The sequence below is a fragment of the Heterocephalus glaber genome, unplaced genomic scaffold (genome assembly GCF_053883595.1).
Source record: "Heterocephalus glaber isolate CG9 unplaced genomic scaffold, H.glaber_assembly_v1.0 deba00000122, whole genome shotgun sequence".
Taxonomy (NCBI): Eukaryota; Metazoa; Chordata; class Mammalia; order Rodentia; family Bathyergidae; genus Heterocephalus; species Heterocephalus glaber.
The window spans coordinates 8,963,830-9,102,265 of record NW_028258138.1 but is presented as its reverse complement, the minus strand read 5'-3'; the positions used below and the strand labels follow the sequence as shown (position 1 = coordinate 9,102,265).

Genomic DNA, 138,436 nt, shown 5'->3' with positions numbered 1-138,436 from the left:
TTCAATGATATTGAAAGGGAAGCAGGGCCGGGGATTTAGCTCAGTGGTTTCGCTGCCTGCTGTGCAAGCGCAAGGACCCGAGTTCAATCCCCGGTACAAAAAAAAAAGGAAAAAACAAAAACAAAAAACCAAATAAATTGCCAAGAAAGGGAAGCAATTCTCCCAAAATCATACCTGGAAGAAAGAATTACCCTGATACCAAAACCAGAGAAAGTCCCAACCAAAAAAGAGAACTATAGGTCAATGCCCGAATGAACATAGATGCAAAAATCCTCAGTAAGATACTGGCAAAGAGAATGCAGCAAATCATCAAGCAGACTATACACCATGACCAAGTAGAATTCATCCCAGAAATACAGAGATGGTTCAATATACACGTATCAATAAATGTAATACATAATATTAACAGAGCCAATGACAAAAACCATATAATCTTCTCAATAGACGCAGAAAAATCATTTGACAAAGTCCAACACCCATTCATGATAAAATCCCTACAGCGAATTGGAACAGATGGTTTTATCTCAATCTAATAGAAGCCATCTATGACAAACCAACAGGCAACATCATAATAAATGGACAAAAACTGAAAGCTTTCACTCTAAAATCAGAAACAAAACAAGTATGTCCACTATCACTACTCCTATTCAATATAGTTCTGGAAATAATTAGCTATTAGACAAGAGAAAGAAATAAAAAGGATAAGGATAAAAAGGGAAGAAGTTAAGCTATCATTATTTGTGGATGACATGATACTCTACATAGAAGACCCCAAAAGCTCCACCAAAAGACTTCTAGATTCAATAACCAAATTCAATAGCATAACTGGATTAAAAGTTAACACTCAAAAATCAATAGCATTCTGTACACAAACAACAAACTCACTGAGAGAGAAATTAGGGAAACAACACTTTTCACAAAACATCCAAAAAGATGAAACACCTAGGAAGGATGTAACAAAGGAAGTAAAAGACCTTTACATTGAAAATTACAGTACTCTGAAAAAGAAGATTGAAGAGGATATTAGAAAATGGAAAGATATCCCTTGTTCTTGGGTACGAAGAACCAATATAGTGAAAATAACCACATTTCCAAAATTGTTATACAGATTTAATGCAATTCTGATCAAAATACCAATAGCATATCTCACAGAATTAGAAAAAAATACCTAAAATTCATTTGGAACCAGAAGAGCCCTAGAATAGGAAAAACAATTCTGGGCAATGAAGGCAAGGCAGAGGGCATCACAATCCCTAATTTGAAATTATACTAGCTACTGTGATATACAGCACAGTACTGACACAAAAACAGACTCAAGGATCTATGGAACAGATTAGAAGATGCAGAAACCACTCCAAACATGCTCAGCCACTTTATCTTTGACAAAGGAGCCAAACACCTTCACTAGAAGAAAGTTAACCTCTTTAATAAATGGTGCTGGAAAAATTGGCTTTACATATACTGAAGAATAAAACGAGACCCATATCTTTCATTGTGCACTGAACTACAATACAAATGGATCAAAGATCTAAATATTAAAACAGAAACATTAAATCTGCTGGAAGATAGAATAGAACTCTTGAAGATATTGGTGTAGGCAAAGACTTTATGAACAAAATCCGATCACATAAGAAATATCACAAAGAATCAACAACTGGATATCATCTTACAAAAAAGCTTTTGCATAGCAAAAAATAAAACAAAACAAAAAAATCACCAACAGAGTGAAGAGATAACCCACAGTTTGCCAGCTGTTCCTCAGACAAAGGAGTAGTATCTAGAACATATAGAGACCTCAAAAAAATCAGAGCCCCCAAATTTAAAGACCCAATCCAAAAATGGGCATTTGAAATGAATAGACACTTCTCAGATGAAGAAGTGTCATAAATTTTTCATAAATATATGAAAGTTTTTAATAAATATATGAAAAAATGTTTAATATCACTGGTAATTCAAGAGATGCAAATCAAAACAACTCTGAGACTCCATTCTACTCCAGAAAGAATGTCTATTGTCAAGAAATCAACCAATAGCAAATGCTGCTGGGGCTATGAGGAAAAAGGAACCCTCCACTGTTGGTGGGAGTGTAGATAAGTGCCACCAGTGTGGAAATCAGTGTGGAGACTCCTCAAAAAACTAAAGCTAGAAGTTTTATTAGACCCAGCTATTCCTCTTCTTGGTATTTTCCTGAAAGAATTATAGTTTGTTCATAAAAGCAGTTCTTGTAAAGGTGCAGCCAATAGGCTACAGTTGCTAAAGAGATTGGCACTATTAAAAAGAAACTAAGTGTTTTGCACTGGAACAACTAGGAGGCATCTTGGAGATTGGCAAGGCCACAGCCATGATAGGTTCAGAGATATAGAAATGCAAATTTGTTTCATACTCTCCAGGGGAGTCTGTTGAGAAAAGAGCCCCAGGGCACCCTACTCTGCCAAGACTTCCTAATCCATCAAGATATTTTGAGGTTACTATAGTTATGGTTCAAGCAGGTCCAGGTACAGCTTGTGTTGGCAATAGGCCTAGGCATCATCCATTTGATGCTATGTTTTCAGAATGTATAATGCAAGAATTATGGTGTCATGAAGGCTTCTGCTGAGATTTCAAAGGAAAGCCTGGGAGGGGGAGGCCATGCATGCAGCTTCTGATGGCAATGTGTGGCTTTGTGAGAGTGAAGCCAAAGTGAGTGAACAACACCCATCAAAAGAAGCTGCATGCAGTGAGCAGAGCCAGCCAGAGTGTTCATGTGGGCTGCAACCAGCAAGGCAGTAGGGGTGGAGCTGCCCAAGCTCTTGGAGCCCACATCCCATTACAGTATGCCCAGTATGCTGCACATGGAAACTTAGGACTTAATGTTTTACCTGCAGGATTCAGTCTTATTTTGGTCTGAGCCCTCCTTAATGTTTGACTCTTTCTTCTTTTGGCAATAGGAAAATTTACCTTCTGCCTGTCCTCTCATTGTAGTTTCGAAGTGTGTAACTTCCTTTTTGATTTTCAAAGGGGCCCACAGGTGAGTTTGCCTTGAGACTCGGAGGAGACTGTGGGCTTGGGCTTTTGAGCAATGCTGGAACAGTTAAGATTTTGGAGATTTGGGGGATAAACTGAATGCATTTTGCATTGTGAGGTGGACATGAACCTTGTGAGGTTAGGGACAGAAAGGTGTAGTTTGGAAAAGTATCCTCCAAAAGGCTCAAGTGTTAAAGGAAGGGTCCCAGTCCATGCGGGTATTCTAAGGCTGTAGATTTAAGAGGTGGTGTGCAGAGTGAAGCGTTCAGGTTATCAGGGATATGTCTTCATAGGGAATAGTGAGACCCGCCCCCCTTCACTGTCTTTCACTTCCCAGCCATGAGGTCAACATTTCTTTTCTGTCCACATGCTCCTGCTGTATGTGTTGCATCTCCTCAGACCCAAAAACAACAGTCAAGTAACCATGGACTGCAACCTCCAAAATGATGAGCCAAAAGAAACCTTTCTGCTTATAAACCGATTATCTGAGGTACTTGTTATAGCAACAGAAAACTGACCCATACATCTGACAATCTCCTAATTGGTCTCCCCTCTTTGTTCCTCTCCTATCCATCCTCTACGTGGCTATCAGAGAACCTTTCAAAATCCAAAATCTTCCTATTCCTCTCCCCTACAAAGTTGCAAAGGCTTTCCTTTGCTCAAAGGTTCTAGTTCAGAATCCCTGTTAACATATAAAAGATCCCTCCACATTCTGCCTCCCAAAGGCAGTTTTTGACTTTGGCTACATTTCAGAATCTTGGGGAACATTAAATACTGCCCAGTAGTTATGGTTTAATTAGTCTGGGCTGTGTCCCAGCTATCTGAATTTTTATTTCATTTCCCAGGACCTGGTGACGCCTTCTTGAACTATTTGTATAGTCCTGTGCCTCTACCAGAGAGCCAGCTGTTTTCTAATCTCAGATCTAAGGAGATATGTAGGAACTTGCCTTGAAGCTTGAATTTGTTTTTCCCCTTCCATTCCCCATAGCTGGGAATCAGTCTTCTGTATTTAAGGGTCAAACACAAAACCTCGTGTGCTTCAAGGTTGGGTTCCAGTGCAGCATATAGCAGGTTTCAGGGGAAAGATGGGTAGGGATGAGGTTAAGGATCTGTGGGGCTCTGTATCTGGGTCATTGTCTGTGAAGGGAATATGCCATGCCAACATATGCCTCTTTGGCGCATGGATTATTTTGCCCTGAAGACCATTGAGAATAAATAGATGCTAGAAAAGCTCTCAACACAGAGAATAAAGATTTCCTCTTTGAAAGGATTATAGAACCATTTCTTTCTCCCAGGAAGAAAAGAAGTCTTAACTTATCAATGGAGAGGGCACACACTTGAATGTGCATAACAAATGTTATTGAAAATTCTTGTTTACCATAGTTTTACTGGTCACCTTCCTATAACTTGCTTCTCCTACCTAGAAGCCCTGAGCCCCTTTTCTTGTGTTTTTAACTTAAGATGGTAATATTTAAACTCAAGTTCTAGCCACCCTGTTGGGTTATTGGTCTCTGTTCTCAGGTGTATGTGGGTAATACACATAATAATAGACTTGTTTTTCTTTCATGAATCTATCTTTGTCCAGTCTAATTTACACAGCCCTAGTTGAAAACCTTCAGATGAAAATAGACGGGGATTTTTTTCTCCCTCTACACTTGTGAAAGCTCATGAAACAGGGGCTCCAGGACTGAAGGAGCTCAGGAAATGGAGGACTGAGTGGGTAGAACAGGGAGGCCAGTGCACCAGGACCGCAGGAGCTCTTCAGCACTGGGCTGGAGAATCACTCTCCACAGTGCCTCCCTTAATGGATCCTCCACTACTCCTTTATTGCCCCGGCAATATAAGGGATAATAAAAAAAATTCTGAAATGTCCTAAACTTAATTACAAAGGCCAGAGGATGGAAGGAAGAAAAAGAGAAGGAAAGTTAGTAGCTACAGGAGAAACTAATACAAGTCTGTTTCATATTCCTGGATGTATGTTGAAACCTTGAATTAAACCCCATCAGAGCCAACCACATAGACAACTATGTCCTACTTATGTATAATCTTTCGGGATTGCTAACCTCAAACAATCCAGAAGCAACAGTTCCTTCTCTTATAGACTGCCCTCCTGTCCTAAGCAATTTATACTTTCCTTCCCCATGTTTTTGTTCTAAAAATACTCTTAGCTCTAGGGCTAGTGGACATTTTACCGAATGCTATCTAGTTTTGCTGCTTGTCCCAAGACCTGGTCCTTTTCTGGCTAGCTCCTGTAATGGCTGAATAAATGCCCATCTCAAGAGTTTTAATTTAACAGAGTACATAAAAATATAAGAAATAAGGTTTTTATCTGGTGTCAAAAGGAAAGGAGATCATTCTCTTTTCCTCTTCTTAGTGTTGTTAAAAATAAAACTGAATTGAGCAAGGAATGTTTCCAAATAACGCAGCCCCCAGAACCAGAATTGATTCAGAGTGGCCCTAGGGCTTTGGGGTGGCTGGATAACATTAATAGTCAGAAAAAAGAAAGTGGCATACAGAAAGCAGAAGAGATATACAATGACAGCTGGATTGGTTAAAGCTTGGCTTTGCCTTACTGAAACTGGTTTAAATAGCTGGCTGCCTATATTGGCTGAGACTCAGCCACTTGCAAGGGTAGGTTACAGTCAGTTTACATATCAAGGTAGGTTACAGTTCATTCTGTATTATGGCTTGTATTTAGATGTCCCCTCATAGACACATGTGGTTTTAGGCGGGGCTTTGGGGAGGTGGTGGGATCATGGATGTGTGATGCTGGTTTAGGGTGTGTGATAACTAAACTGGCTTAACATAGTTCTGGGTATGGATGATGCAAGTGCCACCCTGGTGTGGGTGGCACCAATCAATAGGCTTGCAGCCTGGATGGAACATAAAGAGACAGAAAGAAGGCAGGCTGCTGCTTCCTGCCTCCTACCTGCTCTGCCATGGACTGTTTCTCCTCTGTGATGACCTTCTGCCATGCCACTCTGTCCTAAAGCCAGTTTGCTATGGACTGAGACCTCTACAAACCATTAACCAAAATAAACTTTTCTTCCTTTAACTTGTAGCTGTTGGGTATTTTGTCTCAGCAACAAGAAAATAACTAAGACATTATGTATGAAGACATTTTTAGGACAAACAAAATATAGACAAAAGGAGCTTTAGCTCAAACTTAATGCAATTTAACAGTCTTTTAAAATCCTTTCTCTCTTCGCAAAGTATGTAAATTAAAAATTTATGTAAGTCCTTACTTACCACTTTCACTTCCCAGAATGTCCTTCTTGAAGGCCTCAGAGACTTCTCTTTGGAATGTGAACCTCAAGATGGATGGTTCCTTCTATCCTCGTCTCTTTGGGAGGTAGCTTAGGAGTCTGGCACCAAGTTGTAGCTTCCTACTGAAAGTAAAAACAAGTTTTATTTTTCCTTTAGATAAAGGTAGTTAGCATGCACACCATAGACTGTATCTGCATGGCTATAGAAAAAGGTGATTTTTTTTTGTTTTTTGGAATCTCTTTTGTAGACTGTTTTTGATACACATCACAATCTATTGTTTATATAATAATAACATTTTTTTCTTCCAGGTTATTTGGTGGGGCTGGGTAGGCTCAGCCCATGTGTCAGGAATGCCTTCATTATTTCTCAGCAACTCAGTTACAAAGTATTGTGGCCATGCTCTGGAGAGGGAAATAGGAGTTTTGGTATGGAGATTATCCATCAATAAGTTATCGGCTCTTTGGAAATTGTTAGTGACCATCACGTCTCAACTGTGCTACCTAAACTGCAATGCATTGTGTATCCTGATTCCATCATTCACTGGGCTGAGTTTAAGAATATTCAGCCTCTGCTTGGTTTCCAACATGCTCAGGTTAACCGCGATGAAGCCAACTTCTATCTCATGTTACTACTTGGCATGTATACCCAAAACATCAAGTCCCCCTGGAACAGATTTAAAGCAAAATGGAAGACCATGAAAGAAATTCATTGAAATATATTGGATTCATATTTGGCCACATTTATATGGCATGATTGATTGGGAAATAATGCCTTCAATTCCTTTTTATTATGTATCAGAACAGTTTCCTGATTACTAAATGGTGTCTTGATTAGCATGATTCTACCTTTTACTACACACAAATATCTAGGGACAACTTCTTCAGCTGAATACATCTGAGATACAAATTGTTTGGTTGATTCCTCCCTGCCAATCCCCACCCACTTTCCTTTGTTTTTGAACAGGTTTCCTGGAATGGTAGCTTTTATTTTTAATTGTTTCTCCAATAGCAGTAAGGACTAGTACACTCTAGGAACACCCCAACCCTCAGTCAGGATCTAGCCAGCAAGCCCCAAGGCTAAGTAGGGAGTCACTAGGCACCTATGAGGAGAGAGGGCCTAATCTCTAGGGATGGACTGGATCCTACTGGTGTATTCAGCCCTGGAACAAAGAGGCATGGAGACTTATTACAAATGGGTACTTGTCTGAAATATTTTAAACTTCTATGCAACACAGGCTGCCTCCCCAGCACAGAAGGTCCAATGGTCTCTATTGAGGCCCTTCTGCCTATCAAAAAAACACTGAATTGCCTGATGAGAATAATGGAGAGGAGTAGAGAGCTCCTTCATTGGGACCAAGAGAGGCTATTTTAGTACTACTAGAGCAGCACATACAAAGAGAACAGAGATTGAATCAACTGTAGACGCATAGATTGAACCAACTGTACATCAAAATAATCAGAAAAACATGCATTTAAATTAAACTTGCACAGACACTTTTCTTCTCATTATTCTCTAAACAGTACGACAGCTATTTACCTAACGTTTACATTATATTGGGTATTGTAAGTAATCTAGAGATGACTTAAAGTACATGGAGGATGTGAGTAGGTTATATATAAATACTATATCATTTTATATAAGGGACGTGAGAGCCCATAGAGTTTGGTATCCTTGAAGGTCCCTAAAACAATCCTGCATGGACATTGAGGGACAGCTATGTACTTTCTTGAACTATCCAACAGCATTCACATAGTAGTCTCAAAATGATAATAATAACTTTACTGCTAACAACAAACCCAATAAGCGCAAAGTTTATTTGTAATACTTTTTGCTCACAAGAGCACCCTACCATATAGCTCAAGTACATGTTCAACCATTTCTTGAAATAATTTTTTGTCATGTAATTGTGTTACAATTTGATATACAGTCATGTTAATTTATTTGGGTAGACAATTTTGGGCAGGATTTCTCTCATCTTTTTAATTTTTTTTGTACAAATGTAAAATACTTGAGTGAGCTTGTGTTAGAACATTAATCTTATTGAGAGTATCTGCTGCCCAGGCTGAAGTGATTCAGTCATTATTCTAGTCCTGCTTTAGTCCTTTGTAATTTGTGGTAATTATGCTTTTCTTTTTAATACAGAAAATGTATAAAAATAAAAATATGAAAAGGTAAAAGTTTTTTGTCAGTATAACAAAACAAAAGTCAAAAAAAAGTTTTTGAGCTGGAATCTCACATATTACTCAGGCTGGCCTCATACTTTTGGGCCCAAGTGATCACCTGCCTTAGCCTCCTGAGTAGCTAGGATTACAGGTCACACCCCGTGCCCAATTTCAAAACTATTTTTGAAAGTAAACTGAGAGAATTTTTGATTCTTGCTCTATTCTATTTCATTCTCCTATCCACCATGATATTTATTCATTTTTATTGATTTCTGACTTACTTTTATGGTGTTGCTTTAAAATAAATATGCAAATATATATTTACATAAACACAGGTTACATCCTTATTTATCATTTTTCATACAAATATCACTATCTATACTGTGTCTTTTTTTTTCTACTGACAATATGTTTCACTATCACTCCCTATCAGTTAATGGGAATATTCTCTTTTAATGGCTGCACAGCACTTTGTTATTTGTTATGTGGATATACTTTAATCCATTCAACCAGAGGACCTAATAAACCCCCATCTCTTGATATGTGGGCTGGCACCTCAACTGCCTTCTAACTAATGCTTTGAGGCAGAGGAGAACAGCACTCAAGACTCATCCGTTATTGGCCCAAAGCTGCAGGACTTGCTCTGGCTGCCAGGCCTGTCTCTTGCTTCAGCAAGAGTGGGATTGAGCATGTGTACAATGCCAGGTATGAAGCTGCATGGATGTGCAAGTTGGACCATCCAATAAACATAAAAGAGCAAACCACTAGAAGGATCCCAAATCTCATGGAAGAGCAACCAGGAACTTTACTAATGTATATGTTATAGCAGAGGATTGGACCAGGTAAGTCAAGGTTATCACTGTAATAAGTTACAGGAAATAAGTACATATGGTAATAAGTAATAAGGAAAACTGATAGAAAAAGGACCTCAATATTCTTAAACACAGAGGCAGAAGATGAGAACAGCCTCCAAGCAGAGCTTGAAGTATGCTATTCAACCCTCCACTAGGAATGGAGAAGGGGTTTCAAGCATGGAAGCGGGAAGAGGGACTCATTGCTTTGTGAATACACTTCCATCCCCACCTCAACTATTGCTCTTTTCTAAGAGATAGATACTCAATTGCCTAAAAAGCCGATGCGGTCCTGAGGTTGCAGGCCCCAAGGGCCAGCATGGAGATTTTATAGTTTCCAAGTCCATAGGTTGCGGTTGGTGAATATATGGGAGTATTATGAACCAGCAGAACCTGGGTATGTAAGGGTTGGTAGACAGAAGAAAGCTCTGTCAGTGGGCTCTGTGCCAGTACCCAGGAACAAGCCCAGACATTGAACCCATCACTGAACCATAATCTCATCTGTAATGGGCCCCACTCTGCCGTTGGATTGACACGACTTCTGCAAATTGAAGAAGCATCTGCCAGGGTGCAGTCAAGGAGCACCTCAGGTAGACTCTGGGCTCCAGAAATAATGCTCTGTAATAATCCTGAGTGTCTGTAAATCCCAAGGAACTACTAGATCTCAAACTGGGTTAATTTGATGTTAACACCAACCAAGGGATATGGACTTGGAAGTTCCATACCTCAGTAGAGTAGGAATATGAATGCCAGGAAATTGAGGACACAGGAGAGATAAACTCCATTTCTACTTTCTTTTGATGTTATGTTGACTATCTGTAAACTGTTTTTATTTTTTTATTTTTTTTGCTTCTTTGATCTATGTGGCAGAAATCTTCCTCTCTGTCAAGAATCACCTTGTTAATGGAGGCTTTCTTCAGCCCTCTCAGGAAGAACGACCCAATCCTTCATGTTGGTTTCTCTGGCATTCAATCCTGGCTGGATTTTAAAGACTTTGATTAAACTATATCCTGGACATTTAGCACTCTGTTGCATACCTGGCCCAGAATCCACAACTGTCCAGAGAACAAATGAATGAGTGAATAAATTAAATAGTTGAAGAAACTGGTCTTGAAGACAATTTGCCCATTTGTCAAGATCACTTATGTTGTTAGTTTCTCATCTCTTGGCATCTACCAGGAATAAAGACCAAAGCCCAGAAAAATGGCTTTTTCATCTCAGGATATGTCTTGTTTTTTATACGGATTTGGATTTACCTTGGAGTTCTTATTGCCATTCCTAGCAATTCCTTCTTGGGTCTTCCTGGATGGAACTTCCCTTGTGCTATGATTGGGACTCTTCATCCCAAACCCTCTGCATTTGCTCCTCTGAGTCCACCTGACTTGACCCAATGAGTTGACCTATGGGTCTTTCCTTCAGTCAACAAGAGTGCATTGAGGGCCGGCTGTCCATTGTTTTCCACTGACATGTGTGAAATGCAAAGAGATACTCAGGGCACTGACGTGAGCTTGGAGTTCAGCCAAGGGTAGTGAAGACACTTGATGGGAGGTCACAACATTCCTTATTAAGCCACAACAGTTTCCATTAAGAATCATGGCTGTAGAACTTTTGAACTTTCCGCATAAATCTCACTGTGGAAAGGGGAGCTCTTTTGTATTGTGAAACAGAAGAGCTTGGCCCTGGGTGTGTATTTGGGTGGTATAGGTGGTAAAAGGTAAGGAGAAAGAAGGAGGGTAAGACGATAGAATGTTCTGCAAGATGAGGTTCTTCCTCTCAAGCCAAAGCAAATGGCCAAGAAACACGAGAAAATACTTGACATCACTAGTCACCAGGGATGGAAATACAAACCACTCACTAGGATGCCCAGAAGAAAACAGTCATATCACAGCAAGCGTTAGTGAGGACACACAGAAATAGGAATCCTCATGCACTCCTGATGAGAATGTAAAATGGTGCAGCTACTTTGGAAAACATTCTGGCAATTCTTCAAATGATTAAATGTAGAGCTACCATAGAGCTCAGCAATGCTGCTTTTAGGTAAACACTCTGACAGAAATGAAAATATATGTTCATATATACTAGTATACAAATGTTCATAGCAACATTATCATAATAGCCAAAGTGTGGAAACAACCCCATGTCCATTAACTGGTGAGTGGACAAACAAAATGTGGTATATGCACACGATAGAATATTATTCAGTCATGAAAGGGAACAACGTATTAACTCAGGATACAGTATGGGTGATCCTCATTATGCTAATTGAAAGAAGCCAATTACAAAAATCCTTCTTAAATATCCAGTTCATATGAAAGTCCACAACAAGAAAATCTATAGAAACAGAAAAGTAGATTAGAGGTAGCTTAAAGCTAAATAGGTAGAATGAAGTAGGAGCTAGGAGTAGGGGAGGTGATGGCTAATCTGGGTAATAGTGTTCAGAATTTCTTTTTGCGATGATAAAAATGTTCTAAAACTGGCTGTGGTAGTGGTTACATACATCTGAATGTACAGTACAAAAAACTGAACTGTAAACATCAGGGGGAATTGAACATATGTGAATTGAAAAACAAAGAGCTTCTTTCTACCCTTTGTATTTCTTAGAGAAATATGTGACAGAGTAACACTTGGCTTGGGACATCCTTGAAGTTATGGAACAGGATTTGATACCATCTCACCCAGGTCTTAGGACGTGTCCTGAGGGGTCCACAACAGGCTTGTCCATCTGTGAACCTCACCTGAATATGGTGAAATAAAGTAGCTACAAGTGCCTTTGCTCATTACTGTCATTCAAGAGAGGTCAGATTGGATCCTGGAAAAGGGCTAGGTTTGGGGTGTCTTCTACAGTCACCTCCACCGCCTAGGACACGCAGAGTTTAACTCCAAGTTGCAGGAACTTTCTAAGTATGTGGAAATGCTTGAATGACACAGCAAGACAAAGGCCTCTTTCAAAAGCCTTTTCTAATAGAACACTGTTTAGAAATTATTTCCAAATATAGATTCTTTGTCAGGCGACTTGTAGAAGTGCTTATATATTAAACGCTCTACATTAGGGCATTCCTTTGTTCCCTGGTCCCTACCAGATGTTCCTCCAGAACGAACTGCTATTGTGCATTCAGAAATATGTGGCATGGTGGCTCCATACTGTAGTTCAGTAACTCAAGAATGTCCCCTCTGGGGATAGCTCTTCAAACTGGGCCCAACAGATGCTAATGGGACAACCTCCCCAAATTTTCTGGATTCCTAGACTTACCATCACTTTGAAATGTCTCCTCACAGCTCAGTGACTTTGGGTTTGAACTTAACCTCAGTGCTTGTCCATTGGAAAGGGCACAAGGTGAACAGAGTCAGGGGAACAGAGGATGAGAACCCGCCTATCTTGTACCACCTCCTGAAAGTCAGACTCAAGTTTCCATGTTTGGACTCATTGTTTCCCCTAAGACAACAACCCCCGGGAAATATTTAAGGGCATCCCCCACTTTCCTTAGGTTCACCACCCACACAGACCTGGCCCTGCTCAGTGATCTTTAGGGAGCTCTGTCTGTGTCTATGAAGAGTTTAAGGGAAGAGAATTGAGGAGAAGCAATTCATCCAACCATTCTTCATTGAGCGACTCTTTCATTCCAAGCATTCTGCTAGGTGCTGAGAAGTCAGAGACAAACAGGTCAAACGCATTGCTAAATAGGTTGGAGAGATGGGCAGGGAAGCCCTCTGCAGTGTACTTCAGAGCGTCAGGAATACAAAGGCTTTACAGGAGCCCAGAGAAGGGACATGCAGAAGGGACTAGCGGGTATCAGGCAAGGCTTCTCAAAGGACAGGAAGCTTCAGAAGGGTTTCAAGAATGACTAGAAGCTGAGAATCAGAGGAAGGGATCCCAGGTGAGACCCAGAAGTGGAGGGAGCATGGCACTTTCAGGGAAGTACAGATGCCCCATGTGTCTGCGGTCTACGCGGGAGGGAGGTGAGAAAGAATTCGAATGGTAGGTGGTGCACATGAGGAGAGTGAGTTTGGCCTTGGAAGATGATCAGTTATACGTTTGAAGACTTGACTGGAAAAGTCAAATCTACTGGACTTGACTGTTATTGGAGTGTAGCGAAAGGATACCAGAGGCTTTGCTTATAATCAAGAGAGAAATAGTTAGGGGCTGAGTTGATAAGGCAGCTCTAGGGATGGAGCACAGTGGGTGACCTAAAGATAGCAGAGAAGGGGATTAGGACTTGAGAAGTATTTGATGTAGGGGACAGAGAGACAGGACACCTTCATTCCCTAATCTCAAGTCACTGAGTACACAGGAATAACCATCACCAAGTCCAGGAAATACAGACAGTACTGTGGTTTGAATGTGTCTCCCAAAGTCAGTGAGTTGAACATTTATCACCAAAGCAACCGAGTTGAGAGGTGGGACCATTAACAGGTAACAGAGCACGAGGCCTCTGCCCTCATGAATGGAATAAGGTTATCACCTGCAATGAGTGATCCAGAATACGGTGGATGTTTAAATTTTTTAAAATTATAGTAAAAGACACATGGCCATCAATCCCTCTCAAAATATTCCCCTTCACTTTGAACACACTTATTCCATCATTCTTGCTACTTTCTGAGGCAGCTCTGGAAGTTCTCCATAAATGTCTTTATGAGGTTTGATCAAAAATATTCGGCTGCTGCCTGGTGGTGTCCCAATGAAAGGATCAATGTGTGAAAATATTACAGTGTTTTCTTATGGATCTTATTCACCAGATCTGGCTCTGTGTGACTCCTGGCTCTTCCCTGAAGTCAAAGTGATCACGAAAGGTAAACATTTTGCATTGATTTGGAGCATTGAGGTGGCTGTGACAGCACAACAGAAGACATGAAAGAGGACTTCCACACCTGCTTCATAAAGTGGCAAGAACAATGGGATGGTGTGTTCAAAGCAAGGGGGAATCTGAAGGGATTAATGGCAGTGTGTCTTTTACTGTAACATATTTTTAAAAAATTATACATTCACCTTATTTTCCAATCATGCCTCATAAGAGTTTGTTATAAAAGTGACTTTGACACTCTGTTGCCATTTGATACCTTTAGCTGTGTTATGGGGCAGCAAGAATCCCCTTGCTAGATGTGGTGTGGGCTCCTTAACTTTGGACTATCCAACCTCCAGGGCTTCCCAGCTTCCAGAACTATAACAAATACATCTCTGTTCTTTATAAATTCCTCAATAAAGTCATAGGTATTCAGTTATAGCAACACAAAACAAATTAAGCCAGAGAGAGAAATGATGTGCTGGGTTCAGGATATGAAGCTAATGAGGGCCTGGGTCCAGCAAGCATGTCAGGAGTTCCTGAAAGAAGCAACACACTTCTCTAATGGTGACAGAAATAGCCACACATCTGCAATGCCTCAGATGCCCTTCTGGGGAATTAAACAAGAGCTGAGGCATGGGCATTCCGGTATCTCCCTGAGAGGACCTAAGTCAAGGAGGAAAGAAGATGACACTTTGAGCAGGTCCCATACAGCTGACCCAAATGGCTTTGCCTGGAAACTTCACTGCATCCTATGCAGTGTGAGAAGTGAGACGTGAGAGGCCCCAGGGACTTAGCCACTGTGGCATGTGTCTGCCTGCCCTGGCTTTTGAAACAAACACTGTGCATAATGACAATACTACCTGGATTGCAACCAGTTTTCTTTCAAGACACACAAAGAGCTTAGCCCATTATCTCAGGCTCTGGTTTGCTGAGCTGGTTAACTCATGTTCTTGGCGTTTCTGGAAAAATATCTGTGAGATCATTCTCTCTTGAAAGCCTGGAGGATAATCAAGCATTATGACAGATGAGTTTTCTAAAAATTAGAAAATATGCAGAAAGTGTGGAAGGAGTCGCTGGAAATCTTTATAAATAGATCCATAGAAGAAAACATAAAGGACAAAAAATGCAGTACAATAAATGACATAGCGAGATTCTATCTCTAAATAAATAAATAGGGGTGGCATATCACTCAGTGGATTGGAAACATCTTTGTTTCCCTTTTTTATTGCTATGCAAGTATATGTGAGGGGTGATCCACATGCTTAAATAAAAGGTTTATTACATAAAAGATACACTGCCATTGATTCATCTCAAACTACTTCTTCGCCCGTTGAATACACTTATTCTACCATTCTTGCCTCTTTCTGAAGCAGTTCTGGAAGTCCTCTTGCATGAGTGTCTTTACAAGTTGTGATAAAATTATGAGGACTGCTGCTGTCGAGTCCATCCAATGAAAAAGAAGGGTCATAAAAACATTGCAATGTGTCCTCGTCTACTTTATTCACCCAATCTGGCATTATATAACTTCTGACTCTTCCCCAAAGTCAATATGACTACCAAAGGTAAACATTTTGAGTTGATTCAAGACATGGAGGCAGCCACAACAACACAACTAAAGACACAAAAGAGGATTTGCAGAACTGCTTCAGAAAGTGGCAAGAACAATGGGCTAAGTATATTCAAAGTGAGGGGGAGTACTTTGAGGGGTATTAATGACAATGCATCTTTTAAATCTTTTTTTTTCCTAATTTTTATTTTTTGATACCAGGGATCGAACTTGGGACCTTGTGCTTTTGAGGCAGGTGGAGGAACCACTGAGCTAAATGCCCAGCCTCATTGGTTCTTTTATTATCAAGTCACTCCCAAACTTGGTAGCTTAAAACACTCACCAGCAACAGCTCTGCTGTCAGACTAAAGCAGGTTGAAATTTTATGTCAACCATTTTCCTGGGGGTGAGATGTTGGGAAAATTACTCTGTGTCTTGGTTTCTACAAATGTATAATGGGGGAAAGAATACGTGTCTGACACGGTTGTTGTGCAGATTAAATGAGACATGAAGGTACATGAAAGGTGTAACCAAGAGCCTGGCACAGTCAGGGAAGCTGGAGGTTGGTTTTGTAGATGCCCATGCATGAGGCACAAATCCCTGCATACAGAAGACCCCAGAAAGAACCTCCAGAAGAGAGGTCTTTGTAGTTTATCTGAGTTTTAAAGATACCTTGTGGAGCTCATAAAGCATATTCCAAAATATGGCTGCTGGTTACATTTGACACAATCCAGTGGCTATGAATGAAGTTCATGAAAGCACAAAAATTTCTCACTTCTCACTGAGAGGTGAGGGACATCCTTCACAGAAGCAGCACAAGGAATCATCTGTGATATGCAGGGGAAGAAAGTTGGTCAGTTGAACTTTCATTCTCAGTGCTTCTTCACATTGTGGGCCGCTAGCCCTCTTGTCTCCCATTTCTCATAGGGACCGAACAGAAAAAGAGGTGGGCAGAGGATTAGGACTTGGCTCAGAAGGAGTTCAGGTGGCCCCTTGGGAGCTGTATCCCTAGGGTTTGGAAAATGTTCCAGAGTCAAGCAATGTTACCTCCACTTGCAAGCTAATGAGCTTTGATTTATTTCTCCAGTTAAGATCTCTTTGGAGCTTCAGTAGACCATGTCTGTCTGTTTCGTCCAAGAGGCGTCTCCAATGAGCATGCCCCAAGCTATGATGGACAGCTCCAAGGGCTCAGTGACCCCTGATAGCTCGTATTTGCGCCTTTGTGTATAGCAGGTACATAGTGCCTCCCCTCGAGTGTGGACTGGCCCTGCAACCTGCTATGAATGGTGAGAACCTGTGATGGAACAAGTGATGGAGGTCGGTTCCACAATCTGGTAACAAAAAACTGACTTGCATCCACTAGTCTCTCTCTGCTTCTCCTCATGGAAAGGGCTATTTGCAAGGATGTGAGGATGCCCAGCTAAAAGGGAGATCCTGCCCGTCTTGGGACTTGCAATGACTGTGGCCCTGCTCACCACTCTCTATGCCACATTGTGAAGGAGCAAAGGCCAGTATCTTGGTAGCAGTCTCATGAGAGACCCCTAGGTAAACTCCAAAATTCCTGACTCCAATAAACACTGAGATAAGAAATGTAATTAGCCACTAAATTTTAGGGTAATTTGTTATTCAGCATCAGATAACTAATATGACAGCATTAAGAGGTGGAGCCTTCAAGAGATGACTAGGCCATGAAGATTCCCTACCTGAACCAGGTGAAGGGGTCTAGAGATCCCCCAAAGCCTCATGTGGTCATAGGTGTGTAAATCTAGAGTGTGTGGTGCTGGGATTGAGGGCATGTGATTACTAAACCACTACACTCCAGTGATTGGATTGGCACCGCCCTAATCCCTATAGTCTGAATAAGATAAAAGTAGCAGAAAGACACTGTTAAAGTCCCTTGTTGCTTTTGCTACCATGTGGGTCTTGAACTGTTTCTCCATTGTGATGCCCCTCTGCCACAAGGTCCTTTGTTGTTTCTGATATCTTCTGCTGTCGTGAACTGTTGTCCCTCTACCACCTTGTCTTGGAGCCAGCTGATTACGGACTGAAACCTCTACACATTGTAAGCCCAATAAACCCCTTCTCCTCTAACTTTGGGTGTTGGGTATTTTGTCTCAGCCATGAGAGAAGAGTATCTAAGACATACCCGCTCCTGGATGTTGGACTTCCCAGCTTCCAGAACTGTAACAAAATAAATTTCTTTTCTTTCTTTTTTTTGGTACCAGGGATTGAGCTTGGGTCCTTTCGCTTGCGCAGCAGGCAGCGAAACCACTGAGCTAAATCCCCAGCCCAATTTCTCTTCTTTATAAATGACTCACTTCTGGTATTTTGACATAGTAGCAAAAAAAAAAAAATGGACAAAGGTCTTTAGGAAGTGATTAAGTCATGAAGGCTTCACCCTCATGAAGGACATTAGTCCTCTTATAAAAGGGCTTGGGGGAGCCAGCTAGGCCTTTTTTGCCTTTCTATCTCTTCTGTCATGGGACATATATTTGTCAGCTTTGCATTACTGGGACAAAATAACAAAAGAGGAAAGATTTATTCTTGCTCACAGTTTCAGAGGCTTCAGTCCATAGTCACCTGGCTCCAAGAGAGCAACATCATGGAGAAGGGTGTGGTGGAGCAAAGCTGCTCATCTTTTCCTGCAGAGAGAGCAGGAAGACAGTCAGAGGGAGGAAGGTGCTGGGGATAGGGTTAGACCCTCCAAAGCCAGGCCCCACCTTCCAACAGCTCATTCAGTGATGCACTCATCAACTGATTTAACTCATGATGAAGTTAGTGCCCTCATGATCCAACTGGCTTTCAAGAGCCCCACCTCGGAACACGTGAGCCCTTTGACATTTGAGATCCAAACTAAAACAGGAGGACACAGCATTTGTCCCCTCTGCCATGGAGGATGTCACAGAAAGGCCCGGCTTAGACATGAAACACATAGGCACCTTGACCTTGGACTTTAAAGCCTCCAAACACTGTCACCTACCTCACAAGTGCAAGGTCTTGAGTTTGATCCCTGGTACCAAAAAAAAAAAGCCTCAAACACTGTGAGAAAATAAGGTTCTGTTTTTATAAATTATCCAGGATCAGGTATTACAGTGGCAGGAATGGACTAAGGCACCTAACAGCCTATCTATCACTCTATTCCCGAGTGCCTCTCCCATGTGGCCCTGCGTGGGGTCTAAAGTTCTTCTTCCTCAGGCTGAGAATATGTGTGACTATAAACCACTGCTCATTTCATCAGAGTTGGGTGTTGGGTGTTCAGCCATCCCCAGATGTGCACAGTGGGAATCCCTTCCTCCCCAACAGTGCAAATGGTGATTAAAAGAGGTGACAGAGCAAGGGGTTGGCGTGGTGCAAGGAGGAAGCCATGAGCCAAGGAAGGCAGTGTCCTCTAGATGCTGAAAAAGGGAAGGAAACAGATTCTCCTTGGAGCAAGGCCACGGCCTTACCCATCCCTTGATTTTAGACCTCCCACCTCTGGAACTGTAAGAGAATACGTTTGTGATGTTTCAAGGCACCACATTTCTGGTAATTTGTTACAGCAGCAGTGGGAAACAAATACATCTTATTTATCGTCCTCATAGAGCTTACCACTACCTGAAATGATGTAATTTACTTTTGCGTTTACTGCCTAATTCCTCTCCCTAAACTGTGTGAGAGGTGGTGCTGAGTTGGCTGTTCACATCATCTTATCTCCAGCTGTGCTGAAGTGCCTGGCACAGCCCAGTGCTCGGGGGCACTTTTTGAATAGGTAGCACATGAGACATTGCAATGTTACAATAGTTGACGTGTGATACCATCTTCCACTTTGACAAGTTCAAATAGTCATGGGAAGACTGATTTTAAAAATCATAATACTCAGTTTTGCATATTTTACAACAATGCTTTGTACTAAGAATATCCTGCCCATTTTTATTGGTATGTGTTTGCAATATATGATATTTACATTTTTTTGATAAATTATATATATATATATACGTAAATTAAATCTTTTTTGTCTTGATCATTTTTAATTCCCTGTCTTCCCTATCTTCTTCCTCTCCCTTTCCTTGATTCCCTTCTTCTACTCCAACAAGTGCTTTTATTTTACTCCCTAATTAACTTATAATCGAATTTCTCATATAAGAGAAAGAATGCGATACTTAACTTTCTGTCTTATTTATTTTGCTTAATACTGTGGTCTCAAGATCCATCAGTTTTCCTACAAACGACTTCCATTCACTCTCCTTTATGGCAAAATACAATACCACTGTGCATATATACCCAAACTTTATTTTCATATTTTACAACAACAATTTATACCAAGAATATCCTACTCTTTAAAAAAAATCACCTCATTTCATAGCTGTACCTTTTGCAAAGTAGCTTAGGAGGGAACTTACTGAAATATATTCATACACGCATTCATTAAAAGTTAGACAAGAAATCAGTGTTTATGCCTGAGACATAAAGCACGGGGACATTTGAGGAGAGACAGGGTCATTAGTGCTGCAGTCTCAAGGCTCACAGGGGCCACACAGTTACCTCACAAGTGTGGGCCTTGGGTTGGCCTCGTGTCCTCTGACTATGCCCTAGCTGAGAGGCCATGCCTCCCTTTGAGGCCATCCTTCTGTGTTAGCTTTCTGTCGCTGCGTAACTCATTACCATGGAGAGACTTAAAACAACAAAACTTTATCATTTCACAGTTTCTCCAGGTCAAAAGTTCAGGTATGGATTGGCTGGTTCCTTTCCTCGGGGTCTCATCAGATGGAAATCAAGGTGGCAGCCAGAGCTGCGATCTCATCTGAGGTTTGAGGTCCTTTTCAAAACCCAGTCGTCGTTAGCAGAATTCACTTCCTCATGGTGGTAGGACCAAGGGGCCCCTTTTTCTTGCTGGCTGCTGGCTGGACCATTCTTAGCTCCTAGAGGCTGCCCCCAGGCCCTTGGCATGGCTCCTCCACTGCCCTTGTGGTGCCTTGCTTCTTGTGGCCTGCAGGTGGCACCTGCTGCTGTTTCTGGTCACCTTTAAGGCTGTGCCTGATCAGGCCAGGCCCACTTAGGAAAATCTTCCTTCCAAATCTCAATTAGATCTGAAAATCCAGTTTGCCATATGAAGACATGTAATCCCAGGAGCACTATCCCATCATAGTTGGAGATCCTTTCCACTCTGAAAGGAGAAGGGTACACAGGGCCTATCTGCCTGGGTGTGGGAGGTAGGAGTCTTGGGAATTCTCTTAGCATTCTGCCCTCCGCAAGCCAGCAGCTCAAACTCACAGTATCATTCCTGCCACTCCTGTCCCCTCCAACCTGGGAGCCCAACATGGGGCAGGACTCTTGCTGAGCCCAGGGAATCCTCTGGTGAGGAAGAAACTAGTTCTCAGGCCAGGGATATGCACCCGCTGAGTCCCTTCATCATCTCCCACGCTCTGCCTGCCTGCTTTGTCGCCTCTGACCCTCACCTCCCACTCTCCCCTCCTTTGTCCCCTCCAGCCTCATGGCCTCTTCACTGTCCCAAACAGGCCACATGCCTGCCTCCAGCCTTTCTTTGTTTCCCTTTTCCTGAAATGCTTTCTTCCCAGATACCCAAGGTACTCCGGATCTCTTCCTCCTTTCTTTCAGACCTGAAAGAACGCTCCTTCTCTGTATGGCCTCCCCAGCCACCTCATGCTCCAAGTAAGTTCAGCCTGCACTTGGGACACTTCTCCTTCCCAGTCCTTGCTTCCTCATCTCTCCATCTCAGTAGAACAGCTCACTACAGGCAGGTGGGGGCACTGCTGCTCTGGGTTGGTGCCTGAGGCTCACCCTGTCTCAGCCCATGATCAGCTTCCTGGATACCAGTGTTCTTGGGGCTGGTAGGAACAGGCAATGCAAGGAGAGGGCCATGCTCTGCCTAAGGTGTCCTGTCCCTTGGTGGTGTGCCTTGTGTGACCAGTAATCATGATATGTTAACGCATATGCAGTAAGAAACATCTAACAGATTAGTAAAGCACAATTCTGGGTGGCTGTGTCTATGGACGATTGACAAGTCGCTAGCAAACTGAGGGGGGAAGACCCACCCCCGGAAGTGGGTGGCATCAACCAATAGACTTGTAGCCTGGATGGAATTTAAAAAAAGGGAAAGAAAGATGTGTCCCAGGTTTGTGAAGAGCTCCAGTCCTCGCCATCACCTTTGGAAATGGGTCTCCCGTTTCCTCAGCCTTCCAACGGTGACTCGCGGCAGTTGAGCTTCTAGTTTACAGTGAGCTTCCAGGTCTTTGGCTTGTGCTGCGTCCTTGATCCCTCTCATGCTGTGGCTTCCGTGTTCTCGGGCTGAGCAGCTACTGGATTCTCCAGCTCTCCAGCACACAGATGGCCGCTGTGCACTCCCCTGATGCTGATGCTGCAGACGGCCATTGTGGATTCTTGGGCCTCTGATCCTTGGGAAGTCATTGGAGACCTTCCTGCTTCTATCCTGTAAGCCTACCTAATTTATTAGGTTGCACCATTATACATATATTTTCTATTGATTCCATTAATTGGAATGCAAATTTTCAAAATAATCTCTAATAAGCTGGATTTCAGTGGTGTCTGTTGTGATTTTGTCTCTTTCATCACTTATTTTATTAATTTTGACCTGTCTCTTTCTAATGGTAAATTTGAGTAAGGGTTTCTCAAGCTTCTTTATCTTTTCAAAGAGCCAGTTCTTTGAGTCATTCAGATTTATTTTGGTTTTTAGTTTGAATTTCATTTCTTTTCACTCTGATCTTTATTATTTCTTTTCTTCTTCTGGTTTTTGTATTGTTTTGACTTGTTCTAGGACTGTGTTATGAATCATTATTTATTTGCGATTCAAGCTGACCTGGGCTGAGCCTAGAGAAAACCATGTCCGTCGGTTTTGTCCTTGCCACATTCCTGAATGGAGAGGCTTCCTGACCACAGAGGACAACCCTTCACCACGGATCTGCCTGTGTGGCCTTGTGTGGCTCCATGCTCAGCTCATCCCAGGCGTTGCTTCAGGGCACTCGTGTACTCTGCTGCAGCCATCTAAGCCTTAGTCCGAGGAGTGGGGGACCCCAGGATCTGAGGTTCTAAGACTTGTGGATCACGTTTGCCTCTGTCTCCCTGAGAACCGCCACCCGGGGAGCATCCCAGCAGTGTGTCTCAGTCAAGAACCTAAAGCTTTGTTCTCTGGAAGAAAGACTGAAGTCCAGAAAGTAGCCTGAACTTTTGGTAATTCATGATTTCCATCATTGGCTAAGCCCCACCCCTGCCCAGCCCGCAGCCTAAGTGGTATGACCAGCCTGGGCTACAGGCATCATCTCGTGGCCTGGGCAACATCTCTCTATGGTGCAATTCCCTTCCCGAGAAGATGGTCAGTAGTTTCTAGTGTTCATAACCCAAAGCCAAGACTTACAAATCACCATCCATGCTTCCTTCAGTATTTTATATGCGTATGTATATGTTCTCATAGCAAAGTATCTGGTTCTAGACATAATAGAAAATTAGTCATATGTTAAGCCTTAAGGAAGTAAATATGATCCAACTGATTTTTAAATTTAATAAATCCTTTGGATAGGGGTATGGCTCACTGATAGAGTGCTTGCCTAGCACGTGCAAGGCCTGGGATTAGATTCCCGGCACTGAAAAAAACATTGCAATAGATCTATCAGCATCTCCTCAAAAATATTATTTAGAGTGTTCACATTCTAATTTGAGATATTGCTTTGTCCTGCTGTATAATACTATGCTTTAGGAATGCTACCAAAACATTGTGCATTTGACCCGGTTTTAAAAAGATAAGAGAGTTAAGTTCTTTGCCCAACTTTTGCTCATTATCCAAGATTTTAAAATTTCCCCTATCTTGATTTTAGAATCAAACTGACTTTATGGGACATACTTGAATATAACAAAGTGCATGCTTTTTATGCAGAGATCTTGATGAACGGACACATGTATACAGCTGTATTATTACTACTGCATTGTTGCTGCTACTGCTATGGCATTGATCTGTCAAGGCACAGAAGACTTCCATCCCTAGGGAAAGTTGTCTCTTTCCCCTTCTCAGTCATTCACCCTCTAGTCACTCACCCTCTTCGGAGAAGAAGACTTTAGATTTTTTTTCTCTTTTCTCACTGACTACTCTTTATCCCAACATAATCATCTTTCTTTCTCCCTCTGTCATTTCTTGTAGCTCCAGCAGCCTGACAATTTGTTGTGTTAAAGCACTGAGCTGTTTATTTTGGATCTAGTGACTATAGGTGGGAACATGCCTCATTACATATCTCTTTCTCAGCATTAGCTTAGTCTTCTGCTCCCCCAAATTCCCATCCATGCACCCACTCACCCACCTTTTCATCCATCCATCCATCCATCCATCCATCCATCCAGGATATTGAGATTCCACTGAGAGCTATCAGCTGGATACCAGAAATCCTGCCTCATCTGATTTATGTTGTAACAGGAAACACAATTTAAAATTATGCCGAAAAGATGATACATATTACAAGAGGAAAGATAGGGCATGATGGGAGACTCAGCAGGAGTAGCTAGCAATGATTCTCAGGAGGAAGAGAGATTCATAATGGAGATCTGCAGGGCAAATATTGAGTCAGTTAATTATTTCAGTAATATTTACTGAACACTGTAGGCTGGACACAGTAATAACTGCTAGTGATTCAGAGGTGGGCAAGGCAGACCTGGATCTGTTCTCGTGGGCAACAGATCATGGTGTAGTTAGCTGGGCTGGGTTGGGGCAGTGGCTAGTTATCCAGGCAGAGGGAACAGGAGTACTGCTGTACAAGGGAAAGAAAGTGTAGTAAGAAACACTGACAGTTCCTTGTGGCCTGAGCATGAAAGCTGGCCAGAGGAGGTCCAAAGGCTATCAAAGAGAGAACTATGAAGCTGCGTGTGGTGGGACATATCTATGATCAGTCCTGGCACTCTGGGAGGCTGAGGTAGGAGGGTTGCAAGTTTGAGCCCAGCCTGGGCACTTTAGTGACTTAGCGAGACTTGTCTCGAAATAAAAAATACAAAAGGGCTAGGGAGGTAACTCAGTGTGAAGGCTCTGGGTTTAAGCCCAAGAAATGCCCCAAATAAGGGAGTGGGGGCTAGGAATAGTGACTCCAGCACCCCTGGGCACTCACGCTCTGTGTAGAATGGTAATCAAAGCCCAGTCAGGGTCTTAAAAGAGAAAGAAAGGCTAGGTGTGGGCAGCACCACATTAATCGCTTGCAAATACTGTCTGGGCCTTCCATAAATTTAGCCATGACTAAAAGTACCTTTCACAATCTCAGCAGGGAAGGGCCACTAAAGACAAGCAGGTATGTGATAAGAAAATCTATCTACCTAACTGCCATGTAACTTTTCAATGAGTCACAGAGTGAGCCATTTTGAATGTCTATTAAACATTGCCAAAAGTGGTGACGTACTTGAAAAAACACCCTTGTTGTCCTACTTTAAAGTCAGGAATCCAGAGAAGTGAGGAAGGAAGAATATTTGTTACTCACAGTTGACCTTATTCTAGAGTAATTTTAAGTAAGTTATTTAAGCCATTTCCATCAGAATGGATGACCAGATGGATGTTACTGAGCACACGCTCGTTATATAGAGACAAACATTCTAGAGTTCTGCCAACACCATGCAATATGACATATTCAGGCTGCCCACTCATTTTCACTCCTAATATCCCTACACAACGCATTTAATCTGCTCCAATTTAGCACTTGATAAAATCTATTTACTTTGTAGTGAGTTCTGTACACTTCACCTGAAATCAAAGCTCGGCAAATCCAAGTCCCTGTGGGTACTAATTCACATACCATTCTGAAAATAAAAAATCCTAAGTGCTTGCTGACTGCAAATCAATGTTTATAGCCCAAGGATTAATAGCTGCACGAATTGTCAGGCTCCTCTCATTGGTCCCCACCCTTCACTTGGATTTAGCATATATTGCTATTTGCCATAAGATTTGTAATACGTTCTGCCAAAACATACTTAGGAAATACACCCAATTAATAACAAAGAGTATGTTCTGCGCGATTCTGCCTGTTTTGTGTTTGTCATTTTGCATTTTACCGAACTCCTCTCAGACAAAGGAATTTGTGAGTCTAGGGCATGTTCTAAATTGGGGCTCTTCAGCAGCCTGGTAACCAATAACCTAGTGCACTATGGTGCTGATTTCAGAATTGCCAATTGCACCTACTGGAGAAGCACTCAAAAGGATTGTCCATGGTAAGGCTGTTGGTGGACTTGTGATTACTGCTTTAGGGTCTGTCAGTGCTAGGGTTTGGATTGTGAATGTCACCAACTGCTGGCACTATTGAAAGAGGGTGAGAACCAGGATGTGGGGCCTAGGTGGTAGAGGTAGGTCACTAGGGGAGTGCCACTGGAGTGCATATTTGGTCTCTAGTCCTGTGTCTGCCTCTTGTCTACCATGAGTGAGCTGCTTTGCTTTACTACCTTCTTCCATCACCGCTTTCTGCCTTGCTACAGGCCTGAAGCCATGGGGCTGGTTGACCATGAACCAAAACCTCAGAAACCATAAGCCAAAATAAACCTTTCCTCCCTTATGTTGATTGTTTCAGGCATTCTGTTATAATGATGGAAATCTGATTTGCAGTCACTTTCATTGGCAGTGTAACCACCAATCCCTCCACTTGCAGTTACATAAGGGGACCACTGAAAGTCTGAGTTGACAACACATTTCTTCCAGGCTTGTTTATGAACTAGAATCCTATACCAGAACCCTGCTCTGTCTACTCAACAGCTGGCTCCTAGTCAATCAAAATGAGATAAATGACAGCCCCAACCTGTATTTCCATTTGCAAGAATTTCCTTCCTATTCCTAGTTGTTTTGTTAGTGAATCTGCTCAATTATCAGACTTTACCAGCTGGAAAAAGACGTGGATTTTATAACATGCTAAAACTTGATCTTAGCTTTAAAACATGCAAATGCGTTTGAGAAAATGACAGAATGGTGTGCCTCATAAAAGAGAAAAAAGCAGCATTTGAATTTTCACGGAGAAACTCCTTATGTAAATCTTCATCAAGATTAACATCATTTAAAAAATTTTGTCAAATACATACTGGTTTATTGAGGCCCTTGTGCACTGGCCAGGAAGCCTACCACTTCACGAAGCAAGAGTTCCAGAAAAAAGGCTGTTGAAATTTCAAACAGAAGACTTACAGACAGATCTTCTGAACATAACTGGCCTTTATAATTTAGCATCTTCCGTGGGCAGCCTTCTTAACAAAATAAAACTCTTCAAATTAACGATCAAAACTATTATTAGGGGCTGGGGTATAGAGCACTTGCTTAGCACGTGGGAAGCTCTGCTTCTGATCCCCAGCCCTGCAAAGAAAAAAATATTATTGTGTGATGGAGATACTGGTGAACAAGGCTTTCATCACAGTGTCATCTACTTGTGTGAGGAATTTTGATTTCAGTTGCACTGGAACTTTCCCTTTTCCCGAGTGATGTGTTGCTAGTGTGGTACAGTAAATGGTTTGTGAGTTAGAGCACAGAAGTAGGGTGCCGAAGTTCAAACAGCCCAAAGAATGTGTCCTCCTGAGGCTGCAGAACTCAAAGGGTTCACAGATGAGTCCTAGAAATAAGATGACAAACACGTAACTTTTCCGTAAAGAGCATATTGTGCCGATTTATTATAGAATGCAGTTAAAAAAAATATTTTGAGGTTAGCCTCTTCAGTTTAAAAGCACTTAACTAGAAACACTTGAACAGCTAGGCAACGGTCTCTCCCTCCCACCAAGTACTGTAAACAGGTTTTGAGAACATTCGATTGATTTCTTTTTATGAACAATCAAAGAATTTAATGCAAATTATCTGCTTCCCAAAGAAAACTATCTTCCAGATTTCCAAAGCATGCATTGTTACTTGGCATTAGGTATTTCAAAATGACAAACTTTGTAATGGTATCGTAAGGCCAAAATATAATACCTATTTACCAGACGTACACATTACAACTAGAAAAAATTACAAATGTTCACCTAGTGTAACAATTCCATCAGGAATTAATGGGGAAAGGCACTGCATCCCTCTCGTCAACCCACAGCTACTACTCATTTTACATGCTTTGAATTCAGTCTGTTAAACATGTGAACAGCATTTTCTACAACATACAATTCACAGGTAGGTTAATACATCTTACACTATTTTTCCACCGCTGTATTTTTTCACCCGAGTGTATAACAGGTATGAATATATGCTACCAGGTTTATTTACACGTTTACCTTGATGTTGCCATGGGGTGAAAAACCAACTATTTCAACCAACGGTTCCCCAAAAAAGGCTTCTGGCTATGACTCATGTATAGAAACCACTACATAAAAGAGACAATGAAAACCGATGTCTGACCCCAAACATCTAAACTAAAATCTCTCACCCGCTACAAGTTGGCAGTGAAACTGCTATTCTCTGAACTGTGTAAGCTAAACTCTACAAAGGAATTGCAGATCAACTTCTTCAGTGAAGCACAAAGCACATGTTGCACTGGTAGGAGGCCCAGTGCATGAGTCCCAGATGGAATCCACTCGAGCACTGCTGCAAAGAGCCTGCCATCTGTGAAGGTGATTCTGTTTTCCAAAGCTTCCTAGTTTCCCAAAAGATGAGAAACTGCAACAGCGTAACTTCATACACGAACAGAGGTTAGTCGTGCAGATCAGTAATATACATGCACAGACGTTAGGACATGAGGGAAGAGATGAAGCACTACAATTTCCACATGGCACTGTGGTTGTCATCACAACCTTTCTGCTCTAGACACTCGGTGGCTTTGCATGGTGCCTCTTCCTGGGGCGGGTGACCCTGTGCATTGGTTAGAAACAGAGAGCAAGCCCTGGATCCCCAGATCAACCTGTCCTTGGCAAAAACAGAACCTATCAGAAAAGAACAAGTACAAAACACTATTGTTATCGGTTTTCTCAAGACGTCCCCAGATGTCCTTGTGCGATCACCACGAACTCAGTGATTGGCCCAAGACATTCCTGGGTGCCACAGACATGGACTGAGGTGCAGCATTAGAACAAGGGGACAGAGCCTCGATTCTCTTCTGAGCAACATGAACTGGAATTTCTGCAGCAGCAGTCACGGCTGCCACCTCCAAAGCTGTGACCGGCCACTTCCACAGTAAAACACTCCTCCCCGTGAGTATGATTCTAAACTGCTTCTTCCTCCGCCTGCCGGCTCAGCTGAGGTGGATAGGTGTGTACTCCGGCCTTCTCGTCTGGATGATTTTTGGTTTGGGCCTCCTCATTCTTTCCATCTCCTCCTCTTCCTCGTTCTCCTGATCGCTCTCACACACGTGGACCACCACACTGGGCGTGGTGTCAGTTGCCGCATGCAACTCGTACTTCTCTCCTAGAGGAAGGGAATAACTTCAGGGTAACTCGGACAAGTCACTGGAGGGCCAGAGGCAAAGTATAAATGGAATGACCTCTGGGAGTCTGTTCGGCCACCTCCTGCCTCCATTCAGTGGGGTGGAGAGACACAGCCAGACATATTTTGCAGCTGTATTTTTTTGGTGGCTTATTAAGAAAAAAGTATTAGCCTGGAATATGGCTCTGCTTTGGGTGAGTGAGTTCAGACATATGAAAGGAGTAAAAGGAATGCATATTTTTGGTGAGAACGTCTTCTGTCCAGCAGGCAGCCTACACTAACTACCCAGAGGACTCCTCTTCTCGGAGTTTCTCCCAGTGTGGTCTGAGGAGCATCAGTCCAGGAAATGACACTGGAAGCCCGGGAGACTCCCAGTGTACACCAGGGACCTGCGGACACGCGGAGGCCCCGTGTGTGGATGCAGTGTGGCTGCACTCAACCCAGTGTTCCCTTGACTTTTCTGATCGCACCACCCTCTGTCCTGTAACCACCGACTCTGAGCCAGGAGCACTGTGCTGTGCCAGCCTAAGTCTGACCAGGCTCAGCAAGTTCAGACCACTCTGGTCGGGCAATGGTTAGGGGAAGCTTGTGTAAGTGAGAAATGGGGCCATGGATGGTGGAGCTGGGGCACCCCCGAAGGACCTCGCCTGGCTGCAGGGGTCCTTTCCTTGGATATGCTAGGAGGCAGAATGCAGAGTGGGATGTGCGCTGCCCACTCATTTAGGACTCAGGGCTCAAGGGCAGGGCGTTTCTCTTCCTTATGCACCTGAGCTCTTCCTCTGGGTAACAGGGACAATAAAGACATCAGCCTCATGGAGCTAACCGTGGATGAGTGGCTCCACCCAGAACACTTAGCCCCTAGCTCCCGAGTCACAGGTCTAACAAGGTTACCTAGGAAGGCCTGGGGCATAAAAGGAAGGCCTGGGGAGGTAGCTCATTGCAAAGCACTTGCCCACATGTGTGACCTCCTAGGTTTGATTCCTAGGCACTGCAAAAAGGAAAAAAAAAAAAAAGAAAAAAGGAGGCTGATGGCTACAGGTGGGGTCTGAGGACTACAGAGATGCTAGGGACTTGCACGGGGTAGGAGGGTGGACTCAGCTGGCTCCACTCCAGGGTGGGTAGGGCTGAGCTGTCCTTCAAGGCTCTGTGGATTGAAGTTCTCTGAGGTTCCATGTGAGTGAGGAGGCAAATCACCAGCTTCCATGTGCTTCTCAAGGTGGCTGGTTTCCATGAATAAGGGACAGCCAGGGGCAGCCCCTGAACGTGGAGCATGGTATTTTCACTCACAGAGAATGTGGCTACCCTGCCTCTACCCCACCAGGGAGACTGGAAAGTTGTTCCAACTGCATCTTAAAAGGTGAAGTAGGCTGGGCTCTACACTAGGGAGTGAGAGGTCAGACAGGTCACTGAAACCGCTGAGAATGTTGGGCGTTCTCTCTCTCTCTTTCTGTTTTCAGTAGTAAGATTTGAACCCAGGGCTTTTGCACTGAGCTACACCACCAGTCCTTTTTTATTTTGAAAGAGTCTCACTAAGTTGCTAAGTTGCCCAGGCTGGGCTCAAACTTGAGATCCTCCTGCTTCAGCCTCCCAGAGTGCTGAGATTACAGGTGTGTGCCACCATGCCTGGCTAAACACTGCTCTCTTTACACAACCTTAAGTGTCTGCCAGTCAGCCTAAATCCAGAAAGTTTGGGGATTAGGACTATATTTGCAAAATCTCTGCAATCCTGCAAAGTACACTGAAGTATAAAGTATGATTCAAGTTCAATGCTAAGTAAATCCCAAATAAATTGATTTTATGGCATCTATTTTCTAGACGGGCTTCTCCACAGCCTTCTGTAAAGGAGTGGCAGATTCTAGAGTGTGAAGACTTTTAAATCACAGCCCTTCTTGTCTCTGGAACAGGCTGGCAGCTCTCCCCAGTGGAGAGAAAGCCCCTTTACTCCCATCTCTAACAGAGCAGAGACTCGAACCCTCAGCTTTGCTGCTGCACATTGCTGTGGAGCACCACACACTTCCTCCCACTGGCCATTTTTGACCTTGACCTGAAAAGCAGTAAGTAACATGATTCTTACCTTATTCCTGAGGGGCTATTTCCATTTGGGCAATGTTTTCAGAAATGTAATCTTTCCAGCATGAAACTGCTGATGGTTTATGAAAATTAACCCTGAGACCCAAGGGAACATCAGATTGCTGGTCAAGGAGAAAGGAGGAGCTGACGGTCTCAGCATTTATTAAGTTGGCTCCATGGTGGGGTCAGAAGGGTGCTCATACCTTTCACCCCAAGATCCTCCCTCCCATCTACTCCCTCTACCCAACTGTGGCATATAAGTCAGGAACCATGGCTATTTTATTGTTTTCAAAAACCATGCACGGAGCACTGGCTGTGGGCCAGACACTGTGCCACTCGCAAATGCCTAAGAATCATTTTATGGACAAGGAACGTAAGCCCTTTCCTCACTATGGTCTGTGATTCTGTTTCCCTTACCTGTTAAAAAGGCCATATAACAATCAGATCAAAGGGCAAAATTACCCTGAAAAAAATGAAATTTCTAAAAGGAGGATCTGTTTTTCTTTTGCAAAGTCATATTCTCATCTCTACCTGGAACAGCAGGACCTGTGCCTCAGGGTGAGCGGACAGATCCAGGGGACATCTGTGGGAGGAACCGAGAGCACAGGGCCCATAGCAGCTGTGACTCTTACACACGGCCCCAAGGAACACACACTCGTGCACAGGTGGCAGTGAGGTGGAAGAATGCAGGTGGAGGCAGTTCACAAGACACTCGCACTGGACCATGGGGGAGCTGGGGAGGGCAATGGAGACGCCTTGCTCTGCACAGGTCAGCACCATGTCTCGCCTTAACCACACTCTCCCCAGGTGTCCCTGCCTCTGCCCACCTGAGGTTGCTGCTTACCTGGCCCCAGCTTGGAGATAGCATATAAAAGATCATAATTTATGACTGGAGTAGCATCTTCCACTTGTTTCCAACCAACCGGCGGGGAGGCGGGAGGAGAAATCAGAAACTGCTTGTCTGGATTGGGTGGAGCCAGGTGTGAGCTTCCTATGTGTAAGGTCTGAGGAGAGAGAGCAACACTGGTCACTGTGTTGTGAGGGCAGAACTGCAGCAAGGCCACAGCCCCTTAGGACATTCTGGAAGGCAGGGCTGCAGGAGCAGAGTGGCCAGGCAGAGCAGGTGATTGCTGGGGTGATTGCTAAATCGTCCGGCAGGAGGTGAATGGACTCTGGTTATGGTGCAGATATGGTGAGGACTTGTGGGGACAGAAACTGTCACTAATTATGGGTGAGCTATTCAGGCAGGAACTGAATGGAGCTTTCAGTGGAGATGGAAAAAATACAGCCACTGTTGTCCAGGTCAGAACAGATCTCAGAGTCAATTTCAACCGGCTTCTCATGCCCCAAAGGCAGAGTGCAGGGCCAAGGGCTACGTGACCACTCTGTCGGAAATGAAACTTTTTCAGGGGGCTGAGGCAGGGACAGGGAGCCAGGCTCCTACCCAGCAGCACCCCTATGCTTCCCTCCCTCCTTCCAGGGCTCCCAGAAGAACCCAAATATCAAGAAGGACCAAAAAGCCACCTTCCCAGAGATTAAAATAATATAATAATAGTAATAATAATAATGAGAAGGAACAATAACCGATGATCTGAGTTTGGTCTTAGAAACTGCACTAGTGATTAGAGGGCTGCCCAGGCAGATCTGACAGCAAAAGCTTGCCAGATTAAGTTTTATTTATGCTTTAAAAGGTTTCCCCCCACATTTTTACAGTGGATGTGAGGGCTGCAGAACGTAGTTTGACAATCAGAAAGTCATGGAGCTCCTAAGTTATTACTTTCCTAAGAGATCACTCAGTGCAGAAAAGAGCGCACTCCTAGAGGAAGCCAAGGTACCCAGGGTCAAAGTCCTGTCTGGGGCCTTCCCAACTGGCACAGAGGTAGATGGCAGGGCACCTGGGTCAAGTCAGGAGAGCTTCCTCCTACTATCAGGAAGCTTCTGGACAGGGTCCCTCCCATCCTGGTTGGTGGGGAGGCCAGAGCCTGCCAGGGACTGGCATCGCCTGGGAAGTGGGATCTCTCCTCTCCTGCTCACGGGCAGACACGGACATGGGAGATGTCAATGCCAAATGGGAGCTGCCTTGGCTCCCAGGGATCAATGCCCTGAAGTCCCTGGGAGGGAGGAAAGTGGGAGGGTGGAGGGCAGGAAGAAGAGCAAACCCACGCAGTCTCTCCTCTGTACATCATGGATGCTGTCTCTGGACCCCAGCTCACAGGAAGCTTGCTGACCATCTGCCACCTGTCTGCTTAACCTGTGTTTTCTCCATCAGCCCGGCCTGGCAGCCCGGGTGGATCTGCAGCACATTCGCAGACTCCTGGTTCTCCACAGCATGAGGGCGCTCCTGAGAGGCTGAGAACCTATGCAAGCTGGGAAGTGCCCTGGTCTGCTTGGCTGAACCTGTGAGCAAAGTCATGAAAAGCTGCCGCCCGAACCCTAGAGTTCCTGAGCTGCCGTGTGCACAGCAGTGTGGCTGGCCAGCTCCCTGGGTGTACAGGAGGGGCCTGCTTTCTCCAGCTCTACTCAACCCCAGGAGGTTGGGGGCTGTTTCTGTGGTTCTTCTCAAATTCACCTTGATGTCTTCTTAACATAGGGGAGAACTTGCATATTGAGAATATGAACTTTGCCTTTCGCAAGATGAATTCTTTGGGGTCATCAGTACAACATAATCAATGGATAAGCTGCTTTAAAGGAGGATGGGAGAGAACAGGAAAGAGCACGCATAGTGAAGACCCCAACTCACCTGAGCAAAATATAACTTCATTTCCTTCCCTAGAAACTCAGTCTTATGCAGCTGCAGTCTGGCATCTGCTGCAGACAAGGGGTTGCTGAAGTTTATTCGGACACGTTTGAAGCTCTTAAAATACTGAAAGGTGATATCCTTGTCGTATGTCCTAAAGAGGGATTCAAATTTGGCCTGAAAAACAACAATGAAAGTAAAAAGTTAAATTTTACTGCACGTGACCCTTGAGTGTAGGACTTTATTACATCTCTTATTGAAGAAGTGAGTTAGTGATCATTTCAAGAACTCCTAATTTCCTTCTTAGAGAAGAAAAGCCTGTCTCTTCAGAAAAGGCGCTCCCATCCACGGCCTGATTGCTATGCCAGGGATCAAATCTATGCTAAGGTTGTGCTCTACCGCTGAGCTACACCCTGCCCAACACACTGCCCTTTTGAGGCCTGATACAGATGATTTTAAAGGAGGTAAGAAGATAAGATTACTAAATTCATCTCATCAGCAGAACAATGAACACTACTTAAACCTTCTTAGGATAAAGTTCCTTCTAAAGTGGAATGAGTATTTTCCAAGGAGGTACAGTTTGGTAATTCATCATCCCTGGTTTGTACAGTCTTTCCTAATCTGGCCAGATCTAACTCTGCCCCTCAGCGCAGAGCCACATTGTCTATGTTAAGTATTTCCTTAGGGTTTAAAAACACTGTAGCTAATTTGGAAAAAGAAATGCTTTCTTTTAAATTGAAGAACAATGAATTTAAGAATCTTGCAGTTCTTAAAAGGAAGTAGTTTAAGAAAATTCCCACGATTGTTTATCTTAGTCAGTTACTCTTTAACTCTCTAAAATAATACTGGTTTAAAAATTAATGTACTGCAAATGAATCATTTCTGCATGCTGGCTTTCGTACAGGTACATGCCTCACTCCAGTGTTACATAACTGAGTGAGAACCAGGGAACATCCTCAACTCTTAGAACAAAAATCTCAAATTCTGGGACATCAGCCTTCTGGGAAGTGCTCTGGGGAGGGTCCCCCAACTTCCCAGCTTGGGAGTGCCTTGGGGGTGGGGCAGGAGACTCCCCCTGAAATGCCTCAGGGTACCAACCAGAGGGAGGAGGTAGTGCTAAAAGGCAAGACTAGCAGATAGCAGGGGCTTTTAGATGCCATACTTTTCTCCAGGCTAAATTCACAGGGCTGCTTGTGGCAGGCCCTATGAGAGGCAGAAGTGGGGGGTGGGTGGCAGCAGAAAGCTTGGATCCTCAGCAGCAGTGCCTTCTAGCAGGTGCAGGCAGCTGGTGCAGGGCAGGGTATGGAGCTCCTGGATTCCCTTGGAAACCTGGGGAGAACCAGTGACGGAGGAACCCTCCCTGCTAGAAGAGCAGAAGTGCAGGACGGCCTGGTGGCTCTGTGCCTCTCCCGGATGGGGCTACAGGTAGGAAAGCAGTATCCTCTAGCTCATTGGTGGGGAACATAAGGCACATGTGCCACAGCAGGCCATCTGTATCATTGGAAGCTCTGAAAGGTTCACCATCACTGCTCTAGCTACTAGGCAAGTGGTTAGGGGGAGTGGAAGCAACTCATGGCCTGCTCTCCGAAAGTTCCTTGGCCTTTCCTCAGCTTAGCAATGTTCCTGTGACTTTCCAGGAGGGTTCTGTAGAGGCACATATGGAAAGGCGCCACGCAGCTGCCTGACAGCAGATTCTACCAAGCTGCCTACTCCATTCGGTCCTCCCACCTCTCCTGGCACGGGCAAGGTTCTGGCATAAGGTGTCTCGGTGAATCTGGAATTTCGCATGACCTCATCAATAGGCATTGAGACCAACTGTGTAGTTTTGAAGTTATGATTCAAAATTTGGGAGAGATGACTTTGATGAATATTTTTAGAATACAAGTCAGGGGACATAACAACAGAGAACTCAGTATCTCTTAAGTCTGGATTACTACATCATTCTCTTATAAAATAATCTTATTTGTTCTAATACCCGAATGTAGTCATTATAGTTGTTCCACGGCATCTCTACTTACTTAAAAATAAATTAATGATTTAACTCACATAAGGTTCACATAGGCACACTGATTTTGTAGTATGTTCATGCATAGAGTGTGATCTATAGTCTAGTTCAGAAATCATGGTCCCAACTCACAAACTTCATACACAATTATGAAGCTATTACTTGGTTAAAAAAAAATCTTCACTCAAACCCTATGTCTTTGGATACAAAGCACAGAACATAAATTCATCCCCCAAACAGAACATACATAATACTCATTCACACACAATATTATTAAAGATCAGTTAGGTAGCTGGGTAGCTACTGATGAAAAATATCTTACACTTCAAACAAATGAGGAAAAAAAAACCAAAAATAGTGATTAAAATTACTAATCATGCTAATTACTTCATTGAGGGCTTCTGCCCAGAAGCCGCATCTCACACTTGAATTATTTATCCAGTTTTATTATTTGCAATGGCTGCATTTTTTTCTAGCCAGAGAAATCTCCAAGCTGCAGGTGGGCTCTTATAATTACTACACACACAATAAATTTACAGTATTTCTTTTCTAAGATGAAGTTACATTCAACCGTAGCTGTAAAAGTTTACATCCACTGTCAGAAGACGCCTTCCTCCAAAAAGACGACTTCCAACATACACAGAACGAGAAACACAAAACCCCCAGATCTGCCTTACTAGTCAAGTGGTCCCGGAACCTGAATGTTTTCAAATATTGAGATCTTTAAAAATTCCTCCACAGTTAATTTCTCAGGCAACAGCTTTTGATATTCAAAGCTCCAAATACTCTGGATTTATTTCAAAACCTCTAACCCCACAAGACAGCCACACCCACCCACATGTATTTCAGTTAATAGTCCCCACTCCGAGTAATGCTTTGAAAACTCTCGAAAGCCACATTATGGGAGAAGCCTTACCCTGGTTTCACTTTCGCTGAAGATGTCACTGTTGGCCACACAGGCAATCAGGGAGCTAAAGCTGTAGTTAAAGTTTCTAAAATGCATCCTGCTTTCTTATAGGGAAAGCTCTAGGGACCCACGCCGCCTTCAAGCCCCAAGCGAAGTCTCTTTCTTTCCAAGGGACTGTGAGTCCCTTCTGGAGTCTGCCCTTATAAAGCACCAAGGGCCGGCCCCCTGGGAAAAAAAGCACAGCTTCCAGAGCATCCTGTTTGGACAGCAAATTCCTGAGTCAAATCCTGCATGCTCACAGGCAGACAGGGACAAAGTGTAAGTTTCTACTGGAAAGAGGTGGCGTCAACACCTTAGTCATTTTCCCTATGCTAATTAACTCTGCTTGGGGAGGATGGAAAAAACAGCTGAGGTTTGCTTTGCAGCTGCTTTATCCACCCCTCTTGCAGCATAGTTTCCACTGGTAGTAATTCCATTCAGCCACTCAGACAACATACTCCCGGGCTGAATGGGACGACCCTTCTCGAGATGGAAAATGTTACAGAAGAAAAAGGAGGAAGGTCTCAGGCGGCAGTAAACAGCAATTAGCCTCCAGGCAAGTTTCAAGGCTTGGGGAGATCTTGGAAGCTCAAGTCTTGGTGAGTGGCTCTGGACCCCTGTAATTTCCTGAAAGCCTAAATCAGTGTTTCATTTGGGGGCATTAAGAAAAGCATTTTGAAATCTGTCTTGGTCAATGTGCTGTTTTTAAAGAAAAAAGTGGGATTCATTTTGAAATACATTATTTTTCCCCCTCAATTTGAAGTACTGGACAAATGTCCCAATTCTTATTGGAATCCAGAGAGGGATGGTAGGGAAAGATCCTAAAACAATGGTAGGATTTTCATTTGAAAACTAGGGATATGCAACACTTGGGTCATTTTCTAATGGTTACTAAATTCAGGCACAGCCACAAAATTTTAGAAAGCTGGGAATGAAGCTCAGTGGTAGTGTTTGCCTGGCATGCAGTAAATCCTAGGTTCCATTCCCAGTACCCCCAAACAAAAACATTTTAGAGAATCTAGCCTCAGAAATCAGGAAAAGAAACACTAAGAGATCTTGCTTAGAGACTCACAGACTAAATATTTATTATTATTTTTAACAGGAAAGGAAGAATGGAGAGAGTGTACGCTATAATCGAAAAGCCAGTTCAGCAAGCTTCCTGCCCCAAGACGCCTGGTCTGAGCACACAGAGATGCAAGATGGACTCCAGCTCTTTCAAAGGTCCAGGCAATAACATTTCAGCACTTTACCAGCTTCCATCCTATGCAGCTTGGTCCTAGGTCCTTCCACTCCCCCCAGTTTAGAAGTACTCAGGTTATTGAAGTATTTCTAGGGAATGCTTCTCTGGGTCACACAGGGACAGCTCATAAGCTTCCAAAACCAAACAGAGCCCTCTCATTCACATTAAAAAAACCAAACTTCAAAGCATCATTAAAGTTAGCGAATAATTAAAAAGAATATATTCAAGAGGAAAAAACAAAGCAGTGTTTTTATCCCTCCAAAAAAGAAAAGAAAAAGAGAGAGAGAAAAGGAAGGCAAAGTCTTCTTGGGTGAGTGAGTGTTGCTTAATTTCAATGCTCTGGGCCTTGCTGCCAACTGGAGGGTTATGTAAGAAACCAGTTACGGTGTCTGCTTCACCAAATTAGGCAGAACTCCCAAGCTGAAAAGAGTCCGGAATGCTGTGAGCAACAGGTACACATCAAATGCCTGGGAATGGTGGTATGGTAGTGCTTCGCGGTGGTGGGGCAGAGCCTGCAGCGCGTCCTGTCCCCCCCCCCAGAAGTCCCCTCCCTCTGCACCCCTCTCGGCTGGTTCCTTCTGTCTTTCCCTGGAGTCCACCGTGGCAGAGAGCATTCAAGAGTGATCATGAGAGCAAGAGGAGGCTAACTTCATAGTCTTCTTTTTCTTCTCCATTTAAAAATCATCACACAAAGCTCCGGTTCAGTTTCATAGTTTCATAGGCAAATCTGGAACATTCTGTCCATCTGCGACAACACTGAGGGTCAGTGGAATTTACAATTTTATTATACCAAAGAAAGTAGCAAGGTAGTTAAAGACTGTTGAACTGTCTTCACTCATAGAAAGGCAGGTCTTCCGCGAGGCTGCTCCCAAAGCCTAAAAAATGTGTAATTCCAAGGTCCCATGCAAAAGTAATTCTGTACCACAGGGAGCAGATCAGCACCATTTGACTCTAATTTAGCCAATGGGCTCTTCCACATTTACATCAGGAACAAAACAATGGGTGCCATTTTCTAGGGAGGCTGCAATGGATGCTGGGTGGTAAAAAACATCACTGGGTCACAAAATGTGCCAGAGATCAAGACCAGGAGGGAGGAGCTCTAGGATCTGCCACCTGAGAGGGTTTCCTTGGCTGGGACAAGGGGGGTGAGGGGCAGATTCAAGCTCTCAGTGTGCCGCGCTGAGCAGGCGGGCTCCTTAGTGGTGCTTCAACACCCGTGACCGGCAACGGGGAGAACACTGGATTTCCTGAGGCACCTGTCCCTGTACGTGGAGGTGACACTGTTTTGCGCTGATCTCATTCTTCCTCAACTCCTAGTTCTTGTTAAGAGATGTCTCGCCTTTCTCTGTCTATTACACACTCGCTTGGATTTCCAAATGTCCCATGCAAAAGAATTTACTTTGTAAACAGTGTCTTTTCCCCACTGAGAACAAAAATGGATCCAAAGCAAGTATTAAAGAAGTGAACTTTCCTACTTGTATATTCCTTGTGGTTTGGGAGACAAGTACATTCTTGATTCTGTTTCTAGTCGAATGGGAATGATTTGGAGAAAGAAGTGCCCATAGCAAAGTCTCATTGACACTCTTGAAAAACACACTAAAATTGTACTCAAGACAGTAAAACTGAAACCAGAAGCTAAAAAAGAAAAAAAAGTGAAATGCTGTCAACTCCACACTTTGGGGGTTTTACATTTCTTCCATCTACACCATAAAAATCACAAATGAATCTCTTTAACCTGCATTTTTCTCCTCTGACTCCAAGCAGTTAAGGGTATATTTGCATTAAGAAGTTGCTATTTTCGGTGAGGAAAAATTGAGGTTTCTGATGAATTCCATCATTCCCATTATAGCATTCCCAAAGCATAATCGGGATGACCTCAGCATGTCCATCAGAAACCCCAAGGAGCTGACGACCACGCCAGGAATGTGCTGTGAAACTTGTGACCAAACCAACTGACCAGAGAAAGTGAGTTCGGACTTGGATACACAAAGCAGGCTGGAACAAATAATGAAGCCATCAGCAAAAGCTCTTTCGTGAGGGAAAATGGAAAATGACACACTAAAGAGGTGTCAGCATATTTCTCTTGAAGGCTAATGAAACTTAGCATTTTATTCAAGCTCTGAGCTTCTGAGATAAGAGAACCCTTTTTTGAAGTGTTGTTATTTAATATTTGCAGCCTTCTTCTTCACAATGTAGTCTTGTTCCTCAAATGGAAAATACATGGGGTCCTTTTACTCATCTTTATCATTTCCCAGTCTAAGAAGCGTTGTTAGTTAACTGAAGCGAGAACTCATGTCTTCAACTTCTAAAACTCCTATTCATCCTTCAAAGCCCACCACAAAGGTCACTCTTCCTCTAACTCTGATGACCCCCAGAATCACATCATAGTCTGCTTGGCATCATCGATGGATTCCTACCTGGTAATCTCACAACCATAGTGAATGCTTTTTGAGGACAACTCTGCTCATCCTGCAGCTCCTTGGAGATGCAGACAAATGCTCGGGGAAGTCAAAGACACTGACATTCACAGAAGTTCACAGGGAGGGCTATGGGCCACAGGATTCACCAGGAAATCAAAGGGCGGTGTGGCCATCCGTGCTACACAGGTGGTGGCAGAGCACTGGTGAAGGCACTTGCCTTGTGGTCAGTGTGGTGCCCAAGTGCCAGGCACAATCTCTGAGGTGCGGGGGTCTGCAGGACGCCCGTGACCTGGATGGCGCCTGCCCACTGGAGACTGGGGTGCCCCATGGGAACGCTTCCAGGGCACTGCTGCTCTTCTTCCAGGCCTTCTGCAGCTGTGTTCAGCACATGCCTTCAGATGAGGGAAGAACATGCTCATCTTGATGGATGCTCACCTTGTCTTCGCCTAAGTGCCTATTTTTATGGTGCAGATGCCCGGGGTAAAGCAGAATGTGCACAGCATTTAGAGAGAAAATGCATGGTTGGCAGAGGCTCTCAAAAATGTTTTACCACTGAGGTTCATGCTCAAAAACATTTGGAGGCCATTTGTCTAGGTGGCAGAGATTTAACTCCCCATTTTCAGTAGGCTCCTTCACGATACAAGTTAAGAAACAGGAGAAACAATTTTCTTCTTGGTTCTTCAGAGGGATTTCTATTTTTGGCCACTTTAAGAGTAATCAGGGAATGGGCTCAGGGGTTTATCACCCTTAGTGTTGCTTAATTATTGATCAGATTTGCTAGGCCATAGGGAAAGGCCAGGGCTTCAAAGAAAACACAAAGCAGAAAAGATAAACTCTCCTTTCTGATGGGGTTTAGGGGTTCTAACGAGAATGCCCCAGAGCAAAAAGGGAGATGCTGGTTCTCCAATCATAGAGGATGACAACTAAGAATTCTAAATCTGAAATTAAAAAGACCACTTTTAAGTGTAATAAGCAAAATCTTCTGTGGGGACCAGAAGCAGTGACATTAATTATAACCTTCAAGCTGGCACATTTCTGATACTCTGAAAAACATACAGAAGCCTAAAATATCACTTGATTCTTTTCACGAATTAGTACAAGAAGGCAGGGATGTAATTTGCTTTTTGAGGATAACCCAGAATTCATAGGAATGGATTACTTATGCCAGTGCCAAAAATGATAATTAAAGGCAAAAAGGCTAAAACATTAACATATAGTTTAGCAGAATGGCAATCAGGGTCAAAGTTTAGGACATAATGAAAAATTGTAATCATCATCATCAAAAAACCCCCCAAAAAACAAACCAAACATCCTGCCAGGTGTGGCGGTGCATTCCTGTATAATCTCAGCACTTGGGAGGCTGAGGCAGGAGGATTTCAAGTTTGAGGCCAGCCTGGGCTTCATACTGAGCTGAAGGCCAGCCCGCAGTACAGGGTAAGACCCTGTCTCAAAGACAAGAAAATCACCAATCTCAAGGAGGGAAGAAGAATGTGTAGAAAAATATATTCCCAAAGACAGAAGTCACAGCATATCTCATCTTGTTTGTTAAATTCTCTGTGCTTTGGAACCCTATTAGCTCTTGTTTCCTTATTACCTCAATCTTTCCTTAGTACATAAAGTTTAACCACCCTCTGGAACTTCTTGGAAAGGCCCTGGTTGCAATGTTTAAAATGAAGAAATAGCCGCAGGCAAATCAAAACTACACTTAATCACTTGGAGACCAGCAGTTGAGGATTAAGGGAGGTAACATTTATTTAGAGATCACTGGGGCCCGAAGCACCCTAATTAATCATTCCTTCTTCTCTCTGGTCTGTTTCTTTCCAGACCCACCTTGCTTTGATTACTGACTCTGACTGATGCTGTTCTCAGCCAGTGGCACAATACTGCAGTGACAGAGTCCTGCGCAAGAGCTGAGGCCCAGGACTGGGCTGGCAATGGCCTACCAAGCCCGGCACCTCATGTCACTAGCGCCTGGTTATCTGTATCTAGTTCTACGTGGCTTTCACAAGTCCCTCTACCTCCGAGGCCGGGGCTCATTCTGGTAGCTTCTCCCGAGCAGCCTGGCACAGGGCTGGGGATGCACCAGCACTGTACCAATACCAGCTGGCAGGCAACTGTCTAAACTTCAGCAGATCAAAAGGTGAGAAGTTCATGGAAGAAAGGAAAGAGAACAGGCAGGAAGGATCAAAATCTGTACATCTTCAACAGCAGACAGAAAACACAGGTCTCAACAACTTTTCTAAGCAGATTTTATATCCACACCCTGATTTAAAACTCAGGAGTCAGCTTAGAAATAGGTTTTTCTCTTTTCTTTTCCCTCAAGTGCGGGGAGAAATGTGTTATGTGCTTTTACCTACTGTTTCCATTACCAGCCACACACCCTATTTCCACATCTGAGTAGGAGAGGCACCACCAGGGCCTGGCATGGCATTCCTTATGCACTCACACTCCCTTAGCTGGCTCTTTAGCAGTGGGACAGTCGTGTGAGGAAGTCTCTGTGCGAGTAACACAGTGCTTCAAAATGTCCTTAGGAGACAACACATTAAGGACACACCAGCACCTGGACATTCACGCGCCCTGCCAAGCCGCTCACCAGGAAAATCTGGGTGTTCATATTAAGGGCCCGAGATGGCTTTCATCTTCACCAGACTGTTGAGACAGAGAAGCTGACCTCTTTCCACCAGTCCTAGGCTGGCTGGGTAGTCTACTCCTTGTGAACTCATAGAAAAGTTTTCAATATTTAAAAATTGCAAGCTTTCATACAGAAATTGAATTTCTGATTTTATTTTTATTTTTTTGGCGACATGCCCCCAGCCCTGTGTGCCTTTAGCTAAGCAGACTCCCTGGGGGGAAACCAGTGCTCTACAATGCCAGTCCTCTCCTGGCTTCTTGGGATTTTACACCTGCTCCTCCATTGCTGATTGACTGTAAAGGCATTTGAATTTTCAGCATCTGGCTTAACTGAGCAATTCACCAAAATAAATCAGGTACCTGCTACAGCCAGGCACTATCTGAGGTACTAAGGGTACTGGCAGCTAGCACACAGTTCTACCTCAAATAATCTATACCGAATTATCCATTCAGAAAGTGTGACCTCTCTCCCACATAGCAATTCTTTGTACATACATGTATATGTATGTATGTATTATATATATATTTACAAACATATAAATGTGTATTTCAAAATTTATTTATGGGTACTACACATCCCCTGGAGTGACTCCCTGGGCATCCATGGAATGCTCTTTCACTCTGGAAATTATACTGTAAATGCCAGAGATGGTGAGTGGTGGTTGTAGGGATGACCTTGACTCTGCTCATGTACAGATACTACCGTTGGTTTTTTCAGCAACTCTTAGTGAGGAATGACTGGGCCATTCCAGGAAGGCAGTCAGGATGGCTGAGAATCAGGCCTCTCAGACATTTACAAATCTCTACAGAATTAGCTCATGATGCATGGAGGTAGAAAAGTTTTGTTACAACCAGCATTAGAAGACCCAGGAAGATGTTCTGGATGTATGTGCAAGGTGAGGGTATCAAGATCATTTTTTAAAAGGCTAGGTTTAGAAGATAGCAGTTTAAGCCTTGTAAAAATCTAGGACCAGTTTGGTCAGTCGTCTTCTGTTGAAAATAACAGACAGGAAATTAGAGGGTTAAAAAGCTCTCTCCATTAGTCTGAGCTACTCTGGGCTCCTTGACTCGGAGAAAAGTCACGGTGGTGCTACTGCCCTTGGTATACAGCCAGCAACTGAATCAACCAAAGCAACCTGCCAGCCTTTGCTGATTCCAGGCTCGGAAACCGGAAATCTGGAGCAGGGATTTACCCAGGAATGGGGAGGGGAGGGAGACAGCAGGCTTGGGCAGAGGGACAGTGAGCTATGGTTGGTCCTGATGGAGGCCTTGCTGACCCTGTGGGCATTCTGAGGAGTGGGACAATTGTCACTGGAGCAGGAGGGATGGACTTGACAGTCCCCCACCCCATACCAGTAGTGGGACAGGAGCTACGCTGAGAAGAGGGAAGAACTTGGCAGGGGGGCTTACTTCAGCTGAGGAATCCTCAAAGGGGCTGGTGGCTGTAGGCAGTTAGAGGACAAATCTTTATTCCTGAAGGAGCGTGGGGCCTGTCACAGTGTCCACTGGACCAACCAACCAACTGAGCAAGTTTACCAACCAAGAAGACACGAGTTTAAGGAATTAGAAGTCTCCAAAGACTTATACCCAATGTTAGTCATCTAAAATCACTCACAAATTTGATAAATTTTAAGCAATGCACATACTGCTGTTTCAGTTCTGAATCATTAGCTCACCTATCCATGTAAAGAACTTTAAAATACAGGTAAAATAAGTAGTATACTCTACATTCTAAGTGTGCATTATAAACCATGACATCTAAAAACGCTATGTATTGAACCAACAATTTCACTTCTAGGGATTTATTCTAAAGAAATTCCCATGGCCATGGGCAAAGATTTAGATGCAATATGCCCCTGCATGGTTGTCTACACAACTGAAATACCCAACTGTGACCGTATAATAAATAAGCTAAATCCATTCAATGGTCTACAGAGCCACTCACAGTAAAGAGGTGAAAACAATTTCATGAGCCCCCCCCCCCGCAAAAAGGAGAGAGATGTTCAAGATTTGCTTTTAAGAGGAAAAGGCAGGTTACAAAGCAATACTGTGACTACTTTGGTGAAAAGAATATAAAAGTACAGAAAGAAAGACTGCAATATTTTCCTTCTTGCTTACTTGGATTTACTAGAATTTCTACAGTAAAGATTGATCACTTTTGTAACGAAAAGGCTTTGCTTTCCCTCCCTCCCCCCAGTTAGCATTGTATTTCAATGGCCAAGGTAAACGTGGTTAACACACAGTATGCAAGGTTAAAGGTTAGTCAGAAGGAAAATCCACCTTTTTTTTTTTAACAGTGGCTTAGTGTCATGGCCTTAATTTGTTTGCACTGTATTTAATTGGTACTATGGCCTTTGTACTGTGTCTGATATGCACAGTTTCTAAACCTGGTGTTTTTAACCCATTAATATTGTGGAGTGCCAGCTGTTGAAGAAATTCTACTGCTTGCCAAAGTACTTTTAAAAAAAAGGGATTTCACCCGAAAATATTTTTTCTGCTTTTCTTTGATAATTTCTCCTGCTGACCATCTTTATGTAGTAAAATCAATTAATCACTTGTGTTGGCTGAGCGTAGGACAGTGACAGCTGTGTGTGTACGAGCCAAGAGTCACTTATTCTATCCTGGGATGCACCACAGGTGGCTGGGCTGTGCTCTGTGCACCAGTGAGTGGAACTCACAGAGCACAGAGCCCATTCTGCAGACTCTGGAGGGTGGGTGGCCAACATAGAAGAGCCAGTGTTCTTTGGAAACCTGCCCTTTGGGCACTGCGAGTCACCTCCGGCCAGCCCGCACACCTTCTCTGCGTGAAACTACCCAATTCTCTCATCACTGCCACGTCCCTACATCTACTCCTTTCTCATCTGCATGACTTTCCATACTTCTTGCTGTTACAGAATCATATCCTGGCCCTTTTCCTTTCTTCCTGTATGGCCCTTTCCTTGGAATTTCCCTTCTAATAAGACTAGAATGTTAGCCAATAAACTTTTCCCCATTACAGCGTTAATGATGACAGCTGTTTAAGGTATAAAGCTTTCCAAGAGAATTTATATTTAATCAGCAAATTCTGGAGATCAAAGTCTCAACCCCAAAGGAATGCACTGCTAAGGGGAAATTCCAGGCAGCAAGTCAGTTACAGGGGAAAATTCCCCAGGCAGGTGCGCTCTTCTGGGGCCGGGTGCTGCCTATGCAGGTGAAAGAAGGTGTATTTTTCAAGCACCTACACTCAACAGCCTTCAAATTCTAGATGGAAATCATGAATTTATTCATTCACTCAACCACCATTTATTTAAGGATCTGCCGTGCACCAATTTGGATCCATGGCTGGGTCAAATTACCTCTATTACACATTCTTGTAATACAAGGAACCTCTAGTTCTTAGCATTTACTGCACTTTAATTGGTTTCCTCCACTAAACTAAGGGGAGACCAAGCCACAGACCGTGGAACACTTGAAACCTTTCATAAACATTTGTGAATATGTGTGCAGCAAAGTACCTGACTCTTCACTGGAGACAGAGAGAGGAGCAATCTATGGCCATTTCTTCAAAAGGCTCAGAGTCAGAGAAGTCAAGAAACACTAAGCCATTACCAGGGTCTCAGTGTAGCATACAATATTCTATGAAGGGCTCTGAAAGGCCTAAGACACAATTCTTGTCCCTCTGGGGCCTGACACTGCAGCTGGGGAGACGGGGGTGGGGGGGTGGGGGGGTGGGGGGTGGTTGCAGCTCACACGATAAGACAGAAACGACTTCTCCTTGTGTTGCAGATGCTCAGAGCCTAGGATATTGGGGTGAAGGGTGGTGACTACTGAGGCTAGTCCTGTAGGTAATGATCTTATCTCCATATCCAACTGGTCCAGATGGGAAAAATCCTGTGGATAAAAGACTGAAGACTAGAGTTAGATTTTAAATGGATAGGAAAGGATATATTCTTTGATTTTCTCATTCCTACTTGAAAAAAGTATTAGGAAAGTTCACATTTCATGCAGAATCAAATAACAAACTGCTATTATTAAAGGGCATATCTGCTTAATTCATTTCGAACAAATTCCTTTGATTGATTACCTGCATTTGTGGATGATGTCAGCTAAGTAGTATCAGCTATTAACTTACGGTCTGGATTTCTCAGGAAATCCTTTATTTTTAAAATAGGAACAATACATGTGATACACGTGGCTACATTTTGCTGAGTAAGAGCATCAAAATAAATAAATATATTAGACAAAACTGTCTATGAGATCATTCACCCAAACCTGGGTTTGGAGAACAATGTACGCAAAATAGGCGTGGGGAGTACACTCTGTGTGGTGCGCTGCGGTGGGACCTTGCAGGCAACTGTGACAGACGATTCCGATTCCGGCCGACTGAGTTTTCCAAAGACAGCTGCAACACCATCTCCCATCCCATTTGCTGCTGCAGAACCTCACCATTCTCCCATCAAGAGGTAGAACGTAGCTCCCTGTTCTTGATCACGGAGGGCCTTGTGAGTGCCTCAACTGATACCGCGCGGTGCGAAGGGCACCTGGTGCCTTCCCAATGAGGTCATAAAGTCATGCACAGCTGGGCATGATGGAGCACCTTAGCCCAATGCGCTGGAAGACAGGCAGGAGGACCACAGTCTGAGTCCTGCCTGGGGGCAACTTAGTGACTTAGAAAGATCCTGTCTCAAAAAATAAAGGCCAGGAATGTAGCTCAGCACAAAGGCACTGGGTTCAATGCCCAGTACCACCACCGCTGCCACCAAAACAAAACAAAGCCATGCACAACTACTTTGTTCTCTCAAGACACTTCTCCATGGACAGGCGAATGCTCCATTTCCTAGCTATGTGCTTCAGGTTCTTCACCTGTCCAGACAATCACGGTACCTCCCTCAGCAGCGGCTGCAGCGCCATCTCGCACCTGGACAGGGAACCCAGTGAAAGTGTTCGCTGCTATGATCCGCATAATGTGGGCTTCAGACTGTGAGGAAAGCTGAATAACGGCCCCTCAAACATGACCATGCGCAAATCGCCACTACATGTGATATGCGACTGTAGGTCACAAAAGGAACCTCAGAGGTACCATTAGGCTGAAGAGTTTGAGATTGGGAGATGACAGATTGTCAGGGTGGATCACAGGGGTCGGTGTGATCACAGGGGTCCTAATAGGAGGCAGGAAGGAGGCTCTGTGTCATAGACAGTATGGCAGAAGCAGAGGTTGGAGGATGTGGGGCCAGGGGCCAAGGAAGGTGGCTGCCTCTGGAGCTAGGGAGAGCCAAGGAAAGGGACACTTGCCAGAAGGAATGGCAGCCAGCAGGACACTGTGCCTTTAGCCCGCAGAGACTAACTTCAGACTTTTGACCTTCAGAATTGTAAGACAATAAGCCCATGTTGTTTCCAGCCACTAAAATTGTTTTGGTAATCTGTTATATCAGCAATGGGAAACTCACACAGACTTTAACCTTCAGAAAGGTGGCTTTACAGGGCACTGAGCAAACATAATGTTCAGAAGAAGACTGATTTTATAACCAATGAACTGATGTCTCTTTGCTTTTCCTCTTGACTTAGCTTGGGAGGAGGTGGGCATGGCATTTTCTTTTTAATTTTAGCACGTGGCGTGTCCAAATCCTGGGCTCAGGTGTCGGCTGGACTTGCACGTGAACAATGGCTGCGGCCTATACTTGCTTGAAGATCTTCAGTCAACCAGGGTGATGATCACAATGGTATTCACAGCCAGAACCTGTTCTGACTGGCTTGAGAGCCATTCTGATTGGCCAGTGCCCAGGAGGTAGAATTGCTATATATTCTGAATATTACCTCTACCCAGAACACTCCTCTGCAAAGTAGGAACAATCTAAGTCAAAGGTTGTAGAACTGTGGTTCCCAGGGCAGCAGCATCTGTGCCACCAGAGAAATGCAAATTCTTGCCCATGTACTGTGGTAGGCAGAATCCCAAAGTGGCCACAAAGATCTTGGCACCTGGTCTACATGTCCTGTACCACCCTGGGACGGGACGCTGCCTAGGATGGATTCTATTCCCATGATTAGATGACGCTGCACAGTACTCACGCAGGGAGAGCCTTTCAAAGGGACCAGGCTCTTTTTGAAATTAGAGACGTGATGTCAAACATTTTCCACTGCCCGCTTTGAAGATAAAGAGGCTAAATGGCACAGAACTCTAGTGCCTCGAGGAGCAAGAATGGTCCTAGCAAGCAAACAGGGATCTGAATGTGCTTTGAAGTGCAGTCTCCTCCAGACAGCAATGCAGCCTGGCTGAGGACCTGGCTCCAGCCTCGTAACACCTGAGCCTAGGACCCCGTCTTGCATGCCTGGACTTCTGACCCACAGACCGGTTGGAAATGGTGTTGATGCAAGCCACTAATTTGTTCCAATGTGTTGCACAGCAACAGAAAACTAATGCACGTATTTACAGAATCAGAAATTCTTTAACAAGCCCTCCAGGTGGCTGTGATGCATGTGCAAGCATGGGCACTACCACCGCGCCCACCTAGCACAGTGCTGGGAGCGGGAGCTGCCTAGACTATGCCGTGTTCATAAGATGTCTTTGGGATCGTCAGGCTCCTCTGATACATTCTTAAAAGTTTTGAAAAGCACAAGAGAGAAAGATCTTCCAGATTTTCCTTTTCAGATATTAAGACTGGACTGATCACTAGACATCCTATAAACACGGGACCAGCTCTTCTCTTGGACTTTCTCAAAGTGGCTGTGGGGACACAGCAGGTCTGCCTTAGGCTTCCGTGTGCTCCCACGGGAAAGTCCAGCTCTTGGGCCTTGAGCTGCTCCAGCTACCTCACAGCTCAAGTCCTGACTCTCCTGCATCCAGCTCAGCTCCACTGTCCTGGCTCACTATCTTCAGGGCCTGGGACTTTACATGAGCTATTTCCTTTGCCTGGTGTCTCTCCCACATCTTCTCCGGGCTCAATCCTACTTTTACAATGTAAATATCACTTATCAGGCAGAATACGCCTTAATGCTTGATGTGGGCACTAAGTCCTCCATTAGTGTTTTTCTTCCTTGCTGGTAGAGATGGCAATTTTGGTGGCTCCAGGGTTTATCTTTTGAAAATGAACTTCCATGTTTTCACATCCAGACTCATTCTGAGCACCCAGGAGATGGCTCGGGACTATCTGTTGCCTGAATGGACAAACTAATAATGACTGAGCTATCTATCAAATTCCAGAATATAGACCTAAAAAGAGGTGGTTAGGACAAAATAAATTGGTGTCATACCATTGAATTCACTTAAAAATAGCTAAGATGATAAATTTTGTTACATGGATCTCACCACAATTTTAAAAATTGGAGCTGGGGATTTAGCTCAGTGGTTCTGCTCCCTGCCCCACAAGCACAAGGACCAGAGTTTGATCTCCAGTACCAAAAAAAAACCAACAAAAAACCAGGTCATTTCATTATAAAAAAAAAAATTGGAGAAAAAAAGCTCAATCTTTTGAAATGACTGGGGGAAAACCTGATTTTTGGATTGAAGTTACTCAGCAGACTTTTCATCAAGCATTTTTCCAAGCCTTGTCCTTGGCCTGTTGAGTCTCAAGAGAGAGAATAAATGAGACACAGAGCTGCTCTCGGAAGTACCACGGCAGGTCCTTGCAGGAGGGATGCACACTTAGGGGGTTAAAAGTGTCTGTGGGCAGAGGAGGGGAGTGGGCTCCTAGAACCTGAATGATGTAACCTTCCAGATCTGTCCTTGGGAAGGGACAGGGAGTAGTTAGGCTAGATCCATGGAGACGTTTTAATGTGTTGTGGGCCTGCAGGACTCACGTTATCATGTATTAGCAACATTCTCCTCCTCAGTTGCCGGAACCACCTTCCCTGACCCCTTGCCTACAACTGGGGTGCAGGCTGGATGGGATGCTTCTCCATGCACGGCATTGCCTCAGGCAAACTAGACCAGAAGCCAGTCACAGAAGAGGGCTCAGTCCTCCCCACCCTGTTACCGATGGTTTCTTTCTCGCCCTGGGGCAATGACAGCACTACACTGTAGGCAGTGTGGTCAGCAGCTGTGTTGCCCACACTCTTGGCCCCATGGAGAACAGTCTGAATGCCAGCCTGACATTTGCTACAGAAAGATTCTTCCATGGACACGTGAGTGCTGCCCCCATGGAAAACTGACTGGAACAGGAACTAGAAGGTCATTTTGGAAATGAGGAAGTATATTGCGGGCTCCTTGTGGTTTCTGATGAAAGCAGCCTGGTGGAATATGGGTGAAAGGAGGCAGTGCGCATGCTCGGTGTGAGCGGGGGAGCCAGCCAAACATGGGGGTCCTCACAATTTTCAGTGTTTTTCAACAGAAGGACGTGTGGGACACGGCAGTTTCTCCTTGTGTGCCCTGTGCCGTGCCTTCTAGACTGCTCTTCCTGCTGGTTCTTTCTCCCTCTCCTGCCAAATGCCAGCTGGTCTCCCCCATTCACTGCAGCAGCTCGAATGTCTCCAGGGATTTTGAATTTCCCTGAAGGAGACATTGGGAGAATAATAACTCTGGGATCTAAAATTAAGCAGGTTGTTCTAACATCCTAAGAATAGCCCAGCACACCAAATGCACTCATTTAATTTCTTGTTCAACAGGAAAGCATGACCTCTTTCAATACAGAGCTCCTTTGTAACCTGTCATTTCAAACAGATCCAGAGGAGATACTGACAGTGTCAGCATCTCAAAAGTTGAAACATACATGCAGTCGTATTGAAAGATCCAGTCAATCTCACAGGAAAAGAATTTAGAGAATCGAAATGTTTTTTTGTCCGCCTGAAGGACACTAAAAAAAGAGATTTATTCAAATAAAATGGACATAAACATTTCGGTCACTTAGAAAATGGCTAGAAACTACATCAAGCAAAATTTTATTTTTATTTATTTATTTATTATTTTTTAATTTTTGGTACTGGGGATTGAACTCGGGTCCACGTGCTTTCGAGGCAGGCGGCGGAACCACTGAGCTAAATCCCCAGCCTATTTCTTTTTTAATTTTAAAAAATTCACCTAATCACAATGTCTCACCTCCCAACATTTCTTGTGCGCGAGCCAAAAACTTGCTAACTTCTGGCTGTAAGAGGAAATAACATTAAAATGTTGGCATTATCATAATGCTTACCAGTTTCTTCTTTATCATTAGGGTATTTTGGAAAATGCAGAAGCAATTTTCTTTATTCAAAACTAAAAAGCTATAACTAATAATCATTAACTGATATAATCATATTATTTGAAAAATTCCAATAATGCTGCTAATGTATATGGTCACAGGTATCCACCTCCTATTTATTTTAGAAGCTGATATGAAGACTGTAATGCAAATGTGGACAAGAAAGAACAATCATTGTACCTCAGAAGCAAGATTGTCTCTGAAGTTCGAAAATAAACACTGCATTCTCCCACACGATTAAGCAAATAATTACAACTCTCCCACTCAGAAAATGGAAGTCATAAGCCATAAATAACAGCCAGCATACCAGGAACTCCAGAATAAGAGGAAGCAAGTTTAGAATAGCAATGGGTTTTTCCCTGAGATGTATATTTTACAAGAAATGTTCGATTCCACTTCAAATGTGGAAAGATAGCATGTTTTTTCCCACTCAAAAGGGAAATAGGAAAGGTCTAAGGCGCTTGACCCATTATTATTATGCCCTATCTGGAAAAAAAAAAATAAAGTGGAGAAAATGATGAGTCACAAGTGCATGACTAATTAAAAATGACTAGATGACAAGAACATACTTGCAGGAATAAATACGGCCCCAGACCCTACTCCGCAAAGTCCACACGGTTAAAGGTCCCCAGTGATTTTGTAAGCGGTGTTTTCTTTGGAACACAAAAGGCCACAAAGTCCCATCAGGATGCAGCCACTGCCGTCCCAGAACTGAGCCTCTGAGGCATCCGGAGTGACCCTCCCACGTGCCCAAGAGATCAGGGCACGGCCACTGGAGCCACGCAAAGGTCTTTCTTGGGGGCAGGTCTGCACTTCGGCCTACTGCTCGTTCCGTACCATGTGCTCCCTACTCTTTCCACACCCTTACCTGCTTCCTGCTCCATAAGCGAATACACCCTAGTAGGTCATGATAGGAAAAGGCAAAAACTGTCACACAGAAGCCAGGTGAATGTGGTAAATTTGGTATCTTTCCCACTGCAATGGACTGAATTGTCCCCCTGAAATTCTTACGCTGAAGCCCTAACCCCAAGGATGGTAATGAGGTGGGGCTTTGGGGAGGGGATCAGAGTTAGATGAAATCGTGAGGACCGGGTCTTTGTGATGGCACTGGTGCCCTTATAAGGAGACAGATCCCCACCCCCTCCCTTTTTGCCATGTGAGCACACAGCAAGAGGGTGCTGGTCTGCAACCCAGGACGAGGAGAAGCCTTATGGGGAACCAACAGGCTGAACTATGGACTCCAACTTCCAGACTCAGAGCTGTGAGAAATACATGTTAGCTCTTTAAGCCACCCGGCCCGTGGTACTCTGTCAGAGCAGCCTGAGCTGACTGAGACACCCATGATCACTCAGCTTTGGGATAGGACTTTGAACAAAGTCTGTGGAATCTAAACCCATGTTCTTAACAACTATATGATACTACTTTCTGAGAAGCTCTCAAAGCTATATGAAATTTGCTTTGCATGGACACATACATGCTGGATGACTAAAAAGTTATGGAATTAACATATAAATAATCAAATCAGTTCTAATAAAATAGAGCATCTCTGATTTCCTAATGTCCTCTTCAACTGGGAAAGCTGGAACAGTGGAGTTTTACAAAGGGTAAATGTGATAAAAATGATGGTGGTACATGCTTAGGAGTTAAATTCTCTACAGTATTAACATTGTTTAAATATAAGTATAGCTCTATTTAAAACAGTTTTATTGAGAAACTATGTATATACTGTTACAGTCTTTAAAAAACTTTGTCTTTATATTTATATAAATTGATATATTGCTTAATATCATACTTATTTTAATGGGAAACCTTATTCATGAAAATTTAAAAACCTGTTTTAATTTAATGTTTAGTGCAAAATATACTGGTAAAAGAATGCTAAATTCCTAACATCATGTAGATAAAATTATTCTTCTAAGTTTACATGGTAAATTCAAGCAAAAGTCTATACTAGTGTATGAAGCAATTACAATGTCATGCATGCTTTTCCTCCTTGTTTCGTTTGTCAATTTGCTTCTTATTTTATGCAGGTTTGATAATTTTTCCAGGTGCTGAACTGGCTTGTTCTGGTCAAACATCAGGGAAGAAACATGGGCTCAGGATCCTAGTGAGCTTTCGATTGCTGGGTGCTGGGCTATGAACAAAGAATTATACTGAAGCTCCTCTCTCTTTGCCTTCTGTTACTCACGCTCTTCATAGTCTCCATTCTATCTGATGAAAGAAAGACGGTCTTTGACCTGTGACTAAGGTGCTGTACCCACACATGTTTGGCTTGGGTGCTGGTATGATCTGATCTGACTCATGCCCTCAGTGGCCCTCAGAGGCACTGGGTGAAAGAAGAGAGTCAGACAGCAGTAGCCACATTATGGTAGTTTCTGTTAAAGAATGTGAACTCTGCCATGCAGGCATTTTCTAAAATTTAATCTGTGACTTTTTAATACATATTTTTATTTCTTTTACAACAATGTTCATTTTCCACCCTGGTGGTTTAGGTGATATCCTAACTGATCTGTAGTTTGAAAATGCATTTACCAGATAATTCGGGGTGGCTGCTCAAGATCAGTATTTGTGGTGAGTACCTAAGTCCCCAAACGGACAAATTATGGTGGGAAACTTAGAAAATCGATACTGTCTCACAGCAGGGTGGTGCTCTGACCTTCTAGTCCAGGTTCAAATGAGACTGCACCATACTGTCTCGTTTCTAACACATATGAAGCAAAACAGGGTTTAATTCCACTGGTGGGCCTCACGGCAGCTGTCCCTGATGGGATGCAAAGGTGGAGGAGGACAATGATGGTGACCAGGAGGAGGCTCCCCAGTGGCTGGTGTTCTTCTGAAATACTTGTAAGGGAGGCAAGTGGCAAGTGATTCACCAGTGTTATCAATTTATCCATTTATTCACTGAATACCTACCATGGGCCAAATACTGACTAAGTCAGCTGCTGGGGCCCAGAGACAACTATGCCATGGTTCCCTGAGGAGCTGATGGTCCCATAGGGCCACTCACCACCCACATTGACCCCAGGAGCTACTGGGCTCAGACACAAATGTGAGGCGAGGCCCCCGTGGCCTTCCACCCCAGGTATTCCTACTGGCGGTAGAACATGTGAGAACGAAGGCTCACAGCCCAGGCTCTAACTAACAAAGGTCCTCCCTAGTCTCTGGATGTATTTTTCAAAATGACTTCTCCAGTACACACCTTCTCCTACGGTCTAAAATATCACTTAGAAAATGTTATTGTTACAGTTCTTATTTTCACAGCAAAATTTCCGATCTGCCATCTGCCTGCTAAGATAAAGACAGAACCACCCTCAAAAAAAAAAAAAAAAAATGCATGATCATGTTAGACCTGAGTCCGACAAATACTTCTGCAAATTCAAAGTTGTTTTTACAAACCTTATTACGTGCTAAACTACAATCACCCTGTAAAATTCATACGGTGAAGCTCCAACCTCAGTACCTCAGAGGGCGACTGAATTTCAAGGTAGGCCCTTTAAAGGCACGACTAGGGCAAAACGTGGCCTTTCGAGTGGGTGCATCTGCCTGGTGTCACTGTAATAAAAGGAGATCTGGACCCACAAAGGGATACCAGAAAGAGTATGTGAAGGTACAGTAAGAAGCTGTCGCAAGCCAGGGAGAGAGGCCTCAGAAGAAACCAATGCTGCCCACATCTTGATCCTGAAACTTCAGCTCTAGAACAGGAGAAAATGAGTGTGTGTTGCACAACACCTAGTCCGTGCCATGTATCATGGCTGCCTTAATAAACTAATGCAGCCTCCAAATTAAGAGGCACATAACAACACAAAATGTGCCCCTCTTGAGCTACCACCCTTCTCCATATACAAGGGCTGTGCAGAAACCCAAGATTCTATCTACAATCCTAACATTTTCCAGGAAAAGTCTCTGGAAGAAACAATTAGACAGGAATGTAATGATGGCTCCAGTCCACCCCTACTCGAGCCCACCAGCTACCTTCAGCTATGTTTACTGGGGTTCACAAAGCTTTATCAGAGATCTGATGAAATTCATATCCTCCTATAATTGAATACCAGGCCATAAAAAGCTCCAATGTATATAAAACCACAAAACTCAATGATGCTGATAAAGTAAGACAAGCAATTTTGTGACAGTAATTAAATGTGTCTTTTCAAATGCTACATTCTTGGCAATCGTCTAGAATGGGCCTCTTTTTTTCCAAACTGAAGATCCAAGGAAAATGGTAGAAAGGGTTTCAAAAGCACCCATCACACCAAGAAAAAACACCCCAAATAGACACATGCCAATAGTAACTATTTTTACTCTTATGTCCTCAACACAGTTCCTTTTCAAATGATATGTATGAAGGCCTTCTGGCTAGCTTTAACTGAAAAAGTCACAGCAATGTACCCTTGCAGAAAATATCTATAATCGTTTCTTCCTTGGAAAAAATAATGACAAACCCTGAATCATGTTTCCTAGGATTTTAAAATAATGATGCTGATTTGCTGGCTTATTTGAAAATTCCATGGTAATAAAATAAGCAATTGAAGATTTAACCTATTTCCATGGGGCAATCAAGAGAAACAGGAGGAGCAGAGAACAGCCCTGCCACTTTGGCTGAGTAATTTCTATAGCTAGTCCAACACCCATGTTCTGACACCTGGTGATTCTGAAATCAACAGCTCGGAGCCATTAGGCTGGTGAACACTCTCTCGATTCTTCCTTTAATTCAGAGTGTAAAGGAGCTTAGATCTCTTGAAACTTTCCTCTTTCAACTCCTACTATCTTGCTCCTTGCCACTAAAGGTGAGACCCCTTCTCGTCCCTCTGAACTTGGATCCTTCAGTGCACGCTGGAGGAGGAAGGTAAGTGGGTGAGCATTGTCCAATAGACTTAAGAGCAGGACTTGTGGGTCTCATGAGAAGGCTTAGATGACCCATAGTCCTAGAAGTCTTCCTCACCAAGGAGGGGTCCAGTCAACAGAGAAAGGAATCACCATGTCTTTGCTAGGCTTTGGTGGAGTTTGGGTCAGACAGCTGCAAGCTCAGAAGCAGTTCGGTATAGAAGGTGAAAGCCCTTCTCATCTTCCCGGCTGAGGACTCACACTATGTTCCTACCAGGATTCCTCTCTATCCTGGACAGGTGGGAGTCCAGCTGGGGAGAGTGGCAATGTGACATAAGGAAATTCAAGGTCTTCGACACAAAAGAGATTTGTATTGATACTAGGCCATGATATCCTTTAGGGTCTGGCTACTTGCTAGCTCTCCAGATTCAGTTCACAGTCTATAGTTATTGAATCAGCAAGGTACTGCCTATGAGCTATCTAGAAATGCACACTCTTGGGTCCTACCTGAAAGCTACTGAAGTAGTACCTGCATTTTACAAGATCCTGAGGATCTCCTATGCATAATGAAATTTGAAAGGCATTGGGCTGGGGTCGAGGTGGAGGAACATGTAATTATTACCATCTGATTGCGAAGCGACACTATGTGGTGGAAACATGAACCTATCCCTGGTTAACTCCTGGACCAATCATTCTCCACCAGAAGCTTGCCAGATTCCCACAAATGCCACACTTGGTTTGCAGGATATTTTTCAGAGAAAATGTTTACCAGGTTGCCAAGGGCATCAGAATCAGTGGGGATTTCATGGATGTTCAACAGGAATGTAACTACGAGCGCATGGGCTTCGTTCTTAATTATTATATTAGATGTGCTGGTTAAAACAAAGAAATCACACCACACATACCAAGTTATAATCATTTAAGGTATTATGTAGCTATCCATCATAAAAGACAGGAAAGAGGGTGACCTGATCATATGTAAACTGACTTAAGTTACCAATAAAGTAATCAACTTATTTCCCTTCATGAGCAATTTTAGTGGTTGACTATATTCCCAGTATTTTCCTCTAGAGATGAGTTTTATGAACTTCAAATGACTCAAACTTTTAATTCACCCCATTTCCATAAGTGTTTCTCTTTAACAGGATGAGAAGACTGGAACACAACTGCCTTATCCTGAATTCTGGACTACCTTGCTAAAACATGCATGGTATAGAGAGAAGCAATGTTCTTCCAGACAGCAAATGGCACAGCTTTATAAGAGGGCAGAGGTATGAGAAAATTAGAAACCAAAAAAACAGACAGATGCCACTTCTCTTCCCATCGAAGACGACTCCTCAAACCTGACCTAGTGGCCTCAATGGGCTTTCAGCTAAATGACCCTGTCCCCAGTGCAGTAAGAACTAAGAACTGATGACAGGGATGACCAACTACTGAAAAGGCGTGGGTAGTTTTTACTCCATTGGCACCTGTTAATTTTATCCAAAAAAAAGAAAAGACTCCAGGTGTCTGGAGCATGATGGCACATGATTTACAGTACATAAAATCATGGAAAGTCACACCACTTCCTGATACTCAACAGCTCAAGCTGGCCACTGAAACATTTCTTCTGACTAATTCATTCCATGCTGTAGTTTTCCACGGCTGACTCATAACCGTATCCTACTTTTCTCATTTCCTGAAATGATTCTGATGAAGGTTATTCCACATAAAAAGTGGAGTGGAATGATATGTAAAACCCAGAAATCTAGGTAAAATCTTCACACTAAATCCCAAATAAGTGTTTGATTACAAATTCCTAAGATGAATCAATGTTCCTGGGTTCTTCAGGGGATCATAAATTCCAGTAGATGGGCCTGTAGCATAGCGCTAGGCTTATGACTAGAACTACCGGATTCAGTTTGGGGCCGGGGATTTAGCTCAGTGGTTCTGGCGCCTGCCTCGCAAGCGCAAGGTCCCGAGTTCAATCCCTGGTACCAAAAAAAAAAAACAAAACCAAAAAAACCCCAGAACTACCGAATTCAATTCCAGAATCAGATGTACTTGAAATGAAACAAGCAAAAAGCAAGGATCTTTTTAGAATAAAGAGGCCTGAAGTTGGCAAGAAGCGTGATTAAGATGCAAAGGGGGTACGAGGCAGCTGGGCACTCGTGCTCTGTAAGACAACACGGCAATATGCTTTCTTTAAAGGGATATTTTAATATTGAGTCACTGATTTTTTTATATTGTTACCAAAAGAAACATGAATTACTTTAAGTTTTCTAGATTTGTTAATCCTTTAGAAAAGATAAATCCTTTAAAATTACTTATGATTAAAACAAACAGCCCCCAAACCTCTTGGACCTGGCCATGGTACACACCTGTAATTCCAGCTGCAAGAGTCTGAGAGGATCCAGGCAACTTAGGTCTTGTCTCAAAATAAAATTTAAAAGGGGCTGTAGCTCAATGGTAAAGCCCTTGCCTCGTATATCCAAGGCCCTGCGTTAACTCTCCAGTACTGCAAAAAAGACAAAACTAGCAAAAATCCCCCAAATGACTCAACAACTTTTAGAAATAGGGCAAAATTTTGTAGTCAGAGCTATGGAAAGACAATAAATGAGCTAACTCTTTTCCAACTCTCATAACCCATCTTCTGTGAGACTTCCCTTTTTATTTTTCTGTTATCCTGCGAAGTTATGTATTCCTACACAAAAAATGTCAAAAACATTTTGAATTATACAATCATTTTCACCTAAAAATGAATATTGATAAATATCTATTAATGAATATTTTAAAGAAATCTTTCAAGTTGAGTTGAAGGTGAGGTCTTGGGTGTTGAAACACTGATGCATTGATCCACTATGGGGTCAGAGACGGTTGCTAAAGGCAACCAGGTAGAAGGCTTATGGGGAGTTTTATAAGCTGGATCAAGCTAACCATACCTGAACCCAAGCACAGCTCCCTCTTAATATCCTAAAAGGAGAGGCAACCAGTCATTATGTGCCTCTTGATGAGCAGCAATAGTCAGAATCAGACATCTCACGTGAAGCAGTCTTGTCTAAATAAAAACAAAACAAACAAGAAACTATCATCTTAGCCAAGCTTCCAACCCACGGCTTTACAATAAATAGAATAAAGGAGTGTGCTGAATGGTGCTAACACGATGCCACTGCTGTTTCCAAATACTGGGGCACTCTATTGGACAAATGAAAGGGTTTTTTTCAACTAAAATGATTAAGGATGGAGGACCCAGACATTCAGAAGAGACAGATCAGCCAAATGCAATGGGTGCATCTTATTTAGATTCTAATTCGAGTGTGTTAATTATATATAAAAAAATTATTCATGAGCCCACTGGGGAAATTTGAGCACAATGAATATGCAAAGAAAGTACTTTTTACTTACACTTTTTAAAGAAAGGAGTCCTTATTTCTTACAGATGCATTCAAATGAAATAATATTGTGCCTGAGGCATGTTTAAAATTACCCCATGATATGAAGGTAGGAAGAGGAGGACCCACATGTTGCTAACTGTTGAGGGTGGGTCATGAGCTGAGCATATAGGATTTGTCTCCAAAGTAAAAAACTACTTTAAAAAGTTAAAAAAGAGTAAAGACTTGATAAGGGATTTAAAATAAGGTCAGCACTACTCATACTAATTCTACACAGATGTGGAATAAGATGGCTTTCATACCAAAATATATAATTCACACAAATTGAAAATATGAAATTTGATTTTTGGCAATTTTTCAAGAGAGCAGAGACTCTGATTAAAAACCCTCATACTCTGACACAAAAAAGTATACATCAGAACTCTCTTGGGAAGAGTTTCTTTGCACAGTCACTGTAATACAGTTGGTGGTTAAAATACTGAGATTATTTTTGGAGTTATTGTACTTCCATCAGTTGAGGAAATACTTAGCACAATTTTCAAAAGGCTAGGGAAAGATGACTGCACCTTGCAGAGGAAGCCCAAGTATTAGGGAATCTATTGTTTCTTCTGATGTTATAGTTCCTTACTATCTCATCTAAGGCAAGTCAATCATACCTAATGCTGAAAGGTCTAAGGGCCATGCAGAGAAAAGACCGCTTACTACATTGTTGATGAAAATATCTGGATTCATTAATGGTACTTGAAAAGCCATGAAGATCACACCAAAGCCATTGGTTAAGGTGATATCCATTGCACCAGATATGGCCCTCAGGCTTGCTTGGCTCATTCCAGCCACCCATTTCAGAAACACTAACTCATAAGTCCCATAGCAATCTAGTAAGGTATGGAGATGGCAGCCTGAATGTGTTTAGCCCATCTATGAGAGGCTGCTGCAGATCATGTGACTGCTCAAGTCAGCGGCTGAGTCAAGGGGAAGGCCAGATAGCGAGCCCAACCCAGTGATTCCCAGTCCCAGAAGGCAGCTTTAGCATTCACCATGCACCTTTTGCCAAGCCTGGGGAAGATGCTAAACTGAATGATGTATTCGGGTACGTATTAGCAAGGATCATGTGGTGGCTTTTTACATTTTGAGATAATTTTTAAAAATAGTAAACATGAGAACAACTTTCACATTTCACATACTTGAGAGATGAGAAAGCTGGTGTCCATTTTTCAAGATGACATTGGTAGGCTTAGCAGCAACTAATGAGAATGATGATGAAGATGATGGAAAAAATCAGCTACTATAAACTGACAGCTTCCCGTCTATCGTCAGATAAGTACCCCACCTACATTCTCTAATTTAATTCTCAAACCGCTCTGAGACAGGGACTACATCTTTTTACAGATCATGACTAAGGCTACACGTGGTACTTAATTCTCTTGGATGTTTAACTTGGAATCAGAATTTGAACCAAAGCAACAATGAAATTGTACCCAACCTAACATAAATTCTTAAAATGGTGAAGAATGATCCATCAGCCCTGTGACAAACTCTGTTGACAAGTTCAAGCCATCAGGGAGGTGCCTGTCGTCCTGTGTATTACAGATGGAAAAAGTATAATGTTTTTAATGCTGCTGACAACTCACAAGACATTTGGCTACACTGTAGAAAATTCTAGAAAACTGCTGGACAGAAGCCTGTTTCAAACTCCCATTACAGAGCCACTCAGCACATGGGGGCTGGAGCCCTGTGCCAATTAACTAACAAACATGCAAGAAAAGAAAAGGATGGAAGGGTCTGCCAGGCCAGCAACCTTCTCCAGGAAGGCACGCCGCAGGCTCAAGTCCTGTGGGCCTTTTACCCCATGCCAACTCCACCTATAGCAAAGCACAGTGACTGAGACTCAGGAAGACAGACCAGCTGGATTAGTCACAGAAAGGCATTGCTAGTTACCAGGAAAGGAAACAACAAAGAAAAAAACTTTCATCTCTTCTTAAGAAGTCAGTGTTGGGCTGTCCATTTCACACACTGATCCCAAAGTGGTCAAACATTAAATTTTAGGCAACCCAAAGATTATACACCCTTCCGCTCTATGAAAAATCTACCTCTACAAAATGGCTTCATGTAGTTCCTAAGGATCTTGAAGAGTATAGGAATTTATTTTTGTTCCTGAAAGAATCATGGCATCTTTTAAAGGACCCTGGTCTGAGTCTGATAATGCCTGGTTTCTAGCCCTAACAAGTGTGTGGTGCCCTAGGCAGGTCATCCTCCCTCTCTGGATCCCTCTCTGAGGTGTGCCAAAATCAATGCTGAAGGCTTCTTCAGCTCCCATGCTTTCAGTCCAAAGGGATGCACCTGAATAAAAACAATTGCGTATAATTCAGCTAGTATAACTGAAACAAGGAAAACAAGGTGCTAATGGAGTGCTATAAAAATGTTTCACCTGGATACTAAAAATAAGCTTCCAAGTAATCATAATACTAAAAAAAAATAATAAATTGCTGTCATCCTGGCTGTATGAAATTCCCATCAGGGTCACTGGAAATTGTGAGAATGTACAGATGGATAAATGTAGTCTGCTTATTCCAGGAATAGGTGGAAAATTCAGAACATGGCCAGGATAAGGGGAAAAAAATAGAAGAGATCTTGCCTGAGAATTATGTAGTGCCAGGAAGTTACATACAAACTGTTGGATTCCCAGCACAGGACTCCTGTCAGGAGAGCTCTCATCAAACCCGGTTTACTCTGGATAATGGCTTATATGCCCAAGAGCAGGTTTAGACGAAGGTGACCTCATGTGCGGCTCTGTGACAAAACCTATCCGATAGGTGCCCGCCAAACCATTTCTTTAACTTCATGGGCAACGAAGAAGATAAAAGAACTCATTTGTAAGGTACACAAATACCTAGCTGGGAATGGTTTAATAAGCTTTTAAATGCCATGGTCTGAAATATTCTCTTGCTCCAAGTGGATTAAGTCAGTTAAAATATTTGGCACTGGGTCCCACAGAATGTCCTGACATTCTTTGGAAAGTAGCTCACATTTTCCATTTTATTATCCAGGCTCTGCCTGATAATTCCAAGTTACATTCAACCTACACTTTGCAATACACAGGGTTTTTTTCACAGGTATTAACGCATTAGATTTATCTAAATCCTTGAGAGAAGATGGGAGGTTATTCCTGCCCTTACCTTGTACCTTTGTGGAACCCAGGCTGAGTGAGTTTAGACTGCTCACCCAAGGTCATGTAGCTCATCACCCACAACATCAGCATCCACACTCATGCTCTCTCTCTTTCCTAAGGACGGTGTGCTCAAACATTTCTTCCTGAAAATCTTTAAGCTAGTCTTGAAAAAGGTACAGTTACAGTTCAGGTACACTGGCAGGCCCTCAGATTCCCGAGCAAAGTCAGTAAACATCACTTAAAGAGAACAGTGAAATCGGACGTGGTGGCAGGCTGCTGTAATCCCAGCCTTGGGGAGACTGAGGCAGGAGGGTCACATATTCAAGCCCAATCTGAGTGTCTTAGTGATTTAGTGAGACCCTGTCTCAAAAGGAGAGAGGGGCAGGGCAGGGTCTGGATTAAGAAAGGGCTCAGACCATTAAATAAAACTTGTTTCCCCAGTGTTTAATTCAAGAATCAGGGTCTAGCATTTTTGAGTACCCTAACACAAATGCATGTCTAGGTTAGACTGAAGGTGTTGCTGATCCCAGGCACATACTGACACAAATGCAGCAACCCATGAAAGCATCATTAAGGAAGAACCTACACTACTTTATAGCCCGGAACTGTTCCACACAAAGAGACTATCATAGTCCATTATTTGTGGCTATAACAAAATACCTGCGACTAGGTAACTTCCAAGAAGGAAGTTTATTTAGCTCATGATTCTGGAGGCTGCCTCATACTACTTCAGCTCAAGGTGGAAAGTGGAAGGTCAACTGGGCATGTCCAGAAGGGACAAACCCCAACGTGTGGCCCTGTTTAACAACCTGCTGGACAGGTAACTAATCCAGTCCCTCAAGAATTGACCTGGGCCTGAGAAAAAAGCATTAATCCTGCCTAATGACCTAATCATCTTTTAGAGTTCCCACCTCTTTTCAACACTATTGCATGAGGAACAGAGCTTTAACATGACTTCTTTTTTTTGGTACCAGGGATTCAACTCGGGACCTTGAGCTTGCGAGGCAGGTGCCAGAACCACCGAGCTAAATCCCCGGCCCTAGCATGACTTTGGATGGGACGGACCACGGCAGATGCCAACTTAGACTTCCATGAAGAATTTGATTCCTTGGTCAGTTCTTCATCTTTTTACACTTAGAACAAAGAGGTGATAGAGCGTAAGTCAAGAAGAAAAAGAACAGAAGCACCCAACGGATGCCCATGCTGATATTCACCTCCAACTTGGTGACTTGTGCGAGACACCCACTTCCCGGAAAACATCTTTACAAAAGGAGGTTTGTTGCAAAGCCCCACGGAGGAAAACAGGGTTTATAATGGAAACTTCTGCAATTCTTTAATACTCTTGATACTTAATAATGTAGAATGTACCCGAAGAAAATTTGGTTGAAGTGACAACAAAAAGAAAATAATGTGTTCAAAATCGGAAATATCGACATGATTTCACAAAGGCATGAGAAGAAGAACACATCTGTTGAGGAAACTCTGAGTGCCTGGGGGAAGCCAAAGGGGGGATCAGTGATCAAATAAAGGCACAAGAAAGAGCAATGTCCAGTAAAGCTGCCCGACTCTACTACTTACAAACTAATTTTGTGTTGAAATCACAACCAGTGTAAACAGAGGATAAAAGTTCCCAATCTGTGCAATTTTCCCCAGCACCAGGGAACTTATTTTCTGACAAATGGTTGCTTTAAAACTTTTATTTTTAGTACAAAGAAAAATGATCTAACTGTATTTGTAAGCCATGGTGAGAGTATTTTGATGTCAAAAATGATGATGGGTCTGTGTAACCTATGGATGCTAAATTCTATTCTAATGCTCTCTACAAACACTTGAGATAGGTATGTCTTCCTACAAGAGTTAAAAATACTGTAGCTAGTTTGAATACTTACAAGTAGAGTTTTAAGAAGGACTATCACTTTCTGCAAACTGTCTTATCTCTTTCTAAGTTATTTTATGTAAAAGTTCCCTCAATAACCTGTTCATGAAGAAAAAGAGACGCACATCTCTAATCTTAGCACTCTGGGAGTAAGGAAGAGCGATGGCAAGTTCGAGTCCAGCCTGGGCAACTGAACAGATTTATAGGACACTATGTCGAAATAACAAAAGTGCTGAGGATGTAACACAGTGAGAAGGCCCTGGGTTCAATCCTCAGTGTGGGGGGGGCGGGGGGGAAATATGAATCCATGAACAGTGACAGCTCCAATAAAACCTGAGTTTCAACCCAAAAATATTGGGTTATATATAATATCTCTCAGTGTTGGTACCACAATTAGTGTAAAACATTCACAATGACTAGTGCTAATATAACAAATGCATGTGGTAAGATATTCTTACTCCGCTTAATCCAAGACTCTACTGAAGGTAAATCCATACCAACCTGCTACCAGCATGCCCCAGGTATCTTAGTAAGCTGGCTATTTTTGTGACTGTTCATTTCTACTTTTGTTTGATACAAAGGAAGGAGAATCTTCGATAAACCTTTTATCTTAACTTCTACTCACCTCAACATCAGGCTGGGTGTCATCAGCATCTTTGCCCCCAGATATTCATTACATGTCTACTATTTTCACCGTAAAAGAGTGTCAATGTTGGAAAATGAAGGTATTGCCTTTGGAGAACTAACTTGTAAAGCAGCAAGCCAATTCCTTTCATTAGCTACTATAAACCGGACATTCTAGTATAAAACTGAACAGGGGGCCAATACCGACACAATATTTTTAAGTTAAAATTCAAGATTTATGGATGTTGACACTGAAAAGTGGCAACCTTTCTGGAAAATCATTTGGTAATGTGCAACAATATTTATAAAGAGTCTAGAGTCTTGGAGTTTCTAATTCCATTCAGTGAAATTAATTCCTCTATTTGGAAAGACAAAATGTATGAAGATGTTTAAGTCAGTGAGCTGTAAGAGCAAAGTATCTGGGAACAGGAAGGCAAAAGGGGAGCTTGTTTTCCACAAGTGCGAACAGCTTCTGTTCACTGAGCTCTGAGTGCTGGTTCATCAGTGCCAAGGCAGGGAAGCAGCAAAGGGCTTCCAGAACCTTCTAGAGCCTCATGGAGCTTACCATGGCTGAAGCACATAAGGGGAGTGGGAAGATCACAGAGCAACAAATGAATTAAGTAGGGAAGCCCAGAGATACGGAGGGCCCAGTTCAGGCAGTGAAGAGAAGCAGACAGCATCCTGTAAGGATTGTGAGTGCTGGAGGGGAATGAGACTAGTCTATGACCTAGAAGGACACTCTGGGGACTCCACAGACCTTGACTTGAAAAGGGGACAGAGGACTGGGGAGAACATGGCAGCAACTGGGACCCACAGCCCAGCTCACAGGGTGACTGGGGGTGGGCCAGCGAATAAACGCAGAACATAAATACAGTCACTGCCCTGTAAAGGACGGCGTCTTCACCAGAAAAGACTCAAGCAAATTCAAAGTAATATAGGTTGCATATGATGTTGATTGATTTTTTTCTAAAAAGCTTATTAAAATCTCATATTTCTCAATATGCATATCCATATTGAAAATTCCTGGGCTTGACCTCTACTTGTCATTTAAGACAGTGCTGGCTGTGAGCAGAGGCTGAACTGCCACTGGGGAAGAACAGGAATGAAGAACAGGCCTCTGGGAAACTTAAAAGCAATATGTCACAAGAAGTGCATGCCTATTGGGGCTAATAATACAAGTTAAGGCTGATGGCATTATACTTTGTATGTCTTTTTGCTCCTCTTCATTCTTCTAGTAATTCATTTTTATTATATAATTATGTTTATCAGTTGACTAGAAACTAGGAACTGAAACCGAAAACAGGTCTTCCTTACAGATGGACGGGGTAGTGCGGATGGAAGACATCACAGGCCAGTTGGGCTCTCAGGGATGAGGTGGTCCCCGAGAGCTGCTTGTCCCAGCTCCAGTTCCTGCTCCTGCTCAGCAGCAGCAGTGCCTGCAGCCCGTGTTTCACCTCAAATGGGTCCTTGGCCTCATTGCCACACTGGTCAGCATAGAGAGAGCTCCGAGGCTGGGCGACAGGTGTGCTGTAATCATGACGGGGCCACAGCATCTCCTATGAGCTCTTGGGACAGGCTGTATCACAAAATAGAACCGTTTGTTGCACAGATTAGCAAATACTGCCTACACAGGAAAGGGTGCCCCTCAATAGCCCTAAGCCTCTTCTTCATCAATAGCTCTGTTTTGTCATTTTAGAAAGGCAGTATTAGATGAATTCTATGACCTTCCCATTCCCATTCTCTATAAAACTTACAACTTATAATTAAATATTAATCACAAAGAGATGACAAGTCTTTTGATGTATAGTGCTTTACAGTGTTTCTTCAACAATGGCTATGTATATAGACATTTGAGCTCCATAAGGGCAGATCTGGTTTCTCCCCATAGGTGCACATACGTGTGCATGTGTATAAGCTCATACAGCACCAAATGGGCTGATGAGTGAGTGCTCATGTCTAACAGGCATAGACAGTATCATCTCCCCCTGCACAGTGACTCCTGTATAGCATAAGCTGGCCACGACACTTGCGCAGAACATGCCTCACCTCCTGCAGAATCTGCTCTCTCTCTGGAATGTGCTAAGAAGACACCATGAGGAAATTGGGATGTTTTTGGCTATGGGAAGGGGACTATTTTAGAGCCATGTGAAGATGAAATGAAGGCTGGGGATGCAGCTCAGTGGTAGAGTGCTTGCCTAGTATGCACAAGGCCCTGAGTTCAATCCCCAGTACTGCCCTCAAAATAAATAAAGGTGAAATGGACTGCCTTCAGTTTTCATGGAGGAAAAGGCTTCTTTTTCCTGGTGTACACAGGCTGGGCAACCACATGGTGCAGGGCAGGCAAGGCCACCCAACACCAGTACTCCTGAGCAAGGGAGTGACTTCAGAAGTCCTTGTTTCAACCCAGTCTCCAATCTCTCTGCTTTTTTCCCGTTCCTTTTCTTCTCTTTGCTTAGGGCATTTGCTACACACACACACACACACACACACACACACACACACACACACACACACAAAGAATGATCACCAGCTCCCTCGATGTGGAACCACCATCAGCCAGCAAATCTGACTGAGGTAGCACAAGGGACCAGTGACAAAGTCCACCTACCGGGGGGAGGGGGAGGCCAGATCACACTAAGCAACCTTACTGAGGCAGTATTTGACTGGATGGCTTTAAGCTAAAAATCTGATGGATGGTGTTGCTTTGCCTTCTGCTCACTTCTACTCGCCAAATTCTATGTGCTTCTGCAATTTAAAACTCTGTAGGCACAAAGTCTTTCAAAGAGAAGTCCAGACACTTTCCATTCAAAATACACTGTGAAGGCTTATAAGGTTGAGAATACAAGCTTTAAGGGGCATCCTCTAGTAGAAAAAGATAGCTGTAGCTATTCAGAATAATCTCAAACCGACTTTGAAACTCAGAACTTAAACCTAGTCAACAGAGAAATGTTAGTGATATCTTTAGATATAATGAAATAGTAACAAAAGGCAAGAAATGGTGTGTATGGGGGATGGGAACACATGAACCTCAATTTTGCTATTTACATTCCAGAGTTCACTCTGCTTACGTGGACAGAATATAATCAGAGGGAAATAGATATTTTCCGGTGTCAATCTCACAGTCAGGAACAAATTTCCTTTGATGCATAGAAACTGCATAGAAAGGGCTTAGCTCTGAGGGTGCAGAGGATGTTGGCAGATCTGGATGGCAATTCACTTAAAGCAGCTTTCACTGGGATGTGGTCTCCCACGAAGGCCCTAAGCTCCAGCTTTGACAGCACACCTGCTGTGTCCCCTCAGAAGGAAGTTAGACAGGCACACTTGAAAGCTGACCCTGGCTCCAGCACCTGAGCCACCTCATTAGCCCCCTGTAATCAGAATGCAGCCTTGAAATCTGCCTTTCTTTGTGCTCACTTTAGAAAGGTGAGCTAAAGGCATTCTATACTCCATGCAATTCCTCCGCCACCCCACATCCCACACATCCGGCAAAAGGCTTTGCTATATACTGGTAATTAGATGAGCTGTTAGAACTTGACCTCAATTGTGTTTGAGCTTTTCAGTTGCCTTTGAGCATTCCTTTTCTAATACTGCAATGAAGTGAAGTTGTGACTGAATGGAGACAGCGTGTTTGGGGTGAGGGACAGCAGTGCAGACCTGAGCCAGTGTGCTGACGCCCGACACTTTCAGGGAACTACTGGGCTCCTTTAGAGGGGTCCCCTTAGGTCAATGGGAGGTAGCATGTGCTCAGGGAGCTCCCTGCAGAAAGGAGCCTCTTTCTCCCAGTAACTGCGCTCACAGGTACAGGGCAGAACTGACAGCACTGGGTGTGCCCCGCTGCCTCTCCAGTACACCGGAGAGGAGAGGGCCCTGAGTCACTCCAAGTCTGATTTTCTGTCATCCCTATTTCTTCAGGGGTCCACCTTTTGCTTGGATCTTTCCCATACTGATTCTCCAGGTAACTCCAGACAGCATTTACGGGTGGCACACATGAGTGTGGGCCTGAGACCCGGGCTGCCATGCTGCTGTGGGGAAACGCTCTCCAAGCACCGCACGGCGGACTCGTAGGGAGGCTCTGGGATGAAACTTACTTTGAAGTTGGGAGAGCTGCTGTGAGAGGCAACTGGCATAAATTCTGCCAGACTGGGCCTCAAGTAAAAGGCATTTCCTTTATGTTATTTTAAAATCAATACAGTAACAATAATAAATCCAAGGCCACCTCCATTCTGCAGCAACTCTTGACGTGCTACACTGGAGGCTGGAAACCTACTTTTGACCATGATGCCGTGGGAGGGAATGAAGATCAGGGCTCAGTGAGGCAGCAGGGGCTGCAGTCTGAGGACAGACAACAAGAGGTAGGACTGGAAAGCACTGTGCCTGGCTCGGTGAACTATATTCCACCGATAAACACACGGAACGCACCGGCAATACATTCCTGCTGCAAGGCTTGAAGCTCTTGCCACCTGATGACACACCTCTGTCTTTTGAGGATGATGGACTTTTAATTTATTTTTTGAAAGAACACTTGAAACCAAAATAGGCGACATAAAAGGCTTGATGAACCCAATAGTACTATTTTAAGCTAAAAACAATGTGACCATAGCCCACATCTCCTTTTCCCTTATAGTACTTGGTGAACTTGCTCCAAATACAGTTTAAAAAGAGCTGCAAATTGGTATCAGTACAGGGCTAGGATATGAGTTTGTTTACAGCGACACACACGATGCTGTATAAGATACCTTTTTAACAAAATGGTCTTTTCCAAATCACTGACTAAAGCAACTTGCAAACTTTAACAAAGATTCACCAAAATGAATCATAATGATAAAGAAAAAGGAAAATCTCTTCTCACAGGGAAGTTGCTTTATAAATAAATGAAACGTGTTTAAATATGCCAAAACATTATTTGGTTTTCTGAAATAATTGTGAAAATCAAAAATAAATCACTTAAAATTGATTAAATATAGTCTATAAAATTAAACTTATATCTACTTCTTAAAAATAAGTATTATGCTAAAACATGAATGTACTTTTATTTTTAAAATTGAATTTCTCTAATATTGCCAGTCAATTCATTTTAAATTAGAACTATGCAGAGAATATAAATAAAACATTTTAATGACTTTAAAATGAATTAAGGCAATTTACTTAATTTGGTAAATTGCAACAAATTGCTTTTACTACCTAAGATCTAATTTAATCATCGCTAACATAATTGGTGACCAAGAAAAGGTAGAAATTGATCATTTTATGCAAGAAAAGTCCTTTTCATCACTAGAGAAACACAGTACAGTTGTCCCTTGGCATCCAGAGGGGACTGGTTCCAGGATCCTCCCGAATACCGACACCTACAGAGAGGCTCAAATGCCTTTATAAAATGGTGGAGTATTTGTATATAACCTAGGCATACCCTCCTTCTCTAGATTACTTAGAACACTTAATATAATGAAAATGCTGTGCAGATCATATTGTTTAGGGAATCATGACGAGGAAAAAAATCTGTACATGTTCAGAGTTTGTGTTTACTATTTCTGATCCACAGTTGGTTGACTCTTTAGATGTAGAAGCCATAGATATGGGAGTCCGACTATGACCAGGTGTTCTGAGGCATGTGAAGGCACCTAGCACAGTGTGCTGGAACACCTGAGGGACAAATGAAACACCCATGGGATAAGAACACCACCAGCCAACTCTGCCATGACTTAGAGACTTCACAGGAGCCCAAAGTAATAAGGTCTCGGAGGGAAAACCTTGAGATTGTTCCTCCTGCCTCAGTGAGAACATCAGAGATCTGGATGCATCCACATGCCTCTGGCGTTCAGGGACCACTGCTTCTCGAGTAGCAGGAAGATCATAGTTAAACACGGGGCCAAGCAGAGTGCCAACCCCATGTGCCTTCTTCCTGGCTAAAGGCCCTCAACTATAAGATAAGGGAAAGCCTCAGGGAGTAGAGAAGGCACAGGAGGTACAAGGAGCTCATATGGGGATACAGGGCTGACCCTCACTTCCCAGTGGGGAGGCTTTACTTTTATACATTGCAGTTCAATGAAATAATTCTTTTTTTAAAAGATAATTCATTCAGATTAACAACAACAACAATGAATGAAACCATCTCACAGTTAACAAGCTGACAATCTCTAAACTCTCTTCCAGCTCCAAAATTCTAAAGTCCAGAGAGGTGGGTGAAATAAGTTTATCAGGACTCTGCTCCTAGGTATCAGCAAATTATCAGTTAGAAATTGTGTGAAAGGCAAAAATCACTCACTTGGGTGAGGCTCTGATTTTACAATATAGATGCAAGAATGCTATTTGAAAACCAGAGTGATGTAAATGGAAAGAGTTTTCATAGAGAACCATAAACTTTGGAACCCAAAGTTTTCGACTTCCTTTTTCTCTTTCTTCTTCTTTGGATAAATTGCATGGGAAAGGCATTTGGGTGGAGGTGGGTAGGAGAGCCAGAGAGAACATGAAGTCACAAACTTGGAAAAGGTCAAGATCATTCAGCTGTCTCGTGTCAACTATTGCTGGTAGAAACAGTGTGCTTTGATGGAATCCCTTGTCAATGTCCTGTCAAATCTTCCTCCTGATCATAAGCTCTTATTATTGAACATTAGGAAGCCAGCTATGTGGTCCCACTGCCAACTCATCCTACGTAACTTCAGATGGGTCTTCAAGATTCCAGGTCATATTTCCCTTCAGCATTTGTCTTCCCCATATGTTTCATACCTTTGTGTGAAGCTAAGTCTTCAGTCTATGTATACAACCTCAACTTTATGACTATCAAGGCCAAGTAACAAGCTCACTGCTGTCCTCTGAACTACAGCATTCTTCTGCATCTCAACTGGAGCTTGGCTCCTTTCTAGTATGTCAGTGAGGAACATCGCTCCCCCTTCCCAAAGGAAATAACTTCTTTCGTCCTCACAAGCCTGCTTCCTCCTGCTCCTCCAATGTCTTCCTTCATTTTATTATCACTCCTACTTGAAATCTGTTTTATAGCTATTACAATATACATCCCTTTTCTACCTAGTAAAAAATGTTCAAAATTATCTATGACATAAAAACATACAGAAAGAAAATACAAGATCAGAGATGGAAAACACCCATCTAGGAGGCCCACCATCACCAGGAGGACCAGTAAAATAGAAATAGATGAAAAAGAAGGGCCTAAGAAATGCTAAAGGAAAACGCCTCAGGGCTAAAGGAGCTAAGATTTTAGGTAGAAAGGGAGACTACCAGGAATAAAGACCCGAACCATGTGAGCACATCTAGAAAGTATTTTAGGAACATCAAAGATGAAGATTCTTTTTATTCTAGAGACTGAATTCAGAGTGCTGAGCTATATCCCTGACCCCTGCTTATATTTTATTTTGAGACAGGGTCTCACTAAGTTGCCCAGACGAGCCTCAAACTTGCAATCCTTCCCCCTCAGCCCCCTAAGTAGTTGGGATTACATATGTGCACCATCACACCTGGTTTAAAGAGAAATGTTTTAAGAGGAAAAAAAAAAAGCAAAGCACAAAACATCAATCATCTCAAAGGGAATGCAGTCAGAGAAATTAGCCTTCCATCACCTCACCCAAAGTGGATACCAGAAGACAATGAGCCTTCCTTGAACACTGCTGAGAAAACATCATTCGCTGGAGAACTCCACACACAGATAAACTATCAATTAACTATATGGGGGAAGAAATACATTCTAAGATACTTCCAGGAAACCAGACAGCTTACTCTACACTTTCCTCTTTAGGTGTAGGTTCATAAGAGGGTAGTTCAGCCATGTAAAGACACAAATCACAAAAGAGGAAGACATGGAGTCTGGATGCACAGGATCCCTCTCAGGGACATAGAAAGGTGAGGTCCAGGGAGGGTACAGGTCAGCCTCAGATCTCGAGAAGAGCCAGACAAGAAGACAACATGAAAAACAGAATGTTTTCCATAACCAAAAAGATGCAAAAACTCAAGACTATGGTACAGCACACCATATACACAAAAAGACAGATAACAGAAACCCTTAAGTAAAAACGCTATTCAAGAAAGAACCAATCTTTAAAGCACAGTATGGCATGACTTCAAGGAGTTGTCTGAGAGTAGAAGAGGGGCATCCCATTGTCTTCCAGTGGTTCCCAGTCCAATGCTGGGCCTGCTCGAAAGAAAGGAAGGTGACCCTAACCAGGTGCTCCGCCCAGCAGTGAAGAGCATGTGTTTAGCTAAAATCGCATAAACCCTACTCACTGGTTGTCAGGCTTGAGGGTCAACTTAGGATAAAACATGGCCACCAGTTAGAGCACAGAATGGAAATGTTAATGTCTAGGTGTGAAAGTTAAGACAAGTAGAAGTGGAACTGGAGGAGCAGAAGGGAATCAAGAAGAAATGAGAAGAGAAGGAAGAATCCTAAAATCTGAGAGTTATCTGTTAAGATCAGTCCATTCATATGCAATGAGGTTTTGAACAGCAGCCTTGAATTACTCTTTACCAAACTGGGTCCTGGGGTTTCTCAGAGCCTGTGGTCAGAATTAGCCTCTCTTGGCTACAACCACCTGGCCCTTCTCTATCACTGGCCCCAGGCTGGCCCCAAACGGCCTGGCTCTGTTCTCAACCTGCACAGCTGTGTTGTGTTCCGAGGGACGACGAGCACAGTTCTTTACCTTCTCTACGTCTGCAGCTGCTATGCTCAGTTTGCACAGAGCAGCACCCTGGTACTTGCCCAGCACTGGGGCTGAGGTGCCTGGCTCCTGAGGTGAGTCCACTTGAAAGAGGTCACCCCTGCAGCCCGAGGAATCAATGCCTGGGCTGAGAGAGAGAGACAAGTATCGCCGTGTCCCCCAAAAGCCTCATGCAGCCGTAGGCGGGGCCCTTGGAAAGTGTCTGGATTATGGGGCTTAGAGCTATCCTGATGCCAGCAGGTGGGGTCTGACCAGAAGAGGTGGTCACTGAGGACGCAGCCTGGAAGGGTTTGTCTCCCTCTCCAGCTCCTCCCTTGAGCACTGTCTGGTGTCAAACTGTCCTGTGATGAGCAGCTCTGCCCCTCCACGCCCCTCTGGCACCCCATCTTGCCATGGAGCCAGCCGTCCACAGACTGAAAACTCTACAAACTTGGAGCCAAAACAAACCTCTCCTCCTTGAAGCTGTGGGTGTCGGGTATTATGACTCAGTGATGAGAAAATGACTAAGACAGGTATAGAAAGTGAAACTGTTTTTCAAGGGCCTTTGATGTGGAAAAATGGACAATTAGGACTCTCTAAGCAAAACTTCACAAGTAGGCAGGGAACATACAAAGAAATCTTCTAACTGACCCACAAAAAAACAGATGGGACAGCAGTGCACTGAGGGCCACTGTGTAACCCCACAGCACGTCATTTTATCTTCAGGGCAACTCCGAGATGGGCCAGCATAGGACATAATGTTAACCAGTGACAGACTGGAGGAGGCCCACCCAGGCCTGGCTAGCCCCGGGGTCGGGCTTCTTTCCATCACACTGAACCAGTCCTTAGCTCTCGCTCCCGCTCCCCTGGAGGGAGGGACCTAGAGAGTGAACTTATACAGGATTCAAGTTCTACAGGATTCTCCTGAACTGCCTCGCCCTAGATGGGATGGCAGAAGACATAAAACAGTATAAAGGGGCACAGGAAAGACAGAGTCAAGTTCAAGCACCTGACAGAACAGTTGGCTTTAATGATCACTAAGGTACTGCACAGTGGTGAGAGTCTGAGCCACAAATAACTGTCCCCCTACACCAGGACAGGCCGGCACTGTCTTAGTCATGTAAGTGCAGGAACTAAGTGCCGCACCTCTGCAGGCTCACATCTATAACATCCATCCTGGAGCCATGCCCTCTACTTGAGCCATTCTTTCCAGCAATCAGAGTTGGGGCCCTCTAAGAGAGGGCTCTGGACAGCTTCCAGGAAAGGCTGCGACAAGGAAAAATGAGCCCCTGGGTACCATCCAATTCTGACTCCAGTGAGCTGCAGAGTAGGTGGCAGTTACAGATTCCAGGCTTGATGGCACTGTCCTTTAAGTCAGTCTGTCAGTGTCCTGTGTGAGCCGAAACTCTAAAAGGACACAAGGAAGAATGTTGGGTTTTATTAAAAACAAAACCCATTATCAGCCAGCAGAGACTGTCTTTGGAATAAACATATTACAATAGATTGATGTACTAGCATGGGAGATGTCGACACATTTTTGGTAAAGATATGAATGTTTTACACATTCCAGGGGATCTAGCAATTGCTCAGCAAGAAATCTACTGCACTCAAATGAATGTTATAATACACACGAACTGGTAGGAGAAGGCCCAAAGATACTTAGTGGATTATGTCCTCTTTGGTGCATTTACATAACTTGGTTTAAATGACTTGCTAGCTCGTTCATTCACTCATCAAATACTTATTGCTAAGTATCACATGGTGTCTGTGCTAGAGCCACAATTCTGAGGTCAGAGGCCAGCTGGGAAGAGAGTCCAGGTCTACAAGAAAAGGCCATCTGGAGGCCAACAGGGGTCAGCTCAGTGTGGAAGTGGGTGAAGCATATTGGGTGGAGGTTCTAGCAGTTTCTATCACTCTGCACCCTGTGCTCTGGGAACCTTAAGGAGTTCACCATGGGGGCAGAACAGAGACAGGGCAGAGCCAAATGAAAGGCCTTATTTGCAGAGCACGGATTTCAAACTTTACCTTATGTACAATGAGCAATGCTGACGAGCTTTTAAAAGCAGGGTAGTGAGATGATCCCATCAGTTTTTGGAAAGATCACTTGGGTAGCAGACTGGAAGGCTGTTGGAGGTTCACTGGAGGGAACAGGAGAGCCAGTGGGGGCTGCTGTGGCCATCCAAGCAGGAAGTGTTGTAAGAGACAGGATTAAGGCAGTTAAGTGTAAAAGCGGAAACAGATTGAAAATGTGGTCAGCTGTGAAATCTATAAAACTTCTCCGCTGAATAAATGAGGGCAAAAGAGGTACCCTTAGTATCTCTCCTGATTCTGGAACAAACAGCGAAGTGGATGGGAGAGGGCAGAGGAGGTGCAGCAAGTAGAAGGACCTAGACAAGGGCTCAGTTTTGGACACACAGCCTGAAATACCTGCAGATGTCTGCTAGGAAGTGGATGGCGAGGTCTGGAGCCCCACAGGAGGTAAGTATGTGTTCTCAACCCACAGGACCAGGACAAGGAAACCGAGTCCGAGTCCAGAGGACAACCAGCATGAAAGCAATCATTCAAAACTGTGAAAGAGTAAGACGTGTGTTATGGAAATGTAAAATTTGTTTCTTTCTAGACTCTTGTGTCACCCTGACTGCTTACATGTCATGGTCTTCCCCCAACCCCAGCAACACACCATAAATATACTATTTGAATAAGCAAATGAGGAAATCATAGTGGATTCCATGTTAATGAATATTGAGGACAGGCACAATCTGGGAAATAAATTCTCACCTATCTGACTGGGATCTCACTTAGAATGTCAGAACGAGAACCTTCAGGAAGAGGAAGAATGGAACAAAGACACCAGAACTATCCTGCAGGACATTTATCTGTCCACAGGTTAGCTTTGGTCCCTTAATGCAAGCAGCAATCAGCCAGATACCTGAGAAATGTCAGACAGACCAGAAGACATATTCTCATCATCTCTCTCCTGAGCCTGCTGGTCTACGCTCATGATTTCTGGGCACATGGCTGACACAGGGCAGATCAGAGTGGAGCGAACAGTGCTCATGCGGGGTCAAGGTCTGCTATCTGCTCTGGTCCTGGTGGCCCCACTCTGAGCAGTAGAGAGATGGGCCTGTGCAGAGAGAAGGCAAGGCTTTATGAAGAACCCCGTAAAGAACACTTCCCAGGGTTTGGGAAAGAACCCTCCTGCATCCCCTGGGTCATCCTGAGAAGATAAGATGTCCATTCAGGCCAGAGCAACTGCCCAGGAGCCCCATGCATGTTACCAAGTGCTATTAGAAGTGGCTTTAGTGGCGGGAACACTGTGCCTTACAGATATCTGTTCCTCCCGGCCACCTTGTTGGGCTATATTCATACTGCCACATGGCTGGGGCAGAACTGGATTTCCTATCCCAGTTCCAACAGTGACAAGTTGGGTGACCCCAGGCAACATCACGTAGCCTTTGGGCCCTGGTTCCTCACCCAAAAAACAACAAACACAACAAACAAGTCAATAGAAAAATAAGGATTTACTTAGTGTTTCTCAAGTGTGGGTCCCTTAAGATTTTAGGCTGGCTGGCTAGGATCTACATGGGGAGTTTGTTAAAAATATAATGTTAGACATACAGATTCCAGATCTTTGACCTGGGTTAGGACCAGGGCATCTGACTTTGGAAGGACTTTTTTCATGATTCTGATAAGCACTGGAGCAAATGATTACTAGTCTTTTCCAAACTTTACAATGTATAGATTTTATGTGTGTTTTTAACAAGTATTTAACAAATGTTTATGAGCAATTCAACAACTGTGCCCTGGGTAACAAGCTGTTACCCACACATGACTTTCACTTGCTGATGAATAACTCTTACTTTGCAGAACACAAAATAAAGTGAATAAGTCTCAGGGCCTAAACAGACCCCCATTTCCCACCAACGATTTTTTTTAAAGCTGAAAGAGCATCAACTACAACCCTGAGCTCAGAGGAGGAGACAGGATGGCAGATCTGGGGCCATGAGCTCTGCTACCACCTGAGTTGCTGGTTTGAAATTATGACCCCGAGCAGAAGAATTTTTGTTTCTTCTCTCAGATTGCCTTTCCATTCTGTAAACCAGAAATAACCACCACCAACCTGTCTCCCACAGCTGCTGAGAATTCCTATGGAGTTTGCTATCAATCTGCCTATCTCTGGCCAACACCTGGTGTCAGAGGGGTGAGCGTCACACTCTATCACTAGCAGACCCAAAGGTCTATACTGCAATTACTGTAACAGCTCAGAATAAAAGAGAACTCAACCAAGGACTTGTAAGGAGAAAGGAGGCATCCTAGGGACTTTGCTCTCAAGGCGAGTAGAGCTTGAGAGAGGCATCTTATCTGTCCTCAAGAGTGCTGGAAGCAGAGGCGGGTCTGCATAGCCTGGTCAGCAGTTGTGACTTCCTGTAGCTGGACCTGCTGGCATGCAGGACTGACAGCAAGCAGGGTCAGTGAGAATGGAAAGAATGACAATGTGTCCTTCCACCTTCTTGAGGCCCCACTGATATGGAAACTGGCTGGAGCAGGCAGCAGTGGAAAGTATGAATCCATTCTTGACCTGAGTTGAGTGACTGAAGAATAATCAGATCAGGGCTCATGCTAAAATATCACTGCAGCTCACCTGACCAGCTATGATCCAGTCACGTCCCGCCTTCAGGCTTCAGCAACACTATGCTGCAACCTGGGGCAGCTGGAGACAGTGCTTGCAAAGGCAGGCACAGGAGAGGTTCTTTGGAACTGAGGCTGGGAGGAGATAGGGTGTGGCAACTGCCTTCCTGAATACCTACCAAAGTCCACTGTAGCTAGTGAACTGTGCTCTTCCCACAGCTCCTTACCTTAGTACACAGCTCAGTGCAATCTTAAGAGGTGTGGCATCTTTCTCTAGGGAGGAGGGAATCCGGATAGTCCCGGAGGATCAGATGCCTGGGTTGAGTTGGCACAAAGCAGGGAAAGCTCAGGCCCCGGGAGCCTAACACCCGGGGACCTGCTCTGGCCGTGCCTCACGTATACACCTGTGCATATTCATTCTGGAAATCCAGAAAAGCTCAGGAAGGCAGCTGTCACAGGGACATTCACGAACATGAACAGGGATGGGTAAAAAGGAGGGAGATGAGGGTTTTAGGTTACAACTTTGAAAGTATTCTTTGGAGAACCACTAGGAGAAGAATTCAAGAAAAGAAAAGTTCTTTACAAGCATTGAGAGGTAAGTCAGCGGTACCAAGTCCATCTACCGGTTGACCTAGCGTTGTCCCCGAGACAGCTTGGTCTCCATAGGAAGAACCACTCACAAGGCCTGACAAAGCCACTGGAAATATTTGAGCTGCCCTAGGAACTGCTCCTTCTTGTATAGTCTTAGAATTGAAGGCGCCTGTTCTAACATCCCAACCAAGTCCAGATACTGCTCCTAGGGTCCACATGGCTTCTGCTCAGATTGCCCCAGGATTGGGTGGAACAGAGTAGACTGAAAATCAAGGTTTATGTGAAAACAAAATAAAACAACTCCATCTCTCCCAGCACTAAAAAAATGACTTGATATTTCTCCCTAAACTTGTTTTTAATTTAAGAAAGTAATATGCATATTCCCTTTCTTCACTCCTTTAAATTGAAGATGAAGGATAAGAGGGAAGATGAGGATAAGGAGGAGACGACAATGGAAGAGGAAATTCCTAGCTCCCAAGCTCCCAACTCTCCTCTTTCCATTTGCCAAGCTGGTCAGAGAAGTCAAGCAAACCTCAAAGAAAGAGAGCTGTCATCTCCAGAGGTCAATGCTATTACATATGAGAAAAAAAATCACTAAAAATCCAAAGTCTCTATTGCTTATAGGCCTTAGAAATATTAGACACAATCAGGATGCCTTGCATTTAATACAGCAGTAATGAAAAAGATCTAGAAAAAAACAAAGATCAGAAAGTGGCCTTAGTGTGAACAGGAAGTAGGGTGAGAGGGGATTGCCAGTAGGCTCTGTGGACTCCTGCAAAACAAGGGTCTTTTTGGTTTAGGTCAAAAAATCAGAGACCAGCCTGGTCAGTGACCTCCAAGCTCTGAAGCTGTCAGCAAAACACCAATGGGCTGCTCCCTTTTGACCTGCTTTCTCAACACATTCTCCCGGGCAAGGTTCATCCTGTGTGTGAGGGAGGCAGGGAATGACGCAGATTTCTCCCTTGGATGTCTGTGCGCCAGGTGAGAGGTCTGTGCCCCTTAGTAAAAGGAGGTATGCCCAAAGTAGCCTATGATGCCACTGACTCACTTGAGCCACAGGTCATTTATCCATCCAATATGAATCCATGAAGCAGGTGTTATTCTAGGTGCAGGCTAATTTCTACTTAGTGGTAAACAAGAACACTACCTTCACAAAGCTGATGTTGCAGCAACAAAAAGATGATAAGTAATTATATTATCTGCTGTCAAGAAGTGACTTGTGCTGTAGACGGCTAAGAGAAGAGACAGTAAGGGTGGAGGACGGTGTGCTGGCTCAGCAGGGGGCTTGGGAAGACCTCTCTGAGAAAGTGGCAGAGACCAAGATGAAGTGAAGCCACGCCCAAGGGAAAGACCACATTCGGCACACTGGAGCAACAGCAAGAAGTCAGAATGGCTCCCGTCATCCCAGCAGCAGAGGTGAGGAGGAGTAGAGAGAAGTGGAGGAGCCAGTTCACAGAGGACCTATGGGTCCAGGGAGGCCTTTGGAGCGCTCCCTGAATGTGTGGGAAAGTGAGAGAAGCTCGAGGGAAAGCAGCCTTACTTCATTCCCGTTTTGAAAGCACCACTCTCTGCTGTACGGAGTTCTAGGGTGGCAGAAGGTTGACAATTAGAAGGTGACGGTGGTGACTCGAGCAGTGGAGGATACTGGCTTAGGTGGGGGTGAGGAGCAGGTGAACTTGGAACTCTTCAGAAGAAACAACTGGAACCTCATGGTTGGCTGTGTGGAAACTGCCGCCATCTTTAAGGGTGCCAAAGGGAGAACTACTTGCCTCTTGTTTCAGAAATAATAACACTTGCTAGAAGATTCTTGACCCTAGAGAGCTCAGATCACAGTGACAATGCTATGGACTGAGCTGCTTTCATGTTTTCTTCCTCCCTCAGATGCACACGTTGAAGCCCTACTGGCCAGAGATGGGACTGAGACTACATTTGCAAAACGGGCTTGTATGGTGGTGATTAAGTTACAATGAGGTCAGCAGAGTGGGTCCTAATTCAATGAGACCGGTGTCACCATGAAAAAAATCGGGGCACACCAAGAGATGCCAGACATGTGCATGGAAAGAGGGGAGAGCATGAGAAAACAGGGAGGAGGCAGCTGTCCCCAAGCCAAAGAAAGAGGCCTCAGGGAAGCCAAGCCTGCTGATACTTTGATCTCAGACTTCCAGTCTCCAGAACTGGGAGACAATGAATTTCTGTCGTTTAAGCCTCCCAGGCTCTGGGATTTTGTTACGGCAGACTGAACAGATCAATGCAAACAGCCTCTTTTCCTCTGAATCTCTGTAGGTTGCTAAATTTAACCATAACTTACAAAGACTCCATGACCAGAATAGCCATCACAGAGTCCTGAGGGCTGAAAAAGTTCACCATTCCTTCTCGCTTCACACATACACACGTACTCCCCTACTCCTGCATGAGTAAGGTTCACGGTGCATAATGATTATAATAATAAAATCTAAGTTTCTATTTGTACTCCCAGCTACCTTGGGACAACTTCCTGGTGGCCTCCTGCTGAAGGGTATGGTGGCTGCTGCCCTTCTCCGGATCCCTGAGAACCAGGGTGGTCAAAGACAGCTTGGAAAGGCTCCCACCTGTGGCCCCTCACTATGCAACAATACGTCTAAACCTTTTGCCCATATTCTACAGGCAGAAAAATCTCACACCTTATTTCAAGTAATCTCTATTAATGACGCCTCCGTGGCCCTCAGAAGATGTTAAAAATCCAAAGGGAAATCAGAAACTCAAGTTATGCTAGAAGCATCAAAAAAGGTCTCATTTAGAATGAATTCACCAAACAACTCCAAAGCAAAACGAAGACAAAAAATAACCCTTCTAACACCAGAGTATTTCTCTTTCTGGTTTCTACCAAAAGTAAGAAAACAGGTATTATCATGGCTTAAAAAAGAACTGTGCCGGGTAAAAATAAAACTTTATAATTACAGTTTGTTCGTGTGAATAACTCCTAAACACATCCTTTTGCAAAGGCTTCTCCTACCGACTCACTCCTCTGCCACTGCTGACTACGGTGGAAAATTGCATTCCACTGTGAAATATAATCCCGTCAATATTAAGACCTATTAAGGTTTTCATCAAATTGCTAGGTGAGATGGTGTAATTATGGACAGCCAGGGGGAAAATTACAAACGATGTGGAGGATGTCAGTCCGAAGGAGGTAAATCCTGAAAGACCATCGGTTCCTCTTGTGTTGGGTCGCGCGCTTACACACCAAAAGAATCTCAGAGAACAGGCGTCTCTGGGCCAGTACGCAGCGTGTACCTGCCTGCCCAGTGACAGTCTTTGTGAACACAATCCTGCACGCCCCCCGTGCTTCCCCAAGTCTGGCTTTCACCAGAGGATTCACAGGAGTGGCCTGAATCCAAATAACAAACTGAAATGCATACCAAACACTAGCTTTGTTTTAACTGTGGCCCCAAACAAGAATTATTCAAGAGTCACTTTCTGATGTGCATCCAGGAAATACCACCTTTGTATGCTGAAAGGGCAACGTGTGGTCTTCTATGTGGTACTCTATACAAAGTGTGCACTTCATTATGAAAAGTTATTCAATGTTTAAAACAAATTCTCTCTTTTTCTAGGAAAATGAGTAACAGAATTTTTCAAAAGTTTGATACTTTCTCATGGTTATCCAGGTTTCAACTTCCCTCTTTTAACTTACTTTGATTATTTATAATATCAACAGCCCTAAGAGGTCTGTGGGAACCTTACTGATACACAAAAAAGATTTACAGGCATTCCCAGAATAATGCATTAGCTACAGAAGTGGCACACACTAAGATATTATTCCAATTTTAATTTGTATTAGACCTTAGTGAAGAATGCATACTGTAATCTCAGAATAACCACTAAAAGAAGAGTAATATTTAACAGCCAAGTTAGTAGAGGAGCACAATGAAATAATTTTTTAAAATACTTACTTCAAAAGAAGGCAAGAAAGGAAATAAAGGAATGCAGAACAAAGTAGAACAAATAGAAAAAGTTAGATGACGCAAAGCAGTACACAGGGAAAGACACCTTACCTAAACACAAACCAGAAGAGGGCCAGGACAGCTTTGGGCACATCCTGCACACATGCTTCAGGACAACAGAGGGCGCTATAGTTTCGATCTTGGATCCCCCAAAGACCCACGTGTTAGACACGCTCCTCAGGGAGGTGCTATCAGCTGGTGAAACCTTTGGCTCCTTCCTCTTCCTCACTACTGCTTTCTGGTTTTGCTCTCCATGGGCTCCCCAGTCCTCCCATGCAGCACCCCAAACACGGGCTCCACCTCTACAGCCACGGAGCAAAATAAACCTTTTCTCTTTTTAATTACTTCAGGTATTTTGTTGTACAGTCCAAAGCCTGACTAATAGAAGAGCATTTAATAAGAAAAAGGGTTGATTCACCAGAGAGATACAACAATTCTAAATTTGTACGTAGCTAGTAATATACCCTTAAATATATATAAAGCAGAAGGTGGCAGAATAGAAAGGAAAGATAAGCAAATCCAAACCATGGTGGAACATTTTAATAAGCTTCTCTCAGTAACTGAGAAAATTCAGTAAAGCCAAAGATAGTATGAACAATATGAATAACACATTTTTCCCAATTTAGTGTGTGTTAAGTGACTACCCTTCACAATTGCAGAGTGCACGTTTTTTTCAAGTGTACATGAAACACATCTCAAAACTGACTTACCATTGAGCCATAACGTCGAAGAACTGAGATAGAGTGGGTTTTGATCACAGTGGAATTATGCTAGGAGTCAATAACATAAAAGATAACTAGAAAGTCTCCAAGTAAAGAAACAGATTTATATTTGTAAACTAAGCAAAACATTTCTAAATAATCCATACATCAAAAAATACAACAGAAATCAGAAAATATCTTGAAGTGAAAGACAATGCAGACATGACATATCAAACATTGCAGAAAATGCCATTTATCTAATGTGAGCTGTAAATCTGAGCTGATTTCATTATATCTTTTTCCATAGATAACATGCATCCTACTGCTCTGGTTTTTCCAAAGGTCCCTGACTAATATAACAAACAAAAACAGGGATAAATTTTATAAACATAATATTGAACAAAAGAAACCAGATCCACATAATTTAAAAACACGTTCCCATTTATATAGAGTTTCAAACAAGCAAAACCAACCTAAGGCCATGGAGGTGAGAACAACCAGTTCCCTGGTGAGGCAGTGGGTGAGTGGGGAGTAGCATCTGGGCAGGGACATGAAGGGTGCTTCCAGGTGTGCTGATATCAATCTCTTTCTTGATCTGACCTTGGTGTGTTCATTTTGTAAAATGTCATATGGTTGTGATATGTGTACTTTTATGTATGTATGAATATTATACTTCGGTTTAGAAAGTATAACTTTTTATTGATCACATCTCCACCCATTAGGATGACTACTATCAGGAAGAGAGGAAAGAAAGAAGAAAGGGGCTAAAAAAGGAAAGGGGGAAATGACCGGACAGGACAGAACAAGTATTGGAAGAAATGTAAAATGGTACAACCACTGCGGAAACCAGTATGACGGTTACCCCCCACCAAAAAAGAATTATCCTATGATCTTGTAATTCTATCTATGGGTACATAGTAAAACAACCAAAGGCAAGGTCCTGAAAAGGTATTTGCATAGCCATGTTTACAGCAGAATTCATAATAGCCCAGATGGCAACAATCCTACTGTCCATCAGTGAAAAAACCAGATAAACAAAATTGGAATATTCATACAATGGATTATTATTCAGCCCTACAAAGGAGCATAATGTTGACCCATGCTACAACATACACGAGCCTTGAGGATATTATGCAAAGTGAAACAAACTGGTCATACAGACAGATACTTTGGTCTCCAGAATAGTCAAACTCGGAGAGATAGAAAAGAGAATTCTGGTAGTTATCAGGGGCTTGGGAGAAAGGGAAAAAAGTTAATGTTTAATGGGTACAGAATTATGGTTGAGAAAGCTTTGCAGACAGAGCTTAATGGATAGCTTTGTGCTGTAATATGAAGGCTTTCAAAACTTTTGTTAGGGCCGGGGATTTAGCTCAGTGGTTCCACTGCCTGCCTTGCAAGCACAAGGACCCGAGTTCAATCCCCAGTACTAAAAAAAAAAAAAAAAAAAAAAAAAAAACCCAAAACTTTTGTTACTATTATCACAGGATTGAAGATAGGCAAATGATGCTAATTGTTCCAGAAAAAAAAGATAAGATCATCAAAGAGTGAGGGAAGATGTAGCCCTGTTCAGAAGACGTGATGTTTCGGTGCCATTATGACCGGGGCACGGGGTGGCCAGAGTGAGCATTCCTTCTGGAAGTATGGGCGAGGGTACTCTGGGATGAGACTGGCATTTGAATCAGAGAGCAGACTGCCTGCCCTGCCCGCTGCAGGTGGGCACCATGCAGTCTGTGGAGGGCCTGCACAGACAAGGGGCTGAGGAAGCGGGGTTTGCTCCTCTTTTCCTGCCTCACTGCTGAGCTTAGAATCTCATCTTCTCCTGCCCTTGCACCTGCTTTCTGGGTCTCCAGTACGCAGACAGCAGACTGTGGGACTTGTCAGCCTCTGGAAGTGCACAAGCCAAGTCCTCAGAACAAAGCTCTGGAAATAGCTTTTGCCACATTTTATCTGTCCCACTGGATTGCTTTCCTGGAGACTCTCAACACAGAAACCTGCAAACACTTTTCCTACTTACCCAATTGCCCTGTGTACTGCCTTCTGTTCACACTGGCTGCCTGTGGGAACCCACTGTGCTCTTGCTGCCAGATGCCGTGGTGCCAACCACTTCCTGTGCTGGAACATCAGTGGGCTCTCTGCATCCTGCAGACTGGAGGCTAAATATCATGTGCTAGAGACAATTTCCTGGCCCGTGAGGTGCCTCCCATCACGGTTACCACAGCAGCCTATTTGCTTTATCTGTAACAGTACTCACCATGTATAACCAATAGATTTTTAAATACTCTCTCTCCCATGAAAATGGCCAATCCGTGAAGGTAAAGACATGGCTTTGTTTCCCCCTGCATCTAGGAACACTGACAGGATGATTCAACAAATATTTGTTGAATGAATATGGAAATGTATCATGAAAAATATCTCACAGTGCTTTCTGATTCCGAAGGGATTAAGAACTAGACACCTAGTTAAGATTTAAAAGTAGATACCTGCAGGAAAAAAAACAATGCTCTGAATTCCCTTTCTAAGTTGCGTCTCCTAGGTGTCTTCTCCACATTATCCTGGCACACACGTTTTATGTTAACCCAACTCTGCCCACCAAGCACCTGGCCAGCACCAGCACCCTAGTGCACCTGTCGCAGCACTGACAGTTCCCAAGCGTAGGGCCTCCAAGCAAAGGTTTCAGGTGGACCACAAGACATGTTTATGCGGCCAACCCTCAGAATCTGTGGGGACTGCTTCCAGGGTCCCAGGGTACCAGAATCCTGGGATGCTCAAGTCCTTTATAGAAAACAGGATAGTATCTGCATGGAACCCTGAACACCCTTATCTCTATATGTCTCCCATATACTTTTTAATTTCTCTCTAGATTACTTACAATATCTGATACAACGCCAGTGCTATGTACACAGGTGTTTTACTGTACTGTGCAGGAAATGATGATAAGAAAAAGTCTGCGCATGTTCATTACAGATGTAACTTGTTTTCCAGAACAATGTCAATCTGTGGTTAGTTGGCTTCAAGGATGTGGAACTGGCAAATGCAGAGGGCCAACTGTACCTGGAAGCTGGGAATCTCACGGACACATAAAACTGTTGTAGTTGACACAAAAACAGACAATTACAGGTGGATATTGGAGTAATCAGGATGATTCATTTCTGGGCACAGTAATATTCTAATTCTGCATCCAGGAGGTCATGATACTGGTTTGTCTGCTGAATAAAACCCCATGTGACCTGTACACTGTGAGGCCTATGTGGTGTCAGGAGCAGCCTGCTAGGACCCTGCTGCTTTAGACCTGCATCCAGCCTGCACCTCCAGAACACTGACCACCCACGCCCACCATGTACTTAGGCACCTTCTGTGTGCTGGGCCATTCTGGAGCTAGGGTGCAGCTGCAACAAACTGAAACAAAACCCCTGCCTGTGTGCAATGCCCATTCTGGCCAGAAGAGGTGGATGATAGAAAATAAAACAAAAATGGCACCGAGAAAAAATAAAGTAGGGCAGGGACAGACGGTGCAGGGGAGGAGGGTGCAGCTGAAACCAGAAGGCTGGCGGTGGTGGGGTTCCCTGCAAAGGTGACATTGAAGCCAAGTCCTAGAGGAGGTGAGGCAGTGAGCCATGGCTTTCTAGGTGGGAACTATTCCACAAGGAAGGAAGAGCAAGCAAAGGCCTAGGGTGGGAGCACAATGTGCGGAAGGAACAATGGAGGGACTGGTGAGGAACTGGGAGCTACTATAGGGGCATGGAGAAGCATGGGCAGAGGGGCCTAAATGAACTACAGCTGAGCTTAAGTACCACTGTTTTAAGAGCAAACAGAGCTTACGTCTTTTAAACTGTCACCAAATCCTAACTCTTATTAATCATTCCGTCTAGAAATGGACGGTGAGAGCCTCACACGGAGGGTCCTGAGGTCACGGTGCTGACACTCAAATGGCCATTATTTTACACAAGCCCTCTGAATTTAGACCTGATCTGTTGTCACTCATCCTTCAGCCCCATCAGATTCCAACCTATGCGGCTCCAGCAAGCTGCGACATGACCGGGACTCAGACTGCAGAAAGTGTCACTGAAATGTTAACCAACTCGACTGTGGTCATGACTTCACAACATGTACGGATATCAAAGCACACAGTTATACCTTAATACAGCTAGGGCAGAGAATGTCATTAAGTATAATAAAGAGCATTTCTTCTTCCTGGTACCTGCCAGAATTCCAGATCTGTTTATCAAACCTTGTGGAATGAAAGGAAAATGATGAGCCAGAAAACTACCCAAATTAACCCAAATGCTCAAATTTCCATTCTGGAGAGTTTTTTAGGGGCCAAGGGAGGGTCCCCAGCCTCCCCAGGGAATCTGGGCATCAGGATGATGCCTCTGCCTGTGTTGGCACATGGCTGCCCTCCCGGGCTAAGATCCCTTCCCATCACTAGTTCCTCCCATCATTCGTTCCTACCCAACAGCACACCTACACTCCTTTGGCCCAGTCCTCTGATTGACTGGGCTAAAAAAAGGTTTGATAAAACCCAGGATCAGCACTGGGCTGCTGTTCTTCTGGATATAAACGCTGGTCAGGTGACTAAGCCGAGCAGGGCAAAGTCTCACTTTCGCAGAACTGGGACTATCTGATGCCAAGCTGCTGCTGAAATGAAACAATCTGTACCTCTCCACAAACCCGACCTCCGTTTTTCCCCCAGCCTGTAAGACAAGACTCACGTATCAACAACAAACCCACACTGGTTTGTCCTGCCTTTAAATGGCAATGAACCCAATCACCTGTCCCTTGAGTTTTCCAATTCCAAGAAAAACCCTTTTTTGGCTGCAGCTGCCTTGTCCCTGGCCAGACTTTCCTTTGTAACATCTGTGTTGTCTACTGATTAATTCAGAGACGTCAAGCCACAACTACAGGACCTCAATGGCCGGACTTAACTGGAGTGCCTAGGGGATGTGGCAAATGACAGCTCTGCTGGCTCCTTTCAGCAGGCAGGAAGGGGTGACAAGGGCACTGGGTACTGGGGACCCTTGAGGGCCTCAGCTCAAGGAGTGCTGGGGAAGTCACTATGCGTCAATGATGGCCAGCATTGGAAATGAACCTGTACCTGCCTTTTTCACTCTGAAACGAGCTCAGTCTTGCCTCACCTGAATTTTCATAAAATGTGATGCCTGGTTTATATGGTAGGCTGTCAGGTGGTGTTCCCAGTCTTGCTACTCATGAAGAGCTCACAATGAGATGGTCTCCTACGGGGAGCCCACGCAGAGGGAGGCATAATAGTGAAACATCAACATTTTAGGGTCCAAAAAATGCTCAAATATTGGCGATTTCATGTGTTTCACCATGATACTAACTGGCCCTCACCCAAATGCCACACATTGACAGGGCACCTGTAACTACGAGGACAAACAGGACTTGTCACAGTACCAAGTATATCCTGGCCAGACCCTCCCAATACTGTTCCAATGACCAAGGGTTTGAGTCTTCATAAACAAGAGATGGTTGTTCCAGGGGCTGAGGTCTGACCCTGAGTCACAACCTTCCTTTCAAGGAAGATGCATCTACTACCTTCCCATCTACTAGGCAGGCAGCAGAGGGGCACAGGGCAGCCTGGGCCAGAAATAATCAGCCTGCTCCCCAGGGGAAGGGATGGCCACTGAGATGAGAACCAACCTCTGTACATGACAAGGTGTACTGACAGTGCCATCACTCAGCCATCTGCAGCATACAGAAAGGACACGTGCTGTCTCCAGAGGAGGGAATAGAAAATGGACACTACGCAGGAAATCAAAGAGACCCCGTCTGTCCTCAGGAACCACTGCTCAGTCTAGAGGAGTGTTTTGCCTCCCAGGGCAACCACTGTCCCAGACAGACCTAGAACCCTTTAATAAACAGCGAAAAATTGGCTACTTTTCACTCATTTTTTAGTTTTGGGGCTGAAGGGGTGAGAGATGATGAAATTACATTCTTTTCTTCTCACCCAGCATCATGGGTAAGTGACTTTTTGCAGAGCTGCTGCAAAACAGAAAGGGGGCAAAGATCCTCCCTACTGATGGATGGTATCAGAGAAACATCTTTTCTGACCAAGTTAGAAAGAGGACCTCATAAAACAAACAGTCCGACAGCGGAACGGGGGCGGGGGTGTGGACCACCAACCCATGGAAGGAAACAGAGCCCGCACATGAGCACATGCGAGAAGAGGACAATTGTGTGGTAGAGACACAAGTGAAAAAAATGAGTATTCCAAGGTGGAAGAGCTGCATTTGATGGATGCAATGTGTGGGTAATGACAGAAAGGGAGCCAGGTGCACAGCCAAGGACAGTGTTTGGAGTCAGGTCCACGGGTGCTGCAGGTTCTGGCCTGCATGCAGATGAACCCTCCAAGCCTTGGTGTCCTCCCTATTCAATCGGAGTCATAGCAGGTACACACCTCACACGGACCCTGGGGGTCAAACTAAACAAGGGATCAGGGTGGGCAAGCAGCAAGGGGTAGTGGTTAAGAACAGGGATTCTGGAATGAGATGGAAGGGGTTCACATCCTGCGCCTCCTTCTACTCGGTTGTGCAAAAACCGAGGAAGGGACTTCACTTCCAGAGACCTCAGCTACTCCATCCATGAAGTAGGCACAAGCCTGGAAGTCACCTGCTGTAGTGACCAGCACCTGGTAGGTGTTGAATAAATTCACTGTAGCCATTTATTTCCCTTCTGGGGGTGTTTTGGGAGGCAGGAAATGGGGGCTGTCAGAGAAGAAAGAGAAATTGCTTAAATTTTATGCTCTGAGAAAGTACTTCAAGGCTTTTCCCTGACCATGAAAACAAAATAGAGCAACACCTGCAGAAAGAATAGAACCCTGATGCTTTAGGGTCTGCATCCAACTGTGTGCGACCTTTCAGCAAATCACTGTCTCCGCACACAGCCCATCTGTTCACCACCAGCCTCGGCGTGTGCAGAGTGAGTCCCAGACCCCAGCCCTGCAGGTGGCTGCTGTTACCTAAGCCACTGTGGCAGGCCAATGTGGGTGCTACGAAAGGCAGACATGGGGTATGCTCAGGCTCCCAGGAGCAGAGCCCCTGTTCCACCCGAGGAGCTCCCTCCCGTCTTCACTGGCAGAGATCGAAATATGCACACGTCTTCGCTGGCTGCACACACCAGGCCCCAGGAGAAAAGCTGGAGCTTGGTGGCTGACTTCTAGATTCGGTTGTCATGACTGGCTTGGGGGTCCTCTCGATCTCTCTGGGCACACGGAGTGGCCTCCAGCCCCTTCCTAGCACCAGTGTCTTACCCTTCCGTGATACGGACATGGTGCTTTCCAGCTATGGAGTTGCCAGCCACCTGTGGCTATTTCAGTTTAAGTGAACAATTCAGTTCCTCAGCAGCACTAGGTATACTTGAAGTGCTCAATAGTGTGTAGCAATTTAAATTAAAATTTAGTACAATTCCTAGTTCCCCAGTCACATCTGCCAAATTTCAAATGCTCAGAGGCCATGCACTGCCTGTGGTTACTGCATCGGCCTGTGTAGACATGGCACACTTCCATCTAGCATCAGAGGATTCCAGTGGGCAGTCTTGAGCCTGCACATGGGGTTCACAGAACTTTCTGGAAGCCACTTCTCTAAAGAACCAGGTGCCAGGCTAGAGCCCACACAAAAGTAAGGAAAGAAAGTCACATTTGTTGGTTGTGCAGAGCCAGGTCCATAATGGGAGTATTCACCAAGACTAGACGCCTGAGGGTGAGTGAACCACCATATGCCACACCAAGGTGGCAGCCAATGGTGCAACACCAGCACATTTCCTCCGACAAGGATGTCCACCACTGTCTCTATAACTTAATGTTGAAGTATCATTTAGACATGAACAAGACATGTACAAGTATTATAAAGAAGATGGCACAGTCACCACTATTGACAGGTGGGATGATTATATGCCAAGAAAAGGCCAAAAAATCAACTACTGGTTCAGGGCGCCTGATTCAAAAATTCAAAATCTGAAGTGCTTTAAAATCCCTAACTTTTTGAATGCCACCGTGACCCCTAAAGTGGGAAATTTCACACCTGACCTCACCTGATTGGCTGCAGTCAAAACACAGGTGTGCTAAAAATATTTTATAAAATTACCCAGAGGCTATGTGTATAATAAGGTATATATGAGACAGAAATTAATTTCATGTTTAGACTTGGTCCCATTCCTGAGAAATCTCATTATGTATATGCAAATGCTTCAAAATATGAAAGAAAAATCCAAAATCCAAAAGTATTAGTCTCAAGCATTTTGAATAAGGGTCACTCATACTATATTAGAAACAGCAAGAGGCTTTAGTGTGAATGGTTGGTCATAAAGTTAATACACAGAAACAATTTCCTTTATATGAAAGCAAAATAAGTGTAACAGAAAAATATTTCATTTTAATATATTTATTAAGCGTACATAAACACTTTGAAGGATCTAACATATAAAAACAAACTATATTAAGAAAATGTCAAACCTGTACTAATAGCATAAAAGAGAGCTTAAATAAATAGAACAACCTTATAGAAACATAAGTCAATTATCTTCAAGTAATTCTATAAACCCAAAGCAGCATCACTCAAAATATCATAATGGCTGTTTAATTTTTGTTTTCATTCTTTGTAGGAGACAGGAGTATAGTTTGAAAGTGACAGAATAATTCTAAAGTTTACAAAAATGAGCAAATGACATTGGCCAGGAAAATAAATACTGAAAAAGAAAATAAGAATGGGAGAGGATTAGCCCTACTAATTGTTTAAAAAGGCTAAATATAAATCTACAGTCATGAAAACAGTAAGAAGCTGGTTCAGAATGAACAAAAAAACCATGAAGACGAGAGTACTAACACAAGTATATTTAAATAGCATTTAGGTAGCACTTCAAATCTGAAAGAAAAGACTGCTTGGTAGACAACACTGGAACAACTCACAGATAACATACAAACAACAAAACCAAACATTTAACTCTTTATTCCAAAATATACTGTGAATTAAAAGCATACATCAAAAATAAAAATGTAAAAGTACTAGAAGAAAATCTACTCCGATATGTCTTAGCCTATATAGACAAACCCAGAAGATGGGAGGCAAAATTTCTGTACTTGAACCACAAATCAAAAAAGTATCAATTTCTGTGAAGTAAAAGCACCACAAACTAGAGAAAATACTATAATATTTGTGATAAAATACTAATTTCCTTAACACACACACACACACACACAAAACTGTTGCAAATTTGTAAGTATAGGCCAACCAAAAACTTACCCAAAAGGTAGTAAATGACACAAGCAATGAATTTAGAGAAAAAAGCAAATGACCAATAAACATAATAAGATGGTCAACCCTGTTCCTAATTAAGGAAAGACAAATTAAAGCAAGGAAATAATATTTTCTATCAAATATCCTGGCAATGATACAAAATGATTTATAACCTGCACCAATGGCAACAATATAAGGAAATGCAATGCTGGTGGTTAATATAAATCAACATACACATTTTGGAGAGCAAACTGACAGTATCTATCAAAATGTAAAATAATCACACCCTCTGATTCAGACAGTCCACTACTAGAAATGCATCTCATAAACATATCTGCATAAATAAGCACAGATATATGTAGACGAATGCTATTTGCAACCTGGCAAATCAGTGTAAATGTCCATCAATAGGAAGGCTGGTTTAACTAGGTTTTGTTCTTATAGTGAAATATCAGGCAGTTATCAAAAGAAATGCATTGAGTCCATTAGAAAGATGTCCACAATAAAAGTAGTAAAATAGTAATATAGAACTTAACATAACACTATGTAATATTATAAATACAAACATGCTGCAAATTCAAGTGCATTTATCTCTACATATATAATATACACTTACATGTGTTTGAAAGGATACATGTAAAAAACTTCAGGGGCCACTTCTAAGGAGCAGGTTAAAGTAAGATGATGGGGCTTTTAATAAATGATTGGAATCTTATTTTTTATGATCAATTACTAATTGATAATCAATCTTCAAATAACAAGGCAATCCAAACAAATGTAATAATACACAGTAGGTGCTCAGCAAGTGGTACTTCTGAGTTGCACTTTTTCAAAGTCAGTCCCCAATGCTACTAAATAGTCTTACAGATGGCGCAGCAGGGACCCAATGCAACCGGTGGGTAACTGTTGTGAAGCCAGCTTGGAATGGTTGTGCTCTTTGGCCAGAAAGGTAGACAAAGGTTGAGTTATCTGAGCTGGCCCCAAGATCTACGAGTCCAGATGGAACTGTGCCAAAGCCCTTCCCTCCAATCTTCAGTGGCCCCTGGCATCTCTATAACACAATCATCTTGTGTACTGACTGGGACAGACTGCAGGGCGACAGGCTGCTGCAGGAGTAAGAATCGCACGCTCATTTAATTAAAAGCACAGTAGGGTACTGTGTACTAGGCGGACAGCAGGCATTTTACCATGGAAGGTCATCTTGCTCGCCCAGCCTAATGGAAACAAGGACAGTACTCAGAGATAAGAAGGACCATAAGCTGATTTTGCCCTCTTGGGCCCAGGCATGCAAAGAATGCCCAGCCACCTTCAATCAGGGAGCCAGAGACTGGCTGGTGCAGTAGGTGGAGATGTAGCAGATGATAATGTTTTCTGAAAAGATCTGGTTGTCCCCTAAAAGGCACTCTAAGGACAATGAGAGGGAAGGGAAGGAGGAATGGAAGGGGAATGGGGGAAAGGAGAAAAGAGGACGAGAGAAGGGAAGAGGGAGGGAAGGAGGGGGAAACCTCACCACCAAACATTAACATTTATTTTTCAATTAGAAAATATTTTACAGATTGTGCTAGGAAAGCACAGGATTTCTTATCACCTACAATAATGACTTTATACTTAACAGTTTACCAGGTTTTTGGACTTGTTATGCTCTTTGAGATTTTTAACAAGTGTTTAGGTTAAGTTGTTTTCAACTTCGAGCAAAGCTCATTTCACATTAAAGAGCTTTTTAATAAAGTCCCAACATACCATGGTAAAATCACAGCCTGTTCTAGCCATTACAAGTGATAGTAACAAGTGACAGAACAACCAAATGTTTCATACTCACACACAGACATAAAAATGTAATAATTCCAAAGCCACTGATAATATTGGCCTGAAATAATTCACCCAATTTCTCAGAATGCCTAAGTTACTTGTGGGAAAATAAGGCTTACTATTTAATGGACTTAAGAGCACAATATTTTCATTTTTACCCAGGTTTTACTTTCACTGGTCCTTGAGTACCAAGCACTGTCCTAGGCACAGGGTAAGCTGCAGTGAGTAATACAAGCCCTGTAATCTCTGCATCTTGATAACAATTTCAATAAAAATCTCAAGCTCTGGCTAAACACTTACTATGGGCCTCGCGTTATTCTCAGCTCTTTATTTACATTATTTTTTTGTCTTTGCAACAACCCCCTGAGGAAGGTATTTTATTTCACTTTGCAAATGAGGAAACTGAAGCACAGAGCAGTTTCTTACCCAAGATCACACAGCTAGTCACTGGCAGAGCTGGGATTTGAACCCAGGCCCAGCCTCCTGACTTCCACACGGTACAGTCATCTAACCCACACAGCTGTAAGCCAAGGAAGCCGTCTGTGTGTACAGAAGGGTGGGCACGCATGGGTGTGCGTACACACACCTCACCCAAGCTTCCACACTCCACAGAGCTGTGGGAATTAGCAAGGCTGATCACAGGCGGCAAGCAAACCTGCAAGTGTGTGATCCTGCCGAGGTGATCTCTATGCTAACCAGCAGAGAAAACAGAGGAGGGAAAGAAAATAAATGCACAGGAAATAATGAACAAACAAAAATTAAACGGTGACCACACATAAAACCTCTAACAATATGTCCACTGACATTACAATGAGATTCTCGATAAAGACGAAATATCTTCTCAGTATCCTCACCTGTTCTGACGCTGCCACGAGCACTGCCTTACTCTGTTTAGTTCTCTCAGCATCTGAGCGGCGAGGGCACCCTCAGACCTCTCTACATGGAAACGGGCTGAGCATCTCTGATCCCAAAATCCGAGATGTTCATTTTGGATTTGGGATTCGCAGATCAGGGATGCTCAACCGCTGAAGTCCATGAGGATATAATACAACCTGCAACACTTCTGCTGCCAAGCGTTTCAGATAGGGAAGCTCAACCTGGGCAAAGGTGAAGCTGCCGAGTCCTGCCCCTTGAGGTGGCTGCTCTGCTTCAGCACAAGCTGCCAGTGCTGCCCACGATGCTCCTGGCTGGCCTCTGCCCGAGCGTCCCCTCCACTCAGTGCAGGAAGTCACCGCCCCAACATGCAAGCCCTCTTCCTCCAGCCCACCTCACCCTGTCTCCAGTTTGAACACTACACACTGGATGCAACTCTTCCAGAAAGAGAATCTGATGTAGATGAACCCAGAATCACTTTCCAGCTGTCCACAAGTCTCTGCAGGCCTGTTCTCAACTGCAGCCCAGTGACTTTTCCTCCTGGGTGGCTGGTTTGAGTGGCTGCAAAGCAGTTTCACAGACTGCTGATCCAGCCCACCCACCTGAGATCCACAGGTCAGGACACATGAGCAAAGCCTAGACCTGTCCAAATTCCCTGGGATCTCAGCTCCAGCCCAGGATACTGTCATAAGATGGTTGGAGTGATGGAAATTCTGGAAACATCCCAAGGCCAGGACTCCCATGAGACAGGACAATTCCCACCACACATCTCTGACCACCAATCCACCAGCTTTTCCTTCCCTAAGTAATCTAGCTATTAACTAATACTAGGAGCTTGCTCAGAAAATCCCCACTATCTCTGAAACAAAGGGTATGCTTCATGAGTTGTCTGTTTTGTGGAGCTGGGAATTCAATCCAGAGACTCATGCATGCCAGGCAAGGGATCTACCTGTGAACTACACTTTCCATATCTTGATGCTGATTATTTGACTCCTACTCCATGTAAGTTGCACAAAATCAGAGTATGTGGCAGAAATTTGTAGGGACATGTACCAAGGCACCGTTTGAATAGGAGGGTCATTTGTTTAAAAAGTCTCTCCTTTAGGTGGACACGATTCTCCTATTTTATATTTCAACCAGACAGACAGCATCACACAGCAGAAGGGAAAGGCCCAGCAGGAAGTGACTGTCTCAGTTGTGTGGCTTTCGGTTGGAAGATTGGAGGGAGGAAAGGGGGTCCTTTATTTTGAAAGTTTAAACAAGAAACTTAATTTTCTCTGTAGCATAAGGCTTGACTTCCCCCTTCCATTCTGAAAATGCACTTTCTGTCTAATCAACAGCAGAATCCACTGCACAACATACAGGAAGTTACTCCCCCCTGGTGGCGACCACTGGTGTTCTGAATGGCATCAATGCAAAGCTCCCTCCAGGAGCAGGGATACCTTGGCCTCTGGCAGTCCCCAAAAGATGGATATGCCTTCCCTGTGTGTTACTCTGGTGGCTTTAACTCTGCAGGCTCTATGTGATGGTTGGAAAGGAGGGGATGTTATTTGACACAGAATGAAATGAGCTTTGTTGAAACTAGCTCTGAGAAAGAAGACCTGTGGCCAGTTCTAGTTCCGCCCAAGGACAGTACACGCTCCTGGGCCACACTGTCACCAACCTGAGCTGAGGTTCTCACTGCAGATATGGAAGGTGAGGCTCTGAAGACCCTGCCTGCCCTAGGACTGAGAACTCCAGAGTCAGGCATCCAGGAACCACGAGATTCCATGGTGTGTGATATTGCTATAAAGGGAGAAGACATCTCCACCTATAAAATGAGCGGATAGCAGTATTTATCTTAGAAAGCTGTAGGACAGAGTAAATCAGACGAGGTATATAAAATATTTGGCTAAAATGGCAAGTACTAATAGGGTACTTATAATTAATTCTATAATTACTAATTTTATAACTTATCCAAACTTAAGAGTAGAAGGGTATGTTATTAAGAATTTCATCAGTTGAGTACAGAGGAGTCTGTGTAGTTTCAGCTATTCAGGAGGCTGAGGCAGGAGGATTTCTCGAGTCTAGGAGTTTGAGGCCACCTGGGGAATATAACCAGACCTCATCTCTTAAAAAAACAAAACAAAACAAAAAGCTCCAAGACCTTCACTGAGACAACAGGCATAAACCAGTATGAGTAACTGTGACATGTTATCAACCTACCAATAAGGAAAGGCTAACATGACATTTGGAAATGTCTCCAATAATTCTCAGATTATTTTAAAGGCATTTCACTCCAGCATTCTGGCATTGTAAGGCTATCTTTGGCAAACCTTCAAATAGCAACTGGACAGAATTGGGGCACAGGGTCATCTCAGATCAGTCTTACATATCCACTGAAGACCAACGTCTCAGTGACTGAAACTGACCTTCCCTTCAGCCACCGACTAACTAGCAGACGATTCAGGACAGGACATGGCAGAGGTGGGGGCGGGAAGCCAGAGAAGCTGGGTGGAGGAGAATCACACTGGAGAGATCTCTTTGAGAAAACTCCTACTTGGAAAAATGACTGAATGGGGAGGGGGTGACAGCGGGAACAAGCGAGGTGCGCTCCACGAGCCACAACATTTTCAGAGCCAGAAATGAGCACAGGGATGATCAGATGCAGCCTGCTCTCCTGCGGGATCTGGACAGGCTGAACAACGTGCCAAGGACACATGACCCATTCAGAGATCTAGAGAGCTCTTTATTTACATGTACACCACACACAGTACAAAAAAGTATTTCTTCCCCACTGGCTGTGAGTTCTATAAAGGGAGAGACAGCGTCTGTCACTGTCCAGCGACAGACCGGGACAGGGCCCTCCTCCCCCACCTCCCTAACTGTGGGGCAGGATTACGGTCCTCATCCGGCAACACAGGAGGCTGGGCCTCGCCGGCTGACTGACTCGTCCAGGGATCCACAGATGGTCTTCAACCCGTGCAATGCTCACAATGTGGTTGGAACCTAAGAAATGTTTGTTGTGTGAATGAATGAAGTGACAGTTTCAGGTTTGCCTGGCTCCAGCATCTAAGCACTACCTTCTGCTTAAACAAAAGAAGATCACCAAGGCAGCCACTGTGTGTGGAATACCATAAGCATACAAAAACGTTCCTTATATAGAAACCCACTGTTTGACATAGTTGTGTGCACCTGCAATTCCAGCACTCTGGGAGCTGAGGCTGGAGGATTACAAGTTGCACAGCATATGCAACTTAGAGAGACCCTGTTTAAAAAAAGGAAGAAAAAAAAATATACATATATCTATCTATATGTATGTATGTATATAAAACACTGAAGGACTAACAGAGGTATAACTGGCATGAGCCTCAGTTTCCTGGGGAAAACAATACTTTCTTCACCCAGCAGTCCAAGATTTAAATAAGATGAGAACGGTGTTTGAAAACCACTGTCATTCTGTGCGATGACGAGTGACACAGGCCTGGAGGCTAGCTACAGCCAGACACATGTCAGGGGAGCACTGCTTCCTGTCATGGGACTTGGGACAAGCTTGTCTAATCTGCAGCCTCAGTTTCTGCTTCTGTAGAATGGGGACGATAACAGCAGCTATTTCATCAGGTTCTTGGAAACATGGAATTTTATATTACCTAAATGGCACACCTGTGGTGCAAAATAAAGCATGTCACATTGATAGGTGGAAACTACTGCATTATCTTTTAAAAAGACACAAAGACTAAGAAAAGATACAAAGGTGATTCAATGGAACGAATGTGTCCCCCAAAATTCACAGGCTAAAGACCTAATCCCCAGTGTGGCTGTGTTTGAGGATGGGGCCTCTGAGAAAGTGAGGTACAGTGAGGCCACAGGGGGGTCCTGATCCAGCAGGGCTGGTGTCCTGAGGACAACAAAGAGCTCAGGACGTCACACACAGAGGACAGACCTGGGGGACACGGTAAGAAGGTGCCACATGCAGCCAGAAAGACAGCCCTCACTCACCCTCACCCTGCTGGCACCTGCAGAACGGGGAGAACATACACGCCTCTTCTTTAAGCCACCTAATCTGCTGCATTTTAAAATGACAGCCCAAGCAGACTAACACAGTGATAAAGTAAGACAAGCAAGCTATTGTCATGTTGGGGGGGGGCAAAATTAGCTCTCCCAATTAAATAACATTTTTGTCTTCTCATTCTAAATTCAGGCCACCTCAAATACCTCTCTCTACGATGTTAATTATGATTGCACATGGGAATTTCACGCTGTAGCTGGTGAAATTAGCAATGAAAGGAAAACTACCAGGCCTTTCCCAGCTAAAGGGGTTTAGTTTCTCCAACTCTCCTTTCAGAAATGTGCTAACAGCTTTTGATATTTCAGGAACTTAAAAATCTAGCTATAATCCTATCAATGTGATATTGTGTATTAAGCTGTGGAGGCTGAGAGTGTATTCTTTCAAGTAGGTGAAACCTTAATGAGCATTTTTAAAAACTTGCTTGACAGTGTTGCCAGGGCCTCACACATGCTAGGCAAGTATTCTACCACTGGGCGGCATCCCTTAGCTCCTTAATAAAAGTTTCTAACATAAATGGTTCCACAGAAGTTGAAAAAATTATATATGTATATATATACTACCTCTAGGCCCCAGGACCCCTCCTGGTCTTCCTGCCTTGGGTCACACCCTTCCTGTCAGTGACCAGCACTTCCTGCCCAGCTCCAAGGAACAGAATACAAGGTGATGGACAGTTACAAGAAGACAGTGGCTTCCGTTCTGCCTCAGAGGCCCGGGCCTGCTTGCGCTGAGGGAAGCTGGCCACTGGGCTGAGGCCCACAGATGAGGAGTTAAGGGAGGCCACCAGCCAAGAGGCAGCCACCCAGGAGCTGAGGCCTCAGTCCCACACCACAGGATTCCCCTGCTGTCAGGCTCTCTCGGCCCACTGGGGAGACCACAGCTGATGGCCAGGACAGAGCCACCAAGCAAAACACCCTGGACTCCCAGCCCACGCACACTGAGAAATAACACACACTCATTGGGCTGATCCACTCAGTGTTGGGCTAACTTCACAGCAGTAGATAACTGATACACTACCTACACTGGGCGCTTTGATGTCTCAGTCACCTTAAAAAGCATTTCCATCATGAGATGGAAGTGCCATAAGCAACCCACTTCTCAGGCAGGGAAACTAAGGCACACATTGGGCAAACACTTCCCAGAGTCACCCTATGTACAAAGGGTTGCCCAAGCCCCTACTCGAAACCGCGAAGCTGCACTGCCTCCACGCAGACAGCCTGCACTTCAGGATTTCTAGGATGCCTGGAATTTGGACAACATGACGCCAACCTTTTCCCCAACATCAAAGCTGGCGCTAAGGAATTTGATATTCTCCTGATGTTGCATTTTGAAATGTTTTCATTTTCCCCAGGACAGGTGAGATGTTTTACCCTCTGATGCCACAGCACAGCTCCTCACACTCAGAGTACACAGCACAGGCCTCTCATTAACCATCAGTGTTCTCGGGATCTGAAGCTGGTGAATATTTACACGGGGAAAGTTCTCGAACACTGAATTGTACTGCAAACAGCTGGCCCTTCCCCTAGCCTTGAGATGGTCTTAACTACTGTGCACAGCACCAAGGGGCTATTCACATGCAGAAACACACACACACGCACACGCACAATCACTGTTCCTATAATAGGAGCAAAGTATTTACACAACTGTGCAAACCAGTCCCTCACTGCTATGTATGAAAAAGAGTGGATTGTGTTGTCTGATTTCATTTATTTAAAGGAAGGAAACAAAAGATACAGGATACAGCCTGAAATATAAACATGGGAACCAACAGCTCTGCTTTCATTATTCTGCTTTATCACAAAGCCTATTTTCTGCTCCCTTATGTAACTGTCTCAAGGCTTAAAAAGTCTGTAGTTGCAGGCAGTAACATTTAAAGTTACTGCTACTGAAGAAGTGCTTCAAGCAATATATGGTGGTGGCAGACAGAGCTGAAAAAGGAACCAAACATTTGTTGGGGAGTGGGGTGGTGAGGAGGAATTAAAAAAACCCAAAAGCTATGGTTGCAAAACCCATTTGATGTAAGAATCTGAAACTCTAAAATTAGAGAAACAGTGGATAAATTCTAAAACAAGGTTTGCACAGTGTGACAACATAGAACATTTTGAACATGCTCCAATAAACTGAACCATGAGATACTGGCGATTGGGCCACTTAAGGATAAATGTTATCCATCATTTGGTCTGAGAAACAACACGCTCTACTCTCGGACTAAGATGGAAAGTGAAAATGGCCTGGAATTGCTTGGATTTCCCAGCTGCCATTCTCCTGCTCGGATGGCACATTTTACAATACGCTACACAGGCTGACCTGGAATGGGAACAGGCAGAAACGCAGCCAAGGGCAGACGACTTTGGGAGGAGAAGCTGTGTACACAGGCTCTGCCACCTTTGATCCTAGAAAAACTGCAGTCATCAAATTCACACTGAGTGCTAGCAGCCTTGTCTACCAGAAGGTAAGTTTGAGGAGGGGTGCAGGGTTTCAAGGTGAAAGGAGGTGGCCCACTGTTACAGTGAGAGGAAATGCTCCTATCTCCCGGGTCCCTGGCCTAAAGGACACTTGCCATGGGTGATGGCGTCCAACCTTTCGCCCTCACAGGGCAGCAAGGAGACAGGAGGAATTGTCTTGGGCTGGCATATAAAATGTTTTATATGGTTAATGTATGCAGGTCACAAAACTTGCTTTATTTTTAAATGTTTTACCTTATTAAATTATTTCATAAATAGCACAACAAGCCCATGCTTAATAATCGAACAAGAAAACATACATGTCTGGTTCGTGTCCTCACAGGTACACACACCTGGGGGAGGGCCGAGACACCATTACAGCACGGTACGGTCATCGCCCCATTTTATTCTCCAAGTAGCACAAGCGCAAGTAACATCTGTTTGGGTTTCAATCCCACTGACCCCGTAGCGGGTGCAAGAGGCAGAGTTGGCAGTGCACTGCCCGCTTCCCACAACAGCGCTCTGCTGTTGCCCAGTTAATCCGAGTACAAGCACCCACACAATCAAATCATGAAAAATATCACTGAAACGCACATTATAATGCTAACCCTTTATAATCTTGCTGTCTGGGGCTGTCTGGGGCCCTCAGGCCCTCTTGGTCCCTGCTAGTCATCGCACTTTTAGGCTTCAAGGTCAAACACTCCAAGAAGAGGAAGCCTCACTCCCATTACAGGTTCAAAGAAATCAAGGCTCAGGCAGGCTAAGTTATCTAGCTAAAAGTGGAACCTGTTAACAATGACTCAGGTATCTTTTCCAGACACTACTGTGATTCTGGTCAGGCCAAAGCCCTTCTACCTAGGGACTTTGGTTCTCAGCCTTAACGAATGGTGAGAATCACCTGTGAGCTTTCCGGACAGTTCCCAGTTCCTGCCTGAGACTGGGATCCATCTTCAGTGCCCTGGCCATGGGAATTTCTCAAAGCTTCCTACAGATTCTAATGTGCAGAAACCAACCTGCTCATGGGTCTGTATTGATGTAAAGCATTTAAAGGACATCATTTAAACTCCTTTGATGCCAGTCAGAATTCTTTGCTATTGCAAGAAAACTATGGAAGTACCTATCACAAATCTTAAGTGGGCATTTTTTAAAAGAAAGATGAGGGTTTATGGCAGAAAAGAAGATTTTTGCATGATTTTTCTGGCAACGCTCTATCGTGTTTCAGGCAACCAAAAGGAGGGTATATGTTTCCATTACTATATGCAACTCTATTTACTGCTTGGAGACTAACAGTACTATTTGAGAACTCTCAAATTCCTAGTTACCTCTTACTCTAGAGAACCAACTACTTACTACTGCCAGCAAACCAAAGCACGTGTAACTATTGGTTTAAAACACTGCTTTGCTGTTCTAAGTAGACAAGTGATTCAGAAAGAGTAGTTAGTATACTGAAATATGCTATGGAAATATTTGTACAAACAGAAAATCTTACTTTAATAAAAGTTTCATTCATTCGTAATGGTACGAATCTCTAATAATATTTTAAAGTAATGAAGAAACAGTTTCAGTTATTTTTAGATATAAACCTTTAATTAGCATACTCATTATAAATTGCATGACTGATGAGCCAGCTAAGAAAAACAGACCACACTTTAATAGTTATAAAAGTTTCCGATGTGGATTCTCAATTAATTAGCAATTCAGGTCAATTTCGTCTTTTCCTTTTCGTGAACCTACATGTAAACAAGACTGTGAGCCTTTTTTTCTGCATGCCATCACTCCCTCGGGTGGCTCTTTAACAGACTGGCTAAGGAGAGAGGGTGCTGGCCCAAAGGGTCCTCAGTTAATGACCCTGCAGTTAATGACCTGTCTACTCAAAGGCAGACACCACCTATCTGCAGTAGACTCACCTTCCCATTACACCACCCAAAGGCCTAAGGAAGAGAAGCCTTGAAAATGCTAAGAGGTCATGCTGAAAGTCAGAACTCAGAGGGATGCTTTTAGCTAAAGGAGAAGCCATTTGTGGAAGGCTTAGCAATGACCTTCCCCAACTAGAGCTCTAGGGCTGCCCCACCTCAGGGGATAATAGGTCCCTCAGCCCAGGTTTTAGGTCCTCTCTGAGTGCTATAAATGTCACAGATCCCTCTGAAAGGGAAACCAGTGCTCAAAGTTCCCCACTCCCGTTCTGAAACTCCCATGGCTCCAAACAGAAGGGAAGCTGGAATGGAGGCTCTTTTCCTTTCTCCAGCGCTACCTCCCCCACCCCTCACCAGAACAATTACTTTCCAACACCCCCCAACAATGGCTACGGCTTCCCAGCCTGCCCTGCTCATCTTCTGCCCATCCACCTTCCTTCTCCAGAGGCCAATCTCTACCCATCTGTATGGTTAGAATAACATCTGAGCCCTACCATGAGCCCTAAGACTCTTGTGGAGCTTTCCCTGATTGCTCCTCTGACCTTGGCCACCACCCCTTCCCACCTCTCATTCAATACTCAACGGGCTCCTTTGCGCCCTTAGCACCGAATTCACCCCTGAATCAGTACTTCAGCACTTGCTATTCCCTCGCGCTGGAAGCCAGTCACACAAAAATCTCCCCAAGCTGTGCAGAGGCCTTCCGGGGCCACACAATCCAAAGAGGCTCCACATGTGTGTCTCTGTCCCCACTGTCACCAGAGCCATTCCCTGTGCCTCAAAGATTCCCTTGGGCCTGCCCCAGTTAACCAGTTCTTCAGTAAAACCTCTTAGCCACCACAGTGTGTGCTACCATTAGGACAGAGCACTATGACCTGGTGCCCCACCCTTCTGCCTTCTATCAGATTTTCCTGCTTTATTTTCCATTGAACTTATCACTACTGTCAGCCCTGTTTCCTTGGGTTCCACATCTGCAGATCTGACCAATTTTGAATCAAAAATATTTTTTAAAACGCACTGACATTGAACATGTACAGATTTTTTCCTTATTATTCTAAAAATACAGTATAATAACTACTCACACAGCATTTACACTGCACTAGGTATTACAAGTAACTTAGAAATGATTTAGTGTAAGAGGATGTGCCTAGGTTAAATGCAAACACTATGATACTTTATATGAGAGACTTGTGTGTCCATGGATTTTAGTATCTGAGAACCAATAATCATCCACTCAGAGGAATTACTATATCTGAGAGTATCTTGTTCACTTATTTCTTTTCCATTGTCTGTCACCTCTTCAGTTACTAGAACCCAAGCTCCATGAAAGCAGAGAGCTTGGCTTGTTCACTACTCTCTCCTCTGGGCCTAAACCTGTCTGGAACATGGCATCTAATCAATAGCAGAGAATAAATGAATGAAGAAAGGCTGGCCCAGGGTCTCCACTCAAAGTATGGCCTTATCAGAGAGCCCCTTCCTGATCAACTGATGTAACCTAACAATTTCCCTCCCTTCCAGGATCTTGACTCCCCAAGTCTCGCTTTTCCTTAGAGCCTCCTCACTTACTGATATATTTGATATTTATTTAGTGTCTGCTCCCCCTACCAAAATGTCAGCCCTGAAGGTAAAAAAATGCAATTCTGTTTACTGCTATATTCTCAGATCTTAGACTAGTGCTGGGGCCACAGCACAATCTAATTAATGAATGTTCAAATACCTAGCTAGCAAAGTGAGCAGATTCTTACAAAATACAGCAGCAGAATGGTCCTGACCCTGGGAGGAATAAACCTATGAAGTGCCAGACATCCAAGAAAATAAACTCGGTCTTAGGTGACTTGATCTTGCTCCGGGGAAAGACACCCTAGGACCCCTAAGAAAGAGGCCTGAAATGCTGGCTAGAGTTTAGCTCATGGAGACAGGAAAAGGTTTTAGAGTAAGATGAAGAGGATCCAGAGTGGGGTCAATTGTTGCTCTAAAAAGCATACCCAGAAGCTTACACGGCCATTATGATTCCTTTCTTTAAGTAAATGGGCATATAAATTACAAATCAATGGGTCCAAAGCACATCATTCCCTGTTCCACCGTGGTGTTCATGGTGTTCCTCTTGGCAGCTGCCTCCAAATACAGTTCATTGATGGTACATGCCGACTCACAGCCAAGTACCGAAAGCACTGTTTCTTTTGACAGCTGCTCTCTTAATGGGGCAGCTCTCAAAAGCTGGTTTCATTCTGCAACGCCCACAGTGTCCAAATTTTATTCTGCACAATAATTGAAGAATTGAAATAAATACCTCCTCCTCGCCAATCACTGATTACTCATACCTGCCCCCTCACCCTCCAGAGAGTCTAAATTGTGTGGATTTGAGGGAGTGGGGATCAACTTCTAATGTACTGAGTGTCCCTTGTGGTGGCATGTCATTCCTTCAAGGGAACAAGATTCCTTGCTAAATATCCTAAAGGCTTAGAAAATGGTCTCCCTAACCCCAACAGCATGCGACCCAAACTGGGCAGCCAACTGCAGAATAATGAGCAACCACAGATCCTCACCCAAACACGGGCTTTTCTTCCAATAGTGCAGATTGGGAATGCTGAGACGTCACCCTATTTAGGAACAGTGAGTCACGTCGCCGCTCAACGTCTGTTTCCTCCTCCCTGTGAATGAGGTGACCCCTTCCTCTATCTAAGGAGTAAAAGTGGGCTGTGGCTAAGGCCCCCGAGGTACACTAGGGGCTCCCCTGCCACTGTGGGTGCGAATTCATCACCCCATGCTCTCACTTCGCCGTCACTCGCTCCAATAACCACCAGGACGCAGCGGCGTCGCTGGAAAGCAGTGGCGAGCCCGGGGCAGAGGGGAGCCGAGCACGCCTGGGTAGCTGCTCTCGGACACCCGAGGCCCGCGGACACAGCTTCCACTCCACCCTGCCGGGAGCCTTGGGGACCACGGCCCGGGGGCGGCGCTGCGTCTCAGGGTGGCTGCGTCCCAGGGTCGCCCCGCCCCGCCCGCGAGGCCTGAAGCTCCGCGCAGGGACTCGCGCCGCTGCCTCCTGGCAACAAGTGTCCGCCCTCCGCCCCGACGGCCCGGCGCGGCCCGGCCCTCACCCGGCACAGGCCGTCCACGAACACGCGCGAGTCCAGGTGGCAGGCGATGGTAGCGCTGGGCAGGTCCTGCAGATCCACCTCCTCCATCTCGCAGTCGATGAAGCTCCAGTCGCCGCCGCCCTCGTCGGCCTCAGCCGCCCCGGAGAAGGGCGCGAAGGGCCGCAGCGTCACCCCGGGCCGCGCCCGCGCCTCGGCTGCCTCCCCTGCCGCCCCGAGCCGGGGCCCGGCCACGCCGTCCTCCATCCCCGCGCTCCCCGTCCTCCAGCCCGCGCGCCCCTGTGCGCCCCCGCCGGCTCCGCCGAGTTCGCACGCCAGAGCCTCGCGCTCTCTGCTCAGCGCCGCGGCCGCCGGCTCCCGGTAAACCCTCTCTGGATGGCGCTGCTGCCGGCGGTCACCCCCGCTCCCTCCGACGCGGCTTCCGAGCGCCGACCCCGCCCGCCTTCATTCCACGCAGGAGGGGCGGAGGCGCCCGACTGGCCTAGCTCGGAGAGCGGAGGGCCGGCGAGCTCAGCCGTGGTTCCTTTAAGGCTGGCCCACGCTGGACTATTGTGTCCCGCCTTTCCCGGAGAAAAGGCCAATCAAGAAGCGATATTCTCTTCACGTGCTCGTCATTGTCCGCCCTAAGCCTGAAGTCTAAGAGCGGCCATGTTAGTTAGGGGCAAAGTCCTTTTTAGCCACTTCTTTTTTGATAGCTGGTAGTAGCTGCTGAAGGACATCAGGCAGGGTCTTGGGCTCTTGGGGTGACAGTTGAGGAGGCAGCCCTTATGCGCCTCCTATCCGGTGACGTTTTGAAATACATAAGTCAACGTTGGCGATGTAAGGGAAATCTAGTTCTGGCTACGCCTTTATGTTGCCATTGGCAAGTGGTTAGATGCTGGCCTTATATTATCAAATGTAGTTGTAAATGAAGATTGAACTAAGCCGCAATAACAATACCTTACTTTTCTATTTTGGCTTTTTAGTCATTATATTATTGTTCAAAATTTATATAATTAGAAGTAATTTTATTTTTAATGACCACTGAATCATGTACAGTAGTAAATGAAGGAAGACATTGGTCCTTGCCTTTGGGGAGTTTATTACAGAGGGAAAAACAGGATTTCAAATGCACCTGTCTCTCTTTCTTCCTACTGGGTGCAATTCCTTCACCACGGACAGTGACACAATGAAAACTTAGTTCTGAATTTCAGTTTCGCTGTTGATTACTTGGAAGAGTAATCTGAATCTCCCGTTCCCTTTTAAAAAATAAGATTATATGAGGTAAGAATCCAGTAGATGTTCAATAAATAGTAGCTTTGTTTATGTGCTAGGTTCTCTGAAGAATGTGAAATAAGATCTGCATTTTCTTCTGAAGTTGACTTACCTTCTAGTTAGGAAGTGTAACTGATGATAAAAAACTACTAAACATCCAAGTAACAGTTGGGATTTATTTAGAACATGCCGGGTTTAAGGTTCTGTTGTTGCTATTATGATGATCTTAGGGAAGTTTGTGCTGTCATGGACCTTAAATCCAAAAGAAGTGAGATACATGCAGAAGTAACTCAAAGTAGAATGCAGTGTAAGGATTTGGAGAAATTGGAGCCATTGTCAATAATACCTGTGGGAATATAAAATGGTGCAGCCACTTTGGTAAACAATTTGGCAGTTTCCCAAAAAGTTAAATGAAGATTTACCATATGACCCAGCAGTCTCTTTTCTAGGTATATACCTCAAAGAAATAAAACCTTACAGAAACTTGTACTTAAAAGTTTACAGCATTATTATTCATAATAGCCAAAAAATGGAATCAGCCCAAGTGTTCATCAGCTGATGGATAGCTACACCAGAAGTCTATCCATACAATGAAATATTATTCGATCACAAAAAGGAAGCACTGATACTTGCTGCAACTTGGGTGGGCCTTGGAAACATGCTAAGTGAAAGAAGGGTGTTGCAAAGGGTTGCATGTATTCCACTTACACAAAAATCCACAGAGATAAAAAATAGATTATTGGTTACCAGGTACTAGAGGGGGAAAGAGGAGTGACTACAAATGAGCAAGGCATTTCTTTTTATGGTGTTGAAAATCACTTAAAATTGATTGTGATGATGTTTGCACAACTCCTTGAAAATATTAAAAATCACTAGATGGTGCTCTTATGGTATGTGAGTTATATCCCAATAAAGCTGGTTTTGGGGTTTTTTTTAAAGAGAGAATGTAATAAAGGCCACACAGGGTTAGATGCAGAAATGCAGCTGACTGGATGACAACACAGAGTTGAAAACCCTCTATGAACTCTAGCCAGACATTCTGAAAAGGGCAGCAAAGGAGATGAGGCACCAGTTTTGGAAAAACAATACCCAGCCAACCCGTTGCTGGGTGGATCTGTGTTGTTTTCATCCTAGGACAGTACGCTCTTTCAGTGCTGGCTTACTGTAAGCTGCTTATGGCACGCAGTGTGGGCCTGGGGGACAAAGCATGCAAGGCAAAAGGAAAGCACAAGTGCAACAGAAACCCACAATGCACCAGAGCTTCCCATCACAGCTGTCTCCCTGCTCTGTGGAGACAGGACTGAATGGGTACAACCTCAGGCAGGTGACAAAGACAGAGTGCGAACAAGTGACTTTGGAATGCTGCTGGCCATTACTTGATCATCACTTGGATTCAGACCAAGTGGATGTCCACCTTTCTCCCCTGGCCCTCCCTGGGCAGCGAACTAGAGAGGTGATATTTCCTAGTCCATTTCCTACTCCAGCAATAATACCAATTTCTTTTGTGTAGCCCTTAAATAGTTAATGGGAACGTGTGAACTAGCTTTATCATCCTCGGAGATATCTGTTATTACTGCAGATTCTTGGAACCGAGGCCCAAGGAGCGCAAACGACCTTCCCACAGGCAAACAGACACCAAATGACAAAGCAGGACCTAATGGGACTGTCATTCCCACACTGCTTCTGCTCCTTGGTTCTACAGGAAACAGAAAAATAGGAAGGAACCAAAAAAGCATAGCAAAAAGGAGAGAAGAAGGAAAATAAGGCAAAGGAAAGGGAGAGGCAGGGAGATTGAGAGCAGAAGATAAGAGATTTTTGAAGTTCAAAGTGGGGTGTTGACCCTAAGTGAGAACCTTGTCTAGCCCAGCACGGGCTGCCCTGAAGAGCACACGCTGATCAGGATGCTTGGAGGTAGCTCTTCAAACCTCGGGGCAAAATGACAGAAAGCTCTCGATAAACAGGATTAGCAACATGTCCCCTGCATCTGTACACCCAGGATTCTTGCATTATGCAGGCAATATATTTATTAAGAAAATGTTCTGTTTCTCCTGCCACTTAGAAAATAAAACAGTAACTGCCACCTTCACCATGCCTTCAAAGTTTAAGAAAAGCAGACAACTGTGATTTCTGCTTTTCCTGACACTCACAATTAATAGCACAATCAATAGCCTGACCCAGATAGGAGAAAATAGAGACTGTGAGCTGTCAACGGGGAAGACAGAAACTAAGCCAAACATGCTCCTTGAATGCAATCGCAGACCTTTCTAAGGATGAAATCATCTAAACTTGGGGGCAATCTTTTCAGAGGCTGTAGCTCCATAAAACACATGGATTCCTCCAGCCGCCTTTGGGAATTGTTCGCTGTGCCCTTTCTACAGGCTGCAGTGATGGAACCTAAAGTCTATCCTTGCTTCTCAGCATCTAACTAGACAGCTTGCCCTTCTCACTGCTCAAAAGAGCTGATTTGATCCAGATCCTTAGATACCCTGAAGGGAAAGGAACCAAAAGAGGTAAAGATCTTCTTTCATTTTGTTTTCAAATGGTGGAGGAGGGACCCAAATTTTAATTAATATACCCTACCATCTATTATTCATTTCCCCTCTGTACGCATCCTTCGTGTCAGCCATCGCAATTACAGAATATAAAGGGAGAGGCAGTGCTCAGAACACCTTATTTGGTTGTTTTTGTTCTTCACACCTGTCTCTTCCATTTATTACAGCCCAGTTATGCAAACATGCCTATGAGGAATAAGCCAACCTATTCAATTGCCAGGTAGGAAAGTTTCGCTCTACTGTACTTTCATCACTTCCCATTTTGTTCTGGAAATGGAAGAGGGCTGTGTTCAGCAGGCATTTTCTGAATGCTTATTAAACGAATCAATCAAAGGCATTTCTGAACATTCTGAGAAAGCATAGGCATTTTAAAATTTTATTTAAGGTAAATTGCTGACTTTATTAATGTCTGCTTGTGCAAGGCATGAACTGTTCCAGAGGCTGCTCAAATAAATAAGACCTTTAACTAAATCGATCAAAACTTTCTATTTTGTTACTGCCTATAAATGAATAAAAATTTTGTGCCATTTTGTTGTGCTTTGTGTTGGTTTGTTTTCTTTTTTTTTTAAAAAAAGGAACTTCCCCACTCTATAAGGACTCCTGTTATTTTTGATGATTTTCAGATGTTTTTAATTCAGAAACTCGGTTATATATTTGGTTTGGAGAGAACATATTGGAGTTTGGTTACTTTGTCTTTCCACGTTTTGAAAGTAGACTTTTACATTTCTCTAAATTCTCTTTTAAGTATGTTGGTACTCATGCGGTTTTTATGTGAGCTAGGATTCTTCTGCCTGTGAGATTTTAAAATTCTGAAGCTAGTTTAAACAAGAATAAATTGAATTAAGGGTTTGGGGATCCTTCTAAAAGCCAAAGGAAGGAACGGCACAGCCATGGGATGGTCCTGGACACTGAGTCTCCACTGTATCCAGGAGCCAAGCTGCCTTTTGGGGCCGTCTTGAGACCATGAGAGGTAGGAGATGGGCATATAAACTAACGCATGTCCATTAAAATTAGCAGCCCAGGAATTTTCAATGAGCTCTTGCTGTTCAGATTGCCCTCCCTTATTACTATGACCTAAAATCAATGTAGGAGAAAGTATAACACCCAACCTGCTAGATGTCAGATATGCCAAGTTCTTGTCCCCTGAAATCGAAGAATGAATCTAAGCAGCAACGGAGGTTAAGCGTAGGCAAAATTTATTGAGAGAGATAGCTCCTGAGAGACAGGAGGGGACCTGAAAGTGGGCTGCCACTGAGGCCACTTCTCTAGGAATGTCTTGTAGAGCAAAGTCACAAAGTGGATACAAAATCACAAGGGGAGTACAATATGGGTCAAACTATATTCAGCCAATAAGGTTACAAGTATAACCACATAGCTAATATTGATCCAATAGAGAAGCAGTTCATGTAAGGGGTACATGGAAAGAACAAAGGTGTCTTTGGGAAGGGATGGGTCCGGATGCTCTGGTCAACCCTATGGGTGACTGACACCTATCTGGACTTTACTTAGCCAGGTGATACTAATTATAGTATAATTCCAAGTTACTCCTTATCCCTTAGGGGAGGCCTGTAGGCCTGGCTGTTACATCTTTGTCTTGAGGCCTGGTGATCTTCAGATGCCTCCAGAAACAATTCTGATGTCTTTATTTTCTGTTGATTTCCCTGACAGCCCAATCCCTCTCTAACTGTATATTAATTTCTATCTAACTTAGCTGCCTGTAATAAAATCATCACCTCTGTAGCAGCATCACACAGTTCTTGTGTGGTTCCAGAATCCAGACAAAGCTGCCCTCAACTCCTGTGCTGCCCCTTAAAAGCTCTCTGAGTTCTGGGTATGAAAAGGTGTCGGAAATAGCCTATTTTCAGAGGTGTTTCAGGAGTTAGCAGCCATATCTAGCCAATGCCTGCCACAGGTGAAAGGGCTCAGAATGGCAGATTCAAATTCTCTTAGTCCCAACCTTCCATTTGGAGATTCCCTTCTTTTCTATATCATAGTCTTTTGCTGATGTGCTAAATGGATCTTCCTCTCTGGCTAGTCATAGGGACAGAGTCTGGGTCAGGACAGAGTCTGGGTCAGGGACCACCTGGCTGTTTTGCTTGTTATGAGTTCTTCACATTATGAGTTGGATGATTCATTAATGACTCTCCCACCCCACAAATTGATCATTTGTCTTTGGAAGTTACTGTGCAGGCTGGGCCAGCCTGTCTCGAGCTCTAGCTGGTGTCATTGTCATTATTCCCACAAGTAGAGGTAGCTTTAAGGAGAGGGCATCTTTGTACCTCTTCAGTGCCCTTCCTCAGGGATGGTTCTTAGCTGCAGCCATGGGTTCCTTCTTTGATTCCATCCTGTAGTGTAGGAGCCATATCTTATTTGTCTGCTACACATACCAGAGCCTGGTATATTGATAAGAATGACTTAGTAGGCTAGAGATCTGGAGTTCAGAGGAAAGGCTGTACATTTGGAAGGTTCAGCTCTACGTGGCACTTGAAGGAAGCAGGTCACAGAGATCCGCTTCAGAGGGAGTGCAGCTCCAGAGGTGTCTGAGGCCTGAGCTCAGGCACAGTGAAGCTCATATATCCCGCTCAGGTCTCAGTCAGCAGTGATACCTGGCGAGGGCTCAGAGAAGCCTGAGAACCACCAGGAAGTGGGATATCCCAGAAGCCAAGGCTAGAGAGAGTTGCCCAGAGGAAAGAAGGGTCCTCCATGTCCAGTGTTGCTTAATGCTTTGAAGGGTCTGCTTAGAGGATGACTGGGAGCTGAGAGGATTTCCAAATTTGGAAGTCAGTATTGACCTTGGCAAGAGGAATTGTGGAAAAAATAGTAAGGATGAAATCTTGAGAAGAAGAGTTGGAGACAAGAAGTTTAAGAACTCTTCTAGAAGGAAACAGACTCGGGACAACAGATAGCAGAGAAAGTGGGACTAAGGAAGGACTTTCTTTGTTGTTTTTCTATGGAGGGGATAAGGAACATCAGATCCCCATGGGGTGGAATGATCCACAGCTTGAGGAATGGGTGAGGAGGGGAATGTCATTGTGGACAGGAGGGGGCTCCTGGAGCAGGAGTGCAGGGGAGGGGAGACCGGATGGTAGAACAAATCACACTGTCCTGGAGAGAAGGCAGCACTCACCCAGCTTGGCACAGGTGCTGGTGAGTGGGGAGATGTGACAGTGGGAGAGGTTTAGAAAATTCTCTGTGGTTGTTTCCACCTTTTGATTGAAACAGGAAGCTGAGGATTAGGAAGGTGGCATTGAGTGTTTAAGGCAAGAGAAGAAAATATGAAGTAATTAATTCTCTAGGGATAAGGGAGAATAGATGTAGAAGATTATGGATGCATGCAAAGGCAGTATAATACATGTATATTACATGTAAGTCTATGTGTCTAACATGTAAATAGATGCACATAGCAGGGGACTGTTTTGTTTTGGGTCTAGATGTCCCCCCAAAGCCTCATGGAATCATAGGAGGCTTTTTCAGAGGTGCCTAAATCTAGAGTGTGTGATGCTGAGGTTAAGGGTGTGTGAGTAAGTACACTGGTTGGTTTGGCACCACCCTAACCCCTGTAGTCTGGATAAGGTAAAAAGGGCAGGAAGGCACTGTTAAAGTCCCTTGTTGCTTTTGCTACCACGTGGGCACCGTGAACTGTTTCTCCTCTGTGACACCCCCCTGCCATGTGCCACTCTGCCTTGGCGTCAACTATGGACTGAAACCACTACAACCTGTGAGCTAAATAAACCTTTCCTCCCTTAACTTTGGATGTTGGGTATTTTGTCTCAGCAATGAGAGAAAAGTAACTAAGACACTGACTATATACATATAATTCAATATATGCATATACATTGGTAGATGTAAATAAATACATATTGTAGAATTACATACTACACCATAATTATAGTCTCTAATACATCCTATACACAAAATGATGTTTAAATATATGTTCATATATCATATGTGAATACGGAAATAGATGTAGCTAATGTATGTAATAATGTATTATTAAATTGTGTGTATGAAATTATGTATAATTAAAAATACATTTGTTATGAATTATCTACCTCCACCTCAATAATAAATGCAACAATATTATAAAACATGCATTGAAATAGAAATTTTAAAAAGGCAAGGAAAAAGAAAGAGAAATTTAAATGTTTCTTGCATGGTTTCTCCCCTCTTTATCTCTAGTATGGAAACCCTGTGAAGGCACGATTCTTATTCTGACCCTGCTCTGCTCATATTTCAGTGTTCTGGGGCATAAAGGAGCCACTCAGTACATAGTTATTACATGAAATAATAACAATATGTTTTATCTACCAAGAATCACATTGTGTGTTTTCAAAAATCTTGTGTTGCTTTCAGTTACTTATTAGTGATATCTTAGTGCAAATAATGTGGTTAGACATATTTCATCCTTTGAAAAACCATGGCATCGTGAGCAATACTTACTAATTCTGCAATATTTGCTTTTCAGTCCCATCCACCAAATAGACAGAAGAAGAAGATGATGATGATTAATTTGCAGTTAGTAAATGCCCATGTTCCTTCACATCAACAACTTGATTGGAATTCGTATACTTTTAGAAGTTTCACAAATGGGCATTAAAACCCACTGAGCCCCTTGGAAGCCTTTATAGGCTTAGAAAATTGTGTTTCCAAGTTTTAAAGTGCAAGGTATGAGAGCTTTTACAGATGTCACGCGTTGTTTTTCTGGCAATAAAATTACTTAATGATAAGAACCTTTCCAAACTTCTGTTTTGGAAATATTCTTGCCATAGCACAGTTTTTCTGCCAGAAAAGGGTTACTTTCCCATTCACTGTCAAATGTCACCTTGGGGTCAAAGGGTCAGGTTAAATTTCTTATTTATTTTAAACGACTTCGAAGGCTCAGTCCTTGTAACCTGGCTGGCAGTTGCTTATTCCCAGAGCAGAAATGTGGCAGCGCTGTCTCCCCTCATTATCCATCTCAGCCTGCTCAGTTAGAGACGTCTCCCTACCATTTCTTAGCAGGCCTCTGTTTAAGACTTGTCTGTTTCCGTGAGGAGTATCTTGATTAAAAACCTAGACAGTATAATTCACAAATCCCCTTCATGGGAATTTGGGATCTGCAATCGAAGCCCAATTCTGAAGCTGAGCAGGTATGCGGGGCCAAGTCCTCTCACACCACCTGGAGCTCCAAGCGATACCCAGGCGCCTCTGCACCCTGGCAACACTTGCCTGTCTGGCTCCCTCAGTGAGAATGGGCAGCAGAGGTCAACCTGTGGAACAGAGCAGCAGAATGTAATTTCGTTCTTTTTTAAAAGACAAAAGCGAATATTAACAGACATCCTGGTGAGTGGAGGTCATTACCTCCCACCACGGAGCCTTTGACCCCCATAGGGCAAATAAGCAGGGAATGGACAGGACTCTGCTGGAGACAGCTATTTCCATAGAAGTCTCCCTCTGACTTCTGAAATTCAGGGTAAAGTGACAAGAGCATCCCAAATTCCAAAGGCCAAGGGAAAGTTGATGTTTCCCATCAAGCCTGCTCACTCTGCCCTGCTCTAATCCGTACCTTCCCTCTGCTCAGTCCCAGGAGAAGAAACCAGGGGTCCTCTGGACTGCCCCCAGCTGACCGGGCCCTTTTCTCTCTTCCCGCTTGCAGTCTCCTAGCTCAGGCCTGAATCATTTCTTCTGTGGGTCACCTAAGGCACTTGGTGATTGAGCCCTTACCTGCCAATACCATCTCACTCGATGACAGGTAGGTGCCTCCTTGTCTCTTCCAGGAAGCTCCTGGGAGCACAGCCCATGAGTGTAAGCCTTCTCCATCCCTGACTGAGCGAATTACCAGAATGTTGCCAAGAACGGGGTGCCAATAAGGATCTCAAATTCCCCAACAAATGAAGTCGGCAGTCCCCTATGTGATGCCTTCCTTATTACTCTATCAGAAACAATGATCATACTTTGTTATAACACTTCGTTGTCTTCTTCCTCCTAAACTGTGGTGGTCTCCTTGCACCCGGTATGATGTGGGCACGTAGGAAGCGTCTGATATTTCTGTCTGTGTGTCATTTGAGGGCAGGCCCTTTCCTGTAATCATACAGCCAGACATTACTGATGGATGGCAAGATGTTTTAGGAATGTGTCATTATGCAGTGTTGTTGTTGTGTGAACATCAGTGTCCCTTATACAAAGCTAGACCAGGTCAATCACTCACCATGACTCCTTGATACAGATTAAGAGACACAATAAACACAAGATGCATGATGCTGCTGTCAGTGTCACACACATACAGTAGGCCTTTCTTTTCATAAGTTAAAAATATAGGACAGTGAATATTTAAATCTGTAACATAGTCATTCATTATTATGAAGTACTTGTTATGTACTATCATAATTATATGTGCTGTACTTTTACACAACGGTCAGTAGGTTCACACCATCATCACCACAAATGCATGAGCAATTCCTTGCACTAGGATTTAACTTTTTTTTTTTTTGGTACCGGAGAATGAACTCAGGACCTTGCACTTTTGAGGCTGGAGTGGTGCCACTGAGCTAAATGCCTGGCCCTTGCACTAAGATTTAAGACAGCCATGAAGTCACTAGGTGATAGGAATTTTTTAAACTTTATAACAATCCTCTTAGACCACTGTAGAATATGTCGTCTGTCATTGACCTAGTTGTCATTATGTGCCACATGACTGTGTAGCTCCCCAGCCTCCAGCTTTGACAACTGATACTGAAGGAATGAAAGGATGTATGAAGAAATAAGTAGATTATTGGTAACATTCTTCCAGTAAACAGAAGAGCAAATTTTATATGCTGCTTCTGCTTCTGCTTCTCAGTTTCCGCTAACACAGGCTGGAGGACACTAACCAAAGTATTGTTTATTACACCCAAACAATCTGTGAGGGAGCAGATAGTGCAGTCCTCAATCTGGCTTGATTCTGGAATAAAGTTGTGTTTATCTTGTAGAATAAACGAACTATCCTATAACAGTACTGGGACCATCTGTATTTCATACAACCCTCCGAGGGCATTGAGTTTTCCAATGAGATGTCAACTCCTCTGCCTTTATGAGTAACTAAAGACACCTTTAAAGTTTATCTGTTGGTTTTACATTCTAAACACCTTCCTCAAATTTATGTTTATTTTTCAGTGCTTGCATAGCCTTTCACAGAACAAGCATATTTTAAAAAAACACTTTATCGGGGCATAATTGACACACACTAAACTAAATAGACTTCAAACTGTACAGTGTTTGGCAGGTTAGCGCATATGGTGAAACCATAATCACATGGTTAGAAAGAAGGATTAGGTAGGGAATGTGCATTTCCTTGCAGTTAAATAAGAGAGCTTTTCCCCAAAGGAGAAGTAGCTTTATGTCAGGAGAGATGGACTGTTGCTGATTGGAGCAACTATTGGCTGTGATATTGGGGAGGGGAAGCTGTCAGGCTTTGGACCTCAAGATTCTTGGAGGGAAAGGGCTTTGTTTGGGACTCCAGTAGTAACGAGAAAAGTCTTAGCTTTCCCCAGATAATTTGCTCATTTATTGGAAAAGCTATGTGAATTTTTGCTGATTTTGGTGTACTGTATGTCTGTATGTTTGTCTGTATATTTACATGCATGGGAAGGTACATTTCTGTATGCATACATGTGTGTAAAAGTAGTGTTCATGCTTATATATATATTGTATGTATATACATGTAGGTGCATATCTATATGTGTGCACACATGTAACATGCTTACATTTATATGTAACATCTACATGTGCATAAAGGTGTGCCTCTGTGTATATATGTGTGTGTGTACGTTTGTGAATGTACCTGTGAATATGTATGAGTAGGTGCCTGTGTGTGTACATATATATGTATATGTGAGTGTGCACACGTGCACACTCTGCAGTAGCTGGCACACCTGTACATGCAGGAGCTTCAGGTCAATCCTCTGCTAGTCCCGACCTTGTGGCCTCTTCCAGGTTCTCTTGGCTGCATATTCTTGGTGATGCTCACCCTCCCAGCTGCTTGCTGGTTGTCACAGGGTTGAATCCGCACGCAGGCTACACAGAGGCTTCCTGTCTCCCCACCACAAGTCTTCTTGGGGGCTCATCTGGGTGTTTTTGAGTCACCTGTAGACTAAGGTGACCTCTCCGCAATGTGGAAGCACCACTGCCATTTTATTTTATAAAAAGAAATGCTTTCCTTCTACTGAGCTATTTCACCTCAGTTTCTTCTGGCTTTGGCTGGAAGACAGCTCGGGATTCTTTGCTACTCCGAATGCAGTCCCCTTTACTTGTGTGTGACACGTGTTGTCTTGTCCATCAAGGAAGCAGAGTGGGGCGTGGCTCTCCTCCCACTGTGGCTGATTCCTTCAAGAGGCTCCTGTTGCCACCTCACTTCTATTTCAGGAACAATCCACACTTTTCTTCAGTGCTATACGCGATCTTAGCCAAAAGGCTGAGAAGTGATCATATTTCTCTTGGAAAATAGTTAAAGCCCAAATGTTATACACAGCAACACTTGTGATGACATTGTTCAAAGTATCCCTTCCATTCCATTAGTTGAGATCCTAATAAAAATTGCCTGATAAGACATAGCCTTACCGTATGATCTAGCAATTGCATTTCTTAATATTTACCCAAATGAGTTGAAACTTAGGTCCACCTAAAAATGTTCATAGAAGCATTATTCATAAAAGGTAGAAGAATCAACCAGGTGCTCACCAGTAGGTGAATGGATAAACAAATTGTGTTATGCCTATACAATGGAATATTGTTTAGTGATTTGAAGAAAAGAGCTAGCCAGCCATGAAAATACAAGGAAGAATCTAAATGCCTATTGCTGAGTGAAAGAGGCATTATAAAAGGGCTCTAAGAAATTTTGTGTACTCTATAATTTCAGCTATATGATATTGTAAAGATTGTAACAAAATCAGTAACTGCTGATCCAGGGGTTTGGGGGAAGGATAAAGGGATAAATAAGGGCATTTTTATTAGGGCAGTAAAACCATTTTGCACAATACTATAGTGGTGTGCACATATCATGATGCATTTGCCAAAATTCACCGATTGAACAACAGAATGAGTGAATGCTAATATTAACTATGGAACCTAATAATAATATATCAATATCAGGTCACAGTGACAAATGAACCTACTGCAAAATGTTAATAATGGGAAACTATGAAGGAGAGGGAGGGTGAAGCAGTATTTGGAAAAGTCAATGTCATTTTATGTTCAATTTTTCTGTAAATCTAAAACATTTCTAAAAAATATATAGCTTATTAACCTAAAAAGGCTAACAATACAGTTTGCCCAGAAAACACTTGATTTAAAGCAATACAGAAGTGACCAGAACTAGTTGCAAAGAGTACCTCTTCAGTAGCTCTTCAGATAAATGTTAAAAGGAGGATTTTAGTTTTAGAGTAGCTAATTTCCTCTTTAAATATTTAGAAAGTCAAATTGATTTTATCCCTGGGGCCTCTCCCCCCTAAATTGCAACGGGACAGCAAGCTGTGGAAACATTGCCACCTCGTGGTAAGAGACAGCCTTGCAAAAAGGTGGCTGATCCCTAACATCAGGGACAAGCCCATATGCCTTTATAAAAGCTTGGAAAGCAAGGGAATAAGGGAAGGAGAGAGAGAATTACCTGGAAAGAAGAGTTTAGGTTCCTGAGTAATCAGCTCCCTGACATTTTCTATAAGGCTGACAGGCCTAAAGAGAATAATCAGAGCTGGAGAGCTCAGGTGTTTGCTTAGAAACCTCTCTGCCACATGGCTCTGCCCGTACATGCTGGAGATGAATTCCCACGATGTGTTAGAGGTGTAAACGCAGGACACACTCGATCACTGAGTGTCTGCCGAGTGTGTAATCTGTGCCTAGCACTCCTGTGGGTTCTCAGAGGGAAATGTATAGGTAGAAGTCTGCTCATGGCAACTGGAAATAAATCAGCCTTCTACCCACCTCCCTGGGCGCAGAGAGGTGTAACATTGAAGACTGAAATGGAGGTAAGGCAGAGACTTTGGAGGGCAATTCGGGGCTAGGGGAGAGGACCCAGGACTTCTGACTAAGAGGGAATGCTTAGAGGGGCATCACCACCAAACGGATGGGAGACACAGGGTGGGAAGCAGGCTGTGGTGAGAATTAAGGTAAACAGTGTCTTGCCTTAGCATCAGGAGAGCCAGAGATATCGGATTCATTGGCCTCTGGTGAGATGTGTTAGCTGGTTAATGAGCTGCTAGTTCTGGAAGCTTCCTATTATGAAAAGACTCCGGGCAGATTTTCAGCCTCTGCTGCTCTTTCCTCACTGCAGGTGTGAACATACAGATGACTCTGGGTGTCCATTTCCTAGGGTCACTATAACACAGTATCACTCCCCAAAGGGCCTAAAACAGTGGGGGTTTACTCTCCTATAGTCTGGAGGTCAGACTCTGAAATCGAGGTACCAGTATGACCATACTCCCCATAATGGCCTTAAGGGAGACTCCTGCCTTCCAGCTCTTCGTGTCTCCTGGATTCCTGGGCTTGTAGATGGAGATTCCAGTTTCTACCTCTGTCTTCACATGACCTTTTGCTCTACTGTCTCTGTCTCCAAGTCTCCTCCTTATAAGAATAGTAGTCTTTGGACTATGGGCACCCTCTAATCCAGTAGGACCTCAATTTAAATTGATCACATCTGCAAAGACCTTATTTCTAGGTAAGGTCACGTTCACAGATCCTAGGAGGTAGTACTTCAGCATATTTGGGGGGCATTGTTCATCCTCAGCACCCTGCCCAAGTTGCTTTTTCACCACAAACTGGTGTCTACTGTGTGTCACAGTTGCGTTTGGGTTGGGACTCTATGTCACATCAGGAGCACACCGAACGAAGTTTAATATTGGTGTTTCTGTCCCTTCAGTGTGTCTGTGAGGGTGAGTTCTTTGAGTTAAAGAGAATCTTTGCTGAGCTGTTTCTGCCCCACTTGTGGGCCAGCTCTTAGGAAATCAAAGCAAGAAGTGTCACTGCTCACAGATGCTAAGTCCACTGACTGAGGGAGGAAGGAGACTGAGCTTCCGCCCAGCATGTTGAACTTATTCTCCCTCCTGGAACTCCGCGTTTGAACAGATTGACTGTCCTCAAACCACCTCCATAGGTTCTCGCATGGGGCACTTTTCACCCTACTTTGTTGTTGAAGCGACTCAGCAAGAAGTGTCTAACTAAATGTGATTTGTGTCCTGCAAAATTGGTGGGCTCCAAGCCAATGCATAAAAGACTTTTGGTTGGACTTGAAAACATGTCATGCAATTGGAGGCCACTCTACATTCTGTGGTCCAGCCATTGGTCCAGGCCACAAGCAGAAACAACTGCTGTTCAGATATTAACATGGATGTGTAACACCAGCGCTAAAGGGATGTCAAGGGATGCCCTAGGGGCTCGGTTACAGACACAGGGGGAGACATCACAGAGAAGTCAGAGGAACAGAGGATGAGCTAGATCCCCACGTGTGATGCTACCGTGCCCTGTGGTCATCAGCACAGGTGTGGATGGCAGGGCTTGGAATGATGGGCTGCATCTTGCATCGCCTCTCCCACCCCATTCCTGTCCCACAATACTGCTTCATTTCCTCCATAACACCCCACACCATTTTATACTGTAGATGCTTGTACAAAAGGCATAGGCTCCTGCATTAGTTTCCTGCTGCTGCTATAACAAATCACTCCAAACTTCAGGGTTAAACACAGCACACTGATCTGCTATAGCTTTGGAATTCAAGGTCCAACGTGAGTCTTACACATGGAAGTGATGTGGACATGGTTTGGGGTGCTCCCCAGGCTCTGTGTGTTGAGATGTAATCCCTCTGTAAAGCGTTAAGGGGGTAAAGATGTAATCTGACCAAGGGGTGTAGAGGTCGGGCGTTGTGAAGGTGACTGAGTCAGCTGGCTGGAGACCCAGGGCCGAATCCTGGAGGTTTTCTAAGAGAGAGGAACCAGAAGACACACACTTACCCACGTGCATGTGTGCTTCTTGTGACACTGTGCTGTCTCAGGAGCCTCTCAGCAAGAAGGCATCACCAGATGTGGCCCTTTGGACTTGCAGTTTCAGAACTGGGGGCCAAAATGAACCTCTTTCTTTAAAACTTACCCAGTCCATGGTATTATGTTACTAGCAATAGAAAATGGGTCAAGACTCTGGATCTCACTAAAAACCCAGGTGTCTGCAGGCCCGTGTTCCTTTCTGGAGGCAAAATTCATTTCCTTGGCTTTCCCAGCTTCTAGAAGCTGCTGTATCCTATGGCTTGGGGCTTTCCTCCGTCTTCAGTCTGCAGTCACATCATTCTGACCTCTGTCTTCTTGATTGGTCTCTTTCTCTGACTCTGAAAACTCTTCTGCCTCCTCCTTTCATTTTAAGAAAACTTACAATTTACATGGGCCCTGGAGGGAAATTACAAGACAATCTCTTTATTTTAAAGCCAGCTGATTAGCAACCAGAATAATTTCATTTGCAAACTTAATTCTCCTTTGCCAAGTAACATTTACAGACTCTTAGGAATTAGGACATAAACATGTTTTGGGGGCCACTATTCTGCCCACCATGGCATCCTATCCTACATGAAGACAGGAATCATTGCTTATTAATAAAATCCAAGTGGGATATTGTTTCCCAACTTATGTTTCTTCACTAACTCCACAGGACATCAGACATCCTCAACAGCATGTGTGTCCTTGGCCTTCCCCAATATAGCCCTAAAGTGAAGGATTTGAGTGCAAAGAAGGCAGTTTCAGGAAACACTGGGAGGGGCTGGAAGCCTCAGTGAGCAGGTGACCTCTACTGGCTTCCTGTAGGGAGCCCTCTAGGTGACTGTGGAGAACTCACTCCAAAGGTAAGGGCTCAGGGCTATGCATACTTCAACACCCATGGAGGACCATTGCTGGAGGCATGAACTGAGTAGCACTTCCAGCCTGAAGCCCTGCAGGAATGAAACAAAGCTTTTTGCGGGGCAAATGAGCCTGCAACAGGACCTTGATGGCTTGTGAGTGTAGAGGAGATTCAGATTAGATGGGACACCTACCGTGTCTCTATACTGGCTCACAGTGCCTAATAGATCTGAATGCACTTATGCTGTGTGTAAGATAAGGTTGCTTCCCCTAGCTTTCCTGGATTTTTCACTGAAAGTTTTGGCTTCTGGAAACATCTGCCAAGTCCTGGGCAAACTGAGATGACTGGCCACCTCATCTGGTACTGACTCTAGCACAAGACAAAGAAGAGATGGGCTAGTTAATGATCTTTAAGATGCTATTTAAGGTCAGCAGCTCTCCTGGAGGTACCAGAGCTAGATTGCCCACACGCCGAGGGATATACAGATTGATGGTATACGCCTGCTTAGCCAGATACACAGCTGGTCTGGCTATAAAAATCCCACTTACGCTTTCCCAGGGCTCCCTTACAATTAAGATGATGAACAAACATCCCGATGGTTTGCTAATTTGATGATCAAGTACACTGAGTAAGTAAAAAAGGACAGAGGGGTCTGTGACTGGGAGTTTGCTTCTAAATGCTTTTCTACAATTTCATTTTCCTGCTGTGCTGTAACCTTCCCCACATCTGGGCCCTATGTGAGGGTACACGTGGTGTGCCCGTGAATACTCTCAGTGACTGATCCCACAGAGGGCACACTCGTCTCTTCTGTCCTCGCCAGTCACCTCTCCCTCTCCAAGCTCCTCACATGCCCTGGAAATGGCCTGTCCTCCTGAGGTTCCTTCTGAAATGTGATGGCCACAGTGACAACATCAGGAGGCAGGCGAGGCCTTTGAGAGAGAGGCATGAGATCCTGAAGAGGGAGTAATGCCTCTCCCTCCAGGGTGAGCGAGCGGCTTCTCGCTTTCCCAGGAATGGATTAGATGCATAGAAAGCAGGCTGCTATACAGTGAGGCTGTACTTCATGTTCTGTCTCCATCTCTCAAACCTTGTTCTGCTTTCCTATCCCGATGTTAACCAGGTGCTGGTGCTATACTCTCAGACTTCCCAGCTTCCAGCCCTTTATACCTGCAACACACACACACACACACACACACACACACACACACACACACACACACACAGAGTAATACTAATGGACTAAGACATGGGTGTTGTTTTAGGAATCTTTCCAGGCCTTGTCTGCATTCAGCTCCTCTGCCCCTTCTGAAGACAAGCATATAGCTCCTGCATTAAATCCAGTTCTGCTTAAAAGTGGCTAGGTGTTCCCTTCAACTGCAAGGCGACTCTGCCTGGAATAGATGAAACCATGAAGCTCACTGTACAGATGTGTATCCCAGACGGTTAACAGCTACTCAAGGTCATAGAAGTTATAGGCACCTCAGCTGGTCAGAGAGGGCTGATTTAGTGAAGACAGGAAAGGTGTTTTTAGGGAGTTTGTTTAAGAGGTGGTGTTGATGTACCTCCTGGAAATACCGTGGACCACAGGCAAGAGCAGGACGGACCAGTCAAGGGAAGGCAGCAGAGGCTGGGGTGGGAATAGTAAGAGAACAAATGACCACAGAGGCTTCCACCTGAGCAAGCTGTCATAGAGGTTCAGAATTCCTCTTGGGGTACATGTGTGTCTGTCTGGGCCGGGTGGAGCCCTCTGGTTTCAATGAGAGGCCTGGTGACATTTGCTTTGGGTTTTGATGGAATGCCGATGCAACATTGTTTTCATGTTTCTGCGAGTCCCAGGAGCTGGTGGATGAGGAGCTGGTGGTCTCTCTCTGAGAGGCGAAGTTTGCAAATTCCCAGAGGCCTGCAGCACCCAACCCTCCCCAGACTTGGAAGAATTCACCATCTGTCTATCTGTGGGTTCAAGGGTGTAGAGGGTGGATTCTGAAGCAGAACCTTCACAGCTCAGCTGCACCAGCCCACAGCACTGGTAGCAGTCTTGACACCCAGGAATAGGTGGACTTGATTGTTTCTCTAGTGAGGGTCAGGAGTTCTGTCACCTTCTGATGGTCCCAGCCCAGGTAACACAAATACCTTGAGTATTTGCAATAGGGTACAAATGGTCCTGAATTTAACAAGGAACAGGACTGTAGTTGGGGCACATCAGTGATTAGTGAGCTAACCACCCACAACACTGTTTTGTTCCAGGATCATTTGCCAGGGTTGTTGATGCCACCGTGAGATTTTCAACACTGTAGTGATCATATGCCAATAAAACTGATGTTGCGATACAACTTTTTAAAAATGGAACTAATAGCTTTTGACAAAGTAGTTTGTTTGTTACAGTCAGGGAATTGGTGTTTATGGCAGGGTTTATTAAATTGGCTCCAACAGATCATGTACGCTTGAGTCACTGGGGACACCTGTTAAATATTCAGATTCCTGAGCCCAACCTAGATTTACTAAATTGAAATTTCTGGGAATGGTGCCCAGAAATATACATTTATCAATGTCTCACCCTAAGATCAGGAAGTCGATGGTCTTAGACATTGCTGTCATCAGAATAATCCCACTGCAAGATCTTTTAATGCCTGCCCTCAGATGTTCCTCAAGGGATGTGAGCTCCAATGGCATCGGTCCCAGCTGCCTGTCCAGTGTGTGAAGGAGTGAGAGTACATCTTCCCCCATCACGGAGTGACTACATATGTAAGTATGCATTTGTATCCCATTCTATTCCAATGGGACTTAAATTATTTGGTTTATCAGAGTAGACAAAACAGATAAAATCCTAAAACTCTGACCCTCTTTTCTTTTCCCCCCAACACTTTGATTTTGGACTTGTAGCCTCTGGAATTGTGGGAGAATAAATTTCTGTATTTTTAAAATATAAAAATACATCTGTGAGCATACAATCCAGTGGTATTAAATACATGTGTAATGTTAGGTATTATCTATACCCAAAACTTTTTCATCATCTTCAACAGAAACTCTGCAACCATGTGTTGACAAGGTAAGATTGCCAATAGTGGTGCACCTTTAATCAGATTTTGGGGCTTGATCTGAGAATAAAGGCACTCCATACCACTCCAAGAGTAGAAATAGATAGTTTAATAGAATGAAGGGAAAGATCTAGGAAACACAGAGAATTAGAAAGTCAAACCGAGGGCGCAATACATCACCAGATTGAGAAGCAACACTCGTCAAAACGAGGTTCCGTTCTGGGACTTGCAGAGTAGTCCAGAGACCATTAAACAACCTCCCTCCGCCCCTCCCTCTCTCCCCCCATCCCCTGGTTTATCAGAGGTCACCGGATTCTGGATAGCAGAGAAGATGGTTGTCTCACCTTGTTTTTGGCTTCTGTAAATTTCCCCTATCTCAGAATGAAATCGGCTTCTTTACCCCAACACTGTGTCTGTGAATAGAGATCATCAGCATTCCATCATATGGGGACTCAAATTCTCCATCACTTTCGATTCCTCTTTCTTCTTTGACCTTCAGATCCAACCATTTCCTCTGCTTTACCAATTCTTCCTTTGAAAATGGGTTTCCTTCTGATTCACACCCATTGAAGGCGCTAATGATTCAAGTCTGTGTAAAGTGGTTACTGCCAGTAACCCAGGTGCTGGAGGTAATAATGAACTCTGGGAAGTCTACGCTGGTAAAACCATCATATGTCAGAGGAGACAGGTTGTGTAGACATCTCTGAGCGGGCAGTATCACTTCCTTCTCCAGATCAGTGTGAGCTTGGAACACAAGAGGCATTCTCAGGTGAGAGCTTAAGAGAAGGCTGTGTTCAATGGATGTGAAACATCTGAAGAAAGATAATATGACCAGCACGGGAGCCAGAAAAAAGAGGGATACAAGCATATCTGCACACAAGGCTTTTGAGGCCAACACTGTGTTTTCAGACCTTTCTCACGACCTGTGATGAATGTCTCTCTATGCTCTGAGTTCATGCTCTCTGAGCAACATGCTGATTACTAATTGGCTTCCCAAGCACCTGGATGGCAGAAAACAGTGTCCTGGATGGTAGCCCAGAGTGCCCTAGGATCTGTTACAAAAATCCGCAGCTGAGATAATTATTAGGGAAAAAAATGTACTCTGTGGGGATGGAGAGCAGATGTAGGATTTCAGGTAGAGCTTGGCCCCTACACACAGTAGGCAAGGCACCGTAATGTGAGCTCAAACTCATCAGCCAGCTGTCTGCCCAGTGGCTTTATCAGAGGTGACCACTATTCCACTGGCACAGAGAAGGGGTGAGGAGCCAGGAAGGATGGTGAGTATGGAAGATGTCTAAGAAAAAAGTGAGACATTTCATTTTGGATGGGTTTTTTTGCAGCTAGAATTGCAACTCACTTGATCAAGGTGAAGGGTGCTGGTGGTGTAGTCCATGCCTGCCTACCCAGGCCCGCCGAGGAGGAACCATCCATAGTGAGATGAGCATGCATCCAAGATGCCAGAGGCACACTAGAACAAAGCAGAAGTCTGTGTGGCCATACTTAATAGAAACTCCAACTCGGGCAGGTACCGACACTGGCTTATTTACGTACTACCATAAGTCTACAGGTAAGTCAGGCTTCAGAGCTCAGTAATTCCAAATGGGACTCTAGCTCCATTTCCCATGATTCCCTTGATTCTGTCTTTCTATGAAGGGGATATAATGTTCTAGTCCGCACCTCCAGACAAAACAACATCCTAAGGAACAAGAGGGTATTCCCTTCTGTGGTTTCCTTTAAAGAGTAAAGGAACTTCCTAGAGCCCTGCCAACAAAACTTCACAGCCACTGGCTCAGTGGATTCAGCACTAAAACAAATTGACTGAAAGAGTGTCCCCTGCTGACCGACTCTGGCTTGAGAACTTGAGTGGAGCCCTGACTTGGGAGTGATGGATGTGGGGTCATCCCGAATAGCTTAGAAAACGCTCTGCTGTAGGGTGGAAGCCAGGCTTCAGCACCTCCTGGCTGTGCTGTAAGAGGAGAATCACAAGTGGGAATGTTACTTCTGCATACTGAGCTAAGAGCATTGGACTTTTCTCTAGATGCCAGTTAGGGGATGTAATCAATTTAAGATCGCAAAAGCTACAACAAAGGAATTTTACCTATATTCATTTATTTCACTCTTCAAGTCCTTTTCCCATTACCACTTAGGATCTCGCAAGATGCCCAACCAAAGAAGCCTGGTTAACAATTCATATGTTTTCCCTCGAAGTCCTCTTCAAAGGAAGTTTAATAGCACTTGAAAGAAGGTGTGGCATCATGACAGAGATAGCTAGATGGTGACTTGGAGTCAGAACCTAGAGAGACTGGTTAGAAGAGAAGACCACTGAGAATCCCAGGGTTTCAGAAATAGCACAGGTCAAGAAGAACATATCGGGGAATCGTTGAACTCTGCTTAGAGAGATTGACTCTGCTGTGTTCTCTGGACCTGTTGGAGACCAAAGATACCGGCCCTTTTGCTATCCCTTCTGATAATTTAACAATCCAAATGGCTGCAGAATGGTTTAAAAAGAAGAAGCAAAAATCCTTTTCTAAGCCTTAGAGGTTTTTCAAAAGGCTAAGTTGTCACCCAGACATCATTGTCAGGAACTGGAATCCAATAATAGTGTGAAATGTTTGAGAAATACTAGATTGACCAATTTGGCCCTTGGGTTGGACATTCCAATGGATTTACAAACCTTACAACCTCCCTGGTCCCTGGTTTGTGCAAGTTTTGAAGGTGAACTTAGCTCAGCATACCCAAAAGGATGCTTGTTTTTGTTATAAAATCTTGTTTACCTACCTGTGATATTCACCTGATTTCTAACTGAGTCTGTGCTTTTCTGAATTGTAAGTCTTTTCTGCATCTGAATAAAACGATCTTTGCTATTGTGGTCTTGCCTGTGGTTCTGAGTTTACGCTTCTTGGCTGCAGGTCCCACCACAGCACGTTTGTGTGTGGATGTCCCCTCCCCACCCCTCTCCCTCTCCCTCTCCCTCTCTCTCTGTTTTTCTTTTTAATTAATAGGATCTCCTGGAATAATTAATACTATCTCCATCATAGTATAGGGAACCTTCTTTATTTAACAAAGTCCTGATTTGTGCAACCTGTTCCCCATTTGGGTTGTTTCCTGCCTTTTGCTATCAAGCACACTGTTCTGGAAATAGCTCTATGTATATTTTGCCCTTTAATTTTTGTCATGTCTTTGGGAAAGATTTCTGTAAGTGTGATTGCTAGGTCAAAGGACAAATGTTCATATAATTTTGCAGATCATGTCAAATTCCCCCTAAAATATCCTGTCATTTGACTCACAGTTTTGTTTGGTTTGGTTTGGTACCAGGGATAGAACTCGGGACCTTGCGCTTGCGAGGCAGGTGGTGGCACCACTGAGCTAAATCCCTGGCCCGACTCACAGTTTTAATGTCCATCTCTCTTATACCGTTAAACCAGAAACCTTGTGTTTAATTTATGGGTTCAGGTCTCGCTCAAGAGAAATTTTTTTTTTTGAACCAGGGATCGAATTCAGGTCCTTGCACTTGTGCAGCAGGTGACGAAACCACTAAGCTAAATCCTGGGCCAAGAAATTTTTATCGACAGATGAAGATATATTAGTTTTCATTACAAGATTTTATTCAATGCATCTATAAAATGGAGTGTTTATTAGTGCATGGAACAAGCCAGTTTGGCCACTAAATTATCTTTCTTCTAGTGTGCAGGAGAAGCTATTTCAGCGCCATTAAACTAGTGCACTCTGAAATAATTCAGTGAAAAGCTTCATGTTGCCCTGATAAGGAAGACTCCTGGTACTGAAGAGTCTGCTGAGGGCATGTACGTCACTCAAATCACATACAAAAGAACAGCTCTTTCCTACACAGGGTATTGAATTTCCTCCTGCATGAAGTCACCTTTTTGGTCAAGACCAGGACTCAGGCTCCTGTCTGCCTCACATTGCTTCCAAGGTGAGCTGGTGTAGGACCAGCGCTTAGAAACTCAAGGAGGGTTTTGACTCCAATTATCTGGGTGTAGCAGAAACACACCAGCTGCCTGATATAGTTGGGGACATCATGACTTCCAAAGACCCCCCATACACACACACACAAGGGAGTTTGGGCCCCATGATCTAGGGCTTTGGGTAGCAAGTCATGGCTTCAGATTCCTGCGGGCTGATCACCTGCCAAGAACCCCTTCACAGGTGAATGTGTCTTCAAACTGGGGCTTGCACACGCTGGATATATGATCTGCCCTCCTAATGAGCCAGCCGAGCTCTTAAACAGCCTTGTGAAGGGACTGTAGGAGTGAAAGAAAACGGCAAGTTTGACCTCTCAGAGCCTGTGGATACCAGGAGGGATCAGGTGATTGACTCCTTCAAAAGCTTCCCTGGAGAATAGATGCTTTCACAGGTAAACCTAGACCGCTGCTGTCTTCAGGGATGTTTAAAGGGAAGATTGGGCCTTTTAGAGAAATGTGGTGCATTTCTGCAGCATGAATTTCACAGGAAAGCTGTAAAACATACATGAAGTATATGAGACAACCAGCGTGATGCTTAAATGAAGATGCCCCTCAGTCACTAAGGAGAAAGGTCTTTGGAAAGATCCAGAATTTACAAATGAAGCTCAGAAGGGATAGGAATTTGGAAATCTGAACTGGTAACATCTTTGCAAAAAATTAAGCATTATTTTTGAATTGGTAATAAATGTACAAAATTAAAAAGTCAAAACCACACTGAAAAGGTATTTAAAAGATAGCTCCTTTTCACCCTCACTCCCTCCCCTATGCAACCATTTCAATTAATTTCTTGTTTATTCTTCAGTACTCCATTAGATGAATATAAACAGTTCTGTGTCGCTATTTTCTCCAAGCCGAGGGGAGAGAGGCTGGGACTGTGTTAGAAATCACCGGGTGACTATTGAACATCAAATCACCAGCACAAGCAGAAGCCAAAAGCAGATCTCTAAGCAAAGGAGAGAAGCAGCTGCCCAGCTCAAGTCCAATTTGGGGAGGATAGAAACCTTTGGCCTAAAAATTGTGTAAAGCATTTGAATAAAGAGAACAACTTTCCTCCAATCCAGCCCTCCCCAAATCGTTGGATTCCAGAGCCAACAGTTTTTTGGGGGAGGTGCTGCTGGGGGTCAAATCTAGAGCCTGTTACATGCTGAGTGTGTGCGTGCGGAGTGTGTGTGTGCTGATGTGTGCGTGTTAGTGTGTGCTCTTGCACAGAGCTGTACTCCTAAATCCAACAGCTTTTGATTGAGCATCTCCGTTAGCAAAAGCAAAATACAAAGAAATTTCTGAGTATATACTCTCAATATCCCAATGCATTGTAAATATATTAATATATTTTGTCAGTCTATACCTTTACACATATAATATGTATCTTATTCATAAGTAGTAGGGAATATTACCATACTCAGATGTCATGCACATTATAAAACATACACAAAGATGTGTATTAAGGGAGAGAGGTGGATACAAAAGATGTCTCAATATACTCAGATTGACCTTCTTCGCCAGGTGGTCTTGTCCTTGCTTCCTGGGTTGTGGGCACCTCACTCTTTGGGAACCCCTACACCACCCCTCAGGGTTTTTACTCTCTACTCCCTTGATCTACTCTACGTCCTTGGAGTCTAGGTTGGTTAGAATGATTCTCTTCTCAGGCATTTCTTCATTGCCTATTCCAGACTTCTAGGGAGGAGAGGGAAGTAGAACAGGACTGTTTATTGAGCACCTATCATGGGCCAGACACATTATCCCAGACACAGGAATCATCTACTGACCAGCTCAGCTACCCAGGGCTCCAAGCTGAGCCATCTGTCATGCAGTCCCAGGCACTGGAGTAGAGTGTGATTGTGTCCCTGACCTTGGAAGTCAGGAAGCTGGGAACTGGGCTAGGAGGCCTGCACAGGGACATGCTATTGTATTTGTTGTTACTGGTGGTGGTGGTTTGTTTAGGATTTTTTTTAAAGGATTGTGTTGCTCTTTTTTAATTTAGTGAGTTTTGAGCATCACGTTTCTCCTTTTTTTTGGTACTGGGGATCAAACTCGGGTCCTTGTGCTTGTGCAGCAGGCGGCAAAACCACTGAGCTAAATCCTCAGCCCATGTCTCTCCTTCTTTGTCTCATGGGAAACTTGTTCAGAATTGGTTACATGTTGCTTTTGGGGGGCATCTGTTGAGTATAGGGTTTCTCAGCATGGACAGTCCTGGTGTTCGGGGCTGGGTTGTCTATTGTGAGGAGGTTGACTTGGGCATCATGGGATGTTGAGTAGCATCCTCAGCTCCTACTACTGGGTGCCAGTGATACCTCTCTAAGTCATAACAACAACAAACATCTCCAGACATTGGCAAATTGCCCCTGGTTGAGAACTACTGGTTGAGAAATCACTGCTTCACAGTTGGGTAGACATTTTCTAGACGGCTTCTTCCATTATTCTTTGATATTGAGCCCAGCGCAACAGTTAGGGTCCTGGACTTCCAAGATGGAGCCTCCATTTGTCAGGATGCATTTACACTAGCTGTGCAGAGAGTGGTGACCACCATCATCTCACTGCATGCTGCTGTGTCCTCCCAACTCATCTCTTGCCAGTTCTGTGTGCATCTCACTCATAATGCTCCTAGCAGCCTTTGGAGTGCCTTGATGCAGTTTAGGTAGAACCCAAGCCTCTTGATGGGCCCTGTGAACCCCTAGGGCCTGCAGTCCCCCTCTGGGGCTCCCTGTCCTTCTCCAGGTTCCTGAACATACTTCTCCATACCTTTGTCTGGCTTACTTCTTTTCTGTATTTTCCTAAGCTTTTTCCTGTAGTACCATTTCCTACCTTTTTTGGCCATTCTCTTTATCATTCAGATGCACCTCAGACTTGAGCAAACCAGCCTATCCAGCCTCAGGTCACATTTGGGCCTCATGCTACATGCTCTTCTTACATAAGCAAAATACGTCCTTCCAGTTGTAATTGCTCTCTAATTGTCTGAAGCCCCCCAGGAATATGGCTTCATAAGCTCGTAGGCTATATGGCCTTGTTATCTCTGTGTCCCTAGCCCCAGAAGGCCTCTGTGCATATCTGCTGAATATCTACATACAGCACAATGCGTAAGGTAAGCAATGCTCCCCGAAGGTTAGGAAGGGTTATGTTCATAGGGTTAAGTTCACAGATCTGGAGCCAGGCTGTCTAGGTACATTGCTGGGCTCTGTTGCTTTCCAGCTAGGTGCCCTTGGCCAATTACTTCCCCTTCTATCCTACCACCTCTTCCTCTTGGGTATGGGCTGATAATAACAGTATTCACATCAAGGGTTATTGTTAAAATCATGGGAGTTGATAGTATGTCATGTGCTTAAAACAGTGCCTGGTCTACCGCCAGCCCTATATCTGACCCTGCTCTTATAGCTTCCAAATAATAGAACTTGCCCTGAAGGAAAGGACAAGCATTTTAAGTTGAGAAGGCGGCAGACAATGAGGATGCTGAGGAGAGGGAGATAAAGTAGGCTGGGAGCCCTCATGGCAGAGAAGAGAAAATCCAAAGCCTGTAATTCTCCCAAGTAATATCAGGCATTCCATGAGGAGGGCTGAAGTGGGTGAGAATATTCTAGAGACTCATTCATTTTATAAGAATTTATGGTAGATTATTAATTTGGGGCCAAAAATGGAGAATGAAACTCTTTCCTTCCTCCTTTCTTTGGCTTTGTCTTCCTAAGACTCACATGAATGGATATCCCGTGTAGCTAATGACATAATCATGCATTTGGGAGTTTCAGCTCTCTGGCTTGTTGACAAGTCCATTAGACAAGAGGGTTATATAAAACCATTTTATGATCAAGAGTTATATAAAACCATGTCTATTTCATCTCATTATCAAGCATTCAGGTGAAATGGAAATTTAAATCTGCCTGAAAGCATTTCTAGCTATCTCTGATCATGAATTATCATATCAATACCTCAATTGCTATGGTGTCAAGTCTACGTTTTCTTGTCTAGAAGGGAAATGATTTCAAACTCCCAAGCAAGGTGGTCACAGGTTGAGGAGGAACCAAGGGCAGGAGCAGTCTTTTGGTTCTTGAGCCTGTGTCCATCAACTCACACTGACCCTTGTAGCCTATCTCATCATGGAGGGTTTGAGCCCACATAGGCACAAATGCAAGAAAAACAACCTGGCTACTTGGCAGCTGTCAGGTTCATTTGCTTAAACAATTCCATCACTCGGGCAGGCAGGCAGGCAGGCAGCAAACGCTGGCTGACACCTGTGTTAGGTGCCCTGGACAGGGAGAGGGAGATGTTAGCCTGACGGAGGGGCTCTGCAGGTCACCGGCTGTCAGACATCTGAGACATCTGACAGACTCCTGGCTTTGCCACTTTCCAGAGTTGTTTGGTGTCTCAGTACCTCAGTTGTTCATCCACAAAATAAGGATAGTCATTTTAGTTACCTCATAAGATCTGAAAGCCTGGAATGATGTAACATGCACACACAGCTCTGAATACTAACTACTCACCAGGTTTCAGTTAATACTGAAGTTCATGAGCACATGGCAGAATCCTCTCAGGGAAGAGAACTGATTAGCAACAACCCTTGGTGGGCATTTTTGGTTGCGGTTTTTTTTTGGTACTGGGGATCGAACTTGGGACCTTACGCTTTCAAGGCAGGCGGGGGCACCGCTGAGCTAAAGCCCCAGCCCCATTTTTTGGTTTTGGAATAATAGCTCCCAGGAAATAGGACCAATAAATTGTTTTGCACAATAAATGAACAATGATTTGGGAGTTCAGTGGAGCAAACTAAGAGGAAGAGCTCTGGGTGAGGTGGAGAGGGAGAGAGCAGGAGCCCTGTCACAAGTTGAACATGAAGGAATCTGACTCCCACCATCCTGGTCCCAGCAGAGTCCACTTTAAATCTCTTCTTCTTGCTGTGCTTTTGCTTCTGCTGCAGATGTGTCGTCATGGGTCAAGAAGGTCCAGTAAGCGCAGCTACATCCTATAATTCCCAGTCGTTGTTCAGCCTTGCTCTTGACAAAAGACGTGCAACTCCCTCTACTACGTCCTCACGCCCAGTCCTGGGCAGACAGCCACAGCTCCTTTGTACTGAACTCTCCCCACCCTCAAAGTCCCACTGTGACTCTTTCCTTCCACAGCCTCCCCTTTTTATGCTCATGACCTTATAAAGACCTTATATCCTGTACACGAGTTGCTGATCTTGTCTCAAGTACCAGAGTGGTCCCTCTCGGGTTTGCTCTGAAATAAACCTGTCCTCTTGAGCTCGTACCCCTGCTTCTTTTCCTTTTGTCCTAACAGAACATACAATCAGTGACAATACCTTGGGACAAGAATAGCCTAAATCTCTTAAGAATTTATATGTCTGATATTAACTTGAAGGCATTCCCTCCAGCCAACCCAGGTGGCGCTGGTGACAGCCATGATGGAACCCACTGCCCCTCATTAACCTTAAATACTTACTGTGCCTCCCCCATGCTGTGGAGCTATGAGTCCTGTTGGTGAGGGACAGTCTTACAGTTCACACCTGTGGGCCCAACACCTCTGAGTTTGGTTATACATTGTGTTCTAAGCATGCCCGCTGCCTTCTGTGAGGTGGTTATGCTTGAAAAATCATGAAACAGAGGCTGACTTCACCTGGACTGTGATAAAGAGAAGGGAGTAGCCGGATAGAGGTGGGGTGGGGCAGACACAGGTGTCACAGCAGAGGGGACCAGGTCTGAGCTGAGCTGCCCTCTGCTGTCAGAATGGGGCTTCCAAGCTCAATGTATATCTTCAGGGAGAGTGGAAAATGGGGAATATCAACCAATCAGCATACAGATTATACTGACAGTATTTTTAAGTAAAATTGACAACCACTGAAATACAAAACTTCAATCAGCTCCCAAAGTCCCCTGTGATCCTTTGTCAACAATTCCTGCCCCCTACTCCCTGTCCTCAGCCAGCCAGTTCTGGCTTAGTGTTACTGAGGAATATTCCTTTATATGGGTATACAACTGTTTGTTCACCCATTCCCGTTCTCCAGTCTTAGGACATATAGGCTGTTTCCAATAGTTGTATTGTTCTGACAAATGAATATACTTGTGAATATTTGGTAACTCAATATACTTGTGTCTTTTTCATGAAATACATAGTGGCTTCATTTAAAATATCACAGAGAAACAAACTTGAATTTAGGGATTTTTAATCTCTTCTAAGCTATGTTCATTGCTAGTCTGAAAATGTTTTTAGGGCATAAAGCAAAATGCTTAAAATCTCAAAAATGCCAATTATATTGAATATAGTTATTAAATATTAAGAAATGTGTGAAGCAGTGATATAAATTTGCTTCATAATGATCAAGTTAAATAAAATCAAGATGCAGTTCTAATAACTACTGAAGTTTCCAAATGATAAATAACATTTTGAGATACTTGTATCTGTAATAAGACATTAAAATATCTGTGATTTTATTTGGGGACAAAGTTACAGATGTAAGTATTATTATTTTGACTTATTTCCTATATTCATAGTGGAAGGAAATGCTAATTTTCAGTTTAAGAATCATGGATATAAAAATATGGTTTTTCCCCAGGAGTCTTTTGGAGAAAAAGGACTCTATTGGTGTGTCCTTTGGGAACTTTGATTGTTTGCTTTCCTAGTACTGGATGATCAAGCTCACTTTGTTGTTCTAACCTTAAAAGGGGTATTTCTACACTATCTTTCTACAATACTTCAGAGATAGAACCTGGTTCCTTTGCTAACTCATGTCTGTGCACAACCCATCTATTTGAGGCAGGTACCTAATCCCTAGTTGTTTCTGTGACTTTAGAAACTGCTCAGCTTACAACAGTTTAGCAATT

At 43.9% G+C, this 138,436-nt stretch overlaps 1 protein-coding gene and 1 long non-coding RNA gene across 5 annotated transcripts; one reads left to right on the top strand and one right to left on the bottom strand.

The window, feature by feature from the left end:
• Positions 1 to 27,195: 27,195 nt before the first annotated feature.
• On the bottom strand, positions 27,196 to 108,357 carry Rcan1 (regulator of calcineurin 1). Of its 2 annotated transcripts, none has more exons than XM_004842340.3 (4): positions 107,988 to 108,357; positions 33,769 to 33,942; positions 31,873 to 32,032; positions 27,196 to 28,940 (listed from the first exon to the last, which is right to left on the bottom strand). In XM_004842340.3, exons 1-4 carry the CDS (start codon positions 108,228 to 108,230, stop codon positions 28,768 to 28,770), a joined length of 750 nt encoding a protein of 249 aa, XP_004842397.1. In that variant the 5' UTR covers positions 108,231 to 108,357; the 3' UTR covers positions 27,196 to 28,767. The 2 variants fall into 2 exon arrangements, with proteins under 2 accessions (XP_004842397.1, XP_004842398.1); XM_004842341.4 differs by lacking the exon at positions 107,988 to 108,357 and adding an exon at positions 36,687 to 36,873.
• Positions 36,838 to 46,690, top strand: LOC147830331 (uncharacterized). 3 transcript variants are annotated; one of them, XR_015451817.1, is made up of 4 exons: positions 36,838 to 36,995; positions 37,127 to 37,315; positions 37,819 to 37,937; positions 39,806 to 42,194. It is a non-coding gene; the product is annotated as an uncharacterized LOC147830331 (long non-coding RNA). The 3 variants fall into 3 exon arrangements; XR_015451819.1 differs by lacking the exon at positions 36,838 to 36,995 and adding an exon at positions 42,201 to 46,690 and having other exon boundaries at positions 37,002 to 37,315; positions 39,806 to 39,921; XR_015451811.1 differs by lacking the exon at positions 36,838 to 36,995 and having other exon boundaries at positions 37,021 to 37,315.
• Positions 108,358 to 138,436: the final 30,079 nt, after the last annotated feature.

Coding starts and splice junctions, on each gene's coding strand:
- Rcan1 (XM_004842340.3), bottom strand. CDS start 108,230: ATGGAGGACGGCGTGGCCGGGCCCCGGCTCGGGGCGGCAGGGGAGGCA. Junction 33,943..107,987: donor TCGTGGACGGCCTGTGCCGG/GTGAGGGCCGGG, acceptor GTTGTTTTTCAG/GCCAAATTTGAATCCCTCTT. Junction 32,033..33,768: donor TGAAGTTATATTTTGCTCAG/GTGAGTTGGGGT, acceptor CTCTCTCCTCAG/ACCTTACACATAGGAAGCTC.